This window comes from Cavia porcellus, unplaced genomic scaffold, assembly GCF_034190915.1.
Source record: "Cavia porcellus strain 051 isolate PalLab524CR breed Dunkin Hartley unplaced genomic scaffold, mCavPor4.1 scaffold_7, whole genome shotgun sequence".
Lineage (NCBI taxonomy): Eukaryota > Metazoa > Chordata > Mammalia > Rodentia > Caviidae > Cavia > Cavia porcellus.
In genome coordinates this window covers 39,321,604-39,451,377 of record NW_026947490.1, presented here as the reverse complement: position 1 = coordinate 39,451,377, position 129,774 = coordinate 39,321,604, and the positions used below count along the sequence as shown (strand labels likewise).

At 39.8% G+C, this 129,774-nt stretch overlaps 2 protein-coding genes across 7 annotated transcripts; one reads left to right on the top strand and one right to left on the bottom strand.

The window, feature by feature from the left end:
- Positions 1 to 16,334: 16,334 nt before the first annotated feature.
- Tdrd12 (tudor domain containing 12) lies at positions 16,335 to 101,069 on the top strand. Its single transcript, XM_063253393.1, has 32 exons — positions 16,335 to 17,007; positions 19,361 to 19,519; positions 23,213 to 23,349; positions 25,076 to 25,195; positions 30,328 to 30,383; positions 31,701 to 31,786; positions 36,945 to 37,131; positions 38,074 to 38,166; positions 43,227 to 43,315; positions 43,898 to 43,974; positions 44,693 to 44,773; positions 52,781 to 52,841; positions 53,186 to 53,293; positions 56,399 to 56,584; positions 62,450 to 62,606; positions 63,078 to 63,205; positions 64,040 to 64,231; positions 64,355 to 64,483; positions 65,477 to 65,591; positions 66,194 to 66,333; positions 66,460 to 66,677; positions 68,922 to 69,021; positions 87,166 to 87,353; positions 88,074 to 88,284; positions 88,691 to 88,783; positions 91,373 to 91,545; positions 96,449 to 96,576; positions 97,778 to 97,841; positions 97,927 to 98,040; positions 98,122 to 98,275; positions 98,356 to 98,431; positions 98,761 to 101,069. The coding sequence occupies exons 1-32, from the start codon at positions 16,984 to 16,986 to the stop codon at positions 98,853 to 98,855; spliced, it is 3,939 nt and encodes a 1,312-aa protein (XP_063109463.1). The 5' UTR covers positions 16,335 to 16,983; the 3' UTR covers positions 98,856 to 101,069.
- Positions 101,070 to 101,452: 383 nt separating this feature from the next.
- On the bottom strand, positions 101,453 to 125,916 carry LOC100725369 (b(0,+)-type amino acid transporter 1). Of its 6 annotated transcripts, none has more exons than XM_063253388.1 (14): positions 125,848 to 125,913; positions 125,197 to 125,274; positions 124,440 to 124,555; positions 122,606 to 122,753; positions 121,931 to 122,173; positions 121,366 to 121,491; positions 121,056 to 121,155; positions 119,991 to 120,035; positions 119,371 to 119,494; positions 117,900 to 118,003; positions 112,277 to 112,373; positions 111,020 to 111,160; positions 104,601 to 104,775; positions 101,453 to 102,017 (listed from the first exon to the last, which is right to left on the bottom strand). In XM_063253388.1, exons 3-14 carry the CDS (start codon positions 124,527 to 124,529, stop codon positions 101,953 to 101,955), a joined length of 1,458 nt encoding a protein of 485 aa, XP_063109458.1. In that variant the 5' UTR covers positions 124,530 to 124,555; positions 125,197 to 125,274; positions 125,848 to 125,913; the 3' UTR covers positions 101,453 to 101,952. The 6 variants fall into 6 exon arrangements, with proteins under 6 accessions (XP_063109458.1, XP_003466675.1, XP_063109460.1 ...); XM_003466627.3 differs by lacking the exon at positions 111,020 to 111,160 and adding an exon at positions 110,811 to 110,960 and having other exon boundaries at positions 125,848 to 125,906; XM_063253390.1 differs by lacking the exons at positions 101,453 to 102,017; positions 104,601 to 104,775; positions 111,020 to 111,160 and adding exons at positions 104,783 to 107,302; positions 108,953 to 109,188; positions 110,811 to 110,960 and having other exon boundaries at positions 125,848 to 125,916.
- Positions 125,917 to 129,774: the final 3,858 nt, after the last annotated feature.

Below are 129,774 nucleotides of genomic sequence, written 5' to 3'. Positions count from 1 at the left end.
TGAGGCCTTACTTCCTAGTAGCACAGTTAGCTACTGAATTGATGAGTATCCACTGATTAGTATAGCATCCTCATGATCCAAACGTATGAGGGTTCTGGAGCAATTTTAGATCTAAATCATAATACTCTATTATTGGCCACTTGGGTTCATATGCTCAGGTTTGCTTGGTTGCCCCTGACCAAATCAAAAGAGGTCATTTGTTTTGGTAAAAAGGAAAAAAAATTTATTTAAAGCTAGTTCTGAGAAGATAAAGGGGCTCGTGTGCTTCAAATCATTGTCTCACCATGTACATGTGTTGGAGTCTTATAGTGAGGAGCAGTGGGGGAAGCAATACAGTGGAACAACAGGCATGTTCAGGCTTCTTCCATCTCTTGCTGGACCCTTCTCTCCTTTCACCTAAGAGAATGAAATTGTGCTTGACTTTCTGGTGCCAGTGTTATATACAAGTATTTTGTTCATCTGGGCTGTGGAGAAGTGCAGGTAGCCATTCAGAGTTCCAATTTACAGTTCCAGTTACAGCTCCTCCCCTGGGTTTTGAAAGGTTTATTTCTTTACATACAGTATATTTAGTCCTTGTCTAAGAATCATGAGATTTTAACAGTTTCAGCATTTCTAAAATGTCCAAGTTCAAAGTCTCATCTGAGACTCAAGGCGAACTCTTAGCTGAGAACCTATGTGAAAATAAGATACAGGGTTAATATTACCATTCCAAAAGGGAGAAATATGAGGAAGAAAGGAATGGAACCAAAGCAAGACAGAAACCCAACAGGCCAAACATCAAATCCACGTGCAGCACCCTGCACAAATTGTAGTGAGATTCAAAGTCCAAAGAGGCTTAGGAAGTCCTGTCTCTGAGGCATTTGTCATTGAAATCTTAATGGCCTCTCTCTTGGCCTGCCTTTAGTCACTGCTTTTGGGCTTCTTTAGATGTTCGATGTTCCTAGCTTTTTCAACTTCCTGGAGTCTCCCCTGCACTTTTGCTTCACTCTCACAGCTTCATGCACTGCCCTTGCAGGAACACAATGTCTGCCTCCCAGACCTCCTGAAATCTGGGTGGAAGTTTCCATGGCCTCATAACTATTGCGTTCTGCATGCCTGTAAAGCCAACACCAAATGAATGATACTTGAGCAGTTTCCACGTCCTCTTGGGCCATGGCTTAAGAGGCCTTTGTGTGCATAGATGGCTGAATACTGTGAAACAAATCCTGTGGACTGTTGTACTCTAAGAAAAGAGCTTCGTTATTTGTGTATTATATCAAACCTTAAGGCAGCTTACTAATTGTGGTTTTTTTTATCCTTTTTCCCTCCCAGTGACCTAATTGATATGTTAAGCAATGCTCTCCTCTGTAAAGAATTGCAAAAATCTCACCTAATTGATATGTTAACCAGAGTTGCCCTCTATAAACAAAAAGTGGTGCTAAAACAAGCTAACAAGGGTTGTTAATCACTGTTAGGCGCCTCTATTCTCTGCTAAAGAGCTAAAGAAAACTAGGATGACCCTCTAATTTACACTTGTTTGAAGTAACTTGCTTGTGTGCAGGGAGATTTGCGTATTAGCTTAACCCTTTACCTGACCTTGATCCCTCTCCCCAGAAAGGAAGAAAAACATAACCGCCATTTTCCTGTTCTGTAGCGCACCTTATTGCCTCCCCTCTCCCCTCACCTTAGGCCATAAAGATTTTGGGTTTCTGGTGACCTCTTCCCGACCCGGTGATGGTCTGTCATAAAATGAGCCTGCTCTGTTTTTAAGAACTGCTTGATTTCAAAGAAATTACAGGGAAATATTATGGCTCAAACCCCAATCAATGCTCTCCTTTTGTTCTGTTTGCATCAAATGGGTTAGATATCAGATTTTTGTAAAACTTAAGTTTCAGCTTCTTGTAACTCTTGACCCCTTCGCACCTACTAGTGAAAAGAGCTGTCCCAGGATAATTAACTCTCCACTGTCTTCTCCAAATATTGTTGCAGATGTGCCATTCCAAGATAACATTAATCTGCAGGATGGGAGTAACTTGAAAAACACCAGAAACTCCTGAGGTTATCAGAGCTAAGTGGACAGCAATACAGTTTCCAGATGCAGGTCAACAAGTTTAATGGCCTTGTGGATTTCCTTTGTTCTCCCCCACTTTTCTTACTTTTAAAAACCCCTTTTCCTGGTCTTGGGGGTGCGCAGTCTTTGGATTGAGCCAGGAGAGATTGTGCTGCCAGGACTGGCTCAAATAAAGCCTTTGCTACCCAAATTTAATTTCTTGCTTCCTTGGATTTTATTCTGGGCTCCGAGTTATTACATGGACCAATCCTTGGGTAGCACTTTTCCAGAAAGAGACCTGGGGCTCTCTTCTCAAATGAAAGATTTATAGTTTTTGTACCCTTAAGCCTGCAAAGGGTGGGGCCTTTTGGGTTCCTCACATGCCCTCAAGCCATCTTTCCTATTGTCCTAATACAAAGTACTTGGCTTCTTTGTAATGTTAATCTCGTCATATTCTCTTTTGCCCAACTTTGCAAGTAGTTCCTTTCCAAAGAAGCTGAAAACTCTTTAATCTATCTTTTCCTCCTGATGCTATTGTAGATCTCCCTAAAAGGCAGCCAGCAATATGAACACTGGGTTGCTTTGAAATTTCCTCCATCAGATTATCCACTGTCTTTAACCCCAGTTTCCTGCAAAGTCTCAGTACATAGGCAAAACGTACACATTTTCTTCCAATGAGTGTGACACACAACCTCTAATCCAACTACCAATGGAGTTCTTGTTCATAACTAAAAACTCCTGAGCCTGGCCTTTTTTGTCTACATTCCTATTAACTTTTTAGTTTTCTGAGCTCTGACCTGAATATCCCACCTATATTTTGCTTACAGAATTTTAAGGTTTCTTGAGCTGGGATCTCCAAACCTTTTCTAACTTGTCTGACAAACCAGTTTCAAAGGCTTTTCAACCACATGGTAAAGTATAGTTATAATAATGTCCCATTACTGGTAATAGTATCCACCTTAGTTACTTTAGTGTTGATGGGACAAAATACCCACTACCCATAGCTTAAAGGAGGAGATTGTAATTTGGCTCATTTTTGTAGGCCATGGTTGACTAGCTGCAAGGCAAAAGTACATGATAAAAGGCATAGTAGAAAAATACTATTCAATCCATGGCAGCCAAAAAGAAAAGAAGTGGGGACAACAAATATATTTTACCAGATCATACACCTAGTGACCCACCTCTAACCAGAGCTTACCTATTAGAAGCATGTTTAGCTAGGGAACTTAGTGAATGAATCCACAGATTAATACCCTCATGATCCAATTCTTGTAATCCACAAATGAGCCCTCAAACTTGAGTTTAAAAAATGAAGCGAAAACATATTTTAAAAAGCAGCGCTGATTTATTTTATCCTGGGCCCAGAGACACAGTGCAGCTGGAGATTGCAAAGGCTGTGTGTGTTGCTCCTCTATATTTGCCACCTGTAAGTACATATCACAATTTACAAAGTAAGGGGGTTGTGGGCGTGGATCGGGAAAACTGTTAATGAGGAAGACCTTTGTTTTCCTTAGCAGAGGATAGAGTATTCTAGCAATAATTAACAACCTTTGTTAGCTTATTTTAGCACCACATCTGTTATTTATAGAGGGCAACAATGGTTAACATATCAATTAGGTTAGGTTTTATAATTCTTTACAGAGGAGAGCATTGATTAACATATCAATTAGGTCACCCAGAGGAAAAGAAACATGCATATAAACAGTAGGCCATATTACAGGTATTTTGATATAATACAAATATAACAAAGCTCCTTTTGCTAGTGTACAACATTCCCCACTGATTTTAGTCCATGAGCCAAATCATTGGCTTGTGAGGTTTCTGTTTATAACCTTGCATCTTTAAAATCATAAGCTCTAAGATCTTTGAAATAGTTTATCAACTTGTTTACAATACAAGGCCCAATAGGAGGATTAACAAAGGTCTTGCAGCTGTCATTATTAAAGCTGGCAACCAAAAGGAGAAAGAAAACCAACATTTAAATTTACTCTGTTCTGTCATATAAGTAACAGTTTTTTTTTAAAGCCAGACAGAGGCCTCTTTGGTGTCTCCATGAGGGAGAACACAAGATTATCAGTTACATTTGGCAATATTAAGCTTTAAAAAGTCCTTGGAGGGAATGACAGTCCACTTATCTGTAGGTTGATCACTTTTGGAAGCCAGAACCTGCTTGAAGTGGGAATGATGAATCCAAGCAGGCTTATTGTGGCTCAAGAGACTCATGGTAATGCCTCTTGATAAGGACCGGTGTCCCAGGCTCCACAGCAGGGCATTTGTCCTCGCAGTGGGCAGCAGGTGGAAGAATGTTGGCTGAAAAGTCTGGGGAGGACTTAATAAGATCTTGATTGGCTAAATCAGCTAATTTTTTTCTTAGAAATCGTAAGGATAAGAGGAGGAGGTCTCTCATATAAAGCCTCGAAAGGGGAAATACCTGCAACATAAGGGGTACATCGTGCATGCAAAAGAACAAAAGGAAGGAGACTCACCCAGTTTTTGCCAGCTTAAAGGCCATCTTAGTTATTACTGTCTTTAAAGTCTGATTTATCCTTTTTTCTTGTTGTGAACTTGGAGGCCACTAAGCACAATGGAGTTTCCAATTGATCTACAGAGCTTAGGTTAATTTTTGAGTTATCTGGGCTATAAAAGCCGGGCCATTGTTGGACCCCATGGATAAAGGGAGGCCAAATCGGGGAAACTGCTATCAGGGCTGATTCAGACTTGGTAGGCAATGCTTTAACCCATCTAGTAAAAAATACCTATCCTTACTACATACTTATTTTTGTGAAGTCCAGGCTTTCCCATTTTTGTAAAATCTATTTCTCAATGTTTTTTAGGCATAGTCCCACGTAGTGAGCGGTTTCTATTTTTTGCAGTTGTTTTAGGTTCACCAATTGGCTCTGAGGGCATCTGAGGCTCATAGACTGGGCTAGCTTTGATATTAGCCCCCAGGGATCACTTGGAAGTTGAGATGCCAGATGCAAGTGTTTTCAAGTGCAAATAGGCTCTGAAAAAATAAGTGGGATCAGCAGTATTGTCAGGGCTATCTCAATCATGACTGATTTTGTGGCTGCCTTTTGGGCAGTGGCATTTGCCAAATTATTTTTTGTATAACAAGGCCATCTCTTGCCCAATGGGCTCCACAGCAGATAATAACCACTCTCCTTGGCATCTAGATGGCAGCCAACAAGTCCAAAATTTGGGGAGCATTTTTAATCTTTTGACCCCAGAAGTCAATAAGTACCATTCTTGATAAATGGCCCCATGAACATGGGCAGTGACAAATGCATACTGTGACAACTTGAGGCCTCAGTGAGGGCAATGAGTTCAGCCCATTGGTTCAATGTTCCTGGCTCCAGGGTTGGTTCCCATAGAATCTGAGAGTCTGCTGTGGAGCCCATTGGGCAAGAGATGGCCTTGTTATACAAAAAATAATTTGGCAGATGCCACTGCCCAAAAGGCAGCCACAAAATCAGTCGCGATTGAGATAGCCCTGACAATAGCAGCTCCTGCGGCCCTCTTACCTTGATAGATGTAACTGCTTCCATTGGAGAAATATAACGGAACTCTGTATAGTGGCTCATCTGTCAAGTATGGTCCCCAATACAGTCATGGAAGGGCAAGGAGGGGCATCATCAGGCAGCAGAGTAGCAGAGTTTGAACCCGCTGTTTTCTTGAAACTGATGGTAGTCAGATCTAGAATGCCTGATAATACATGACTTGGGAGTTGGGCAGCCATAGGTCTGGCGGAGCCTTGATGAGAGCCTCCAGTGAATAGGAGGGGACAACTAAGAGTTTCTGTCTAAAAGTCAATTTTTAAAAAAAATTTTATTTAAGGAGAAAAGGAAAAAAAAATAGAAAAAAGGTACAAGTTATACAGAATTTCAGAAAAAACAAAGAGTAGGAAATCACTAGTTAATAGATTACATATTGTTATCTTAGAAATAGTTGTTCAAGTTACAAAATTAAAGTATATAAAGTGGACTTTCAAACAGTGAGACTGCAAACACTTTTATTCAATGATCCAACAAAACTCAGTAATATGGTTATCTATCTTATACACTTAAATATATATGCAGTTATATCAGTTAGAGCACTTTCTTTTCCTTTCTTTTGTACAATGACAATTACACATTTTGGGTTTTATTGCTCCCACAGTTCTTATTACTTGTTTTTGAAGAGAGTAAAATCAAATGTGACATAACAGAACAGAGTCAGTCAAATCAAAAGGATGGACATAATAGATAATGTAAAAACAAAATACCAGGTGATCAACAATGGTTACCATAATGTCTCTTGCTATCTTAAAAAGAATTGCCAAATCATTAGTTATAATAAAATTGAACAAAACAGTAAAGAATAAAACCAAAACATTGGAGACATTACAAGACTTTAAAAGAAGATAATAGTCAACCAGAATGGGTGTCATAATGAATCTTATTGTCTTCACAGTTCTTGCCTATACTTTCAAACTTAGTACTATCAAGCAAAGCAGAATAGAGGAAAATCAGTCAAAACAAGATGGTGAGGGCAATACAGGGTTTCAAATCAAGTTAATAGGAAATCAAAGTGGGTTACTATAATGTATCCTGCTATTTTTTGTTTATTTTTCCCTTAATTAAAAAGATAAAAGTAAATAATTTAAAAAAAGGAGATTGAGATAAAAGAGGACATAACAACAAAACAGCACAGGTCAAAGCATAACCATTTAAGCAAAATAGTGTTTCACCACAAGATATCCTGACATAAAAGTAGTTACCATAGTGTCTCTTTCCTTGAAATATTTGATTATAACTTGGTATACTATAGCACCAAACATATCAAGACAATGTAAAACCATTCAAGAGAATGACAGTATTACAGGATATTTATAACCAACTATCAGAAAATGAACAATGGTTTCTGTATAATCTCCTTGTCTATAAAAATTTTTGCTTATATTATCACATATAATAAAATCCAATAAGATACAACCTGTTAAGATGGATGGAGACAGAAGAATAAAAGCTTTATGGGACTTCAAAACAAGATGATACTAAATCAGCACTAGCTATTACGATATCTTGTTTTCTCCAAAATAGCTGTTCCTACCATCCAATCTTCTCTGCCTCATTTCTGTTGAGATCTTTTTCTGTCGTTTGTTGTCAGTTTGTCATCTTCATTTTGCTTTCTGCTCCATTCATTGTGGCCTTTCTGCCACTGTTTCTAAAATCTTGGTATTTTCCTTTTTTAGAATATCCTGCAGTTTCTCTGTAGAGTTGAATTGGTGGTTGCAAATTCCCCTAGTTCCTCTTTACCTGGAAGCACCTTGTTTTTTCATCAATTTCTAGGGATACTTGTGCAGGATATATCAATCTTGGCTGGAGGTTGTTATCTTTCAAAGCTTGAATTATTTCCCCCCATGCTCTTCGTGATTTGATGGTTTGTGCCTAGAAGTCTGCTGTAATTCTGATGGGTGTTCTCTTGTAAGTGACCTATTTCTCATCTCTGATGGCTTTTAATATTCTGTTCTTGGGGCTGGGGATTTAGCTCAGCGGCATAAGCACCTGCTTTGCAAGCAGGCAGTCATGAGTTCGATTCCTGGTACCGATAAAAAAAAAAAGGAAAAAGACCAAAAAAAAAATTCTGTTCTTATATTGGATTTCTGGAGTATTGATTATTATATGCCTGGGTGTAGCTCTGTTTGGGTTGTAGGTGGCTGGGGTCCTGTATGTCTCCTACATCTGAGTATCTTTACCTTTTGATAAATTAGGGAAATTCTCTTGGATTATTTCTGTGAGTAGCTTTTGTAGTCCATATGTTTGTGTCCCTACTTCTGCTTTTATGTCCTTAATTCTTAAGTTATAGATCCTCTTATCATCTTCTAGCCTTTGTATTATTGCTGTTTGTTTTCTTGTTATTTTTAAGAAGTTTTTCATTTCATGCTCCCACATTACAATCTGCCCTCCAGTTCAGATAATCTATTCTTAGTTTCTTTCAAGCTATTATGCCAGCTTTCGATAGAGTTTTTAGTTTCCTGGTAATCTCTTTGAACTTGCTTCATGTATTCTATGTTTTCTCTATTTTCTCCATCAAACACTTCTCCCCTTTTTTTCTGTTCTTCCATTCCACCATCTGTTTTTTCTTGGGTGGTGCTTAGCATTTCTCTACCTATTCTACTTATATCTTGCTTTATTTCATTAAATACTTCACTTTTAAACTCGTCTATGAGGCTCTGGAGATATTGCTTTATGTCTATTGGTGCCATGTCTGGTATTGCATGTTTTCTGTCCTCCTTTGCATTTCCCTTTCCTGGATCAGTGTTCTCAGGATTGGGGACTGAGGATCCTTTCTTGCTACTTCTTCCTCCCATACTTTTTGTTCCTTCCATACAAGCGAATATAGGAGGCCCAGTTTTTTCTCTTTGTCACAGTTTGTTTGAATTTCGCCGGTTAGGTGTTCCCGCCTACTGCAGTGTACTAAGGAGACACAGACCTGGGAAGCCTCTGCTGGGCCCACCCCTCCAGGTCAACCAACCAAAGGCTTCACTGCTAGGGTGCACCTCTAGGCGCTGGGACCTGGTTTGGGCTAGCCTACTGGGTCTTAGTCAGCAGCGTCACCCAGGCCAGGCACTCCCCACTAGTCCCCCTTGAAAGGGGAATATGTGACTAAAGTCACTGCAGCGTCCTGTTCCGGCAAGTCTGCCCTGTTCCAGTATGTCCTTTGCTGGACCCTCCTACTCTATGGAAGGGTCCCTGTTTTGCTCAATCACTGCAGGTTGATGCAGGGCTCCCTTCCAGTCCCGCTCTCAACTGCGTTCACTGATTCCAACTCTCAAAGAATACAGAGATAGTGGCAGAGAGGCCACAACGAATGGAGCAGAGAACAAAATGAAGAAGACAAACTGACAACTAATGACAGAAAAAGATCTCAACAGAAATGAGGCAGAGAAGATTGGATGATAGGAACAGCTATTTTGGAGAAAATGACGTCTTAATAGGTAATACTGATTTAGTATCATCTTGCTTTGAAGTCTCATCAAGCTTTTGTTTTTCTGTCTCCATTGGTCTAAACAGGTAGTATCTTATTGGATTTTATTATGTATGATAGTACAAGCAAAAACTTTTAAAGACAAGGAGATTATACAGAAACCATTGTTCGTTTTCTGTTGGTTGATTCTAAATACCCTGTAATGCTGTCATTCTCTTAAATGGTTTTATATTGTTTTGATATATTTGATGCTACAGTATATGAAGTTATACTCAAAGATTTCAAGGAAAGAAACAATATGGTAACTATTTTTCTGTCAGGATTATCTCGTGGTGAAACACTATTCTGCTTAAATGGTTACGTTTTGATCTGCGCTGTTTTGCTGTTATGCCCTCTTTTATCTCAATCTCCACTTCATGATTTACTTTTTTATTTTTATCCTTTTAATTAAAGGAAAAATAAATAAAAAATAGCAGGATATATTATAGTAACCCACTTTGACTTTCCATTATCTTGATTTAAAGCCCTGTATTACTCTCACCATCTTGTTTTTGACTGATGTCCCCTATTCTGTTTTGCTTGATAGTACCAGGTTCGAAAGTTTAAGCAACAGCTCTGAAGATAGTGAGATTCATTATAACACCCATTCTCCTTGACTATTATCTACTTTTGAAGACCTATAATGTCTCCAATGTTTTGTTTTTGTCGGTTTTGTTCTTTACTGTTTTGTTTAGTTTTATTATAACTGATTATATAGGCAATTCTATTAGAGATAGCAGGAGGCATTATGGTAACCATTGTTGATCACCTTGTATTATGCTTTTACATTATCTATTATGTCCACCCTTTTGATTTGATTGACTCTGTTCTGTTGTGTCACATTTGGTTCTACTCCCTTCCAAAAAAGTAATAAGAACTGTGGGAGCAACAAAACCCAAAATGGGTAATTGTCATTGTACAAAAGAGAGGAAAAGAAAGTGCTCTAAACGATATAACTGCATTTATATATAAGTGTATAAGATAGATAATGATATCACTGAGTTTTGTTGGATCATTGAACAGAACTGTTTGCAGTCTCACTGTTGGACTGTTCACTTTACAAGCTTTAATTTTGTGACTTGAACAATTATTTCTAAGATGACAATATGTAATCCATTAACTAGTGATTTCCTACTGTTTATTTTTTCTGTAAATCTGTATAACTTGTACCCTTTCTCTGCTTTTTTTCTCCTTAAGTAAAATTTAAAAAAAAACATATAATGTGCATATATATTCACATTTTAACCAGAAAGAAAAACTTTTTAAAAAGGCATGCCAAGGTTATAAGTAATCAGTTGAGGACTAAAACATTAAACAAGGCACTACAAAAGACAAGACCAACATTAAAGACACAAACAAAGGTTGTTTTGTGCACAGTTTGGTGAGCTAAAGGAAATAATTTTCATTATGAACCTTGAGTCCAATGAGCCACATGGATCCTGCAACAGAAATGGGCAACAAGCCCCTAAGTTAGTAACAAATTCAACAAGTTCAGATGGGCAAAAAAAAAAAAAAAAAAAAAAAAAACAACTCCAAAGTTAGTAACAGATTCAAACAGGCAGACAATTCCAAAGTACAAAAACACTGAACATAAATACACATGGGCAAAAGGCCCCAAAGTTACAGATGGGCCAAAGCTCCACATGGGAAGAAGCCACACAGATGGGCCGAAGCCCCAAACAGACTGAAACCACACACATGTGCCGAAGCCCCATACAGGCCGAAGCCACACACAGGCCGAAGTCCCACACACAAGCCAAAGCCCCACATTACAAACGGGCGATAGCCCCCAGAGTCCGGTGCAGAAGCAGCCCTAGCTCGTCTGCAGTCACTGCACACATCCAATTACAAACGGAAAAAAAAACCCACATGGGCCAAAGCCCAAAGTTATGAATGGCAAAAAACAAAACAAAACAAAACAAAACAAAACAAAAAAACCACCCCAAAAAGCCCTAAATTGCAAAACAGGCAAAAAAAAAAAAAGCCCCTGGAAGTTGTCTCATTTTATCTGCAGTGATAAATGTGTACACTCTGATTAGAAACAGGCAAAAAAAAACCCCAAATACTTACAGTTCTTTAGCTGATCGATCAGTGAAAAATTAATTGGGGGGGGAGTCCCCCAGTAATCCCGGATGAGCCCCTAAATCTTGTAATTCCCAAATGAGCCCCCAAACTCGAGTTCAAAAAATGAAGCAAAAACATATTTTAAAAAGTGCTGATTTATTTTATCCTGGGCCCAGAGACACAGTGCAGTTGGAGATTGTAAAGGCTGTGTGTGTTGTTCCTCTATATTTGCCACTTGTAAGTACATATCACAATTTACAAAGTAAGGGGGTCGTGGGCATAGATCGGGAAAACTGTTAATGAGGAAGACCTTTGCTTTCCTTAGCAGAGGATAGAGTATTCTAGCAGTAATTAACAACCTTTGTTAGCTTATTTTAGCACCACATCTGTTATTTGTAGAGGGCAACAATGGTTAACATATCAATTAGGTTAGGTTTTACAGTTCTTTACAGAGGAGAGGCATTGATTAACATCAGTTAGGTTACCCAGAGGAAAAGAAACATGCATATAGAACAGTAGGCCACATTACAGGTATTTTGATATAATACAAATATAATGAAGCTCTTTTTGCTAGTGTATGACACCAATCATCTTCTAAACACATGAGGATTTTGGGGCCATTTTAGATCTAAACTATAACACCATTCTCCAGGAAAATGCCACAAATACTTATCTCCTATGATACCTGCCCTGAAGTTCCATTTAAAATTTCAAGAATAAATACTAAGTCAAACATACATTTTCATTCCCTCCCCTTTTTCGCTGATTCTTTTGCATGACCTCCATAAACATCCAAAGGTAGACTGACATTTATATTTCAGGCTAACATGCCTTGTTCATAAAGTTCTTTATTAACAAAAACAAAACAATTAGAATGTAATATGGGTGATACAGTATAATTACTCAGTATAACGGAAACACTTTTTTCTGAGAGATAATTTGTGCCATATTTGGGCATAAAGGTTTGGAGATACCAGCTTATACTTTTTTCCTTGCCTTAGACCTGTACTTTTTTTCCAACCTCTGCAATATTGGGTTTTCTTTTCCTCTTTATTCCCTCTGTAGCCTCTTAGTTCCTTCTACTTTGACTTCTGGCTTTTTTTTCCTACTAGGAATTCATCTTAGGGTCTTTGTGGTTAGATATACCTGAGCTCTTTTACAAATTTTGAGGCACAGCATTGCTAAGTTTTGTGATCTTCTGCCTCAGCTCCTAGAGTGCTCGGATTGCAGATGTGTACCACCTCTTGGTGTCAAGAGCTTCTCAGTCCTTGTTCTCAGACCTTCTTTCCTCAGCTACAGTCAGTGACTTCCAGGTCACATCCTTTAAGGAGACAACTTTTGCCCTCTGCTTACTCTTTTTCCCTTCTTAGTGGCTGGAAATGATGACAACTGGAACAGCTGCTGTGGACCCATGACAGAATGAAGTGTTAAGACAAAGCTGTCTTCTAGCTCTGGACTGCTTTCCCTGTGCTTGTTACATGAAAAATCTACTTCCATTTTGTTGTTTGTTTTGGGTTCCTGAGACAGGGTCTTACTTTGTAGTTTGAACTGACTGTGTAACCCAGGAAAGTCTCAAACTCCTGGAAATCCTCCTGCTTTCACCTCCCCGATGCTGGGATTACAAGCATGTGCCATAGTCACATGTATGAATTTATATTAGGATTTCTGTTAAACATTCAGTGACTTGTTATTTTGTCTGTCTAGCAGTTTGCCGTAGCAGCTTTCCTTATGTCAGCCTGACTTCCAGTTCTGAGGATGGATCCCAGGGCCTTGTGCATCCAAGGCAAGTGCTCTCACACTGAGCTACACCCCCAGTTCAGAATTACGAACTGTTTTCTTTCCTGTGGTATTAATGGCTGATTAATTTTTTTGATTCCTCCCTTTTATTTGTATGTTCAGGGAACTATGAAGTCCTGTTGTGTCACATCCACAAGAGCCCTCTGAGTTCCCAGGGGGAAAAATAACCATGAGAGGATGAAGAACATAAAGATAGAAATAGAAAGCTAGGGTCAGATGGAGCCTTTCCTCCAGATGAGAGGAAGAGACCGCTCACCATTACAATGTGTTTATTTATACATTTGACATCCCAGGCCCCTTTGCTTAACTAGCTGGCCTCTTCTGCTCCCTGTTCTCTGGGCTGGAATATGGATTCATCTCTGGTGCTCCACACTCTCAAGGGCTTTCCTTACGCACTCTATGCCCTTGGAGTTTTCCTCAGGCATTCTATGCTTTTGGTTGTGCATGTGTGAACATTCACTAGTTCAGCAGCTCCCAACACTGTTGATTCTATTACCACTTTTATTTATTTTTATTTTTATTTTTTGTCTTTTTGAGGCAGAGTTTCTCTATGCAGTTCAGGCTGGCCTTAAGCTCACTTTGCAGCCCAGGCTGGTCTTGAACTCACAATGATCCTCCTGCCTCAGCCTTCTGAGTGCTGGGATTACAGGCGTGAGCCACCACGCCCAGCTGACCCCACTTTTATTTTGATCCCCACTTTTGAGACAGGGTCTTACTACATATTTCAGATGCCCGGAACTCAGTAGGCAGCCCAGACTAGCCTCAAATTCACAGCAATCCTATCTCAGCATCCCTGAACCACCACATGCAGATTTTTTGTTTTCTGTTTCTCTCTTTTTTAACTGCTCTAAAAGGTATAGATTTGTATTTGATGGCGCTATATTCTAAATAAAACCCATCAGCATGGGGTTATGTAGAAAAGCAATTTATTCCATTAAAAGAACTTGCACGCACACACACACACACCCCTTAGCAAATGGGAGCCAGAGATCTGAGCATCTCTTGGGAGGTTGACCATATGCAATATGGCAAATAATGGGGATTTCCTTCTACCATCTCTTTGGCAAATATTTTTACTACTGTTTTCTTTATTCTGATTAATGGTATTGCTCTATTCAATAATCTGTTTGATAAATTCTATAATGTACTCTATTTCATTTTATTTTGCTATACCTGATTGAAAGAACAACTATTGTGAAGATAACGAGATATACTATGGTACCTATTACTGTTATCCCGGTAACCTGCTGTGAAGTTCTGTACTAATTTCACTACACTGTCTAAATTGGCTTTGTTCCGTCTTGTTCTGTTGTATTTTACTACCTTCAAAATAATAACTAAAAAACTAAAATAATAACTATAATAATAAATAAATAACAAAATAATAACTAAAAACTAAATAATAACTCAAAAACTAAAAAAATAAAGCCTTGCATAGTTAGTCATGGAGAGTAACAGATCTCTTGACTTTTCTTGTTTGTTTTGGAGACAGGGTCTCAATCTACAGTCCAGGCTGGTCTTGAACTCATGGCAATTTTCCTGCTTCTGCCTCCCCAGTGCTGAGACTACAGGCATGAATCACCACACCCAGCCTGATTCATTTATATCACCCTCTCCCAGACCCAAATGTGATTGTGCTTACCACTGAGAAGGGCAGGCTGTCTAGAGGTGACTTCCCTAAATTGGCTTTTGGTTTGAATAGTGAGCCTGGTTGAGGCTGTGTACCAGACTTTGTGGAAGCAAGTGGGTGGCATGTTGGGCTAGCACTGCTCCCCAGCAATGGCCATAGTGAGCCCAGATAAGTGGGCCATGAAGCTGTGGGGCTAAGATATGAGAAAACATCTCTGCTGAGGCCTGTGTGACTCCACAGAAAATTCCTCCCCAGAATTCATCACAAAACAAGTTACTCATTAACAATTTGAATCTAGCTGTGTTGTTCCTTTTGCAAGCACGCTTTGTCCCCTCTTTTACAAGCTTTGCCTGCCTTGCAACTTATCTAGCACATCAAGCCATAATCTCACCATTTTCCTCACTGTGAATGTGCTCAATGAATACTGAGGCTCTGGCTGCCTTCTGGCCTTTTGTTCCCCATGAACCACTGGGCATTCCGGATCTCTGTTGCCTCACCATTTTGTCTCTTGCTTTTTTTTCACCTTGCAGGAAATAGGACCCACTGCAGGGGTCCTCGGTACTGATCCTCTCTTCTGACTTCTGTACTGCTCTGCCCTTATTGAAAGCCAATGTTACTTCTTTTTTAGCTGCTGCTACCATCTCAGAGCTATATTCTCCATTTTCATTATTCCATTCACCACACACTCACTGAGAAGGAAATATGAGTCCAGTCATGTTATCACTGGCTTTATTAAAACTCTTTACTGGCTTTTCTTCAAGAAATTTAAATGTACCATAGCCAACAAAGCCCTGCTGTTCTCTTTGATCTCATTATGCACCTGTCTCCATTGGCACCTGCTCCCCTCAGGGCTTTCTGTTCCTTGACTACTGAAAAGTCCTTCTCACCTCAGAACTGTTTGCACTTTTGTTGCCTCAAAAAAACCCTCCATCTCAGAACAACTTTTGTTCTTTGGTCTCTTTGTTACTATAAGCTAAGGAAAACAGATATTAGAGACGGAGTGTGGATTATTGGTATATCTAAAAGAATATTCCACAACAATGGGAGAGATATAGTATATAGAGAAAAGAATGAAGTTGTCTTGAGCTAAAGAGAAATGTTGATCTTGAGATGAAAAGGCCCTATCATGATCAAAGAAAATTAACAAAAATCACCCATTACCTAGATGGTATGTTGAACTTCAAAGAGAAAGAATGTAACAGATTTTCAGAAAGAAAAATATTACAAAGGTAGACAATCCAATTTCTGAGTGTGTCATGGAGTATCAGGGCAGTACACATAAAATATTGAAGGGTAAAGGATGTGTGTACTTGATAATTTATTAGCTGTATGTGAATGCCACAGTGGCCATGTGCCAGTAACAACCTTGGCTACATAGGTTCTTTACACGAAGACCGACAAGGTGCACTTGCACTGAAATCTTGTTGACTTGGACTTCATGTCCACCAGAAATCACCCCTTGAATCCTGAACCAAAGTGTAGCCATCTTGTGCTTTGGCATTGCCCTACAGAAGGCTGTATTTTCTGTCTTTGGGACTTGGGAACTATCTCTGGGACCTCATTAAATCAGATTTTATGGTCTCCTTTTGCAACTTTCAGGTGAGCCGGTCTTGCAGGTCCCTGATTTGGGGTGGCTGTGGGAGGGCCTAATTAGCAATAGGTGAACTTCATTCATTCTGCAGCAGAGTTTTTCTGTCTGACATCATACACTTACCATCTCTGCCCCTCCTGCCTCAGGTTTTATTAAGCACATCGTTAGAGGACCTTGTGAAATCTCCCCTTTTTTTCCCTCGGTCGTGATTGTGATGCTAAGGCTGGAACTCAGGCTCTTTACTCTAAGCTACATCCCCTTACACTTTAATTTTGCGATGGAGTGGCCCTTGACAAGTACCCTACTTGCTGCTTCTGTGGTGGAGCGACCTGGTGACGTCACTGCTTCACCGGCCTCCTGTCAACATGGCTGCCTGCCCGCCTCTGGAAAAGGCACCAACCCCTAGTCATTGAGGAAGCACAGATTTTCCTAAACTTTACATTTCTAACCGAGCCTGTTTTCTCACACGAAAATTAAGATTCATAGAATTGGTTCTCAGAGTTTGATGATATCACACTGTGAAACCAAAAGGCCTGGTCCCCACTGGGACCTTTAACACGGGCGCAGGTGCGAGCGGCTTCAGCATCCACACTGCGCCTGCGCGAGCGCCTCGTGGGCGTCAACCGCCGGGTAACCGCTCAGCTGTGCGTGGCGCCGTCGGGCGCGAAGACAAAAGAGCGAGCTCGGCCTGGTTCGCTCCCTCACGCGCGAGGCCTCTGAAGGCCAGAGACTCTCCTGGTTTCTGACTTACCTGTGCAAAGCGGCAGTCAGTTCCCCGCCGCTGCCTTCTGGGAACCCCGGCGCCAGGACTTCCCGGCGGCGCGGCCCGGACTTCTGAGGGCGAAGACGGCGGCCTTGCCTGGCGGGATGCTGGAGGTCCTGGTGCTGAGGGTGAGCGCGGTCGGGCTGTGTGAGCCCAGGCTTCAGATAAGCAGCGGGGAGTTTGGCTGAAGTCTGCTTCTCGGGCTGGGGAGTTAGGGTGCTACATACATTACCACAGGTGGTTTCCCTAAAATTTAGACGAAACTTGGAGCTGTGTGTGCGGGTGTGCGAGAGAGAATGTGAATATACGGACTGTTTTCCCCATTCCCTCTCCCTTCTTTCTTTCCTTTCTTCTTGCAGGGCCTTTACACTCAGCTACACCCTGAGCTGAGTTTGTTTGTTTGAAATTTTGAGAGAGGGTGTTTCAGAGCCATTAAATTGCTCCGTCTGGGCCCGAATTTGCCATCTTCCTGCTTCAGCTTCCCAGAGTCCTGGGGTCACACGCATGAGCCACCGTGCCTGGCTTGCACGGTACTAACCTCGGCGGGAGGGACAGACTGGAAGCGGATCCCACGCACACCCCTTCCACGCGCGTGTAATGGACACGGTGTAGTGACCTGTTCCCCTCCTTCAGCGCGAGCCCTGCTAGGTCTCAGTCTCTGCTGTGCTCTTTTCAGGTTCCACTCAGAAGAGTGTGAATGTTCCCAGTCTTTGGGTCTTTGCAGCAGGTTATGATAATTGATGGACTGGGAATGTGTGGTGCTTGGAGGAAGGAGTTTACAGGCACCAGCAAAGAGCTGGGTCTGAGTTACTGGAAAAAGGGGATATAAGTTACTTTAAAAACCATGCTTCAGTGGGCAGAGAAGAAAAACAGCAAATGATAGGATTTTTAAAGTCATTCTATTTTATGGAATTTCTCTGCACAAAGATGCACAAATGTTTGAAACACCTCATCTTGAGTAGAGGATTTGTTAGATTTTAGGGGTTTAGATGCAACTCACAAGCAAACGTCTCTTCACATATCAGATATTGTCAATCCATTCTAAACGGGGTAGTCAGCTTTCTCCTCTAAGAAAGGCCCTTAGCTCTAAGAAAAAGGAGCTGGACTCTTTTTTTTTTTTTTTAATTGTACCAGAGATCAGACTCATGACTCTGCGCTTACAAGGCAGGCACTTATGCCACTGAGTTAAATCCCCAGCCAAGGAGCTGGACTTTTATGTTAGGATTGGGATCTCCTCTCATTTGGGCCTCGGGAATCCTTTTGTTTGCCACATTTTCTCTGATCTGCCCTTCTGACTCCCACCCAGCTCACCCTCTGAGCAAATTTTCTGTCCCACATAGGAGAATTTCATCAAGTGTTGTACGGATGTCACTTGTAGTCATCCATATAGTTTTTACATGGATAAAATGTTTCCCCTGTGTCCAACAGTGAATAAACAAAATATGGTATATATGTATATATGAGAGTGTTGTTTAACCTTAAGGGAATTCTGAGATATGATTCAACATGAGTGAGCTTTAAGAACACAATGTTAAAGGGTGGGACCATGTTTTTCAAAGGTAATGGCTAAAACTTTCTTTCAGCTTTCCAGCTATTTGTCTTCTCTGACTTCTGAGACTCTCACCTAAGCAATTTATAGCCTGCCAGTTTGTGAGGGGGGGCTTCACTTGCAGGTTTGGGGTTCCCCTCCATGTTTCTCTTTTTCTGCTTTTCTCTTCTTAGTTTTTAGCTGTATTGAAAGCCCAAAAATTGACATTCTTACTCCTCAAGCATCAAAATGTTCAAACATTCAGAAAACTATGAGGAATACTAATGCAAACATCTGTATTCCTGCCACAGCCTCCCAAATGCAAGGATTACAGGGATGCACCACCATCCCTTGCTGAGAATATCTTATTTTGTTGAGACAAGGTCTCACTGTGTAGTTCAGGCTGGTCTTGAACTCACCATGTAGCTCAGGCTGGCCTCAAACTCAAGGTGATCCTCTTGCCTCAGGCTACCAAGTTCTGTGATCACAGGCATGCACCACCAGGCCCAGCTGAGAATCTTGATTTCTAATAAAAGTATATCACAAGATGCATTTACAGATACATTCTGTCCTATTCCACTCCTTTCTTTTCTAAGTAGGTAATACTATATAACTGCTTTAGCTATTTTTAAAAATATGAACAGAGTATAAATAGTTATATTTCTCTTTCTTACAGAAAGGTTAAAAATGTACTGGATCTAATAGATATGGATGTTTTCAAACTATAGGAGATCAGTGACCCTGTTTGCTTTATAGTCACAACATGTAAATGAGAATTACATATTATTGTTTACATGCTTTGAAATTTGATCTTTGGTCTGACCATTTAAGAATAAGATCCTTCGCAAGAATCTGTTAGATTACAAATTAGAAATAGTTATTGTGATTGTAAGTTTATTGCTTTATAGTTCTACTTTTAAATCATGCATTTTTGTGTTTTAAAATCTTTGTAGATTGAAGATCCGGATTGCTTCTGGGTTGTTATCAAAGGATGTAGTCCCTTTTTAGATCATGAAGCTGACTATCAAAAACTAAATAGTGCCATGAATGACTTCTATAACAGCATGCATCAAAATATAGAAATAAAGCCGTTGATTTTGGAAGAAGGGCAGGTATGTATCAAATCTGCTTTAATTACCATGCCTTGAAATGCTACTCAAAATGTAAAATATTTTGGTCACTAAGGTGATGAAAGCCTTTGGAATATTTTAGTTGCTTATAATCATTACCTGGTGTTAAGTTTGATAGGTTCCACCAGATTCAGACCAGTCCTAGGAAGGGAGAATTATTGTACAAGGATTGTGATGGAACAATAGGAGATGCATGTCATCAAAATCCAGGTATAGGGGCCATCCTCCTGAGACTGGGAGCCAGGAGATTATCCTGGATCCAGCACAGGTGTAGAGATTTCAGCAATGAGGGGATGTGGTTTTTAGTCTAGGGCAGACATCTACCTCTCGGTTGCTCATGACTTTGGCAACTCACACTCCTTTTATTTCCCTTATTCCACATCATGGCCCCTCTTTACCTTCTTGGCGTGTCTACCTCCCATTGTTCATTGTTCTTGATAGGTCATCTGTTTCTCAGAAGAGCTGGAATTCTTTGTGATAATGTAGTTGGAAAAAGATTTCTACAATATGAGGAAACTAGAAAACATTGAAATTTCTCCTTCCCAAATCATGATTAATAATAATTTACTTATGTGTGTGTGATATTGGAGATCAAGTCTAGGACCTTCACCCTGAGCTACATACTTGGCCTTTTTAAAATTTTGAGACAGGGTCTTGCTAAATAAATTGTGTCTTGCCCTACTGGGCCTGAACTTGTAATCTTTTTGCCTCAGCCTTCCTCTCTCAGTTCGGGGATTACAGACTACCACATCTGGCTCTTTAAAATACTTCATATTTTTAATAGCTTGATTGCTATTTGGTAGTAGTAGTAGTTTAACTTTTCCCTCTATCCTCTCTATTTTCTGTGGATTGATATTTAAATACAGTAAAATATCAAATTCTAGGTAGGTTTAGGGTCACTATTTTCCCCCAAGAATGTTTGCTCCTTGACCTTCTTGTATTAAATTGAGTGATAACATTGTTTGTGGCCAGTGGATTTGGATGGTGACAGCTTGACACCCCTCCCCCCCCGCAACACACACATTTTGGGAATTACCTGCCAGTATTTATGTACTAATCTCTCCATTTGGTGACCACTGCTGCCCAGTCTGCTTTCATTCATGCTTGAATTATGGCGATTTCCTCTTATTCCTTCTGCATTCATGAGCTGGGGTGTTTTCTGTGAACAACTTTCCCTTATTAAGACTGTCTCATTACACTGCAGCAGTTAAGTTTATGCTGTAAATATTTTAAAGGTCCTTGATTTTTTTCTTTAGAAATCTTCAATATAATGCTGTATGGCTAAATATCTCCAATGGTGTTCAGAGGTGTCTTTTTCTTCCCTCTTTTTCTCATGGTGCTGAGGATCAAAACTAGAGCCTTGTGTTTTTAGACAATTGCTCTGCCACTGAGATATACCTACAGCCTCATTTGTTTTTAAGTACCATTTTGATCCTCATGGCTTTTCAGTATATTCACTAATTATAGTCATTATTGTTCTTGTGTGAATTGTTTCCATAGACACCTAGTGTAACCCAGTTTCAAAGTTTTACTGGTACATGAGTTATTAATTGTTCAAACCAGTCCTACAAGTTGCTTTGATTTTAGCATTAAATAGAAACACCCTTTCTCAGGCTAGGGATATAGTTCAGCAGTACAGGCACCTACCAGGCAAGCGTGAGGTTGTGAGTTCAATCTCCAGTACCAAAAAACAAAAATAAAACAAATACCCTTTCTCCTCTGTCAGAATTTCTCTTCAGTCCTTTGAGGTTTGAATTATGTGACGCTCTTAGGAGCCTATTCTTGCAGTGTGGCTCTCACTGCATTTTCTAGTTTCCATTCCTGAGGTCTGAAATCTGCTGTTGGGTCTCTTCCCTGCTTGGGTGTGGCTTCTCCCTACTGAATGACTTTAGAAGCCTGTGATCAGTGTGTGATCTGTTGAACTATAGATTGCCAGTTGAGTTGGCTGTGACCTGATGGTCCTGCCATCTAGTCAGGATGCCAAGGGATGTCACTTATGCAGGATGGTTCTTTATAAGCGAGGCTGCCACTGGCATTCTTTAGTCAGCCATTCAATGAATGGGTTTTGTTATTATTGAAATTTGTTTTCAGTACTGCGAATTGGACCCAGGACCTTCCTACTGAGCTACATGCTCAGCTCTTTTGTTTTCTGCTTTGAGACAATGTCTTTTAAGTCAGTAAGTTGCCCATCCTGGGTTTGTACTTGTGATCCTCATGCCTCACCTTCCAAGAGTGCTGGAATTACAGTCACTATTCCTGGCTCAACAATTAGTTTTGAAGATTAAGTATGAGCCAGGAACTACACTAGTAACTGGAAACGAGGCAGTAAGCAAAGCAAAGATACATACAATCATGAACCAACCTCCATCATGACAGGCAATAAGCAAATTGGAGAGTTAGAAAAAGCCATAGAAAGGTATGGGATGCTGAGCATGGGGTTGCAGTTTACATTGGTTTGATACAGCATTGCCAGTCATTTGTAAGTATAAGTTTTGTTTCTGTGTTTTAAAAAGGTAAAGTAAAGCGTTTTTTAAAATTTGGTTTCTAAAAATTGTTCCTAGTTAAGAAGGAATCAAACATATTTTAAGGTAGTCTCTTACCTGTAGGGAATTTGTTTCACAACTCTCCATGGATGCCTAAACTGTATACACACTATGTTTTTACTATATATACATACTGAGGATAAAATTTAAAAATTAGTAACAAGAATAAAACACCTATAATCATAATCATGTGATAGCTTTCCATCATATTACAAAACTCCTGGTACAAATCAGCTTAAAGGAGGAAGGGTTTCTTTAGGCTTATGGATCAGAGGTTTAAGTCCAAATTCAGCCAAGTCTATTGATGTTAAACCTATGTAAAGCAGAAATATCATGATGGAGGAAAGCTCTCCTCATGGTAGCCATAAAGCAGCAAGAAAAAGAAAGGGCCAAAATAGGGAACAGCTATCAGGTATACCCCTGAAGTCACACCCTCATCATTGCTTCCCTTCTGCTAGCCAGCATTCTTGTTTCTGTCACTTCCCACTAATACCATCAAGTTATGATCCTCATAATTCAATCATTCCCTGATGTTAATCACCTGACCTTTGGGGGGGGGATATTTTAGATACAAACCATAACAGTACTTTAATAAAAGTTTGTGCTTTTGGGCTGTTAAGTAAAATAAAAATTTCTTAAGCACTAACACCTGTGATCCTGAAGCAACTCATCTGGTAACAGACAACCACTAAGTGACTAACAGCTAGATAGGTAATACATACAGTGTGGCTGTGCCAGACAGAAGATCAGTTCATGTTCTGGCATTCATTACCTCACACTACTCAAAACAGAGCCCAACTTAAAATTTATGAGTTGCTTATTTCTGGAATTTTCCACTAATATTTTTAGGTTGTAGTCATCTGTATTTAGGTTAAACTGTGGAAAAGAGGGAATTACTTGTAGTAAAAACTAACAGTGGAGCAGAATGCAGGTGATCTATGTTCTTTTTGAAATTCTTTTTCTGGGAGGCATGTGTAGTTTGGGTAGGTCTATCCCTGAGCATCTCTGTCCTTTTGTGAGGTAAAATGAGAGCTGTTATAGTTTTGAGAGGAACCTTGTAGTTCTGTCATTTTGTGACTGGGGATTTTAGCAGGGAATTTAAAAAAATAAAACCTTCTTCTTTACTTTGTAGGTTTGTGCGGTTTATTGTCAGGAGCTAAAGTCCTGGTGCAGGGCTGTTATTAAATCAATCATACCTTCAGCAGACCACTATCTAGCCAAGTGTTTCCTTGTGGATTTTGCCAAGTACATTCCAGTAAAATCTAAAAAGTATGTATGCTGTTTATATTGCTGTATATTCTTTAAGGACACAGATGTCAGTTAGGACAAGGAGAATGTCAGTTTCTAAGGGGATATAGAGATCATTCCCTTTTGAGAAAAGATGAAACAGGAATTCCTTAGCTTCAAAAAGGGGAGCGCTTGCAAGTTCCCAATTCTGCATCAATTAATTGGAAGAGCAGATAGTTAAACTGAGGCTCAGAGGACAGCTCTAGCCCCCTGCTACTTTCCTTTTGGAAAGGGCACTTCAGGTCCAGGCCCTTCTCTCTGCATATCCTGGGTTCCTTAGCCAAGTGCTCTGTTGTCTGGCCCCTCTGTTAACCTCAGTGTGACTTCCCAAAAGATGCTAGCAGGAGACAGGGGAGGTTGCTGGCCCAAGCTCAGGTTTTAGAGAGCAGAGTATAAATTCAAGTATGTAGTCCTGACTTTCCTTCTTAACTCATGAGCGTGTGGCCACCACAAATAGCAGCAATACAGTTCAGAATGAGACTGTAACTGATGCCCACTGGGCAGCCTTCACTGTTTCTGGGACCACATGTCAGTTACTAGAAAACACTAGCACAAGTTGTTTTTGGTGTTCAGGATAACTATTCTATAGTTTGCTTCCCAGAGTAAGAAATCATCAATTTAATAAATAGGAGGACACTTGTTCACTAAAGAAAGAACAATGCCAAGTGGATGTTAAAAGCAATAAGAGAGATCTCTTAAGAATCTTCATAGTAGAAAGACTTGTCAAACACTGGGAATTTACAGATATTTTAAGGAAAATGGAGATGGCCTTCCAGTTTTGATTCTGCATCTTTATATTGTTGTTAAAATTACTATTTTGCTTAACGTTGGGTAGCTTTTCTTCTTGTGTTTAGTATTTTAAGATTAGCAAGTTTGAGGCAGGAGAACTATGCACTTGGATAAAACTGTTGAAGCAATTAGTGTAGCATCTGTTGGAGGCAGAAGATAGTACAGCTGGCTAGCTGTACAGGGCATATGGGATCCAGGGAAGAGAACTAGCTTATGTTGAAATAATACCTTACCATGGTCATTTGCCTGAATGGGTTAAGAATGGAATAAAAATCTAGAAATTACTTGTCAAATCTGTCCTATGGGTCTTTTGTGCAAGGACAGCAATAATTTATTATTGACACATTCATTCATGTACAGAAACCTTTTTAGGTATGTGTGTTGCTGAAGCAAGCACTAGAAACTTTTTAATTTACAGAAACTTCTGTGTAATTCTAGTCAGTATTGAAGTTGATACTTAAAAGTTTTACACAGAATTTTCTTCACAGGTTTACTCATTATTACCCAATATTTTTCAACCTTGGAATCCTCCCTGGACCTTTGTTTCCCCTGACCTCCTGCCCCTATGCTCTGAAACATACCACAGAAATATTTAACATCTGCTTAATGCACTATAAGTATATGTATACCTGTGCTTCGTACACAAAAAGTAAAATATTTTCCACTCAAGCAGTTTTTATCCCCTAGACCAGTGATGGTGAATCTTTTAGAGCTTGATACAAATAGCCTGCTGTGGCACGTATACTTTAGGTTCACATCACTGTCATAGACTAAGTGTTTTGAAGCACTGTTGGTAGCTAGATTTGAAACAGAAAGAATTGTTTCTATTAAGTGTATTAACTATAGAGATGTATTTTAAATGCAATGAATATATTGTGTATAATGTTATTTATAATGGAACTCTTTTTCTGCTTTCAAGCATCCGAGTTGCAGTAGAATCTTTTATGAAGCTTCCCTATAGGGCGAAAAAATTCAGGCTCTATTGCACAAAACCTGTTACATTACACATTGACTTCTGCGAAGACAATGCTGAAATTGTGTAAGTACAGTTTCTCAAGTAGCTTAAATTTTTAAAAAGCTTTAAGTATGTGATGTTTATTTGAAATTGTAGAAGTGCTGAGAGTTTCTTGTTTTGTAGAAGGTAGCTTCTGAGTCACGATTGGTCAAACCTGGCTGTGCAGCAGAATTTTGTGGGTCAGTTACATTTTCAGAGGCTGTGTTTGAGGGTTTTGAAAGAGGTTCTGAGTGCTATGCTGTTTATGTTTTCTAAAAAGTTATGAAAAGTAATAAATTAACTTCTAGGAAAGCGAAACTTAGGATCGTGGACCATTAAAAAGCTTATTATCCAAGTACAGTTGTACATACTGATAGTCTCAGCTACTCTAGAGGCTGATGCAAGAGAATCGGTTGAGTGCATGAGTTCAGATAGCATAGCAAAACCCCTTCTCAAAAACAAAACAGCTGGGTACGGTGGTTCACATCTGTAATCCCTGTACTTGGGAGACTGAGGTAAGAGGATTGCCACAAGTTCAAGTCCAACCTGAACTATGTCACAAGATCCTGTGTCAAAAAAACAAAGAAGACAAAATAACTTTATTACATTGTTCCCCAGCCTTACTTTCTCTCTTCTAGGAGGTGTGGACTGTTACATCTCTGACCTTCCAGACCTTTGTCAGTGCTTTTACACAATTTTATCTTTGTAGAACTTTTAATGAAAATTAGAACACACTGTCTTATTCAAAATTAGTTTAATAATATACATCTGTTGAAGCTCTTTACCAATACATGCCCCTTTCCTTTTAGTTTTTCAGTTTTTTTCATAGATAGATGTAATTGTCATATTTAATCATTTTACTCCTGAAGCCATCTATATTGTTTCCAAACCATTTGTCACATTTACCTAAAATAAAAAATAACAAAATATAAAAAATGTACAATATACAATAATTCAATATCTTAAAATATATACTAAAATGATTATATAGATAGGTAATTTTATGTCTATATAAGATATATGAATATGGAAAAGTATATATAAACGCTCTCCCATATTTGGCAGTGTATCTTTTACTGTAACACATTTTTAAAAATATTCATTGTATAGTTTAATCACACCTGATAGGAAGGATGTTTAAAGAGCAAGCTGATGGAGATCAAGAGGGAAACAGCACAGGGGTACTTGTCTGAAGAGTGAAAACTAGCATGGGAAGATGATACCTTTCCCCCAAGCACCTCTGAGGGTGCTGGTCTAGCCAGCATTTGCAGGGCATTGCACTCTCAGCATCTCTGCCCCAGGGTGGAGGCAAATTTGTCACCAGTGATTAGAAACAATGGTATTGGGACAGAGGATGCCATGGTTTTGTATTGGGAACCCAGGCAAGAGTCCCAATTGTCAGTCTCAAGAATGCGGCAAGAAAAATAAAAAACAGAGACAAATTTCTTATTCCAACAATGGTTGGGAACTCAATGTCTCTGGATCCAACCTCCTCCACTCCCAGAGCAGCCACTTTATTTGGTGTATATAGTGACAGGTGAGGCTAACACAGGATTACAGTTCATCAGAAGACACTGACTCCAGAGGGCATAGATAATTTTACATTTAGAAGTATTTTGAGACTTCCAGGAGAACATGGCAGACAAGTAACAGCAGCCACAGAACCTCTCTGAGATTACCAGCTTAGAATCCAGGAGCAGTGCTGTGTGAGGAGTCCTAAGCGAGGGGAGATGTACCCTGCCAACCCAGGAACGAACTAAGCTGAGAGAAACCAACTGGAAATGCAATCCTGATGCTATAACAGGAACAGATAAAATCTCAGCGCAGAAGCTGGATCCTGCACCATTGGAAGCTGCGATTTGAATTTCCTGCTGCCATTACTGCGTCCCAATCTGCACGGCAGAGAGAGGGAGAGAGACATGCGCGGTGAACCAAACGGCGTTGAGAGTGGGACTGGCAGGGAGCCCTGCATCGACCTGCGGTGAGTGAGAGAAATGGGGACCCTTTCATAGATTAGGAGGCTCCAACAGAGGACATTCTGGGAACAGGCAGACTAGCTGGAACAGGGGCCTGCAGTGACTTTAGTCGCATATTCCCCTCTCAGGCGGGATTGGTGGGGAGTGCTTGGCCTGGTGACACCGTGGACTAAGATCAAGTAGGCTAGCCCAAATCCCTGTGCCTGGTGGTGCACCCTAGCAGTGAAATCTTCATTAGGTTGATCTGGAGGGGCGGGACCAGCAGAGGCTGCCCACGTCTGTGTCTCCCTAATACACTGCAGTGGGCGGGAACACCTACCCGAGACAATTCAAACAAACTGTAACAGACAAAGAGAAAAAAAAAAAAAAAACTGGGCCTCCTACATACGCTTGTATGGAAGGAACAAAAAGTATGGGAAAAGGGAGCAACAAGAAAGGGTCCTCAGTCCCCAATCCTGAGAACACTGATCCAGGAAAGGGAAATGCAAAAGAGAATGAAGACAGAAAGCATACAATATCAGACATGGCACTAATAGACATAAAGCGTTATCTCCGGAGCCTCATAGACGAGTTCAAAAATGAAGTATTTAATGAAATAAAGCAAGAAATAAGTAGAATAGTTAGAGAAATGCTAAGCACTGCCCAAGAAAAAACAGATGGTGGAATGGAAGAACAGAAAAACTGGGGAGAATTGTTTGATGGAGAAAATAGAGAAAACATAGAATACGTGAAGCAGGTTCAAAGAGATTACCAGGAAACTAAAAACTTTATTGAAAGCTGGCATAACGCTTGATAGAAACTAAAGATAGATTATCAGAACTGGAGTGCAGATTTGTAAGGTGGGAGCATGAAATGAAAAACGTCTTAAAAATAACAAGAAAACAATAATGCAAAGGCTAGAAGATGATAAGAGCATCTATAACTTAAGAATTAAGAACATAAAAGAAGAAGTAGGGACACAAACAAATCAACTACAAAAGCTATTCACAGAAATAATCCAGGAGAATTTCCCTAATTTAGCAAAAGGTAAATATACTCAGATGTATGAGGCATATAGGACCCCAGCCACCTACAACCCAAACAGCTACACCCAGGCATATAATAATCAAAATTCCAGAAATCCAATATAAGAACAGAATATTAAAAGCCATCAGAGATAAGAAACAGATCACTTACAAGGGAACACCCATCAGAATTACAGCAGATTTCTCGGCACAAACTATCAAATCACGAAGAGTGTGGGGGGAAATAATTCAAGCTTTGAAAGATAACAACCTCCAGCCAAGATTGATATATCCTGTACAACTGTCCCTAGAAATTGATGGAAAAGCAAGGTGCTTCCAGGATAAAGAGAACTAGGGGAATTTGCAACCACCAATTCAACTCTACAGAGATTACTGCAGGATATTCTAAAAATGAAAAATACCAAGATTCCAGAAACAGTGGCAGAGAGGCCACAATGAATGGAGCAGAAAGTGAGATGAAGAAGACAAACTGACAACTAATGACAGAAAAAGAGCTCAAGAGAAATGAGGCAGAGAAGGTTGGATGGTAGGAACAGCCATTTTGGAGAAAACAAGACGACATAATAGGTAGTGCTAATTTAATCTCTTATTTTGAAGTCCCATCAAGCTTTTGTTCTTCTGTCTCCATCGGTTTTAACCTGTTGTATCTTATTGGATTGTATTATATGTGATAATATAAACAAAAAGTTTTATAGACAAGGAGACTATATAGAAACCATTGTTCATTTTCTGTTACTTGATTCTAAATACCCTGTAATACTGTCATTCTCTTGAACGGTTTGATATTGTCTTGATTTGTTTGGTGCTATAGTATACGAAGTTATACCCAAAGATTTTAAGGGAAGAGACACTATGGTAACTACTATTATGTTGAGATTATCTTGTGGTGAAACACTATTTTGCTTAAATGGTTATGCTTTGACCTGTGCTGTTTTGTTGTTATGCCCTCTTTTATCTCAATCTCCCTTTTTTAAAATTATTTACTTTTATCTTTTTAATTAAGGGAAAAATAAATAAAAAATAGCAGGATATATTATAGTAACCCACTTTGATTTCCTATTAACTTGATTTGAAACCTTGTATTGCTCTCACCATCTTGTTTTGACTGATTTTCCTCTATTCTGTTATGCTTGATAGTACTAAGTTCGAAAGTATAGGCAACAACTATGAAGACAATAAGATTCGTTATGACGCCCATTCTGGTTGACTATTATCTTCTTTTGAAGTCCTCTAATGTCTCCAATGTTCTGGTTTTATTGGTCTTAATTCTTTACTGTTTTGTTCAATTTTATTATAACTGATGATATAGGCAATTCTTTTTAAGATAACAAGAGGCATTATGGTAACCATTGTTGATCACCTTGTATTTTGTTTTTACATTATGCATTATGTCCATCCTTTTGATTTGACTGACTCTGTCCTGTTATGTCACATTTGGTTTTACTTTCTGCAAAAAAAGTAATAACTGTGGGAGTAATAAAACCCAAAATGTGTAATTGTCATAGTACAAAACAAAAGAAAAGAAAGTGCTCTAAAGGTTATAACTGCATGTATGTTTAAGTGTATAAGATAGATAACCATATTACTGAGTTTTGTTGGATCATTGAACAAAACTGCTTGCAGTCTCACTGTTTGAAAGTCCCCTCTATATGCTTTAATTTTGTAATTTGAACAACTATTTCTAAGATGACAATATGTAATTAACTAGTGATTGCCTACTGTTTATTTTTTCTGAAATTCTGTATAACTTGTACCCTTTTTCTGTTTTTTTTTCTTTTTTCTCCTTAAATAAAATTTTAAAAAAAGTGTTTTGAGCTAGCGTATAATCCTGTGATGATTTAACAAGTTGTAGATGATCTTGTGCTTGGACAAGTCAATGGGAAATCTCAGATGGGTGGTACCAATAATCCCAATCTTCCCTTTTATCCCATAGGGAAATATGTGAAATTAGCCATTGTGAATTTGTGGTCCCCAACAGTTTTGGGTGTAGGTCCTCTCCTTGGGACCTCTGAGCTATGTGTTTTTGCACTGGTGCAGGGGATATTGCAGGATGGGAGTTGGTTCCCTGTTATCTACAGCATATGCTTGGTATTTAATGTCAGAAACAGCCAGTGAGTGATTTACAAAATGATCCTATTACCAGCCTTAGTGAAGTTGAATCTGTTTACTACTTCAGACCTGCAAAGAAATGGGACAGTGCTGCTATCCAGTATTTTCACAACATCCTGAAAGGTAAGGCCAGTGCATTGTGTTTGCTGCAGGCTGCTTTGAGCTGACATCTGTGGTGACTTACTCTTCTGTCAGCAAGTGGAGTTGAGATGTGCCTGCCAGGGCCTACTCCACATGGGTTTCGTAATTACCTGAAGTTTCTTCCACTGCAGATGTCACTCTGACTGTACCTCTGGGACTCGAGTGGATGAGGATATCAGCAGTTGACAACTGAAATTAGAAAGGGGCTGTTCTTGTGGATGTACCCCTACATCCTTGCCTCTTAAAAATTTCAACAATATAAAATACATCGATGAACATTTTATTGAACTAATTGATAAAATGCTGACTTTAATGCACAAGGGTTATATATTGTGTAATCATCATTGCTAATTTAATAGATACAAGATGTCTGGCTGTTTAGGGTACTTTATTTTATATCACTGACATAAAATATAGTCCCTTTCCTAGCGTCTGTCCTCCTACCCTCTGGTAGTGATCATTCCTCCCCCTGAGTTGGTGTGAGGTGCCTGGTTGGTCCTGGTCTCCTATTGTCTGGGTAAAGGAAAAACCCAATGCTTTGAACTAGGAGATGTGGAAGATTACAGAATTCACTTGGTCAGCAATCTGGGCCCTTGCATGCTCTTTAAGGGAGATGGGAGGTAGGAATATGGTGGTGAAAGCAGTGGTGGTGAAACTACTGCACACATGTCACAGTGGGCTGTTAATTATCATTGAAAACTCTAAAAAGTTCACTATTACTGGTTTACAAGAAGCAGATTGTAAGTTGAATTTTGCCCATTTCCTATGGTGTAGCCTTGAACAGGCACTTAACTTTCTCTGAGCCTGGTCTCTTCACCTGTAAAGTGACAGCAGTACTTACTTCAAAGGGTTGAGGTAAAAATAAATGAAATGTGGTATAAAAATGACTTGGCACAGTGCATGATAGCTGTCCCTAAATGGAGCTGCTGTTTGAGTCCTTAAGTCTGATAGCTTAGCCAAGAAGGCTGATCCATAAGCCATATGAGGGAGTGGCTAAAATGGAGCACTCGTAAAAGGATTTGGGAAGATAGAACCTAAAAAAATATTTGAGGTTATTTTAGGGTGTCAGGAAGACCCTGTTGATGAGAACAAAGGATATGCTCCCTACTCCAGCTAGGAGTCTTGTGTGGATCACCAGCCTCTGCTGCCTTTGTTTGGGGAGCCATCCTGCTTGAGCAAGCTATTAACATTCTGGCACTAGATACTCTTAAGTGGTTTGCAGAGACTAGAAAATAATCTTAACTGCTTCAAATGTGCATTTAATATTGGCTCATTTGTGCTTTCATTTATGCCTTTTAGCAACTACCCAGGTGCAAGCCAAATTATGTGCTGTGGAAGATGATACTTTTGAGGTTTACCTTTATGTAACAATAAAAAATGTAAAAGTAAGTAGAATTGTATTTTTAAAATATTTTATCATTATCTTAAATTTTTATTTAATAAACAATAAACCTCAGGAAACAGTATAATTTACACAGCATACAAATTGTTTTTGTTTTTTGAGACAGGGTGTCTATATGTAGTCTAGGATGGCCTTGAACTTACTGTGTAGTCCAGACTAGTCTCAAACTCACAGTCCTTTGTTCCTCAGCCTCTTGGTGCTGGGATTACAGGTGTGTGCCACAATGCCTGGCCAAAAAGTATTATATTATTTTAAAAAAAGATAAGCATAACAATGAAATCAAGTTTCAAAACAGGTTAGTAGGACAGTTACAATAGTTGATATATTGCATATTTTTGTTTTCCTAGTAGCTACTCAGAGTACAAAATACAGGCATGATATCTTGTGAAAGCAATATTAGCACAAAACGTCTTTTTCAAGGAACTAAGAGAAGCGAGCTGTGTAACTATCTTATGTTACATGTAGTTCTTTATTTTTCCCTTTCTTTCTTTCCCCTTTCTCCCATAACTGTTTGTCTTTTCTTTTGAAAAGTTTCTTCCCAATTCACAATATCCATTTTACATTTTGGATCCTGTTTACTTGTTCAGTTTCTCACACTAGTTAGATAATATGTTGTTTACATATGTGGGTCTGATTTATTTCACTTATGAGTATTGTCTCGAGTTGCATTCATTTTCCTATAAATGTCTCCAGTTTAGCCTCCTTTATGGTGGAGCAGTACTCCATTATACAAAAAAAAATCACATAATTTTTTTTAAATCTATTTATTAGTTGGTGAGCATCCTGGTCATTTCCAGGATTTAGCTATTACAAATTGTGTTGCTGTAAACATGGGTGCACATATATCACTGTTACGATGTTTTTAATTTTTCTGGAATGATATCCAAGGGAAATAGCTGGTTCAAATGGGATCTCTCATCATAGTTTTTAAGGAAATCTCTACACTGATTTCCACAGTAGTTGCACCAGTCTACATTCCCATCAACAGTGCAGAAGGATTTTTTTTCCTCACTGCCCCTCCAACATTTGTTATGGTTGAAGTTACTTGTTAATGTTTCGGGGGTAGCTTAAATAAGAAGTTAGCCACAATTATGTTTCTGTCTTTTGATTATTTTAAAAATTACTTTAGCATTTTACCAGGATGGGATCTCATTTGGTAATGAAATTATTCCTGTGGTGATAAGTATGAAATGTTTTCTTATAAGAGGACATTATTTCTATAAATTTACTCATCTGCTGTGGTTCACCTCTTTTTGAGATTTTCTCATTGTAATTTGTGCTCCTTGGAAGAATTCAGCGATCTTAAGTGTAGAAAGAAAGGGGACATGGCATGTGAGAGCAGTCTCCCTCATGCTGGCTGCTGTTTCTGAAGGGTGTGGCAAGATACAGCTCTGTGCACAGAACACAGACCTGGGTACTCAGAATCCATAAGGGGCATCTTGCTAGGGACTCCTTCCTTCCCTCCCTTTCTTGTGGCAGGGATGAAACCTAGGGCCTCACACATGCTAACCACATAATCTACCTATGAACTATACCGCCGTTTCCACCTAGGGATTTAAACATTTTTGTTTTGAAATAATTTTAGACAGCAGAGATGCAGAATAAATGTGGAGATTTTTGTGTGTGCTTTACACACATTACAGATTCCCCTAATGTTGATTGTATAGAATCAGCACAGTCATCAAAACCAGAAAGTTAACATTGATAAATACTGTTTTTAAAAATTCTAAGACCTTATAGGAATTGGCCAGTTTCCTTGGTACTTTTTCTAGTCTAAGAGCTGATCCAGAACCCCACACTGTTTCTAGCTGTTATTGTCACCTTTGTCTTCTTTAGCCTGAGACAGTCCTCAGTCTTCCCTCACCTTTCATGCCCTTGACACTTCTAAAAGTTCTGACTGCTGTTTCAGATGCACCTGCTGTTTGTTGAAGATTAGTTGAGGCAGTGCATTTTTTCCTAGAATGCCCCCAAAGTGAGGATGCACCCTCTCAATGCATCTCTGAAAGGCATTCATGCTGGGAATATATCTAACTACTAGTGATTATTTAAGTTAACCACTTGGTTAGTGTAGTGTTGGCAGGCCTTTCCTATTCAAAGCTGCTGGTTTTTTTCTTTTGAAATTAATTATAGGGAGATATTTTGAGATGTGTAACTATCCATCAATGGTTCTTTTAAGTGTTAGTACTGTGACTATGCATGGTCCAGCACTCAAAAGGAGAGGTAGGAGAATTGCCATGAGTTTGAGGCTAGTCTAGATTACCTAGTGAGTTGAAGGCAATCTTAAATTACATAGTGAGACCCAGTCACAAAGCAAAAATGTTAGTACTGTGGTGTTGACCTGTTTCCATCAATCCACCTGTACCACTATTAGTATGGAGTTTGGTTATTTTATTTGGAATTTATGATCCATTCCTGTTATTCTCTCTCTCAATAAGAATTGGTCTTTACAAATTTCTTCACAGTGGTTTGCAACTTTTCAAGGTGCCCCATCATTTTTTAACCCTCCCTACTTTCTGGTCCCATGGGATCATTGTGTCATTTTTTTAACCACAGCTCTGGAATCCAGTTCAAGAAACTCTAGCTCATTTTTTAATGAGTGTAAGATGAGGGCACTGTATGTGTAGGAGCACATGTCCTCTCAACAGAAAGAGTTACACTTTAAACCACTTACACCACTGCCATCTGTGCCTGTGTCTCTGACCCCTCCCTCTAACTAGTTTCCATTCTGACCCTTTGTTTTTCCTTATTCTTAACACCTTTTTCCAGTAGTGAGAAATCCTCTTGTTAGCTTCAGTATGTTTATTTGCTCAATCCTATTATTCACATAATTTCAAAATCACTAGTCTACAATTCCTATAAAAAAGAAATTTGTCTCTAGTCTTAAAATATACAGCCAAAATACTGTTCTCAAAATTGCTCAGGTTTTTCTTTTTCCCATTCTCTTCAGTGTGATTATTCTTTTGTAGTAAGGTTCATTTGATAACTAGTTACTGTGCATTTTGGATTCCTTACATCCTGCTTGATTTTACCTGTAACTTTTCACTGCTTATTTTGTATATTGGTAAAAAAACTGAAATGTTGGCTATAGAAAGTATTTTGTAAAACATCTCTTCTAATATAAATTCTCTCCTGACTTGGTTTCCTCTTTTCAAAAACTGGGTCCCTCTTTTGCACCATCTTGGTTGGATGACTTACATTTATTTCATGGTGGTGGAGTGGGAAAGGTGGGGAGGTCCATGCTTAGCTGAGTGAGAAATTACCAAGAGATGCACAGGTCATAATTGCCAGAAGATAGGGCCAACAATTCTTGGGACTACAGGGATGTCTCAGGGTGTTCTAACTTTTTGGCTTGGCTCCTTTCATTCAGAAAAATTAGATTATTACTTTTTGTTTGGTACTGGAAATTGAACTCAGAACCTCATGCTTGCTAAGGTAGGTGCTGTGCCACCGAATCATATCTATGGCTCAGTCAGCAAATTAGATACATCTATGTTGCTGCATATATCAGTGATTCATTCTTCTTAAATGTCAAGAACTTTCTTTTATGTAGATATACTAGAATGTACTTACCCATTCTCGATGTATATTTGATTTGTGGTCAGTTTGGGGCTAGTGCAAATATTCACGTGTAAGTTTTCCTATGGACCTATGTTTTTATTTCTCTTATGTAAACATTTAGGAGTAAAACTTGTGGATAGTATTTAGGTATTAAAAAACTGCCATATTGTTTCCCAAAGTGGTTGACTATTTTACTTTTTTTTTTTTGTACCAGGTATCAAACTCATGACCTTGCACTTACCAGTCAAGTGCTTATGCCACTGAGATAAATTCCCGGCTCCAAAGAGGACTTGCTTTGGACATAAACCTAATGATAGAATTGCTGAATCATGTAGTAGTTCTGTTTTTAAATTTTTGTGTGTGTGTGATTTTTTTTTTTTTTTTTTTGAGACATGGTCTTGCTCTGCAGTTTGGTCTCACCTTGAGCTCGCTTTGTAGCCCATGCTGGTCTTGAACTTGCAATAATCCTCCTGTCTCAGCTGCCCAAGTGCTGGGATTACAGGCATGTGCCACCATGGTCAGCTGAAAGAAATAGCTAGATAGCACAAGCTAATGTTTCCTTTTTTTCTGTATTTTTTTCTTTTCTTTCTTTTTTTTTTTTTTTTTTTTTTCAGTACCAGGGACCAAACTCATGACCTCATGCTTGCCAGGCAGGCGCTAACTCTGCTGAGCTAAGTCCCCAGCCTTTGTCTTTAAATTTTTAAAGAAACATGCAAATAGGGTTTGTTTGTTTGTTTTATTCCGGGAATTGAATTCACAACCTCATGCTTGCCAGGCAGGTGCTTGTGCCACTGAACTAAATCCCCAGCAAGGTTGACTATTTTATATTCTCATCAATGTATGAAGCTTCCAATTCTTCCACCTTGTCTTTGACTTATTTTTCAGAGATTCTTTTGAGGCAGGATCTTATTATGTAGTCTAGATCAGCCTTCAACTTGCGCTGTAGCCCAAGCCAACTTTGAACTTGCTGTCTTCCTGCGTCAGCTTCTTTAGTAATGGAATTGTAGCACTTTGACTCTTGCTGGTCATTCCAAAAGGTGTGTAGTGGTGTCTCTTTGTGGATTAGATGTGCATTTTCTGAATGACAAATGACACCTTGTGTTTATGACAATTGATATATTTGATGTGAAGTATTCATTTAAGTCTTTTGCTTGTTTTATTTTTTCATCACATTGTTTTCTTTTACTGACTGGAGACAGTTCTTTATTCTGGATATAGTCTGATACTTGATTTAAAAATTTTTTGCTCTATTTCTTCTCTCTCTTTTGAAGAGAAGTTTTAAGTTTTGATAAACTCTGACTTCTCCATTTTTCCTTTTATAGTTAGTGTCTCCCACCAGATCTTTTCCTGACCAGGCTCTGTAATCTTGTGTCATCCTCAAGATGTTTCTATTTTATATACCTCCTGATCCTTCATCAGTACAGAGTTGGTAAGAAGTATTTAGTTCACTGTTACCAAAGCAGAAGTCCAGGCTCTGTCAGATTGTGTTATAGTTTTTCTGAAGATTGAAATTTGGGGTTCAGTTTGATATGCTTGCAGTCACTTGACTATGCTCATCCATAAAATGTTTTAACTTTTTGCAGGTTTGTGTTAATGATGATCTAGTTGCAAAGAACTTTGCGTGTTATGCATCACCCACAAAGAATGAATATCTTGATTCAGAGAAAGCAAGATTCAATATAAAGCCAGACTCCTTTTCCAGTAAACCCAATCCAGCACTTACTCTTTGGCCAATGCTTTTGCAGAGAAAAGATTTTCAAGGAACAAAAAGTGAGTGGATACTCACCAATGTATAGTTCCTTTAAATGGTTTTTATTTTTTAATATCAGTATATTGATAGAAAGAGGTTTATAAACCTTTCCATATATAGAGACAGACATGAATTCTGTTTAAAAATTAAAGTTTAATTTTGATGAGCCTGTAACAGATTTTATGGTCCTAAAGCTCTTATAATTTGTTTTTACGAAACCAGGAAAAAACTATTCTCAATATTTTGTTAACATTGCAGTACATTTTTAGAAGTCTTGTTGTTTGTAATTTAAAGATTTTAACAAAGCAGGATTTTGAATGCTTAGAATTATTAGTTTATTTTTGTTTTTTTGAAACAGGGTCTTATCATGTAGTTAAGGTTGGCCATGAACTCCTGGCAGTCCTTCTGTCTCAGTCTCCCATGGCCTGGGATTATAGGCATGTACTACCATACCTGGTTTTTGTTTTTAAGATAGGGTCTTGCTGTATAGTTCAGGCTGCCCCTGAACTCACTGTGTACCTCAGGCTGACCTTGAACTTGTGGCAATCCTCCTGCCTCAGCCTCTGGAGTGCTAGGATTATAGGCATGTACCATCACTCCTGGCTCTTGGTTTGGTTTTTTTTTTTTTATTTCTCAAATTCACTTTATTCAAAACAAAAAAGGGGAAAAAAACTAAAGCAAAATTTCAAAGCATGTCAATCAGGGTGGCTTGGATTTTATGTACTTTTAAAAAGAGCTATTTAATGCAAATGATCTTAGCATGAAAATATGAGAAGAGAGTAATGGACCACAGAAAACAGTTTTAAGTGTTCTCTCTGCTTTGTGATTTTAGTCCCCTCACATGCAGCTGCCCTCTTGTTAGGGCTTCTTTAACTTTATAGTAAAGCAAGTGCAAAATTGTATCAACCAATTCATGTTTTGTTTTTTATTTCATGGTTTAATTTTGAAATTTGTGATTTCAGGTTCACGTGGTTTAGATTTTCTGACACAGTCTCTCCAGCACACATGGTACAAGGGTGTTGTTGGTGACCTTGGACCAGCTGCTGCAGTACTGGGTGAGTCTTGCTAGTTTGGTTCATTTATCATTCATTTATTTTGGTGCCAGAGTTTGAACCCAAGCCTTACGTGAACTACCACTAAGCTACACCTGCAGCCCCTTAACAGTTTAGGGATTATAAAGACAGCTATTTAAAAGGACTATGGTAATTCTTTCCCCTAGCTTCTTCATAATGTAACTAATTTATGGAAAAAATGCCAACAGTGATCATTAACCCTGCAGTCTATAGTTAGAGATTTCATGGGGTAAAGAACGTAACAAGCACATGAACAGATGTGGTGGTACATATCTGTAGTCCCAACTATTTGGCAGGCTGAGGCAGGAGAATCACCTGAGCTTAGGAATTTAGGGCCAGCTTGAGAAATATGGTAGGATCCATTTCCAAAAATAAAAGGGGCCAGGGGTTTAGCTCAGGGGCATAAGCGCTGCCTTGCAAGTGCATGGTTGTGAGTTTGATCCCTCATACAAAAAGGGGGGATGGGAAAATGGGTGAATGACTGAATGTAGACATGTATCATTGAAATTGGTAGCATCTGAAATGATTCAGACTTGCCAGGTGTGGTGGCACACGCTTATAGTCCTAGCATTCAGGAGGCTGAGGCAGGAGAATCTCCATGAGTTTGAAGCCAGCCTGGGCTACTTAAGTAAGCTCAAGGCCAGCCTGAACTACATGGTGAGACCTTGTCTCAAAAATATTACTGCTATCCCAGTATCCCGCTGTGAAGTTCTGTACCAATTTTACTGCATTGTCTTGATTGGCTTTGTTCTGTCTTGTTCTGTTGCATTTTTACTATCTTCAAAATAAAATTTAAAAAAATTCAGACTCAAATACAATACATATAATTGTTTTAAACTTGGAAATAAGAGCCATGTATGGTGGCAAATGCCTGTACTCCTGGAATTGTCTTGACTTATATGAGAATTGTGACATCCCAAATCCACATTGACTCACCCATGTATTTATGAAGCACAATTGTTTTAGGGGCTTACCTGGGAAGGACCAGTCTCTGCTCTTGTGAAGTTTATATCTGTCATTTCAATAAAATTGTCTTTTTCTTTTGTGATTCTTGGGATTGAACCCAGGGCCTCATGGTAGGCAGATGCTTTACCTCCACGCTTCCTGCAGACCTGAAATCAATGGTTTCTCCAGATTGCCTTGGCTCCCATTATGGAGAATCATAATTTCAAGCCAAGATTTAAAATGAGGTGTGTTTTTTTGCTACTAGGGTGTCATTGTTCTCAGGCACTGATAGTGGACAGACCTAGGAACTGTGTATGTATCTCTCTATATGTGTATATGTATATGTAAGTGTACATTTGTGTATTTTATATCTATGTACCGAAAAGCAAGAGCTTGTGTATATGTGCTCACACATTTATCTTTCTTCTATAAATGTTTTGAAAAAAAAGGAATCTATACTAATATGTACTTCCATTTGTGATTACTGCTGAATTGAGTCTAGTCAAAGATTCTTCATCTGTCATCTAGTTCTTTCTTTGTTGTTTGTTTGTTTTATTTTTTGAAATAGGGTTTCACTGTGCAGTTCAGGCTGGCCTTGAACTTACTTCATAGCTCAGGCTGGCCTTGTAGCTCACAGAGATTCTCCTGCCTTAGCCTCCTGAGTGCTGGGGTTACAGGTATGATCCACCACATCAGGGCATCTAGTTCTCTTCAGCCTTTTTAAAAACCTTTTTCCATTTTGTATCTCTGAGTTGCTTTCTGAGAGGTTTGATTTTTATTTGCTTCTGAGACGGGACCTTGCTTTGTTGCCCAAGTTGGCCTCAAAATCTTGGGCTCAAGCGTTCCTGTTAATGTCAGCCTTCTGAATACCTGAGGCTAAAAATGTGTACCACTCAACCCAGCAACCTGATGACTGTGGCATGTTGCTTAGAGTTCTAACTGTTTTTTTTTGTTTTGTTTGAGACAGTGTCTTGCTATACACTTCAGACTGGTATAGAATTTATTATGTAGCCTAAGCTGGCCTCAAATCCATGTTGATCCTCTGCCTCAGCCTCCCAAGTGCTGGGGTTACAGGCATTTGCCACTATGCCCAGCTGTAATTGATTCTTTTTCATATTTGCCTATTTTACATATCTACTTGTTTTGGTTCATTAGTGCTATTCTTTTTATTAGTACACATTTGCCATAAATAATGATCACATTTATCTTAGGGAATTTTTACCCATAAATACTATTCTTTATCTACTGGGTATTTAATTTTTAAATTGTCATTAGTACATGTTTATAGTACATAATGTTTATATTCCCTGTGAGGAGTTAGTACATGGTAAATATTTTAAATAGATTTATACTATGGTCCTTTTCAGACTTTTCTTTTTGTTTTTTGGTACTGGGGATTGAACTCATGACCTTGCACTTGCCAGGCAGGCACTTAGGCTTCTGAGCTAAATTCCCAGCCCTTCAGTCTTTTTTTTCTCCCCACTGAGACAGGGTCTTTCCGTGTAGTGAAGGCTGGCCTTGAACTCACTGTGTAGCACAGGTTGGCCTTGAACTCATGGAGGTCCTCTTGCCTCAGCCTCCTGAGTGCTGGGATTATAGGCGTGAGCCACCATACCCAGCTTTCAGGATACTTTTTATCTCTCCCTTATTATCATTTATAATAGCATCAAATACTTTGTGACTTTTATTATTTTTTTTTAATTTTATGTTGAAAGTAGTAAAATACAACAGCACAAGACAGAATAAAGCCAACTAAGATTGTACAGTGAAATTGGTACAGAACTTCACAGCAGGTTACTGGGATGACAGTAATAGGTATCACAGTATATTTTGTTATCTTTGTAATAGTTCTTTCAATCATGTGTATCAAAATAAAATGAAATACAGAACATTACAGAACTTATCAAAACAGAATATTGAATAGAGCAGTATCATTAATCAGAAAAGCGCAAAACAGTAATAAAAATATTTGCCTTCAAAGAGATGGTAAAAGGAAATCCCCCTTATTTGCTATGGTCAGCCTCCCAGGAGATGCTCAGATTTCTGGTTCCCATTTGCTAACCGGGGAACAATAGAAGGGCATAGGGGAAGTGGGATGTTTGACTCTAGGCTGTGCACCAGTAAGTTCATTATTGCTTAGCAGGGAGGCAGGCTGGTTGCTTGCTTTCCCAGCTTTGTAAGTTCAAACATGGCTCGGGTCTCAGGAGACACTGGTTGTTCTCCCCTGGAAGGGCCGCAGTCTTCCACACTGCAGCCGCTTACCAGGGAGCAAGCTTCTTGCTTGGTTTCCCAGGGTCCTAAGTTCCAATATGGCGTGGATCTCAGGAGACACTGGTGGTTCTCCCCCTGGCAGGGCCACAGTCTGCCACTGCTAAACAGGGAGGGGAGGTGCTTGCCTGGCTTCCCAGTGTCCTAAGTTCCAACATGGCACGGATCTCAGGAGACACTGTGGTTCTCCCCCTGGAAGGGCTGCAGACTGCCACACCGCCACTGCTTACCATGGAGGTGAGCTTCTTGCTTGGTTTCCCAGGGTCCTAAGTTCCAACATGGTGTGGATCTCAGGAGCTGCTGCTGGTTCTCCCCCTTGAAGGGCCGTAGTCTCTGTGATTTTTATTTAAGAACTTTAAAAAATTTTTATTAGTATGTATTTTCAGTATATAATATTCATGAATTATATTCATTGTGGGGACACATACATAGCACAAAGAGCTTGCCCCATATGGATGTTTTTTCTTGGTGGATTTTAATTACCACCTCTGTTTCTGGATCCAGATAAGTTTGTTTTTGGCTGAAAGCTAACCTGAAAAAAAATATGATTCTAGGCTCCAAGATTGCATACTATATAGTACTTTAAGGAAAGATTAAATGTTTACAGTATTACAGATTTCTAGTGTTTGCTATTACTTTAGTGATTTGTATTATTTAATAGTTGAAAGTTGTAACTCATTTCAATATGTATTTCTCTTTCTAAATAGTTAAAGTCAGCACTTCTAGAATTGTTTCAGTGTTTCTCTAACATATAATCACTGAGTTGGGTTTCCTTTGTTTTTTTTTTTTTTTTTACTTGAAGACATGCCTCAGTTTTTACACCAATGTTTAAATTAGCTAGCTTGATATCTATATTATTAACTAAACAACTTTTGCCACTTCGAGGTCTAGAGGATAAAAGGTACTTGAAAGAATCTGGTGTATAATGTTTTCCAATTTCTTTTTTTGTTTGATTTTTAAAATTTCTTTTGCTTTACAGTTTTGATACCTCCAGGGTTTAATTCAGTCTGTATTCAATAGCTTCTGTGTGTAGTATTCAATTACGATATGAGATGTACAACTGTAATCCTGAACCACGGCTAACACTGAGTTCTGATTGATACTGTTACTATTATCTGATAACACGTCTTACCAAATTTGTGATGTGAAATGGTAACTTCCATGATACTAATGGATTCCAGAATGGGCACAGGAGCAGGATTTCTCTCTATTCCAGTGTCTGGGTCTTCAGATGGGAAGATATAAAGCCTGGTATAACTAGCCAGTTTGATTCGTCAAAGACATATGCAGTTACGTTTCTGGCAGTTGATGCGTGCTTTTGCATGGGACCTTGATTGGGTCTGTCACCCAGAATCTCACCATGGTCTTTCCATTTGGTTTTTTGGGCTTCCTCACAGCATGTCAGCTGAACTTCAGAGGTGCATAACCCAGACAACAAGTTAGCAAGTGTGTTTGTGTGATGTAGCTTTAGAGTCACTTCACATCACCCTCATGTTGTTATTAGCCCACCCAGGTTCATGGGGAAGAAATACAGATTGCATCTCAGTAAGAGTCAAGAGTCACATTATAAGAAGAATATGTGTGTAGGTAACACAGTTGTGACCTTCTTTGGAAAATATAGCCTGACAATTTGGGAAAATAAATTGTTTTATTCTTGGTAAGCTGGTATGGGAATTTTTTAGAACTTTAATTCCATTGGGTAAAGTTAAATACACAAAATAACTTCATGTATTAAGATTTTACAGTGATATTTGTTTGTATGCTTTTTTGTTGTATTTCTTATCAAAGTAGTTTATCAAAGTAGTTTTTTTTACTATTTTATCTTGCAGATAAAGCTGTAAAATGGAATATGGATTCATTGAGAGACTCATCTAAAAAAAAATCTGAACATCAGCCACAGTGTGTCTCTTTAAAAGATGTAAATACCGTTGTGTTTTTAAAATGTTCATTAAATATAAAGTTCATATAGAGTGAATAACATTTTTCTATTATGAACCCAAGAATATTTCAGTTAAAAATATTTGGCTATAGTGGTTTTATTTGTGAAAAAATAGACTTTACATGTTTGCTTATTTTAAAAGAGCAAGGTAATTCCAACTTTTTCTTATCAAGCTCTTGTTTTTGTTGAGTAAGGGCCTATGTATAAAATCAGGAATTTATCATCATTTTAGTAAGGATGTGGAAATCTGAAATTTGAGGGCACTCAAATAGTTAATTTTAATTCTAAATTGCCTTCCAGTTCTTTGCACAAGACAGGTAAAAGTAATTGTGGTCCAGTTTAAAGAGTAATTATCTGAAATGCCAGCTGGTTACTATTTGGATATTTTAGTCTAGTGATTATAGTCACAGCATAATCATCCAACTTGCCAGCTCTTTGTCTCCTTATCTGTGTGTGCATAAAATTTGTCCATAATGGTTGTGACAATTTCCATAGAATTTTGGTTCCAAAAAAATATACATCTTATTAAACATACATATTCTTTCTCAATACTTTTTATAGTGTGTTGAATCTTCAGCTTACTGGCCAATAAAAAGAGGCATAACCATATATGCTGATCTAGACGTACTGGCAGAAAGGTAAGATTTGAAAATTTAGTGTAACCCACTGGAGCCTCCATGTAATGCATGGTCTTCTATAGTAAGTCATCCCCTGGTATCTTTGGAGGATTGGTCCCATGACCTGGAGAATACAAAAATCTGGATATGCTCAAGACTTGTACATAGAATGGTAGTAGTACCTATACATAGAATGGTGTAGTACCTATACATGTTGATCCATGTACTTTAAAATCATCTCCACACTACTTACAATACCTGATACAGTATAAATTCTATATAAAGGAGAGAAACAGAGAAAAAATTAAAAAATCAGGGATTCCTCACAATCTCGTATAAAGGGCTTCCTTTCCAGTTTGCTGACTGTGAAAGGGGCCTCTTAAGAATTTGTGATGCCTGTCTCTGCTACTAAATCCAGGTCTTACCACCCTCAGCCAACAGATAAGAGGGACAGCCCAAGAAATGCTCCAGGTCCTGTCTGTGTGCAGATTTTTACTTCTGTCTCCCTTTACTCCACTCCCTGTCCAGAGTTTTGAGTTGTCAGTAGGAGACAGACTATGTGGCCAGCTCAGGGATAAGCCTTAGTCTTCACAGAAATTCTCTTAGGTAGACTAAATGATTGATTCCTCACTGCCATGTCTTAATTCCCCCCGACCCCCGAAAATAAAGGTGTTTTCAATATTGGGATAAATGGAATCACAAGTTGTAATACAGCTGTTGATTTTTTAAAAATTTCTAGTGCTTTAAGTCAGAAGCCAAGTGAGAAACCACTAAGATTAGCTGAGAAGAAAGAATACGATGAGAAGAATAGCTGTGTAAAGTAAGAACTTTTCCTTAACTTTGTTTATTGAAATAATTGTAATTATAAGCGGAAAAGATTTATCTTAACTTTGTGAGTGTGATACTGGGAATTAAATCCACATCTTTGCATTGAGATATGTCTCTAGCCCCTTTTTGTTTTGAGATAGTCTTGCTAAATTACCCAGATGGAACTCAAATTTGTGATCTTCCTGCTTCAACCTCCCAGAGTACTAGGATTAGAGGCATGCATGTGCTGCCATGCCTAGCTTATGTAGTTTATTATTAATTTCAAACTTTTCATTCCCATCAAAAAATGTATGTGAAATAAAGTCTTCCTGTAGGCTTTGAGGGTAATTTCTTCTTTTCTGTTCACCAGGGTTGATTTTTCTGTTGAACCTTTTATCCAGTATGAGTACACTGCCCCATTCTCTTGGTGAGGTAAACAATATGAAGTGAATTAGGTACAGTTGATTTTTTTTTTGAGCTATAGATTTTTTTGTGGATTGATGTTTGCTTTCTTCTCACTTTTTTGATGTTAAATGGGCCTGACTCTTGCTTTATGAGCCACAGGGTACTAGCTTCATATTTTTTAACCCACAAATGATTTTCATGTTTTTTTTATATCATATTAGTCTTCAGCAGCTTAAACAATTTTACATTCCAAGTAAGTAAGGATACTCTGGAGTAACCAGAGTGATGTAGATTTCAAGACAGCTCAGAGGTGAGTGGGTTGTGCTTATATCCATTCATTGACATGCGGTTGGAGGATGTCAACTGCACAGCTATCCAGATGCTCATTTTCCTGGAAGTCACTTTGATGCCCACCATGCTCACAGTATTCCAGGGCATGGGCCTTTCCAGGGAGTTCATAGCACAGGGTAGGGAAGGCATGGCTATTTGTGCACCTCGTTTGACATTCACCTCCCAGAGCACCCCTTCACTCAGTTTTGCTACTCTAAGTGGTTCTTTGCCTTGGAACAAAAGGCCTTTCATTGTTTATGCTGCTCATTAAAAAAAATTATAACATGGCAACTTATACCTAATGTATTCTCTTCCCTTTTACTTCTGAATTAGAAAGCTCTATCTTATCTACTGTTCTGCTGAAAGCCTTTGATGTGGAACCTATTGATGAAAGTACATGGGTTATTCCATCTATCTGCTGTGAGCTGAGAAAACCTTGAAGTAATTCAAGATTAAGCAGCAAAGGGCAAAGGAGGCAGTGCATTTCCTAGAAACCCAAGGGCAACTTGGTGACAGTGCAATCTGTCTCTGGCCAGCCTGTGGTGCTATTATCAGCACACTGTGCCCATAGCCTGAGAAAATGAGTAGCTGTTATTTCTGACCAGTATTAAAGGCAATCTGGAGAAAAGACATCTTTTCTTCAGAGATGGCCCATTGCAGGCATCATATAGCAGGTACAAGCAAAGCATATGGTGGATATTCAGGTTTTTAAAATATTATTACAGTAAAGGACACATTGCCCTTATTCCCCCGCACAGTGCTTCCTCTGTTTGAACACACTTTTCCCATCATTCTTGCCACTTTCTGAAGCAGTGCTGCAAGTTCTTTTTCATGGTGTCCTTAGTTACATTGCTGTGGCTGCCTCAGTGTGCTGAATTCATTCAAAACATTTGCCTTTCATGGTCATTTTGTCTTTATGGAAGGACCAAAAGTTGCACAGCATCAGAAGAGATGCCATCTTGTTTTTACAAGACACTTTTTTGTTGGATGGCACTTGATAGTGGCATTCACCGTATTTTTTATCAAACTTCATAGAGACACTTAGGAAAGAAGACTTAGAACTGCTTCAGAAAGTGTCAAGAATGATGGGATAAGTATGTTTAAAGAAAGGGAAAGAATTTTGTGGGATATTCAAAGCAATATGTGTTACTGTAATTTTTAAAAATTTAACTTTTACCATATATTTTGATCACTCCTGTAGTGTAGTATGTGATAACAATGACATTAATCATGCTAGGGAGGGGTACATAGTGACTTTGGAATTTCTCTATAAGTCTTGCCTTGCTTTAAAAGGCTACCCTGAAGACTAGGCACACCCCACACCACCAGCCCCCACTGTGCCCAACCTCCTCTGAAACCTCAGGTTTTTTCATGTACAATTAAGATTGCTCACGCTGTAAGGATCTGCAGCCAGTTCTGTTTCTTCCTTGTCCTTCACTGATTTATGTCCTTCACTGAACTCATTTATAATACTTCAGATTGTAGTAAATTCAGGAAAAGATCATCTCATTATTTGATAATATTTCCCATTCTGGAATTGCATATTGCTTTCGCCTTTGGAATCCTAGATCTTGACTTAGCAAGAGAGAGTCAAGGTCTACATTCACAGTTCAGGGGCCCACACAGCAAATTTCTCTTTGGGGATCCAAAAGAGACTTCTCTGTTCCTCTGAGATATTCTGGAGATGACTTAACAACTTAGATTGAAATTTAATTTCTAATCTATTGCAATTTTGAGGAGTTTCCATTCCTTTTCTCGGTGGCAGCTCCCTGAAGCATTATTTTGAAGACTATTTTGTTCTGGGGAAGAATATTTTTATAGTTAGGATATCTCATCTGGGTATAGGAACATGCTGTTGGTGGCCTGCTTGCTCCCTTTTTGTCATCTATTATGGTTTATATCTACATTTTCCTCAAAGGTCTCATAAGTGAGACTTGGAAGGTGATTGAACTACAGGTTCTCATAACTAACTTGCTGTTAGGAGATGGGGTCTGGTTGACCTGGGACGTGACCTGGAAGGGTATATCTCCCTCTTAATTCCTCCCTTTGCTTTGTGTTTTTTGGCCTCCATACCAGTGAGCAGCTTTCCTCTGCCCAGGTCTTTCCACCATGTTTCAAAGCGTGCAAGAGCTGGAACTTCTGAAGCATGAGCAAAAATAAACCTTTCTTTTTAGTTTCAAGTGTCAAATATTTTGTCACAGTGACAAGGAAAATGACTAAGATATCTTCAATGATATTTTTAAAAGGTGAGAGATTCATACGATCTGAAGAGAAACCATAGTATCATCAATAATATTTAATATAACCTTGTAGCTTTCTTTGTAGTTCTTTACCTTCATGTATGCTAATACCTGTTATATGTATTCTTTTTTCTTCACTTGTCTTTCTGTAAACATCTCAGCATTTCCCTACTTTGTAGCATTCACTTATTTAAGATGGGAAGTTCCTCTAAATACACATATTCTTCATATGTGACACAGTCTCCTTCTGTGTCACAGTTAGGGTTCTGGTGCCTTCCTAACACTAACACCCATGCTGAATGCTGTATAAGTAGGCAGTTGGGTTTTGGTGACTGACAGTTGTTCTTGGCCAGAACTGCTCTGTCAAAGGTGACTGTGGACAGACTCAGCTCTGTTCACTCTCCTCCTTCCTACTCTGAAGTCATATCACATGTGGCTTCTCCAATGATCACACTGTCCCTGTGTCAGATTCTAGTGAGCTGCATGGTCAGTGTCAACAGGCTGAGCCATGCAATGATGTGCAATGATGTGGCTGCTTTCCTGTTCTGTCACAGCTGCTTGGCTTTATTAAACATTATTGTCTACTATTTTTTTACGTATCTTCATTAATTCATTTTGAGAATATCTTTGTATTGTCTAAACCAAAATATTTTTTCTTACATCTCTTGAGACCTCCACCTGGTGTGACCTGTGCTGAGTTGTCCTGTGTCCATCGTAACCAATATCTTCATATTTCTGGTATCATTCCTGAATTGAGAACTTCTTTCTGAATCTTCATCTTCATACTTGGTTTACTCCTTGTATGGAGGAGAACATCTTCCATTACTTTCCTGAGAAAGGGACACATAAATGAAAACATTTTTGAGACTGCAAAAATACTTTTAGACTGTCTTCACTTGATTCACATTTTGGGTATCAATTTTTGAAGGTACTTCTACCTTCTACGGTCCAGGGTTAGTTCTACTCCTTTCTCATTCCTTACTATTATTTTTCAGTCCAGAATATTTATGGGAATAACTTACCAAGGGCTGGCCTATACTGTTGTGGATAGCAAGGCAGAAGATATTGTGTCTGTATTGAGGGGTTTATGGAATTTACATAAGTTTCAAGAAGCAAGCTTTGTGCATGAGTTGTGCTAAGGAGTTGCCCATAATGACAGATGTATGCTCAGCCTGTGTCTCCTTTCCCAAACCAGCCCATATCCCTAGCTGCTCAGAGAGGGGCCATTATCTACCCATTTGTAACAGCTATAAACTGGGTCTTTTAGACACCATCGCATTGCCTCTCAGCAATGACAAATAGTAGGGTTCTCTATCGAGATGAATTTAGAGCTGGGAGGTGTGGCTGTCATCTGACCTGATTTTCTTTTTCATTTTTTTAAAGGTCCTTTTTTAAGAGATACTTTTGTGATACATAAGGAATACATTCACTGTAGGGAGCTAGAACATACACATAGTACAGCATAGGCCTTTTTATTTCTACTTCCTCTCTCCTTTCTCCCTTCTCATTTCTCCTCTCTGGCTACATCCTTAGTTCACCTCTTATCTGCTAAAGATCTGCCTCCCTGTTTGTTATTACATATATTTTGTTTGGGTTTCTCATGTAAGAAAAGCCATGTGGTATTTAATGTTGTGGGTCTGATTTATTTCACTTAGCATTATGATCACAAGGTGTATCCACTTTCCTAGAAATGGCTCAAATTTATCCTTCTTTTTGGTGGAGTAATACTCGTGTGTGTGTGTGTGTGTGTGTGTGTGTGTGTGTGTGCATTTTGATGGATATGTGGGCTACTTCCTTCCAAGAATTAGCTATTGTGAGTTGTGATGCTATAAATGTTGGCATTTATGTATTCCTATACTATGCCTTTTATTCTTTTAGTAGGAGACCCAGAGGAGGAATAGTGGAGTCAACTAGAATCTCTATTTTTAGTTTTTTATGGAATCTCCATAGTGATTGCCTTTGCGGTTGTACTAATTTACATTCCCACTATTAGTGTAGAAGGGTTCTTTTTTCCTCACAACCTCACCAACTTCTTGTATTTTGAGTTCATGACTATTGCCATTTTTTTTAGAGTACAGTAGAATCTAAGTGTTGTTTTGATGTGCATCTCAGCCAAAGATGCTGACATTTTTTCAAGTACTTTTTGGTCATGTGTACTTCCAAGAAGTGTCTGTTTGTTTTAGTTGCTCATTTTTTTTTATTGAGTTTTTATTTGGGCAGGAGAGATCTTATTTTGTGGTGCTGAGGATTAAGCCCAGGGCCTTCACACTGAGCTACATACCTACTGTGTGTGTGTGTGTGTGTGTGTGTGTGTGTGTGTGTGTGTGTGTTTTAAATAGTGTCTTCCTAAGTTGCTCAGGCTTGCTTCAGACTTGATTCTCCTGCCTCAGCCTTGTGAATCGTATTACAGATGTGTACCTCCATGCCTGGCTCCACTCTGTGATTTTGCTTTACTTTTTAAAAAAATAGTGTTCTATGCTTGTTTCATATGGGTAATTTTTTTTTCTCCCAATTCTCCAAGGATGAGGTACTAATAATTTGGCGGAAAGCTTTCTTTTTGTGATGTTTCCATTTCTTACAAGTTGAATTACTCTGTTTTTGTTTGTGGTGTTTGTGAGGCCTTCTTCAGAAGCTTTTTGACTGACTGTTCACCTGTAATATGGGGGCCTAATGTACCAATGAAGGACTAGGTCTACACTGGTGTATTGACTGAGAGTCAGTCTGTGAAAGGAACTGCTGTTAATAGGGTATCTTTGAACTCAGATTCTGGTCTTTTGCCTTAGGTGGATCAGACTCCCCAGAGAGGCTTCTGCTAGCCCTTGCCCCTGAGTGAAGACTTCCTTTGTAGGTGGTCCTAGGTACAGAAAGGCAGAAGCCAGCTGTGGTCTTAGTATTCACAAGATGCCTATGGATCCCCATTTCAGTGTAGTTCCTCTGTCAGGGCTGTGTCTCTAGTGCCTCAATCCTGAGAGCTCAGCTTTTATCTTCTCCAGAGCGTCACTTTTCTAGTCTTCCCCTCGGATGGGAGTTGGTAGCAGTCTAAACTGATGCATTGGGGATCTGGGAGTTACCCCTGTATTTTAACCCATATGTTACTACCATTGCTGGAGAGACTTGATCATCATTTCCACACTTTCTGAAGATTGCTCTGTGCAAGCAGGGCTAGGCCTTGCCTGGATGGCTCAGACTGAGCTGTTGCAGTTCTGCTGAGTCACTTACCATTGATCCATCTGTTCTAAACTATGATTACAGCTAGCTGTGGTGGTACATGCCTATAATCCTAGAAGGCTGAGGCAGGAGGATTGCTGTGAGTTCAAGGCCAGCCTGAACTGCAAAGTGAGACCCTATCTCAAAAAAATTATGTGTGTGTCTGTATATATAAATACATACATACACAGATATTGTCTCCTCTGTCTTTTCCTTCTTTGTGATTAAAAATAATCTATGGAGATATGATTTATCATCCATAAAATTTACCCCTTTAAAATGTACAATTCAGTGGTTTTTAGAATGTCTTCAGGCTTGTGAAACCCATCAGCGTTGTCTTAATTTCAAAACATTTCATCACCTCCCCTGAAAAGTGTTTATACACTAGGACTCACTCACCACTTCCCACTCTTCCCCATTTTCTGATAACCACTAGTTTATCTCTTCTATTATTAAGGATTTCCCTGTTCTGGACATTATATATAGACAGAACCATACATTATGTGGTCTTTGTGACTGGCTTCTTTCATTTAACAAAACTTCAAAATTTATCTGTCTTCCACACAAATGATTATTCATTCCTTTTTATGGCTAATATCCCATTGTGTGGATCTGGCACATTTTATTTATTTATTCTTTAGTTGATAAACATTTTGATCTTGCTGTTTTAGTGTTAAAAATTCCATTTATAGGGATGGGGTTTTGGAGAACAGTGCAAGTTGACTTGGATATTTAATCCACCATCTATCACCCTAAGCACTGAAAGTGGTTTGTGAATTTTCTGTTGCTTTTGGCGGACCATATTCAAACAGGTCCTGAAAATGAGGTGTGGTGGATAAAAAGAAAATGAGAGAGAGAAAGTTATGGGATGTTGGGGGGCCATGCAACAGCCTCTAAGACTGAAGCCCTGATTACAGTTTTCTCTGGCTTTTTATTAGAGTCTTTTCTTTACAAAGAACAATAGCAGATATCAGAAAGGTAAAGTTTAGATAAATGGTGACTTAATTGTTTATCCCAGGGACCATCTCTATATAGGACCTTTGTGTTTACTGTTCTTTTGAACACATTTTAATAGGTATTTCATGCTGTCCCAGCAGCATTCTACTGAGTCTCAAGGTTCTGTATTCATTAACTTAAACACAATGCATTTGTAAGACTTCCTGCAGAGCAAATAATCGTATGGCCTAGTATAGCACAAAGCACCCTGGGGTGACCAAAGATTAACCTAGTTTAAGTTAATCTGTGACCCACACTTACTTATATTGACATTGGGTATGAGTGAGCAGAACTGGTAGGGGACAAGTCACATCTAGTTTTTGCAGGATTTCTTTATTTTGAGGGTTTTGTTTTTTCAGTACCAGAGGTGAAACTTTGATCCTTGCACACATGCTTTACCGCTAAGCCATAGTTCAAGCTCTTTCTTTGAATTTTATGTTGAGCCTGAGTCTTCCTAAGTCACCTGGTTTTGAACTTGGCCCTATCACAGCCTCTTGAATAGTATTACAAGTATGTGCCGTCATATTCAACTATTGAGTCTTGTTTTGTCATCTATAAAATAAAGCTAATGAAGTAGACCAAATTCAGTGATCTCTAAGCTTGGCTGAGCCTCCTTTTACTATTTTGCAGGACATGGATGCAGCCCAGACATAGGCCTAGACTTAGGAACACAAAATTGATCTGGCCAACATGACCTTCATTTCCTAATAAACCAAGAAAAACAGAACACAGTTCTGTGATAGCTATACCATGAGACCTGTGTCAAGAGGGAGAATTGAATTAATAGTTCAATTGAGGAAATATACTTTTATCTTGAAATTATTCTTTTAACAATTTTACAGATTACTGCAATTTTTAAACCCTGATCCTTTGAGAGTTGATGGAATCTCTGATCTGCAGCAGGTATTACAAGCCTTACAAAAAGTTAAATAGTTAAGTTAAATAGAAAACTCTTTATTCTTAAAAATCTTTCTTCCTTCTGCCAGTCTTGTGATTATAAGAGAAGCTCCTTAGGTGGAGAGCTTTGCCTAAAAACATCTTTGAAAAATTATCTATTGACTTACTGTATCAAAGAAATATTTTTATTTGGTTAGATGATTTTTTCATTTTGGTAGTTTTGGTGTTTCTCAGGAACCATATATACCTAGGTTTTCACCTGGAAATTTTGTATTTTCTTCTGTGTAAAGTTCTTGGTACTTTGTGCTAATGGCTTATAGCAGATACTACCTAATGTCTGTATCACTTAGTTGCAGAAGCTGAAGTCAGGCACGCAGCAGCCTGTCATGGTCCTCCGGAACAAGATTGAGCCTTGCCTGACCATTGACAGTTCACCACTGTCTGAAAACCTGAAAAAGGTGACCATGCTCTTAAAACCAAACTTATGAAGAAATACTGACCTAACACAGCAGAATATGTATGTGTGAGTGAGTGAGTCCAGTGATCATGTGTAATAGGCAAGTGCTCTACCACTTAGCCATATTTTCAGCCTATAGTTTTCTTGTAAACAGTTCTAAGGTTGTGTTGTATAGTTTCTTTGCTTTTGAAAAGACTCTCTTAAGCTTTTGTTACTACTTTCTTTATTATCAAGTACAGTTAACATCTTATAAATACATAATTCTTTTGTGAAGAGGCCATTATATAATTGTATACCCTCTTCTAAAATAAGTTTTCAAGTGTGCCTTTGAAAAGGGGCCTCAGAAGATGCAGCAAGTTGCCAGGGCAATTATAATTCTTAGTCATTCTTTTCAAAATTACTTCATAGATCTTTGGTTTCATTTGATAAATTGATCATACATCAGATCTGTTTCCTTCCAGGTTAGAAAAAGGTTAAAATTTTTTTTAAAGGTAGGAAGATAGGGGGCTGGGGATTTAGCTCAGCGGCATAAGCACCTGCCTTGCAAGCAGGCGGTCGTGAGTTTGATCCCCGGTACTGATTAAAAAAAAAAAAGTTAAAGATAGGAAGATAAAAACCACAAGAATGAATAAAATGACCAAAGTTTTCAGGAGCAAGATTTCTACAGATGTTCAGAAGATGGAACACAGCAGCCATTGCACTGTTCTACATGTTCTACAGAAGATGATTAGAGGATTTCCTGGAAAAGTTGATGGCCCTAGAGGAATAACCTTGAAGGATGCTGTTGATGGTTTAATTATGAAATGTCCCCCAAAGGTGCCTGTAACTGAGGTCTTAGTGTACTGTGCAGCAGTGTTTAGGAGTAGGCCCTAGAGAGGTGACTGGGCTCCAGCAGTGAGGTCATCATTTGATGGTATTATTGGGATGTGATGGAAACAGGAGGGTGGGACCTAGTTAGGGCAGTAAATCATTGAGGTGTGACCTTGAGAAATAGCCCTGGTCCCAGGCCCTTCCTCTCTGGCTCTTTCCTTTTTTGTCTATTGCCTGGCTACCATGAGAAGAACACTTTGGCTATACCATGCCCTTCCACCATGATGTTCCATCTTACCTCAATGCTGCAGCAGTGGAACCAGCCAATTATAGACTGAAACCTCTGAAACTGTGAGCTAAAAAGAATCTTTCCTCTTTTAAATAATTTTCTCAGGAATTTGATTACAGTGACAAAAAGCTGACTAATACAGATACTATTTAAAATTCACCAGGCTTGGTGCTTGTGTTTCAGCAGTGATGTGACATTTATACAGTTGGCAGGATTTACCTGTCCACAGAGCTTATAGTCAGGTTTTAGTGTTTTTCTTCTCTAGTAGGAACAGACATCAGGAATCATAGACATTCAAAGAAAGACTTCGCATTAAACAAAACAAAACAAAAACAAAAAACTGATAGGCATAGTGGCATGTACCTGTAACCCCAGCATATAAGAAGCTGAGATAGGAGGATTGCCATAAGTTTGAGGCCAGCTTGGACCACATAGTGAGTTTAAGTTCAGCCTGTATTACATAGGGAGACCCTGTCTCAAAAGTGAATGAATAAATGAGACCAGAACAAACACTGAAGGAAATAAACAATGTAGGAATAAAAGAAAATGTTAGAAAATAAGTATTTCCAGGTACAATGGCATGTGCCGATAGTCCCAGATTCTTCAGAGGCTGAGGCAGGAAGATTGCAAGTTTAAGCCTACTTAGTGCTTAGTTTAGTGACTTAGAATCTTTCTCAAAAAATAAAAAGGACCATGGATATATCTCAATATGAAGCTCCTGTGTTTAATCTGTAGTACTGTCAAAAACAGAAAAAGCCCAATGATAAGAGGAAGTACTCCATTCATTTATCAATAACAATTATAAGCCAGATGTGGTTGTGCATGCCTTTAATCTCACCCCTCAGGAGGTTGAGGAGGAAGATAACTGAGTTTGAGACCAGCCTGGGCTACACAAGCATGTTCAAAGCCAGCCTGCACTACATAATGAGAGCCAGTCTTTTAAAAAACATCCCAAATCTGATAACAATTACAAAGTACTACTATAAAGAAAAGAAACAAAAGAAATTAAAAATATTTATAGAAATTTTAAACAATAAATGGCAGATTTGAGATATAAAATAGAAAACAATAAAAGCAGAGAGATGGGGAAAAATGAATTTGATGCTCCATTTGAGATTCAATATCTGAAGAAGGAATATGTAGAAAGACTTAAGGGAAATGATAGATGATTCTCTAGCGAATGTATTTTCTGGACCTAATGGACACATCAGAATCTACACCTGTAGTCACATAACTGATGTACAGATATTATATGCGTGGCTGTGAGGCATCTAATCTCAGAACTGTGGAGACCATGGAAGCTTCTGGAGGAAGAGACAATCTCATACATGAGTCTGGAAGCCAACATGTTGCTGTCAGACTTCTTTTCAGCAACATCTGAGCAGTGTGGACTTTAGCACTCTGATGAGGGGCTATTTTAGCTTTCAGGTTGACACAGAACAGTGAGGTGTGAGAATGATATTTTTACATAAGCAGGGTCTCAAAAGACCTCTCTTATCCCCTTTGTGAAGAAGCTACAGAAGTATCTTCCCCACTAAACAGAGTGTACTAAGAAAGAAGACTACAGAAATTGCAGACAGAGTAAACTCCTGGGTCAACAGTGGAGAAAAAGCCATCCCGTTCCACTCTGTGGAGAAGGATGTATAGAGATAGTGGTGGTTGGAGAACTCTGTTGGAACATTGGGTTTTAGTGATAGTATCAGAAAGATAGGCAAGTAGAAGCATGTTTTTAACAAAGCTTTACAAGTGAGGCTGTTGAATTGGCAGAATAGTAGAATAGTCATAGCTTTAGTCATCTCATTAATGGATTACGTATTGGACCCTTTTATTTTGGGCCCCATAAAAACGGAGTCATAAAATAGGAGATGGTGTGGAGAATAGTTTCCTGGGACTTAACAGATTCTGTCCTGAAACCTCTTTGCTTGTAGTTGGAGTAAAGGGAGAATTGAGTGGAGTTTTTGTCTTGTCTACTTTATAATTTTTGTTTGTTGATTTATTTTTTTGTAGGCTCTTCAGAGAAAGAAGTACCCAGGACCCAGCTACACTGAATCTTACTCTTGGCCTCCCATAGCACGTGGCTGTGATGTGGTTATCATTTCTCACTGTGGAAATGACCCTTTGTTGTACCTCCCACCATTGCTTACCATGTTACAAATGGGGGGCTGCTATAAGTCATTACCAAGTAGAAATGGAGTAAGTTGACAGTTTTATGTCTCAACAAGATGGATTATTTATTTCAAAATTGTATACCTATATGTTGATAAATTCAGGTTATATGACTCAATTTGCTTTCCAGACTGCCAGACAAAAACTGTCCTATGATAGTGTTAGCCTTTCTCTTCTGGTCACTAGTTTTACCCTGAGTCTCAGTTGTAGGCCATTGACTGGGTAGAAGAGTTCTGGTGTTTAAAAATGAACATAGAGTTTATAAAGTGATCTCACTGACCTTAATTCCTGTAACTGTCATGATAACCATGTAAAATAGGCATGTATGGTTCTTTTCATTTTATTTTTTTGTAGTGGGAATTGAACTCACGATCTTGTGCTTGACAGGCAGGCACTGTGGTGCTGAGCCATATCCCCATTCCCTTCTCCCCATTTGAAACATGGGAAAATTCAGTTCATAAAAATCTATTGGGATAAATTTTTAACAGTTTGACAACTTATTTTTTATTTTAAAGGGAAAAAGCAATAACTGACAGAGACTTTTCATAGTAAGGTAATAGGAAATTAACAACGGTTAATATATTGAGTATTGTTATTTTCAAAGTAGTTGCTCAGATTACAAGATATAAGCATGCAAAATTGATCAAGCAATGTAAACAAAGCATTCTTTTCAATGAACTAAAAAATTAGTATAATTATCTTAGCTATCTTGTGTATATATATATATTTTTTTTTCTTTTCCCTTTTCTCCTTTCCCACATTCCAGTAGTTCTTTCCTTTTGAACAGTTTCTTTCCCTCTTATGATATCTTTTGTAGATTTTGGATCTTATTTACTCTTTCAATTTCTTGCACTAGTAAGACAATACAATGTTTATACATGTGAGTCTGATTTGTTTCACTTATTAGTATAGTCTCTAGTTGCATCTACTTACCTAAAAAAAGCCTCAAGTTTATACCTGTTTATAACTGAGTAGTATTCCATTATATAAAAATACTGCATCTTTTTTATCTATTTCTCGGTTGATGAACATCTGGGTTGTTTCCGAGATTTAATTTTTACAAATTGTGCTGCTATAAACATGGGTGTGCATATATCACTGTAGTATGATGTTTTTAATTCTTCTGGGAAGATACTCGAAGGAAAATACTTGGTTAGAATGGGACCTCTGATCCTAGTTTTTTGAGGAATCTTCACAGTGATTTTCACAGTGGTTGCACCAGTCCATATTCCCACCAACAATGGAAAGGGATTCCTTTTTCCCCACAGCCTTTTCAGCATTTGTTGTTGGTTGATTTCTTGATGATAGCCATTCTTTCTGGAAATGGAATCTCAATGTTTTAATTTGTATTTCTCAAATGACCAATGATGTTGAACATTTTTTTCTTGTATTTATTTGCCATTTACATTTCTCCATTTGAAAAGTACGTATTTGTCTGACATGTCCATTTCTGGATTGGATCTTTGAATTGAGGGACCTGATTGTTTTCAATTCGTTATATGTTCTTGATAGAAGTCATTTGTCTGGAGGACAGTTGGCTGAAATTTTTTCCCAACCTGTGGTATTTCTTTTCACTTTGTTGGTGATTTTTCTTGATGTTCAAAACCTTTTTATTAAGATGAGATCTCAGTTATTGATTCTTTGAAAGTACTTCATGTGCAGTTTGGTTTTTGTTCATGAACTCTCTGCCTGCCCATATGTCTTTAAGATTTCCATCTACTTTTGTCCAGTAGGTTTAGTGTTTCTTTTTTAATGTTTATATCTTTGATCCATTTTGATTTGAGTGCATGTTGATAGACATGGATCTAGTTTTAGTCTTTGGCATGTGGAAAGTCAGTTTTGCAGCACCATTTATTAAAGAGGTTTTCTTTCAGTGAACATATTGGCTGCATTGTCAAAGATAATGTGGCTAAAAACAAAAGAAAAGATGGCTGAGTTTGTTTGTAGTCATGTCCGTATCTTTTAATCTGTTCCACTGATCATCAGGTCTGTTTTTTGCCAGTACCATGCTGATTTTATCATAATAGTTCTGTAGTATAATTCCAAGTCAGAGATTGTGATGCCTCTTGCCTTGTCTTTGCTGCCCAGGATTGCTTTTGCTATTCTAGGTCATGGATTTCTTCAGTTTTCTTTGTCACAGAAGTATCTTATTTCTCCATTAATTTTGAAAGATAGTTTTTTGCAGGGTATATCAATCTGGGTTGAAAATTGTTTTCTTTGAGGATTTGAAATACTTCACTCCAAACTCTTCTTGACTTGAGCGTTTGTGTTGAGAAGTCTGTGGGACTTACCTTTATAGGTGATTTGTTTCTTATTCCAGCAGCATTTTTTTCAGGCTGCCTTTAACCTCACTTTGTAGCCCTAGCTCATCTCAAACTTGCAGTGATCCTCCAGCCTCTCAAGTGCTGGGATTATAGGCATGTGCCACCGTGTTTGGCTTAACAGCTTTTAATATTTTGATCTTGTGCTGAATTTCTGGGCTATTGATTATTGTATGTCTGGGTATAGATTTATTTTGGTTAAGGCTAATTGGAGTTCTATATGGCTCACTTACTTATATGTCAGATTCTTTTCCCATGCTTGGAAAATTTCATGCATTCTATTTCTTTCCTATATTAACCATTCACAGTTTCTATCCTCTTCCTATCAGCTATTTTTTAAAATCTATCTCTGCTCTAGATTCGCTGAGCAATTCCTTTAAAAATGTTGATATTTCTTTTTTTTTAACCTAGGATTGTTTCTGATCTGATTTCCTCTATAGCCTCATCAATTTGTTTCTTTACTTAGGTTGCTATTATTTTCTTCTATTACTTGTGCAGATAGTCATTTGTGTTGACTGCTGCTTTTTCATTGACACCAATTATTCTTATATTATTTTTGAATTGTTGTTTCCTGATCTTTTGTTATTTTCAAGAGATCTTTCCTTTCAGATTGCTAGCCACAATTATATCTTCAAAGTCTGAAAGTCTGTCTTCAGTTTCGTTCCAGTGGTTTTGCCAGCTTTCAGTGGAATTCTTAACTTCCTGGATGACTGTTTGAATCTGCTTCACGCATCCTATTTCTTTCCTATATTGATCATTCAGTTTCCATCCTCTTTCCATCATCATCTATTTTTTTTATCTATCTCTGCTCTAGATTTGCTAAACAATTCCTTTGTAAATGTTGACATTTCTTTTTTTACCTGAGAGTTTATTTCTGATCTGATTTCCTCTATAGCTGCATGGATTTGTTTCTTAGGTTGCTATCATTTCAAAAACTTCAGGTATTTGTCTTCCAATAGTTTCTATGTATCCTGGACTTGTTATGGGTGGGCTGGAGGTCCGCAATTGCATTTTACTTTAGTCTTATCATTTTCTATTGCAAAAAATTTTTTATTTTGTTTTATGCAATGATCCTTATGAATTTTTGTAATAGGTAGCTATATTACTAGTATCAGGACCTTTCTAGGAAAAGTCTGTTATTCAGGGATTTCTTCTGTATGTAAGAAATTCTTGGCTTGTGCCTGTCCCAAGATCCCAACTTCCCAGTTAATCAAGAGTGGGATGTTGCTATCTGTTTGGCTTCATCCCTGGTTCTTTGGTATAGGGCTGTGGTGGGATTGTTACCCTAGAGCTTCCCAGTATTGTTACAGACGGGAGAACAACTGATGATAACAGATATGACTTCCTTTAAAGTAGTAATAACAATAACATCAAATACAGTTTATTAATTTCATAATTTAGACCATAGGAACAAACTCTGGAACTATAAAACAATCGATTGTATATTTGGAGTTTGTATGCAAAATATTTCTCCTTGACAGAGTGGTTTTACCCTGTGTGGGGAAATTTAGGGAAGATAGTGTATAAAACAAAGATAACTGGGAAGTATGTAGAAGCAAGGCTGGAGGGCAAAGGGAGGTCATGCAAGGTTTGGGAAACTAGAAGAGGGTAGAAAAGAATGAAGAATGTTCCAGAGATTATCTGAAGTTGGTCTCTGGGGGATGGAATTAGTTTTCCGTGGCTGGAATTCTCTGTAGACATTTAGAGAGGGGTGGAAGAAGGAAGGGAAGAGAAAGGGGAACAAAAATAGAATAAGAAAGGACAAAGAAGAGAGAAAAAAATTGAGAGAAAAGAGCTGGTTACTGAGTTCTGGCTTCTTCCCAAGCTGCTTGCAGGTACCATGATATGACAGTTTAATTCTTGACAAGAGGTTGAAGTAGGATTAAAAGTTCAGTTTTGGTTGTCTTTGTTGAATATTCTTTAAACTACTTTATAGTACCCCACAATGTTTCATAATTCTACTTTCTTCATTTGTAAGAAATCTAAAAATATCTGAGAAGATAATGGAAAGGAGCTATGGAGAATGAGGACCAGATGGTAGGGTAGTGGGTAGTGACATCTGCTTTGGCTCTCAGGAGAACTGATAAGATATAAAACCTTCACCCCAGGTCCTGGCACAAAAGATGTACTACAGATGGTTCATTCATGCATCACATCAAAAGAAGAAACAGCAATAGGAAAACATGCCTAGAGTTGTAGTTAGAAAACGTTTTTCTCATTATGCTGCATCATTGATGTTTCCTTTTGGAATTTTCTCTAGTTGCTATGTATTGGTTTAATAAAACTAAATGAATGCATCTATATTCCTCAAATTTGCAGGTGACCAAATTAGCAGGTGCTAATGAGATGCAAGTTGCGTGAAGGTAGAATCCTGGGTGAGCTGAGGGAAGAATGCCAGGCTTTGCCCCTCATGTCTCCCTGACCGACTCCGTTACTCCATGGGCAGCCTGCGTTCAGACCTGTGCCCGGCAGCTGGCACTCACTGGAACTGCCTGAAGGAAAGAAGAGATTAGGCTTATGTTCAGTTAATAGAAAGCATGTGTTCTTGAGGGTATCTGGCATGCAGTGCTCCTTCAGCAGAATCAATAAGCTAGTAGAAGGCAGAGTTAAGAAGGTAATTTCCTAAAGTAGAGAGGCGTTAGCCTTTTAGGGCCCCTTTTGGGAGACAGTGAGTTGATTGTCATGCCTAGGAATGGGATATCTAGACTCAGGTTCAAATCCTGTCGTTACCTTGTGTTAGCTGTGTAGCCCTGGGCAACTGATTTCACCTCTCTGTGCTTCAGACTCCTAATTTATGAAATGGGCCTTACCCTGTAAAGAGTATTTTATAAATTAAACGACTTAATATTTGTAAGGAACTTAGTTTAAGTCCTAGAAAAACCTAGCTATGTGTCTAAATCAACTTTTCCACTTACATAATAGTAAGAAAAATTTAACATAGTGCTTTTCCCATACAAGGAGCTATCCTAGAAGTTTAACATGTGAGGTAGATTAAAAAATAAGGTGTGTTTTTAAATTAAAAAAATGTATTACAGTAAAAGGCACATTGCCATTAATTCCCCTCAAAATACTCCTTTCTTTGAACACATTCACCCTACTGTTCTTGCCACTTTCTGAAGCAGTTCTGAAAATCCACTTTTGTATCTTGAATTGCATTGTCTTGACTGCCTTAATATCCTGAATTGATTCAAAACATTTACTTTTTATGGCCATTTTGAATTTGGGGAAGATCCAGAGGTTGCATGATGCCAGATCTGGTGGATAAGGACACACCATAACATTCCTACAAGGCTGTCTCTTTGTCAGATGGCACTTGACAGTGACATTCACCATATTTTTATCATAGCTCATAAAGACATGAAAAAGGACTTCCAAAACTGCTTCAGAAAGTGGCTGGGATGATGGGAAAGTATGTTTGAAATAAGGGGAGAGTATTGTAAGGGGAGCTGATGGCAATGTGTCTTTATAATAAGTTTTTAAGATTCAAACATTCACTGTAGTTTTCAATCACACCTCATATACTGTTTTATTCCTAACTACTGTCCAAAATTATTTGAATTTGTCTTTGCAGCCTCTTGTAATAATCGTGTGCCCAGGGTGGAAAAAGGCCCAATTAACTTTTGAATTATTGGGAGACTACAGCATGTCCTCCAGGCCTCTTCATCCTATGTTCTTAACAATTGGACTTCACAAAGATGAAGCCAAAAACATGAAGCTTCCAAGGGGGTGTAAGCATCCTTTCCTAGCTGTTTGGTTTCCCTATAGAAGGCAGCAGAACCCTGGGAGATCACAGATGATGCAGCTTGTATGATGCTGTGGCTGGTAGTCACTGGTCCAGACCTTCCTTGTCAGTTACTGATGAGTATCAGAGATGAAAATTCAGTCTGGACCTGAATCCATTTCAGCTATAAAACTATGTGATTTGGTTCATTTGTCAGTTATCCACTGACCACTCGCTGTTTGTTAGATGCTGGGCATGCAGTGTTAACTAAAACCCTCCTGCTTTCAAGGAGTACCAAACCTGGCAAGGGTCCAGGGATTGGGTCGGATGCTTGGTTGTGGAGGTGGAGGGTTGGGGGTTTCCTTGCCTACCAGAATAGAGAAACAGCTTCTAAAAAGTATATGATATCTTAGCAAAGGAATGTTGAAAATCCTTTGGAAAATATGAACTGTTCATTGCTTTTCATTTTAAAATACAGGTGATGTAATAGTCACAACACCACATAGCCTCCTGAGACTTCTTGCATACCAAAGCTTGTTATTTCTTAGAGTCTGTCACCTGGTTTTGGATGAGGTGGAAATATTATTTTCCGAAGCTAATGAACAAGTAAGCCCAACATCCATTTGAATTCACTACTGTTCAGAATATATATTTCTGAAATATATGTTAACTGCTTTTAGAAATCAAGAATGTCTCTAGAGTTGATCTCCAAAATTTTTTTTCTTTTAATTTCTTTTGATTTAGGAGAGAGAATGTTTATCTGAAATTACCTTCTCAATGTTCACATTCTCTTTGAAGAGCAAAAATTCTTTCCCAATAAGGTTAGCAGAAATATTTCATTCTTTTCTGATTACAGAAACATTTTTAAGAATTTAAGAAATAGAAAAAAACACTTGAGAAAAAATCCAGTACCTCTAATGTTACACTAAGAGGTAATCATTCTTTTGGAGTATTTTCATATTTTAAAAAAATTCCTGTGTGTGTTGGTATGGCAACTCCAGCAGGAGTCTCTGGCTCAGCTTTCTTTGCCAGGCTGCTGGTTAATCAAGTGAGATCTCATTAGAGTAGTTTGTGTTTCTTTGATTACTTAAGTTCAGCATTAATTCATATTGACCACCCTGTCTGTTTCCCTATGATTTGTTTATTTCCTTTTGATTGGTAGAACTTTTTCCTAATCGATTTTTGAAGTTTTAAATGTACTTTAATCCCTTGTTACATGTGTTATATGTATTTACCAGGATACTTTAATGCTTTAATCTTTTTTATAGTGGAATTTTATGTTGTTTATTGACTTCTAAGTATTTACTTTTAGTTGTTCCCTTATATTTTCAGAAAGGTTTTCCCCACTCTGAAAACAGAAAATATAATTTTTTTGCATTTTATACTGTCAAACCAATTCTTACACTCTTTTAAAATATAAAATTTATGCTTATTTTTTAGATGTTTGCTATATTAGATAACTTTAAGAAAAATGTTAAAATGGAAGAAAGGGAGTGTGCACCACGTCAGATCATTGCAGTTGGAGTTCACTGGAACAAACACATAGAACACCTGATGAGAGAGTTCATGAATGATCCCTATGTTGTGATCACAGCCCCGGAGGAGGCTGCTCTGTATGGGAATGTCCAGCAGGTGATGAGTGGAGGGCAGCTGATGAGTACAAGCAAGTTATCTTTATGTGTGTAACTTTGCTATGGAAAGTAAAACTGCAGCACTCTGAATATATCTCGCCTTGTGTCTATATTTCATTACCAGGTGGTGCATCTCTGCCTAGAATGTGAAAAAACCTCTACTTTACTCCAAGTTCTTGATTTCATTCCCAGTCGGGCACAGAAGACCTTGATTTTTACTTGCTCTGTAGCTGAAACAGAAGTAGTGTCTAAGGTGAGCCTACCTACCCGTGAAGAGTTTAAATGGTTAGTTTAAATTGTGACTGATTCTTCAGTGATCAGAAAATTACTAGAGTGATTGAATATGTGGCAAAGAGATACAAATCTCCCAAGTTTCACACTGGTCCAAAGAGGAAGCAGGCTGTGCCAGAAATGCTGAGAGCAGGAGGTCTGACTCTGGGGGTGGGATCAGATAGGGGCCCAGCTTTTCCCAAGAGGCAGGTTCCCAAGAAATAGTACTTGTCATTGTGGAGCATGAGAGGACTGAAATGTAGAATCGTGCACATCTTCTTTACTCTAGCTAAGAAGATTAAGAAGATAACAATAAGATACTGTCCTGAGTCAGAATAGCAAAAGAAATAAGTTAAAAACTTACCACATTTTACTGTGATTTTGCATTCATAATGCTAAATTGTAGAGTCAAAGCCAAATACAAAATAAAAAAAAATCAGTAATGCATCTTTTTTTTTTCAAGAATGACCTGGAAAGAAAATACAAATAGAATGCCCTTGTTAACAGTAGTACCATATATTTGATAAATACCTACTTATATACACTACACATATATGCATATATATGCATATATGTACACATACATATGTATTTTATTTTTCAACTTATTTTAAAAGGTAGGAAAACAGTTTTAGCAAAATTCTCATTAAGCAAGTTGCTAGATAAAACTTACAGAACTTTGGAAATATATTTAAATTTATAGTCATTTCATTCTCAAGAATTACTGGGTCCATGAGGCAATGACCTCCTAGATAATTCAGAGTCATTCACTGAGTGTGGTGGTGCATACCTGTAATCCCAAGGCTTGGGGAAGGCTGAGCCAGGAGGATCACTGAGTTCAAGGGCTGCCTGGGGTATATAATGAAACCCTGTCTCAAAACAAAACATAAAGTCATTTACATTAATAATTATTCATGATTTAGTTGGCTTCAAGTTTGTGTTTCCTACTGTGAAATTTTTTTTGTTTTATCTTCAGGTAATAGAAAGCAATTCAATATTTTGTTTGAAAATGCATAAAGAAATGACTTCTGACTTAAATAATGTTTTAGAACAGTGGAAGAAGTTAAATTCTGGCTCTCACATTGTACTAGGTAAGTGTTTCAATTTCTACTTATGTTTAGACAAGGCTAAGCTAATAGGAACCATATCTTCATTTATATATTTCCAGATTTCTCATTATTTCTCAATTTGTTAGTGATATTAATTTCATAATGAAATTAATTTCCAGTTAAAGTCACTCTAGATGCCTTCAGGGCTCTCAGGAAGCCATAGGCAGTAACTGGTAGTCTACCTGTTTTCCCTGGGGTCCTAGCTGGAGCATCACTGTGGTATATCTAAGTCTGTATGTACATAGCCCACAGAGTCTATATCTATGCACCATTGCCTCCAATGAATCATGGTCATAATATTAGAAATATAAAGCCAAAATGTAGAAAATAAGTTAAAAATATATAGGTGCCCTGGATTTGTCATAGAAAAGCATTTTTCATCCTGAAAGGGAAGCCACTTTTCTATGTAATTTAAGCATGAGGCTGTGACATTTTGGTGGGGTGGGGAGAGTTTCTTTGCATCTAAACACTAAAATGTGGGGTTAGGGGCATACAGCACTTCCCTAACAGTTATTGGGACTGATCATTAAAGTGAGTGCCAAAAGCTCCCACTCATGGGAACATGTTGGAATCATTTCCTCCAGCCTTAACTGATGACTGCATACCACTCCTGGCCATCACTGATGCCACATGTGTGATTCACTTCAGCTTCCCTTCTTCACCAAAATATTTTGGTGGACGCCTGTATTGTATGTCTGATCACTTTGGGAATTTAACTGAACAGGTTTGATCAATTTTTATTACCTTCAGTGTTTCACTGTTATTTTCTGTGCAATAACAAATTCAGACACCATAAAGGTACATTGAGACTGGTATAAATGATCACTTCCTTTGTTCACCTTGATTTAAGGGTTCTGCAGAGCAGGGAGATAAAAAACCCAAGTCTGTCTTGTTGCTGACGGAGAAAAATGCAAGCCAGGCAGTTGGTGTCCTGCGCTACTTGGAGCGAGCAGATGCCAAAATCCCATTGGAACTATTTGAGTTTACTGCAGGAGTTCTGGAAGCCAAAGAAGATAAGAAGGCCAGACGACCTCTGTGTCCATATCTTAAAGCTTTTGGATTTTGCAAGTGAGCCCATATTCTTTTTAAATTGAGATAGTACATGCAGTAAAGGACTCATAATTTTACAGCTTGATGAAGCATCATATCTGTGCATCATTGTAAACTACCAACTAGCTCTCTGGGAGCACACCAGAGATTCCTGCATTCTTCCTGATGTGCCCTATCCAGAAGTAACTAACCTCTGTCGCTGTCAATATTGATGTTTTGTTTCACCCCCCATTTTTATTAATGCATCTTAATTGTATACATTAATAGGGTTTGGCATGCTGTTTACCTACCTGTATATGGAATATACTTATATTCAGCTCTCCTTTTTTCCTACCCCACTTCTACACCTGCCTCCTGAATCACTAATCTACTTTTAAGTTCACTTTTTCCAGTGTCTGCATAGGAAAGAGAACATTAAGTACTGGTCTTTCTAGATTATTACACTCAACATAATGTCTTCCAGATCCATCCATTTTGATGGAGATATTTCATTTTTGTGTGTGGCTGAATTGTACTCAATTGTATTTGTAGGCCACATTTTCTTTATCCATTTATTTGTTGATGGGTAGGCTGATGCCATATTTTACACTTTAGCTCATTTTTTTAAACATATAGTTAAATTACAATATATCTCATGTTTCTGTCTTTTAGCCTAATACCTGTGAAATTTATCTATGTTGTATCTTTCATTTATTTTGTGGATATAACTCATTGCACGGGTATACTACAGTGTAGGTATATACTCTCCTGTTGATATCTGTAATTGTAAAATGTGAAATGTTTTGACATCTGAAACTGGTTGAGTGCTCTCATACATATGTAGTTTGAGGTATGGGGTAAGGTTTGCCATTTAGCATGGAAATCATCATTTGTTCCATTAACCTGATGGTCAGATATGTGGTCTGTTGTAAGAGTTTGTTTTGCTGCATTGTTCCATTTGTCTCTTATACTAGCACTATGCTTTAAGCATTGTAGCTTTATAATGAGTCTTGGGACCTGGCATATTAAGCTAACTTTGCCTTTGTGCGAGGTTGCTTTGGTTATCTAAAATCTTTTATCATAGAATAAATCTGTTAATTTTTCCAAAGATCCTACTGGCATTTCGATAAGAGAGACTGCATTGATGCTATAGATCAGTTGGGAGGGCCTGGATATCTGAACAGTCATGGGGGCCCTCTAGACAAGATGCCACTACTTAGTAAATATACAGGTGGTGTGAAAGTGTCTGATAACACCTACTGGATTGAATTTAAGATAGCTATTAAGATAGCTATTGATGTTAATTATTTTTCATGATGCATTAAACAGCCTATTAAAGGCAATTTTATTTATTATTTTAAATAGAATATTGTAGCCAGACATGGTGGCACATGCCTGTAACCCTACCATCTGGCTGGCTGAAGCAGGAAGATTGTGAGTTCAAAGCAGACTTAGACTGCATATCAAGTTCAAGGTCAGCCTGTACTCTATAGCAAGGCCCTGTCTAGATAGGTAGGTAGGTAGGTAAGTAGAAAGAAAGAAAGAAAGAAAGAAAGAAAGAAAGAAAAAAAGAAAAAGAAAAAGAAAGAGAAAAAGAAGAAGAAAGAAAAGAAGTACTTCATTCGCGAACTGGGTTATTTCACAATTCTGATCACAAATCAAATTGGAAGAGAACTGAATCAAATTGAATGGTTAGGTTCAGTGTTGTCCTTATGGGGAAATTTGATTTGGTTCTTGTCCAGTTCAGTTTGCAGCCAGCATTGTGGAGAGAATTGAGTTCATAAACTGAGGTATCACTGTATATATGTCAAATTAAAATTTTTGAATATTTTTAAAATTTGAATTTGAATATTAATTTTAAAGCAGGAACTTTTAACTGCTACTCCAAATTGCACAGTTTGGAGGTAACTGTTTAAAGACTGGCTAAGATATGTTCAGAGGCTAATTAGCCTGTATTCTGGATTATGATAATATGTTGCTGAGTCTTTTGAAGTTTGTTAGTTCATATAACCCTTTTCCACTTATTTGTGTATTTACATATTATTAGTGTCACCTGAAGTATTTAATGTGGTTGCTCAAGATGTTTGGAATAAACGTTCTTTAATTTCAGTTGCAGATTAAGTTTTGAAGAATGTTTCAGAATTCACATAAACTATTACTATTTTTCTTGGCTTTGAAATCTAAGGGGCTAGGAATGTCACTGTATGGTAGAGACCTTGTGTAGCATGTTTGAGGCTGCACACAACCACCACCAGCACAACAAATACAGTTTTTCTTTTTCAGAGACAAAAGAATCTGTCCTGATCGACACCAGATTAATCCAGAAATGGATATGCCAAGAAAATTATCCAACCAAGCTCTACCAGTGTTTGGATATATTAAAGTAAGTTCTGTTCAGATGCTTTTGTCCAGTGTTTAATGGTCATTTTAATAAAGTTTTTTTTTTTTTTTTGTCTGTTTTGAGACGGGTCCCACTATGCAGTTCAGGCTGGCCTTGAGCTCACTTTGTAGCCCAGGCTGGTCTTGAACTCACAACGATCCTCCCACTTCAGCCTCCCGAGTGCTGGGATTATAGGCATGAGCCACCACGCCCGGCATAAATAAAGTTTTTAAGGAGAAGAATTTTGGTACAATTTTCAGTAGTCAGTATGCTATTAATCTGGTAATAGGAGTGGGTCTTTATTAAGTGCCTTTTCTTCAGAGCTTCAGTTTATGTAATAGCAAAATCAAGTCAGGTAAATTGATAGGATTTTTTTCAGTTGTATTTTCAGAAAAAAAAAATTGCATGCCTCTAATTCCAGCACTGGTAAGGCTGAGGCAGTAGGACCACTACAGATCTGAGGCTAGCCTGGAATACATAGTGAGACCCTCTTGCAAAAAAATGAAAACAAAGAAAATTAACTCTTATTAAAAATAATGCAATGACTAGCTTAATCTTTTCCAAAAATTCCTAATTTCTCTTGTGCAGAAAATTTTGAGAATCAGAATTGCTGAATTAAAAGTAATTTTCTTTCAAATATTTTATTTCTGTGTTTCCTAATTTAAATTTTTTCCCTTTTCTCTTTAATGCATTGTCTCCTTCTGGCTGCTATAACATGCTGTAACAAATCACCTCCACTGGTGACTTAAAATGATAGAGATTTCTTTTCTCCTAATTCCAGAGGCATTGCCAGGGCTATGCTGGAGCCTCCAGGAAACAACCCAGTCCTTTCCTCTTCTGGTCTCTGTTGGCTCCAGGTGTGGCTTGATAGGTCTCAGCATATGGATATGGCTATATATCTCTCTAGCCTTTGTCTTTGTCACATCACCTTTTCCTCTTCTCTCCAGTCCCTTGTGAAGATACTCCTTTCTGGAGGGAAAGCTGTCTGAATCAAGAACAGTCTTTTCCTCTAGAGTTCATTAATTATATCTGCAAAGACCCTTTTTAAAATAAGGTCGCAGTGACTTTAGAAATTAGGATGTGCATATGCATTTTGTGGAGAGGGCACCATTTCAGTCCACAAGTTTTTTTGTTTTTTGTTTTGTCTTTTTTGAGACAGGGTCTTGCTACACAGTTCAGGCTGTCCTTGAGCTCACTTTGTAGCCCAGGCTGGTCTCGAACTCCCAACAATCCTCCTGCCTCAGCCTCCCGAGTGCTGGGATTACAGGCATGAGCCACCACACCCGGCTAATCCACAAGTTTTTACTGAAATACTTTTTCTTTAGTTTCTAATTTTTTTTCTGAGTTTTGTTACCTCATTTCTAAGTTTTTCTGTTTCTTATTTAAATTTTTCTTTTCTGGGGAAATGGAGGTGTAGGGATTGACCTCAGGGCCTTATACGCCAAACCCCAATTTGTGTTATTTTTAAATGCCACCTATCATTTAAAAAGCCAAGAGGCACTGTGTTTTTAAAGGGTAAATTATTTATTATTTATTTATTTTTTGATACCAGGAATTGAATTCATGACCTTGCGCTTGCCACTGAGCTATGTCCCCAGCCCAATTTTGATCTGTTTTGTGATACATCTTTTGTTTTTATTTTGGCAGTAGTGGAGTTTGGAGCCAGGGGTGCTTTACTACTTAGCTACATTTCTGGCCATTTATTTGTTTGTTTATATGCTTATTTATTTAAATCTTGACACAGAATCTCAGCTAGTTGCTTAGGTTAGCTTCAAACTTGTGAACCTCCTGCCTTTAGCCTCCCAACTAGCTGGGATTACAGGTGTGTGCCACCATACCTGGTCGTAGATACAGTATCTTTAGGGACTGTTTTTATTGATTATTTTATTTATATATATATTTTTTATTATTATTAATTTATATGGGATTTGACCTTTATACTTTATTATTGCTCTCTTTTAGATAAAATTTATTTTCCTAAATAAAATTTACTCGAGAACCCATGCAGCAGGGTAACTTTTCTCGTTTCTGTTGTTTATATGTTGTATGAAAAAACAAAACAAAACAAAAAAAAGAATGTGACAGAGCATTTGAGATTTTCTGGCTCCCTTTCCTTCTCCTATCCAGGCCTTTCCTTCCTTCACTGCTCTTGCTTTTGGATGGAAGACTGAGGTACAAGAGCCTTGGTAGTGGGGCTGCCTTGTCTTGCAGACCTGTGTGTTTTAACGACCACTTGCAGGCTCTGTTCTGGGCCCAGGGCTGCTCCACTCCTTTCCTTTTCTGCCCCGGATTGAGGCCTGAGGCAGCACCGTGTAGCTCTTGCCCTCATGGTATGGGGTTTGCTCCTCTGCTTTTTTTAAAAAAATTAATAGATTTTTAGAGCACTAAATTAATAGAAAGTATGGACAGTTCCCATAAATCACCTCACTGCCCCTTTCCTATTGTTGACATCTTACCTTAGTGTGATATATTTATGACAGTTGAAGAACCATTATTGATACATTATTAACCAGATTCCTTAGTTTAAGTTTTGCTCTTGTAATTGTACAGTCAGGTGGCTTTTGATAAACGTGTAGCATTTGTATCTACCAATACATTGTCATTCAGAGTAGTTCCATTGCTTTCATCATCCTCTGTACTACCTCTTTTCATCCCTCTCCCTTCCAACAGACTCCTGGAACCCTGTACTGTTTTCTGTTTTTCAGGATATACAATTGGAGCTATACAGAATGCATCCTTTTCAGATTGTTTCTTTCCTTTAGTAATATGCATTTAAGTTTTCCAAGTCTTTTCATGGCTTGATATGCACATAATATAGCCCATTGTCAAGATGAGTAGTTTATCCATTCATTTTGAAGGACTTTGTGGTTGGCCCATTTTGATAGTTATGGTAAAGCTTCTGTGAACATTCATGTGCAGATTTTTGTGTGAACGTAAATCCTTAACTCCTCTGGGTAAATACGTAGGACTGCGATTGTTGGATCAAATGCTAAATATATATTTAGTTTTGTGACAAACTGCTAGGTTGTCTTCCAAGGTGGCTGCACCTTTGCATTCCTACCAACAATGAATGAGAGTTATTTTCACTCTACTTTCTTGCCAGTATTTGGCACTACTGGGTTATGGATTTAACAAATCTTTAGCTATATAGTCTGTGTGTCTTGTTGAGTTTTCAGTTTCCTGATGACATATATAATATGTTTGAAAGATATGGTGGATGTTTAAATTTTCTAAATTTATTACTGTAAAGATACATTGCCTTTAATCACACTCATTTATTGTTCAGCCTCACTTTGAACACCTTATCCCATTATTTTTGCCACTTAATGAAGTGACTTTAAATTCCCTTTAGTGAGTGATTTTAATTGTGCTGTTATAGCTGCCTTAATGTCCTGAGTTTGTTCAAAGCATTTCTCTTTCATGGTCATTTTAACTTTGGAGAAGAGCCAGGCATTCTACTGTGAATGAGGTGGTAAGTGAGGTGGATGAGGGTGTACCGTAATGTTTTTACAATCCTGCCTTTTTGTTAGATCAAAAACAGAATTCACTGTATCTTTTGTTACATCTCTAAGACAAGCTAGAGGACTTCAGAACTGCTTCAGAGAGTGGCAAGAATGATGGGATAAGTATGTTTGAAGCAAGGGTGGGGGGAGTGTTTAATGGGGGGGGTATTAACAATGTGTCACTAATTTTTAAAATTTAAGTATTCACCATATAGTTTGAGCTGTTGAATATCTTTTACATGTTTATATGGATCTGCATATACTCTGTAGTAAGATGTCTGTTCAAAAATTTTTACTTAAATTTTTTTAACTTTTTAAAGTTTTAAATTTTTAATTACTTTAAAATTTATTTTTATTTTTAACTTCATTTTATTTTATTTTATTTTATTAATTTATGTTATGTTGTACTATGATTTTTTGGGGGGGGTTGGTATTGGGGATCAAACTTAAAATCTTGTGCTTGCCAAGCAGGCGCTTATGCTGCTGAGCTAAATCCCTGGCCCTGTTATGTTATTTTAAAAATTTTTATTTTAAAGAGAATAAAACTAAGAAAAAAAAAAAATAGAACAAGGCCAACCAAAAGAAACCAGTGTAGGTGATACAGGAGTTCAGAACAACAGGAAATCAACAATGGTTACCATAATGCCTTCTGCTATCTTCAAAATAGCTGCAGATGCCTTTAGACATAGTAAAAATCAAACAAAACAGAATAGAACTAATAAAAACAAAACAATGAATGCAGCAAAGGACTTCAAAACAAGAAAATAGTAAATCTAAAATGACTACCATAATATATCTTTGAAATAGCTGCTCATACCATCAAATACAATAAAATTAAACAGAACAAAACAATGAAAATGGTACAGAACTTCAAAGCAAGACAATAGGGAATCAACAATGGCTATCACCCTCAGAAGGAGATCCCCTATAGAAGCTACACTGCCATCTTCTGAATAGATAATCAGACTACCGGCTTTAGACCTGCAAAGTCAGTGAAACACTGAACACTACAAGCATTAAATTGTATTCCACATTAATAACCATTATTGCAGCCTGTATTTCTCCAGATCAGCTAGTTGCTTATGGCAAGGGATGGGGGATGTGTGTTTGGCTGTTCTTGTTTCTCAGCCCACATGCCAGAAGGGGTGGCATCTGGCTTTCCCCCTAGCAGCCCATGCATGGCACCAATTCATGGCGGGGGGGCTTCTTGTGGACTTCTTGTTCTCTTTCCTCCACAGTCTGTGAATGGCGCTGCCTCACTCTCCACATGACCCATTTGCAGGGAGGGTTTGCTTCTTGGTGACTTGTTCTCTTCCCCTGTGGTCCACAAATGGCACTGATTCACGGGAAAAAGCTGGTGTCTGGCTGTCCCCACTGTGGCCTATGCATGGTGCCAATTTGCAGGGAGGGCTTGCTTATTGGTGACTTCCTGTTCTGTAATGTTATTTTTGTGGTGCTGAGGTTTGAACTCAGCCTCATGCATTCCAGGCAAGTGCCCTGTCACTGAGCTACACTCTTTCAGCTCTCTTACTGTTTTAAAATTCTTTATATGTTTTGGATAAAAGTCCTTTGCCAAGTACTACATGTTTTGCAAAATTTTTCTCCCCTTATTTGGCTTGTCTTTGTTCTCTTTATGGTGTTTTTGGAGAGCATAAGGTTTCATAATTTTAATGAAAACAGTTTACTAATATTTCTTATATTATGGATTGTGCTTTTAGCATTATGTCTGAAGTATCAACAGCTGGGTGCAATAGCATACACCTGTAATCCCAGCTACTTGGGAGGCTGAGGCAGAAGGACAGAAAGAGGGTTAGGATTATAACTCAGTGATAGAAAAAGTCATTCCCAAATCTACGATCACTTAGAATATTTTCCTGTGTTGTGTCTCTCATCTGCTATTCTTTAGGAGTATATGGAGGATATTTTGTCAACTACCATTGTAATTTTTATGCCTGAAGTCTGCTTTTGCTGTCCAGTTCCTTTGCCTTTGTTCATATGGGGATCTAAAGAGACTAGAACCCCACTGCCAAATCTCTAAAGTCTCTTTTTTTTTTTTTTAAATCTGCTATATTGAGGTATAGTTTGTATATGATAAAAATGACTAATTAAGTGGTATTGTTTGCCAACTTTTGATAATGTACATAGTCACTTAACCACTGTCACTGTCATGATACAAGCATGTCCATCACCTGATAAAGATCTGTCCCCTGACAGTGAGACCATGCCCCATACCACTGTCCTTAACAACCCTTCATCTGCTTTATTTCATGGTAGTTTGCCTTTATTAGCATTTTACATTAGTGGAATCAGGCTGTATGTGGTGTTTTTAGTCTTAATTTCTCTTTAGTATAATGCTTTTAGATTCATCTATGCTGTTTTTATTGTTGAGTAATATTCTAAAATGCAGAAATACAGAACCATAGTTTGTTGTATTTGGATTATTTTCAATTTCTCTTTGCTTCAAACATTTGTGTTACAGGCTTTTTTTGATATACATTTTCATTTCTCTTAAGAATAGAGCAGGGGGGCTGGGGATTTAGCTCAGCGGCATAAGCACCTGCCTTGAAAGCAGGCAGTCGTGAGTTCGATCCCTGGTACCAATAAAAATGAAAAAGACAAAAAAAAAAAAAAGAGTAGGAGCAGAATTGCTGTGTCATAAGTGTCTGTTTATAAGAAACTATCAGTTTGAGGGAACCCCGCCCCAGCCCAGCGAACTGTCTTCTTCACCTGGGGACCAGGCTCCGGCTTCCTGTCGGTAAAGTGAGTCCAGCGGAGGCCCAGAATTGTCTTCTTCGCCTGGGGGCCAGGCTCTGGTTTCCTGTCAGACAAGTGAGTCTGGCAGAGGCAGGGAACCCCACCCCAGCCCTGCAAACTCTTTTCTTCACCTGGGGGGCAGGCTTCGGCTTCCAGACGGGTCCAGCGGAGTCCAGCGGAGGCCCGGAACTGTCTTCTTCACCTGGGAACCAAGCTCCGGCTCCCTGTTGGGATGAGTGGGTCCAGCGGAGTCACGGAACTCTTCTTCACCTGGGGGCCAGGATCCGGCTTCCTGTCTGGTGGAGTGAGTCCAGAGGAGGTGGGGAGCCCTGTCCCAGCCCGGCGGAGCTCTCTTCTTCGCCTGGGGACCAGGCCCGGACTTTCTGTCGAGATCAGTGAGTAAGGAGAGGGCAGGGAATTCAGTCCCAGCCTGGCTGACCTCTCTCCCTCACTTGGAACAACACTTGAAGCTCGAAAATATAGGAAAATGACAAAACGAAAAGAGCAAAATGCAGTCTCAAACATTCAGCCCATCCCAAGAAAGCCTAGGAGCCATGGGCATAGAAGAAAATACATCCCACATAACTGAAATACCTGAAATACTAGTAACTGAAATAAAGAAGCAATTCTGGGAAGCCTTAAAAGAATTCAAACTAGAAATAATCTCTCAGGTGAAAGAAGAAATGATAAATGAAGGAGATGCTGAACATATCTAAAGACACAGTTAAAAAATTGGAGGAGATAAATAAAAAGAATCCCTGGATGAACACTATAAGAAACAAACAGAATATATAAAGCAGATGCAAAGAGATATACAGGAAATCAAAAACTCCATCGAAAGCTGTAAAAACGGCCTCAATGAATGTGAAGATGGAATTTCAGACCTCAAAGACAAGATTGCAACCAGTGAACAGGAAAGGAAAGATCTTTTAAAAATAACAAGAAATCAGGAAATAATAATTCAACACCTGCAAGATGATGCAAAGAGGAACAACATAAGGTGAATAGGGATAAATGAAAAAGAAGGGACAACATAAAGGATGTCAAGAGGATAGAGAAGTAATAGCTCAAAATTTCCCAAACATAAGATTGGAAACTGATAACAAGATCAATGAAGCATGTAGAACTCCAAATAGCCATAACCAAAATAAAACTACACCCAGACACATAATAATGGCCATCCCAGAAATTGAACAAAAGAATAGAATATTAAAAGCTGTCAGAGAGAAAAGACAGATCACCTATAAAGGAAAACCTATCAGAATCACAGCAGACTTCTCAGCACAAACAATAAAGTCAAGAAGAGCATGGAGTGAAGTATTTCAGATCCTAAAGGAAAATGATTTCCAACCTAGACTGATATACCCTGCAAAACTGTCCTTCAAAATGGATGGAGAAATAAGATACTTCCATGACAAAGAACAGCTGAAAACCTTCATGATCACCAGGCCAACTCTGCAAAGAATACTGAAAGCCTAGATACACTTAGGAAAAAACCACTAAACAAAGCAAACAATTAAACAGAACTGAAAGATAAAGATGCAACAGCAAAAAGATAACATGTCAACAACAAACCAGTATATAACAGTTCTAACCATTAATGTAAATGGTCTCAATGCACCAATTAAAAGAAACAGACTGGCAGAATGGATCAAGAAACAGAATCCAACCATATGTTGTCTACAAGAAACCCATCTAACCCAAAAGGATACCCACAGACTGAAAGTCAAAGGATGGAAAACAATACTTCATGCAACAGGAACCCCCAAAAAGTGGGGGTGGCTATTCTGTTTGCAGACAATGTGAAGTTCAAGCCAATAATGATCAGAAGGGATAAAGAAGGTCACTACATACTGGTTAGGGGAAAACTCCAAGAGGAAGAGATAACTATCTTAAATATATATGCACCAAATTCCAGAGCACCCAGTTATATAAAACAAGTACTAACAGAAATGAAAAACCAAGTTAACAGTGACACATTTCTAACGGGATATCTTAACACACCATTGACACCAATGGACAGATCAACCAGACAGAAAACCAGCAAAGAAATAAAAGAACTGAATCGCACCTGTGAACGAATAGACTTAATAGACATATACAGAGTATTCCACCCAACAACAAAAGAATATACATTCTTCTCAGCAGTGCATGGGTCATTTTCTAAAATTGACCATATATTAATTCACAAAACATACCTAAATAAATGCAAAAGGGTTGAAATCATCCCTTGCATGCTTTCGGACCATAGTGCTATGAAATTAGAAATTAATGATAGAAGATACTACAAAATTCCCACAAACACATGGAAACTGAATAACACACTCTTCAGTAATCAGTGGGTCACAGAGGAAATTAAAGAAGAAATTCAACACAACCTACAAGAAAATGAAAACACAAATACAACTTACCGAAATCTGTGGTATGCAATGAAAGCTGTCCTCAGAGGAAAATTTATTGCACCGAGTTCCCACATCAGGAAAACAGAATGAATACAAATAAATAACCTGATGCTACACCTCAAACAGCTAGAAAAAGAAGAGCAAGTCAAGCCCAAAGCCAAAAGAAGAGAGGAAATTATAAAAATCAGAGCATAAATCAACGCAATAGAGACTAAGTAAACAATCCAAAGAATCAACGAATCAAAGAGTTGGTTCTCTGAAAGAATAAATAAAATTGATAAGCCCCTAGCCAACCTTATTTTAAAAAGGGAAGAAAAAACTCAAATTCATGCAATAAGGAATGAAAGAGGAGAAATCACTACAGAGCCTATAGAAATACAGAAAATCATCAACACCTATTTCGAAAACCTCTACTCTGCATACGAAGTACCAAAGCTAGGTCAAGAAGATGTAAAACTACTGAATAATCCAATTTCTATTAATGAAATCGAAAATGTTATTAAATCCTTACCTACAAAGAAGAGCCCAGGCCCAGACAGATTCACTGCAGAATTCTACAAGAAATACAAAGAAGGCCAACACTCCTCAAACTCTTCAATGAAATTGAAAAGGAAGCAGTCCTTCCTAAATCATTCCTAGAAGCAAATACTACTCTAGTACCAAAACCTGAAAAGGATGCAGCTGAAAAAGAGAACTACAGACCAATCTCCCTAATGAACACAGATGCAAAAATCCTCAATAAAATATTGGCAAATAGGATGCAGCAAATCATCAAGAAGATCATACACCATGACCAAGTGGGATTCATCCCAGGCATGCAGGGATGGTTCAATATACGTAAATCAATAAATGTAATACACCATATCAATAGAGCCAAAAGTAAGAACCACATGATCATTTCTATAGATGCAGAAAAAGCTTTTGACAAGGTCCAATATTCATTCATGATAAAAACCTTGCAGAAAATTGGAATAGATGGTCTGTACTTCAATATAATAAAGGCCGTCTGTGACAAACCAACAGCCAATATCATACTAAATGGCCAAAAATTGAAGGCCTTTACTTTAAAATCAGGCACAAGACAAGGATGTCCTTTATCACCACTCCTATGTAATATAGTACTGGAAATCCTAACCAGAGCAATTAGACAAGAGAGAGAAATAAAAGGGATAAATAAAGGAAAAGAAGAAGTTAAATTATCATTGTTTGCAGATGACATCATACTCTACATAGAAGACCTCCTAAACTCCATTGAAAGACTCTTAAGATATAATAAATAAATTCAGTAATGTAGCTGGATATAAAATCAATACTCAAAACTCAATAGCATTCCTATACACTAACAACAAAGTCACAGAGAAATAAGAGAAACCACACCCTTCACACTATTAACCAAAAAAATGAAATATCTAGAAATTACTCTCACGAAAGAAGTGAAAAACCTGTACAAGGAAAATTATAATACACTGAAAAATGAAATTGAAGATGATCTTAGGAAATGGAAAGACATCTCTTGCTCATGGATAGGAAGAATAAATATTGTGAAAATGGCCATTTTCCCAAAACTTTTATACAGATTCAATGCAATCCCGATAAAAATACCATCAACATACTTCACAAAACTCGAGAAATCACTCCTAAAATTCATCTGGAGCGAGAAGAGACCTAGAATAGCAAGGACAGTTCTAAGCAGTGAAGGCAAGGCAGGAGGTATCACAATCCCTGACTTGAAGTTATGCTACAAAGCAACCGTAGTAAAATCAACATGGTACTGGAACCCAAACAGAGCTGAAGATCAGTGGAATAGATTAGAAGATACAATCACAACTACAAACACACTGAACCACCTTATCTTCGATAAAGGGGCCAAACATGTTCACTGGGAGAATGACAGTCTCTTTAATAAATGGTGCTGGAAAAACTGGCTCTCCATATGCGGAAAACTAAAACTAGACCCATGCCTATCACAATGTACTCAAATAAAATCTAAATGGATCAAAGATCTAAATATTAAAACAGAAACATTAAATCTATTGGAAGACAAATAGGGTAAAAACCTTGAAGATATAGGAGTAGGCAGGTAAGTCATGAATAGGACCCAAACTGCACGGGAAATACTTCCCAGAATCAATAATTGGGATCACCTCTTATTAAAAAGTTTGCACGTCAAAAGAAATCTCCAGCATAGTGAAAAAAAAAACCCCACAAACTGGGAAAAAATCTTAGTAACAAAGAACTTCTGTCTAAAACATATAAAGAATTTAAAGAAATCAGACCCCCAAAATTCAAAGACCCAATCCGAAAGTGGGCATCTGAGATGAATAAACAATTCTCTGATTAAGAAATACAAATGGCAAATAAATATATGAAAAAATGTTCATCATCATTAGCCATTAGAGAAATGCAAATTAAAACCACACTGAGATTTCATCTCACTCCTGAAAGAATGGCCAAGATCAAGAAAACCACCAACAACAAATGCTGGAGAGGCTGTGGGGAAAAAGAAACTCTCCTGCACGGTTGGTGGGAGTGTAGATTAGTGCAAACATTGTGGAGGTCAGTCTGGAGATTTCTCAGAAAACTGGGACTGGAAGCCCCATTTGACTCAGCTATACCACTTCTAGGCATATTTCCAGAAGAACTGAAAGCATCATACCATAGTGATATATGTGCACCCATGTTTATAGCAGCACAATTTGTAATAGCCAGATCTTGGAAACAACCTTAAGTGTCCATCAGCTGAAGAATGGATAAAAAAGTTGTGGTATTTTTATACAATGGAGTACTACTCAGCTATAAAGAATGATCACACTGGGAAACTTCTGAGAACATGGCGGACAGACAACAGCAACTACCGAAGGCTCTCTGAAAGGCTCGGCTCAGAGGCCAGGAATGATGCGGACTAAGGAGACACGAACCAGTAGAGATATGCTCTGCTGACTCAGGAACGAACTGGGCTGAGAGAAGCCAACTTAGAATACAGTCCTGGCGCTAAAATAGGAACAGAAAAGACTCAGTGTAGAGGCTCGACCCTGCGCCATTGGAAACCGCGATTTGGGTTTCCCCCCGCCCGGCGGCTGGCTGCCTCCACAGTGGCTCAGCAAGGAGAGACGTGCAGAAGCTCTGGGAACGGGAGTCTGCGAACGGAGTCGAAAACAGGACGGACAAGGAGGCGTACACGAAAACTGACTGGTGGCGAGGTGAGTGAGAAACTGACCCCCTACCACAGTTTGACTCCAGCGGAGGTCTTTCTGGGCTCAGGCAGTCCTGTAAGAGCAGGGCGCGGTGGCAACTCCAGCCACACATTCCCCTCTCGGACGGGATTGGTGAAAAGTGCCTGGCCTGAGTGACGCTGCGGGCGGACTCCCTAGGCTGGCCTAACCCAGATCCCAGAACCTGACGGTGGCCCGGAGGAGCGACTGACTCCTGCGTAGGCTGCCTCCTCTGCAACTCCCTGGTGCGCAGCGGTAGGCGGGAACAACTAGCCAGCGCAACTTGATCAGGCTGTGGCTGACAGGCAGGGAAGCCGGGCCTCCTATGTAAGCTTGCATTTTATAAGGAACAGAAAATATGGGGAAGGGAAGCAACAAAAAAGGCTCCTCAGCCCCCAATCCTGAGAATCAGGCAATAGTGGACACCGCGCCAATATACATTAAGCGCCATATTGAGAGCCTCATAGACCAATTCAGGAATGAAGTTATCAATGACCTGAAGCTAGAAGTATGCAGAATAGTTAGAGAAATGCTAAGCACCACCCAGGAAAAAACAGATGGTGGAATGGAAGAACAGAAAAAGAGGGGAGAATTGCTTGATGGAGAAAACAGAGAAAGCATTGAGTATGTGAAGCAGGTTCAAAGGGACTATCAAGAAATTAAGTCTATCCAAGACTGGCATAACAGCTTGAAAGAAACTAAGGACAGACTATCTGAACTGGAGGGCAGACTTGAAATATGGGAGAATGAAGTGAAAAACTTCTTAAAAATAACAAAGAAACAAACAGCAATAATACAAAGACAAGAAGATGATAAGAGGAGCCATAACTTAAGGATTAAGAACATAAAAGAAGAAGTAGGGACACAAACAAGTGAACTACAAAAGCTACTCACAGAAATAATCCAGGAGAATTTTCCTAATTAGGAAAAGGTAAAGATACTCAGATGTATGAGGCATACAGGACCCCAGCTACCTACAACCCTAAAAGAGAAACACCCAGGCATATAATAATAAAAATTCCAGAAATTCAATACAAGAACAGAATATTAAAAGCTGTAAGAGACAAGAAACAGATCACTTGGGGCTGGGGATTTAGCTCAGCGGCATAAGCGCCTGCCTTGCAAGCAGGCAGTCGTGAGTTCGATCCCTGGTACCGATAAAAATGAAAAAGACCAAAAAGAAACAGATCACTTACAAGGGAACACCCATCAGAATTACAGCAGATTTCTCTTCACAAACCATCAAATCACGAAGAGCATGGGGGGAAATAATTCAAGCTTTGAAAGATAATAATCTCCAGCCAAGATTGAGATATCCTGCACAACTGTCCCTGGAAATTGATGGAAAAACGAGGTGCTTCCAGGATAAAGAGGAACTGGGGGAATTTGCAACCACCAATTCAACCCTACAGAAAGTATTGCAGGATATTCTAAAAAAAGAAAAATACAAAGAACCCAGAAATAGTGGCGGGGAGGCCACAACGAATGGAGCAGAGAACAAAATGAAGAAGACAAACTGACAGCTACTGACAGAAAAAGAGCTCAACAGAAATGAGACAGAGAAGATTGGATGATAGGAACAGCTATTTTGGAGAAAATGACATCTTAATAGGTAATGCTGATTTAGTACCATCTTGTTTTGAAGTCTCATCTAGCTTTTGTTCTTCTGTCTCCAATGGTCTAAACAGGTTGTATCTTATTGGATTTTGTTATGTACGATAGTATAAGCAAAAACCTTTTAAAGACAAGGATATTATACAGAGACCATTGTTCATTTTCTGTTAGTCGATTCTAAATACTCTATAATGCTGTCATTCTCTTAAATGGTCTTACATTGCTTTGATATACTTAATGCTACAGTATATGAAGTTGTACTCAAGGACTTCAGGGAGGGAGTCAATATGATAACTATTTTTGGGTCAGAAATATCTGGTGGTGAAACACTATTCTGCTTAAATGGTTATGTTTTGATCTGCCCTGTTTCGCTGTTATGCCCTCTTTTTTCTCAATCTCCACTCCATTATTTACTTTTTTATTTTTATCCATTTAATTAAAGGGAAAAATATAGCAGGATATAATATAGTAACCCACTTTGACTTTCTATTATCTCGATTTGAACCCCTGTATTACTCTCACCATCTTGTTTTTGACTGAGGTTCCTCTATTCTGTTTTGCTGGATAGTATCAGGTTCGAAAGTTTAGGCATCAGCTGAGAAGATAATGAGATTCATTATAACGCCCATTCTCGTTGACTTTTATCTACTTTTGAAGACCTACAATATCTCCAATGTTTTGGTTTTGTCGGTTTTATTCTTTACTGTTTTGTTCAATTGTATTACAACTAATGATATAGGCAATTCTATTAGAAATAGCGGGAGGCATTATGGTAACCATTGTTGATCACCTTGTATTATGTTTTTATATTATCTATTATATCCACACTTTTGACTTGACCGATTCTGTTCTGTTATGTCACATTTGGTTTTACTCTCTTCCAAAAAAGCAATAAGAACCGTGGGAGCAATGAAACCCAAAATGTGTAATAGTCACTGTACAAAAGAGAGGAAAAGAAAGTACTCTAAACTATATAACTGCATGTATATTTAAATGTATAAGATAGAAAATGATATCACAGAGTTTTATTGGATCATTGAACAGAACTGTTTGCAGTATCATTGTTGGAATGTCCACTCTACAAGCTTTAATTTTGTGACTTGAACAATTATTTCTAAGATGGCAATATGTAATCCATTAACTAGTGATTTCCTACTGCGCATTTTTTTCTTCTGTAAATCTGTATAACTTGTACCCCTTCACTGTTTTTTATTTCTTTCTTTTCTTTTCTCCTTAAATAAAAAAAAAGAATGATCACACTGAGACATTTATAAATAAATGGACGCAGCTTGAGACCATACTCATAAGTGAAATCAAACTCGCATGTATAAATACTGAATAGTTTCCCTAGTGTAAGAAATGATAAGAATACATAAAAGTATGTGGTAATCATGATTCCCAATCATATTGGTTTGAAGCCATATAATGTTTTCACTCATTAACCACAATGGTTTTAACCTGGGTTGTTCGATTTTAGTATCTATGATAGTACAAATAGCAATTTTGAAGAAAACACAACATAAAAGCTAGTGCTAATTTAATATCATCTTGTTTTGAAGTCCCATCAAGCTATGATACATCTGTTTCCACTGGTTTTAACATGTTGTATCTTACTATATTTCACTATATGCTATAGTATAAACAAAATTCTTTATAGGCAAAGAGATAATAAAGAAACCGTTGTTCATTTTCTATTAGCTGATTCTAAATACCCTGTAATTCTTGCATTCTCTTGAATGGCTTCACACTATCTTGATATGCTTGATGTTGTAGCATACGAAGTTACACTCAAATAATTCAAAGAAAGAGGCACTATGGCGACTACTATTATGTTAGATTATCTGGTGGTGAAACACAATGATGCTTGAATGGTTTGGTTCTGCCCTGCGTTGTTCTGTTACAATATCCTCTCTTATGTCAATCCCCCCCCCTTTTTAAATTAATCTATTTTCTCTCATTTTTTTAATTAAGGGAAAACTAAATTAAAAGTAGCGGGACATAGTATAGTAACTTTCTTGGTTTTCCTATTAACCTGATTTGAACCCAAGTATTGCTCTCCCTATCTTGTTCTGATTATTCTATATTCTATTTTGTTTGATAGTATCAAGTTTGGAGGGTATAGGCAACCACTTTGAAGGCAATAAGATACACTATGAGGCCCATTATGGTTTGACTATTATCCTTTTTTTTTTTTGAAGTCCTGCAAGGTCTTCAGTGTAGGTTTTATTGGTCTTGTTCTGTGCTGTTGTGATCAATTCTATTATACCTGGTGATATAGACAAATCAATTTAAAAATAGCAAGAGGCATAACGGTAACCACTTTTGATCACCTGGTATTCTATTTTTGCATCATGTGCTGTGCCCACCCTTCTGTTCTAACTGACTCTGTTTTGCTTAGTCACATTTGGTTTTATTCTCTTCAAAAAAAGTAATAAGAACCATGGGAGTAATAAAACCCCAAAAATCTAATTGTTATTGTAAAAAAGAGAGGAAAGGAAGGTGGACTGAGGGATATAACCGCAGGTATGTTCGAGTGTGTAGGATGGAAAACCATATTACTGAGCTTTTGTTGGATCATTGAACCGAACTGTTTCCAATTTCACTGTATGAATGTCCACTTTATTTGCTTTAATTTTGTAATTTGGACAACTGTTCCTGGGAAGATAATATGTAACCTATTAACTGGTGATTTCCTACTGTATATTTTTTTTCTTGAAATACTCTATTATTTCTACCCTTTTACTGCTTTGTTTTTTTATGTCCTTTTTTTCTCTTAAAAAAAAAGAAACTAGCAGTTTTCTAAAGTGCTTGTACCATTTTACATTCTCATACTGGAATTCTACTTGGTCCATATTCTCTTCAATATGTCAGCCATTCTGTTTCACTGATGTCTTATTTGTAGTTCTTTAATAATTAATGATCTTCAGCATCTTTTCTTTCCACCACATCCTTTTGTGGACTACTTACATTTTCTAAGGTTTCTGTAGATTTTTTTTCCTATAGTACTTGAACCTAGGACTAAAGATCCCCAGCTGTCTTTTATTTTTATTTTGAGACAGATTCTCACTAAATTGCTAAGTTTCCCGAGCTGGCCTCAAATTTGTCATCTTGTTTCAGTCTCCTAGAGTGCTAGGATTAGAGGTGTGTACCACCACATCTGGCTCTTGCCTATTTTTACTTAGCTTTTTTTCTTTATCAAGTTTTAAAGAATTCTTTACATATTCTGGATTATATAAAACTTTTCTTGCAGTTGCAGAGCAAAGGTTTTTAATTTCTGTGGGATAAAGTTTATCACTTTTTTGCACTGTTAATGTGAGAAATCTTTCTTATTCTGAGATCACAAAGATTTTTCTATGTATTTTTTCTATAAGCATTTTAATTTTACATTTATGTCTATCATTCATCTATATTACTTTTTGAAGTAAGATGGTATATAAGGCTTAGTCTTATGGATAATCAGTTGCTCCAGTGTTGTTTGCTATAAAAACTTAATCTCTGTCCTAAATCGCATTACCTATGATGTGAATAAGGAGACCATTTGTGTGGATTCTGGAGTTCTTCACACTGTTCCTCTCTTTCCTTGTACCATATTGGCTTGATTACTATGGTGGTATAGTCTTGAAAACTGGTAGGTAGGTTTTCCACTTTTGTCCTTCAGTATTCTTTTTCCGTTTCTTTGCAACTATATAAAATTTTATAGTTGTAAACCCATTGGGACTTTTGATTGGCATTGCATTGAGTCTGTAGGTTAATTTGGGGAGAATTAATGTTTTAACCAGACTAAGTCATGTGTCCATTAAGATGGTATATCACTATAAATCATCTTCAATTTATGTAAGCATTGTTAGATTTCAGTGATAGGTGTCATACTTGCTATATTAAATTTATCCCTAGTAGTTTAAATTTTGGGGTGCTATTGTTAATATTACTATTTTTAAGTTACCTTTTTTAATGGTTTTAGAAATTATACTGGTTTTTATATCATTATCTCCAACAACAACAAACTGAATTATTCATCTGCAAAGGTCCAAGGGAAAGTGGAATTAAAACAGGTGGTGGAGGGTGACTAAAAGTCACCTTCCAGCTTTGCACAGTCAAGATTGAAGACTATTCCAGCATATGGAGCTTTTGGTGCTAAAGCCAGGAGAGTTCCCTACTCATCAGAACGAGTAGGTCAGTGAGTCTGAAAGCCTAACACTGTTCTGCTCTTCTCTGAAGAGCATCCAGTCCACAAGCTTCCTTTGGCCACCTCATTCTGTTGATGTAAACTGTCTTTTGATGTGCTAATGCTGTGCAAGGGGTGGGGGGGGTACCAAACCTGAGACCCGTTAGCCTGGCAGATAGTCTTACCATTTGGGAAATACAGGAGTAAAAAAGAATCTCCAGCCTTTTTAATGTTGAGATAGGGGTCTTTCTAAGTCACTAAATTGTGAAGGCTGAACTTGAACTTGTTAGTCCTCCTGCCTCAACTTTGCAGAGCTTTGGGGTTACAGGTGCTCACTACCAATATCCTGCTCTAGTTTATTTTTTAAATCCCTGTAGTCATGCTCTGGATTCTTAGTCATGCTTGGTTAGGCACATTTTCTGCAGATAAAGGGGCTGCATACATCTCTAGTTTAAATTAAGTGTGTTTTTTGGATATGTTTGTTGTATATGTTTCAGATGATACCTTGTTATGTTTCAAATGCAACAAATTATTTTGGTCGAATAATTGATAAACATGTGGATCTTTATGCAACTCTTAATGCTGAAATTAATGAGTATTTTAAAGATTCTAGTAATAAAACAACTGTTAAGAAGGTGAAGAAATTTGGATTGTATGGATTAGAAGAGAAAACATCTTTTCACAGGTAAAATATCTGTTTCATCTCTAAAAGTTTTGAGACATGAGGTAATTCCAGTGGTGGTGCATGCCTATTTTCATCATTGACAATTAATTGAATGTGTGCACCCCATGCCCACCCTTCTAGGAGGGTGTCATGGCACAGTATACTCCAGGCTGCATGAGTTACCACCCTAGTTCCCTTGCACAGAGCACGATAGCAGAGCAACTCAGACATTTATTGAGTGAGCATTGTATGCAACATACACATGCCTCTGTAATTTATTTAACTCTTACCAAATCCCTGTAAAATAAGCAGTATTCCCATTTTACAGATAAGGAGCCAGAGTTACAGAGGATTACAGTGTATGAATTGTTGAAGCTCAGCTTACTAGATGGCACAGTCAGTGTTCCATCCTGGCCTTCCTAATCAATGTGCTTGTTTGTACCCACTTTTCTGAATCCACACCCTGTGCTCCTGGTGACCGCCTTGAGTTGGAAATTGCGAAACTAAACTTTGCTGTGTTTTTATTAGGTTGTCTGATAAAGGGAGTTACTTTTCAGAAGTACTACCTGTATACTTTAATCGGCTACTAGGAGCTCTTGAAGGCCCTAGCTTTTTATACGCCTAGTGTAGAGAAAAAACCATGTAGTGTTGTAGTCTTTTGTATATTTTCCTTTTGATGGGTAAGTTGAATGAAAGATGATTTCCTGTTTAAGAATCACTGATACCACAGTTCTTCTCTAGGGTCCAGGTGTTAGAGATGAGCCAAAGAGAAGACTCATGGGTCCCAGGCAATGTCTTGGTGAAGTTCATAGATGAAGGCAGGACAGGGCTGGTTGCCACAGACCAGCTGTTGAATCTCCCTGAGAGCTTCAGTGCTATTCCCCCACAGGCTGTGGAGTTTATTGTCTGCAGAGTGAAACCTACTGATGGTGAGATGGAATGGAATCCGAAGGTGAGTCTCGTTTACTTTTTATGTTTTGTTGACTTGTATAATATATGTAACCCAGAACCTTTACAGAATTGGGGCTTTTTTAAATTTAAAGCATTGCATTTGGGCCTTAGCTTTATGCCTAGAGTGCAGTCCACCTAGGTCCCTGCTGGTGCAGAATGGTATGACTGCCACTATGCCTGGAGTCCTATGGTGCAATGTAGGAGTCATGGTGAAATAAACTGGCTGCCATCCTAATGGGGAGAAATAGTGTGAGCACCTACAAGAAGGTTAGGCTGCTTCCCTAACTTGTAGACTTGTTGTGAAGTTCAAATGAAATGCAAGAATATTTTGCAAAATACACAGTATATACAGAATAAGGTATTTTCTTGTTAAAGTTTCAGAAAAATAACAGAAATGCTTTTTTCAGGTTACTAGGTACATTCATCATAAAATTGTTGGAAAACTACATGATGCAAAAGTGGTATTGGCTTTGGGAAATACAGTTTGGATTGATTCGATGGTAGGTATGCAAGTTTCCTAAGAAGAAAGAGTTTTGAGCAGGCCACTAAAATGATCCAGATTATTGTACTGTGTTTCATGGTTTATTTGTTGCTCTGTGTTGGAGAGAAATGTTTTTTACGTTATTTGTGTCATTAACTTGGTTGTGGGTTTAGTTTATTTGATAGATTGTTTTACATTGTAACCAAACACACACATGTATTTGTCGTACTCTCTCATGCACAACTGAAGTTTCATGAAACTGTCCTTGCTACCTTTGTCATTTCCTATTTATAATTCTGTGCTACTTTTTCAAGCATCTATCATGATCATTAAGTTGAGTTCATAGCCCACTGTGCGTACACACTCCATAGAAGCTCCAGGTCAGTGACTGCTGTAATAATGCCTGTCTTTTCTACTTTATAAGTGATCTTAAAGACCCTGGGCATGCTTGACAATCCTGAGGATTCAGGTCCCTGGGCACTCAAAAGTGTTCACATTTCACTTAGCAGATGTTTATTGAGCTCCTGTGCAAGGACCAGTGCAGGACTCAAGAGTTTCACCAGTGAGCAGAACAGTAAAGGCGCCTCTACTGCAGCAGTAGAGGTGCAGAGTGAGTATGACACAGGACATGGGGCTCAGGGTCTCCTTCTCTGTACTGTGCTGACATTGCCCTCTCCACTTGTACTACTAGAACTCTACTTTTCAATTTAATATTTTGCTGTGTTAAATCCTAATTAGTATGATTATAAGAATTCAGGAATAAGGAATTCAGTTCAATAAAATGAACTGCTTTGCTGAAAGTTATTTTTGTAAGGTTATAAAGCTTTAGCATGTCAAAAGGGGAGTATCTGTATAAAATTTAAGAATAAGAGGAGAAGCCACGCGTGGTGGCACACACCTGAAATCCTAGCACTGGGGAGACAGAGGCAGGAGGATCACTGAGTGTTTGAGGCTAGTCTGGGCTACATAGTGAGTTCAAGGCCAGTCTGAACTACATAGAAAGATCCTGTCTCAAAAAAATAAATAGGTTTTAGAAAATACAGATTACCAATGCAAGTAAGTAGAGTAAGAAGGTCTTAGTTGATATGCTCATAGTCAGTATTAGTTACTCTTTATTACAAAAGTGGAAATTTGAATTAGAGATTTTTAAAAACCACAGCTCAGAGAATGGAACAAAAAAGAAAACCCAAAACCCCACTGGGCAAATGAGTTTCCACAGTTTACACAGTGTGTAACAGTGTCTATAGCACTTTGGAAAGGAAGAGACCCCAGTCACCTCTGACTCCCTCCTCAACAGGGCCATTCTTCTGTCATGGAAAAGCATAGCTGGTGTTTATACTTTGGTTGAATGGAAATGTACAGTGTGTCTTTTCATGTCTAGCTTTTGTGACTTAGCCTGTGCAATTTGTCTGTTAACAGCCCAGCTATCTCTCAGGGGACAGAGGCTTTTCTCTCCATTCCAGATGAGACTCATGCCCAGGGTTCACTGAAGAAGGTGCCCAGCAGGTCAAGCTGGCCCATTCCTACCTACCATGCAAGGAACACTCCTGTACTTTGCCTCCATAGTTTTGTTGGTTACTTTACTCTCATCACTGAGACAAAAAAGAACTGACACAAAAAGTTAAGGAAGGAATGGTTTATTTAGCTCACAGTTTGTGGAGGTTTCACTCCATAATCTGCTGGGTTAAAGACAGGATGGCTCAGGGTAGAGGGTAACAGTTCATGTCAGCAGAAAACAGAAGAATCAACGAGAGCAAAAAGGGAGGAGCAAAGAGAGCGAATCTCTTTCCCTCCCTTATATCTGTGTAGGTTACCTACCCTAGGATGGATGTAGCACTTGAACCTATAATTCCAACATTGGACCATGAATGAATCACAAATTCTAGAAGCCTGCCCCCATTACTATATGAGGTTTTGGAGGCAATATAGATACAAACCATAACAATAGAGGTCAGACTGTTGCAGACTTTTTTATTTTTTACTTAATCTGTTTAAATTGAAATGAATGAGAATGTTTTGGCTTCAGAAAAGACAGATGGAGGAAATAGTACAAACACAGAATTTACAGTCTTGACATAAGCCCATTCTGGGTATGAAAACTCTGAGCTTAGATTTTCCTTACTAATAAAAGTAAGAGCTAGGGTCAGAAAAAACAATCACAATTTTCTTGCCAGTTGTAGCACGATAGATTGGTTTGGACCAAGTATTTTATTCCGACACCTGATCATATTTTTGTAGCGTGGGGCTCAATTTTGGATGGTTCTTTTATGACCATGACCTCAGTAGTAAAGTAAGCAGATGCTGCAGTGGGGAGCCCTTATACACTGTGGCATATGCCATTGTGCTTCACAAAGAGACATTCAAGGGCATTCATGGTTCAATTAAAGATCAAAATATGGCCAGGCATGGTGGTGCAACCCTGTAACCTCAGCTACTTAGGAGGCTGAAGCAGGAGAATAAAAAATTCAAGGATGGCCTGGACAACGTAGATTCTGCCTGAAAAAACAAGATTTGAGGAGACAGCACAGTAGTAGAGCACCTCTGGGTTCAGTGCATATGGGGAATAAGGTGTAACTCCTGCAAATGTTACGGTTTCTTTTTATTCAAGGTACATGTTACAAAACTTTCAAATTTGAGAACTTCTGTTGTTGATTATAATGTGCGAGCTGAAATTCTGTCCATGGGAATGGGCGTTGATAATTCAGAACATGTAGAAGAACTAAAAAAGTTATACAAAAGAGCTAAAATGACCACTTCTGAAGAAAGCCTGAACCAAATCCCGTAAGTACATTTTTGCCTCCCTCTCAGGATAGTTTTTCTGTTTTATGGAAATACAACTTCCCAGGGTGATGCTATATGAGTTTGATTATTGCCATTACTCAGCTCTAGTGACCACAGAGATTTGGAGAGTTTCTAGGCATGGTGGTACACATCTAAACTCTCAGAAGGCTGAGGCAGAAGGATTGCCTTGAGTTTGAGGCCAGCCTGGGCTACATGACTTTAAGTCCAGTCTGAACTACATACTGAGACTCTGACTAAGAGTGATGGAGAGAGGGAGTGGGAGAATCTTGCTTTATCCATACACCAACCCTCACTCAAGTTTTTTGGTGGACTATTATGAAACAAATCTCAAGTATATAATTTCATCTATATCTCTTATAGAACTTATATTAACTAGTTTTGACAGATGAAACACATACAGAAAAGTATATGCATTCCAAATGTAGCTAGATGGATTTTCCCAGCACACTCAGAAAATCAGCACCAAACCTTGAAAGCCACCTCTGTTCCCCTCCTAAACAAACAAAAAATTGTTCTTTCAATGGAATGCCTTAACTGGAGTTTATACTTTGTTTGGAAGGAAGCACATCTAGCTTCTGTGGGTCAGCATTGCCTCCACAGTCCATCTACACTGCACATGTATCTGTAGATCTAAGTATGCCCTGCTGCCTAATGTATCTTTACCTGAGTGTACCCTAATTGTTTACTCTTTTGGTAGTTGATTTGGGGAACTTGCATTGGGCTTAGTTCAGGTAAGGATGTGTTAGACATTCTCCTGTGTGGCTTTTGGTTATCTCGTGGGGGTGCAATTGCTAAATCATAGAGCTACTGCCCCATCAGTGTCCATAGTGACTGTTTCAATTTAACATGCCCCTCGGCAGGACATGAGTTATTTGAGGATATGAGATATGAGTGTTTGAGAGACTTTGAGGTCCCTGTGAGAGAGTAGATGAGGTCCTCTGAGAGAGTATATTAGTGACCCCAGAGGGGGATGATGGCATAGCATGTTTGTCCTGGAAGAATTTGTACCAAGAACTCCTAATCAGAAAGAAAGTTATGGACTCAACTAGATGTGAGAGACTTAAGCAGCCACTTTTCAGTATTCAGTTGCAACACGAAAAAGTGCTCAAGCTCATTCATTAGGAGCAAAGGACAAGTTAGAGCCGTGCTAAGTAATCCATCATAGCTCCACCTGAAAGTGAAAATAAGAAAGGAAATTCCACATGTTGATGAGGATGTAGAGGGATTGACTTTTAAAATATACACAAATAGGGGAGAAGCATGTGTGTGGTGTGAACATGGGGAAACGAAAACCAGGAAGTATATGACCATAAAGCATATGTTTACTCTCAGAGATCAGAGACTCAAAGAAAAGGCTAGATTAAAACAGAGAGAGATGCCAGTGCTGTAAAGGAAAGAGAAGTCCCCGAACATCCTTCATATTAATAAGCATAGTCATAAGCTGTCCTTCAATCAAGTTAAACTTCCTAAATGACTTTCCAAGTCTCTCGAATTTGTAGTAAGAAAGGCTGTATGCAGTATTGTAGCAGACAGTGGGCGTCTAAAGCCAGGAGACTGTCTAAGAGCTTCCAGTATAATACACAGGCCCATCTTGTTATATCCTGGTTAATATCAATTTTATAAACTTTTCTGTCAAAGCCAATTTGGACTTAGTGCAATTGATGACTGTCTGTGTGTGCCAAGTCACCCTTTGTATAATTGATTGTGTAATGGCTGAAATTGAGATACCAGGACAGAAGTATTGAATGGCTCTAAAGATTGTCAAGGATCCATGATTTGAACCTTGCACACATAAAGGGATCTATGCAGATGACTTCTTATGCAGTAAGCACAAGTGTACACTGTGGCTATGGTTGACTGGGGAATCCAAAAGATCCCTGGAGTTTCTATTGTGTACATTTCTTATTGCAGAGCTGCCGGATGATTATTATGGAGCTCCTTAGTTTTAGTTCTTACAAGACCAAGTTCCTGTGCCTTTGTCTGACCAACTTTGTTTTCAGTTCATTGAACAGGCTATAGCACAAATTATTAGTGACCCATTTGATCTATTATCATCTAAATATGTTTAAATACATTCACTTTTTTATGCTTTTTAAAGTGCTAAGAAAAATAATGCAGAGAAGTACCTACCTGAGTTCCTGATTTAACTTCTTTAGGGTATATAATCAAAGCAGAATTGGGTCATGTGTCAGTTCTGCATTAAACGTTTCAAGGAGCCATCACAGAGTTTGGATTGGGGCAGTTGCCCTATTTTGTACTGTTGGCAGCCATGCATGGTGACTTTAGTTCTACCTTGTCACCTAGGAATTGGTCCAAGATGAAAGCATAAGGTCTTCTGGGAACTCTTTTGAGCAAATACCTCTGCATTTGTGGTTTCTAAACTCCCCTGCATGCCTGCTTTTACCTACAGCTTTTCTTCAGGACATTTTCCGACACCAGCTGCTTCTCCTTATGCCATCTTGTCTGTCCTCTGGGCCTAGCTTGTGTCTCCCCAGCTCCCTCTTCAGTAATTCCCAGCATAGTCATAAGCTGTCCTTCAATCAAGTTAAACTTCCTAAATGACGTTCCAAGTCTCTCGGATTTGTAGTAAGAAAGGATGTATGCAGTATTGTAGCAGACAGTGGGGGTCTAAAGCCAGGAGACTGTCAAGAGCTCTAACAGTGAGAGGGTGGTGGGGCTAGAGATGGGTCCTACTGTTTAGCAACAGGAGCTTGAGAAACTGCAGGCTTGAAGGGAGCCTAAGAGAGGGCAGCTCTGGATGGGAGGCACAAGAAGAGATGTGTCACCAGCTGCCACCAACCACATAAAATGAGGACCCAGCTGACCACTGGATTAGTGGTATCCTTGGTGACCTTGAAAGATGCTTACATTGCAGCAGGAAATAGCATTTAAAAGAACCCATAAAAGATAAAAATAATTTATACTCTGAAGTTTTTGTTTTGTTTTATTTGTGGTACTGGAGCTTGTCAGAGAGTTCTTAGAAAATGGAGAATTTGACAGAGTGGCAGTAAAGAATATTTAAGGTTGTCGGAAAGCAACCATTGTAGAAGTTAAGTAGATTAGGTAGATTTGTGGCAAATTAGAGTGATAGTAGAGTTTTGTGGAAAAGTTTTAAAAGGCTGGGTTTGCAGCTGGTTATAGAAGCCATCATTGTTTGGTATTTATACCTGGGTAAATAGCCCGTGAATGTTGAAAGGGTTTGTAGAGTTCTGCACATGTGGGTACAGCACACTGGGATGAAGGTGGACAGTTCATCAGGAGATGGGTAAGGGGATGGTGACATCACCTGCACCTCAAGGAGGGTATCACCCTCCCACCAGCAGGCTTGGAAGGTTGCAGGGTCAGGCACTCATGGATAGAGAAGACATAGGATTTAATGAATGGCCAGTGTAAGGGATGAGACTGTAGCTCTGAGGCCCAATGAGAAACCCAGGACATTGGCACTCTGGATAGTGAGACATGCTTCCAGAGTGGTCTACTGGAGAGAAAGAGATATTGAGTTTGATTTCAGAAATGTTAAGTTTTAAGTTTGTCGAAAGTACAAGTCAAGAGTTTAAGGAAGCAGTTGGAGAAGGAAATTGCTTGGAGAAACTTTGAGGCAGGAGGAGCGGAGCTAGCAGAGGAACATCTAGTGAGGAGATGAGCTGTGGAGGTGAAGGAGGTGGGGGCAGGTTGGGGTTGGAGTGCTATGTCCTCTGCTGTTTGGGGAATGTTGTGCCCCAGGTTCACACACAGGTCAAAAGTTTCCTGGGAAATGCATTAGCTAACACTCCCTCATAGGATGTGTCACACTATTATCTTGTAATTGAGCAGGGGGACCTGTGCCTCTGTCTGTGCAGGTTTGCTCATTTGGGCTTGAAGGCTCAAGGAAGGATGCACAAAAGATAAATTATATTGTCACCCTTGAAGAAGGGAACTGGACGACTAGGAAATGATACAAGGGAAATTTCACTGTAACACCTTTTTATTTAGAGCCTTGTTTGGCATGCATCAGGTCCTGGCTTCCGCCCTACCACTGCAAAAAAAAAAAAAAACCCAACATGATTATAGTGGTTATCTTGTCCACAAAGCAAAAAAATAATGAAATTTTTAAAACAAGAAATTTTTAAAAACATTAAACATCCTTTTGTGTTCTGAGAGGAAGTAATTTCTAGCTAGCTATTAGGTGAAATGAGGGGCAGCACATCTTAATTTAGTGATTGCCTTGTGTTTAAGAATGTATATCTCTTTTTAAGATAGAAAGGCGTAAATAGAGCCGGGGACATAGCTCAGTGGAACGGTACCTGCCTGGGAAGCACGAGGTCCTGAGTTTTTGATTCCTAGTACCAAAAAAAAAAAGGCATAAATAGTGTTTGCTTTTTTATTCAAAGAACACTTCTAGCAGTTGACCTGGCTGGTAATGGAATGATCTCTAGGAAGGTAGTCTGAGAGACAGGTAGGCAAGGAAGGGAAACTGCCTTTTCACTTGATTTTTTTTTTTTTTGGTGTTGGGGTTTGAACTCATGACCTCACACTTGCCAGGTAAGCACTTATGCCGCTGAGCTAAATCTCCAACCCTGCATTTGCACTTTTTGCTCTGTTATCCTGTTGGAAAGGAGATAGCAGTGTATGTTGCTACTCTCAAAAGTTCAGTGAATTTGGAAGGAAAATTATTTTAGTAAATTAGCAAATTCTTTTCCTTGATAATTCCTATCTGTTACCAACTCAGTGTTTGATGCATGGCACAGTTGTGAGCAGAGCTGGTCAGTCATGTCTCAACCTTGGTAAGTCAGTCATCAACTTCATGGTCACAAGAACTTCAGTTTTTTAGCAGCTGCCATCCCCCTCTTTGAGCCAAGCATCTCTAGAAATCTAAGAGTTAACTTCTGCCTCTTCTGTCCAGGACACCTCTCTCAACATCTCCCTCAGAATCAGCAGAAAATACCACTTGTCTGCAGGGAGTACAGCAAGAGGACTCTGGTGTAGAAAAAGAGACTGGCTCTGAGACAAAATCAGAAAACTCAACATCTGGTTGGTACTTCTTATTTAAAGATGGTTAATGAATCATTCATGTTTGAGGTTCCTCATGTTTAGGCTTTCCTTTAGATGAAATGCAGAGATGACAAAAACGGGTATCACTTAGGCAATTCACTGTGTCTGCTTAGATAGTTCACTGCAGTGGCATCTTCTTGCAGCTGTTTTCCATTTTTGCTATTTGAAGCACAGTGTATAGCCAGGGAAGTCACAGACGCAAAGTGGGCATGAGGTCTGTGCATGTGCACGTGTCCATCAGCCACACACAGATCATGCCATTGAGAGATTTCAGAATCCTCTATAGTGACCAGTCTTCTGAGTCCTGTCACCATTAGTTTCACAGAATTGGAAGCATGCAGTATATATTCTACTGGCTTCCTTCAGTCAACATTATGTCTATGAAATTCATCTGTATTATTGCAAGAAGCACTGTGTTTAAACTTGCTAAGTTCTATTCTGTGATACAAATACACCACAGTGTGTTGGTAGGTGTTGGGGTCTTCAAGTAGGACTATTGTGGTCAAAGCTGCTGTGAACAGCCAGCGATTTAGCTCAGCGGCACAAATGTCTGCCAGCAAGTGCAAGGTTATGAGTTCAATCCCTGGTACCAAAAAAAAAAAAAAAAATTAACCTGCTGTGAACATTGGGGATTTGGATGGTAGCCTCAAGTGTCTTTGATCACAGAGATTAAATTGCATTGTTTTAGAAAATGTATCTTCAGCATTTTTTCCTGCAGCATGATGTCTGTGTTCTGGAAATCATCTTTGGCACTGCCCTGACAAGGCAGCCTGTGCATTTATGTCCCATAGATAGCTGTCATAATGTGGTGACTCCAAAAAGTAACTGTGGTTCCTAATTGTTTAATATTTGTTAAAGCTTGTTTTTTGTTTTTTAAATTTCATTTATTTTTTGTCTTTTTGAACCAGGACGTGACTGTGAAGTTTAGGCTGGCCTTGAGCTCACTTTGTAGCCTAGGCTGGTCTCAAACTTACAGTGATCTTCTTGCCTCAGCCTCCTGTGTTTTTATTTTAAAACATTATATCAATATAACTGACTTCCATTTTCTCTCATTATTCTTTGCAATTGGGTACGTCAGTTTACTATGAAATGTATATTCTTACATTAGTAATTCCTTATCTGAAAATCGGCTTAAGGTGCAAAAAGGTTTATATGTACATATCTATATGATTTTGTACAGAAACTTTGTCTGAAAACCCTGGAGATATTCCCATTAGTGGAGCATTGCAGCCACAACTGAAAAGGTATGTCTGTCCTTGCTGGAGAACCTGCTTCCCTCCACTGGGGCTGAACACTGACAATGTATAAGCATTTCTCTTCCTTTTTTAGCTTTCACCCTCAAGTAAAGTGGTTCCAAAAAGATGATGTTGTTATCCTAAAGATAAAAATAAGGAATGCAAAGGATTATAAATGTGAATACTTCAGAAATAGAGTTGTTTTCAGGTAGGTTTATATTTATTTACTAATAAATTAAAAATCTCCAACATTTTAGCAAGCTAACTTAGTTTCGTTTTATTAACTTAGTGCCTGGGTGGGAGACAAATTTTACTTGGCTGATTTGGAGCTGCAGGCCAACATCATAAGAGAAGACTGCAAGTGTGTAATTACAAATGAGGAGCCTGTCATCACTCTTGCAAAGGAGCAAAGGGGATCCTGGTGTGGCTTACTCCGGCAGAAGGTGCGTTGTGAACTGTGGTTGGAGGTCTTCACCTGTGGCTGTCAAATCTGCTCACTTGTGTAAAATGTTGTATTGAACAGAATCCTAATGTGGCTTTTGACTTTGACCACTGGGAAGAATGTGATGAGGACAGAGAGGAGGGCCTGTTCCCTGAAGGTGAGATGGGAAGGGCCTGCTGCCTGGGGAGGAGCCTGAGGCCAGGGTGGGAGGGAGCAGGGAGGGAATACCAGCTGATCTGAGGGAATCAGACTCTGCAAAGGGGCTGCTTGGCTAAAAGCCCTTAGAAATTTCCTTCTCTTTGTGGTTGATCTTGGTGCTAAATGCTCCCGTAAGAGTACTTACCAACCCACCCCTTCCTATACCAGTTTTACAGGTATTCTTAGTTCTACATTGGCCAAAATCACGGGGGGGTGGGGGTGGGGTGGGGAGGTGGTTAACTAATGAATCTGTACTTTCACATTTTATGGAACATCTACCTCTTGTAGTTGTAAGTGCTCGAAACCTGTCCTGCAAAGTGGCCGAGGTGACTGAAGACAGTGACAGCAGTGCAGATGACTCCGAGGACAGTGACAGTGAATGAAAATGTGCGTTAAGCCTTGAAGAGCAGCCAGAGGCCTCTGAACATAGTGGACATCGCTGAGTGACTGGGAGAGAAGAAAACAAGCATTCATAGCCAAGGCTTTTTTTCACCTGAAGGATAAGACTCTACTAAGTGTTGGCTGGTGGCACTAGGATGGCTAATGGTGAAAAACTTTCAGTCCACCTAAAAACAAGTTATAAAAGAAGATGCTGGTTGTCAAATGTGGAAGAAGCAAAGAGTGCAGGACTGGTCCAAGCCCAGGCTGGACCGTGTATCCCCCTCGCTGCCTCTCATACACATCGTGACAAGCTCAGCTTTGCTTTAAGTGGTAGAGAGCAAACTGTGACATTCTGGTCTGGAGTCAGCCCACACGTTTTTTGTCATTTAGACCTACCTTTATGTTTGGTACAATGTTCAAAACCTGTCTTGTGCTTGTAAATAGAGGCAGCTGTCTCACAGACGTGGCCATTGACTGAGTAAAAGTACTGACACTTTTCCTGTTCTCCAGGCACTGCTAGCACTGAGAGAAGTGAGTGCACATCTTTTCCCAAGGACATTGTGGGATGGCTTTAGCGAGGCCAGTGAGACCCAGGCTTATTCTACAGGTCAAGCTATGAGTTGCAGATATCACTGGGGACTTGCAAAGGGACCTTTTAGAGCCTTCAGTGATACAAACAGCCCTCTACAGCATATGAGCTGCAGTTTCCATGCTGGACTAAGGGGTCTTTTTTGGCAACATACTGGGAACCTGTGCAGTGCCTGCAGATAACCTTCAGAACAGTGGGGGTGATGAGCACCCTTGGTAAGTTTGTAGCACCTGGGATCCTGAGAGTTCTTGGGAGAGTTCTTGGCTGGCACTTAAGGCAGGAATAGCCTGGGGCTGGCCTTTCATCTTTAGATTTCTTCCCAGATTTAAAAAAGTTAGAAAGGAAAGAAATTGAAACTTTAGCTGGCTGTAGTGGTGCATGCCTGTAATCCCAGTATTCAGGAGGTTGAGGTAAGAGAATTGCTGTGAGTTCAAGAGTAGCCTGGGCTACAAAGTGAGGTCAAGGCCATTCTGTACTGCATAGTGAGACCCTGTCTCAAAAAGACAAGAAAATGGAAACCTTACACACTTGAGGCTGAGGGAAGAGGATCACAAGTTCAAGGCTAGCCTTGTCTCAGAGGGATAGGGACCTAGTTCAGGGGTACAGTATACCGGAGCTCAACCCCCAGCACCCCACCCCACCCCAAAACAAACCCCTGTGCACTTCCTCAACATCTGTTGGCTTCCTCTAGAAGTGAAACGGAACACTGACAGAACATGACAGGTACGCAACCACTGCAAGACATCTCTTTTTGTCACATCACAAAGTGTGGGTGCTCAGGCTCCTGTACCTCCCAGGTGAGAGCCCTGCTTGAACTGAGGTAAACACATGACCCTGTCCCATGAGCAGGGCTGGGTCCTGCTCCAGCTCTGTTTCTTCATTTGTGAAATAAGATGCTGAGCTCATGCACAGCCTCTCTTCTCCATAGGCAGTGCCCAGAGTGGTGCTGGGCAAGGACCTCACCTGCAGGAACTTGACAGATGTCAGACCCCTGCCTGCCAGGAGTGAGTCCTTGCTCCCCTGTAACTCTGATAGGTTGGCAGTATCACTGTGGCTTGCAAAGTTGAGAGTCCTGATGTTTGCTGGAAAGATTTCCACTCAGAGCTCATCCTTGTCAGTGGTCACCCTAAAGGTGAGGGCCTGGGCCAGTAGCGAGGCTTTCTGTCCGGAGGGCACCAGCTTGTTGTGCTGATTCTCTTAGGAATGGCTCTGGCAGGTCCTGGAGTGCTCCTGCGTATCTCACAGAAGACACAGTGCAGATTCTGTGGTCCACTAACAGTCATTGGAGACACTGGGGCAGAAGGGTTGGGGATTTAAATCTTGATTACAGACACTCAAGTGTTATAATATTTAAAACTGAATAGTGTTTTGTAGGACATAGAATGTTGACTAAACAGGAATTGGTTTTCTATACTGCTGTTAAAACACATGGCTTGTAATTTCGGAATGTGTTTATATGTTTGAATATGTGTTTATGTGTTGGAATGTATGTGTTTAGAAATTTGGAAAATTTCTAAAATGCAAGGTAAAAGTGTAGTACCTATTCTAAAATTGCTCACATAATCTGTTGTGATGTGGATGACTTTTGCAGCAAATCTCTAATAAAATTTCATTGTTCTCCCAGAAATGTTACTCTTTATGTTTATAAACTATTTTCTCTGATTGCCACAGAACATAAAATTTTTTTCACTGTGCTTTCTGTGACTAAAATGTCAGTGAAAGCTGTTGTAAGCAGATGGTGCAACCCATGGTGAAACTGACAATTGTCACACATGCTTACAGTGGTTTTGGTTTGCAGTGAGTGCATTCTGACGCAGCCTAGCATAGACCTGCTGCGTATGTCCCATGATAAGTGCAGAGATGGCAGTACTTTTGAGAGGTAAAAGAGTCAGAATAAAATGTACTTCTAAAAATCTCGTTAAAACACTTTCCAGTAAAATATCTGTACATGTGTGTATCTCAGAAATGTTACCTGCTTTTTATAAAATAGAGCTATAGAAAATAGATCACTGAGTTTGAAATACTTTATTTTAAAGAAAAAAATACAAAATTTCAAAACAAGATAATTGAGTAATACATTATATATTGTTATCTTTATATTACTGGAGTACAAGAAATGTTTTAATTTAATTCAGTTCATTTATGTACTTGCAGTGCTGATGATGGAATCCGGCACCTTACACACATGCTGAGCAGGTGCTGTACAACTGAGCTAAACTGCCAATCTCATCCTGTGTTTAAGTAAATGTGATGTGTCCTTATTTAATAGTTATCACCAGAATGGTGGTAGGTTTTATTCAGCCTGCCACTGGCCATCTGTTAGGGTGGTTTTCTTTGGATAACTTTAGCAAACACCTATCACTTTTCCTATCTAGAAGCACACTCATAAATTAAGGCTATCTAAAAATAATATAAACATCAGAACACCTTTTGTAAGAGAAAGGAAGAAATAATCACAAATATTGCTTATAAAAATAAATCATAGCTTTGAACTGCATAAGATGCATTTGTTACTCCAGGTGTTTCTCTGGTGGGACAACTTCCATTAACATCTGTAGGTACATGGTAACTGGCTCTGCAACAAAAGTCAGCAAATCAGTGCAGTTAGAAAAAGGTAGCCAAAAGGACTCCCTGTGCTTGCTGTTAAGCAGTGATACCCTTCTTAACCCTGTGGTAATATGTCCCACTTAGACCCTGAACTCAGGAAGCTGGGGTTTAGTGCAAATCAGAACTATCCTAGATGCACTGGTTCTTTGGAAATCACTTCCCATTATGGACCTGGGAACCTGCTAAACATTTTGTTGCTGTCCACAACAATTTATCCTAGTAGGAGAAACATGAGTGACTCACTTATGTGGATGTATTTACTATCATTGACCAAGTAGTGACTAGTCTAAAGTCACTACAATGACTTTAGTTTAAAATACAAACTGGTTTTTTACTACTTTCACCCAGTGCTTACCAGTTTCTGGAGGGAAGGGCTTGGTTAAGTGTGCCAGAGCTGAGAAGCAAACCATGTTTTGTACCATTAGGTTGCAATCATCCTACTTAGATTCTCTGTCACTCTGATCAAATCCAAGTACATTTCCAAGGCAGGAGGGGAAAACAGATGCTTTACTAATTTTCGTTCCTTTCTATAGATGTGTACCTGCAGCCTATCGGCTTAGGTTAAAATCAGCATAGAGTTTGGGGGTAAAAAGAACTATACAGGAAAGGAAGTCCCTGAGGAAATGACATGGCCATGTTTTGCTTTTGCTTCCCCCCCCCCTCACGTTGCTAAGGAACAAAAATTGAATTCTGTCTTTCCACTAGCACCTCTGTCAGGTAAGTGATGGTCCCTGATTCTCCAGCTGAGGAGACTGGCAGAGAAAGGCTCTGAAGAAAGGCAAGCTCACCCACTTTGAGCTGTGCTTGAGTCCCAGCTCCACTTCCCTGCCTTCTGGTTGAGTTTGCTCTTTCATGTTTCTCTAAGTTTTATATAGATGATGGAAGGTTGGATGGATGGTTATTTTCATTTTCTAAGTTGCAGGTATATAAACAAAAATGACATAGGAGGGCCTGCAGGGTTTACTTTCCTGACCAGAAAGAGGGGCAGGAAAGAGACAAGTTTTTAATCACATTTACAAAACAGGAAGTAACTGGAGTCCACAGGACAAAATGCTGGATCCAGGATTAAACTGCACAGCCTCAATTCAAGGCACTCACAGGAGAGACAGAAGATAGCTCACTGGGAGATTCCTCAAAGAACTAGGGTTGGAAATTCCATTCAATCTAGCTATTCTAGTGGGTATTTTCCCAGAAAAATTGAAAAGGTTATGTCACAGTTATATATGTGCACCATGTTTATAGCAGTACAATGTGTAATACCTAAATCTCGGAAACAACCAAAATGCCTATCAATGGTAGAATGGATGAAAAAAGATGTGGTATTTTTATACAATGTAATACTACTCAGCTATGAAAAAGGATGATTTTGAGGCCTTCATAGGTAAAGAGGCAACTTGAAACCATCATAAGTGAAATAAATCAGACAAACATTTGTAAATATTGTGTCTCTAGTATAACAAATAAACTGTAATAGTAATAAGATCCAAAATTTGTAATAGATATTGTAATAATGAAAGAGAACGAAAGTGCTCTAAAGGATATAAGTATGCAAGATAATCATACTACTAAGTTTTGTTCAAACAGTAGTTTGTACTGTCATTGGTTGTCCACTTATGTGTTGATTTTGTAACAATTACTTCTGAGATAACAATATGTAATATATCAACTAGTGATTTCTTACTGTTATTTTTTTTGAAATTCTGTATTATCCTACCTTTTTTTCTGTTTTTTTTTTCTCTAAATAGAAAAGAAAATAGACCACTGAGGTTGCTCAGGAGCCCTGAAGGTTTCCAGAAACTGAGCTGCTGTAGGAGACAGATCATTGTGAATATGATATAGTACCCAGCTGTTAATCATAGGTATGGTTCAGAGTCTCTTTCCACAGGCTTGGCCATAGTGCTTTCTTTTTAGAGGCACAGAGAGAGGCTAACCTAGCTAACTCAATAAACATTTGCCCTAAGGCAGATGAGGAGAAGCATTGCAGGTCCTCGGTGAGGGGAGGCTCAGGCCCTCACTGGGGGTTTTTGGAATGCTGCCGAGTGCCTTAGACGATGTTTCCATAACACTCAGAAGAAAAGTGGCTTGAAGATGACAGTGTATTACATACCACTGACCCACCTGCTCAACAATGGATTAAAAGGAAATGGTATGGTAAAGTATTTTACAATTAAAAAGAAAATAGTGCTTTTCCTTTCTGCTTGTTATGTCATTGGCAGGGATCAAGACGAGGTGAGGTAGTGCCTACTGTAATCCCAGCACCTTGGAGGCCGAGGCAGGAACATCAGGATTCCGAGGCCAGCTTACATAACTTAGACCCTGTCTCAACCCCGTGACTCCCTCTGTGTGTGCCCCACCAAAAACAAAAAGGAACAAAGGAGCCCAAGGTTGGACCCAGAGGCCTGCAGTGGGGGAGAAAGTTCCAGGTCCTGAGAAGGTGAAGCCTGCTAGCTGTGTGAGACTCTGTGAGGAGAGGCATGAGGACAGGGGAGGCGGGCTTTGCTGGGCCTGGCTGCCCTTCACTAACCTCAAGCAGCCTCCTGCTGATACTTACTGGAGATTTTCTGAGCCCATCCAAACTTGTAATAGACGAAAAGGAAGTAGAATATAAGGCCGCTCAGGATGAACAGCACACAGTAGAGGTACTCCCAGGCGGGATTACTGATGATGGGGGCCAGAACCAAAAACACGGATACGAGAGTCACCAAGATGGGGATGAAAATGGGCACCTGCAAGAGACAGCCAACAGGGGTCATGCTTTAGCCCTTGGTGGTGGTTTTATTTCCTGTAGTTTTTTTCATTAAAGAACAAATCCATAAAAGAGTGTAATGAACTCCAGGTACTACTCTTCCAATTTCAAGAATTTTTGTATTATCTTTCTCCCTGTTTGTTTGATTTTGCCACCAGATCTCACTGTGTAGTTCAGGTTGACCTTGAAATCACTACATGGGCAGATGGCCACCAATTTGTGGCCATACCCCCTGCCTGAGCCTCCCAAATGCTGGGATTATAGGCTATGCCAACACACCCAGATTAAGAATTTTAATGTAATTTTGACAATCACTTGTAATTTTAATGTAACTTTGACAATCATCTACTCTACCTTTTTGTTTTTCCAAGAATATAAAACTACACTAGACATCAGGGTATTTTAACCATTAGCAAATATTTCTCTTAAGTAGTGAAAACTTCTTTCTTTAAACCAGTTTATTCCTTACCCTCTTTTTTTTTTTTAAATATTATCACTTGTTGCAGCTTCTATGTGTCCCCCTAAGTCCCTGTGGAATCATAGGCAGGACCTTTGAAAGGCACCATGACTTACCTGCTGTTAGGAGTGCAGGCCTGCCTGGAGAGAGGGGTCTTTGTGGGTGAGACCAGGCAGTATCTAACTCCCTCCTTCCCTGGACCATCTCTCTGCTTCCTTTCCTCCACTGTGCCCCTCTGCCATGCCACCCTGCCTTGGAGCCAGCTAACCACTAACTAAAATGTCAGCTGAAGTATACTTCTCCACTAAGTTACAGGGGTCAGGTATGCACCTCATTGATGAACAAACGGAAAAAGATGTTTCTGTTTTGTTGGTGAAATGTGATAGTTTGTCCTATACAGTGTCTGCTTTTTATCCCTGGGTGATTGCTTCCTCAGGGTGTCACTTAAGTGTTGCCTGACTTTCCTATAGACCAGTAGAGAGACAGAGAGAGGCCCAATGCTTGATAATTGCATCCATGCATATTGTTTTTCTAGACAGGGTCTATTCTCCAGGCTGGGTTCTAATTCACCATCATCCTTCCTCTGGCTCCCAGGCTGCTGGGATTACAGGTATGCTCCACCAGAACCAGCTTAGAGATCAGTTTCCTTCTCATTGCCTTGCTAATATCCTTAAAACAATGCTAAATAATAGAAATAGAAGTCGTTCTTATACCTGACCTTAACAAGGACCTCTGTACTTATGAAATGACAACTTTTGCCATGTGTGCAGAGTGCATATTAAGGCCACAATAAATACCTGCTTATTTCTTTATTATTAATGTGTGTTGGATTTTATTTTTCATCTATGGTGATGACAGGAGTTTTCCGCAAAGATGTCAGTGGGGTGAATTATATCCATCATAAATTAAGATTAGTGGACCTTATAATCTTTAGCCACTGCTGCATAGGTTAAACTTATCTGTGATATGTTTTTAATGTGTCATAAATGAGATGGGTCAGTGTCTTATATGCTATCTTGATAAGGTTTGGTATCAAAGTCATTTTCTGCACAAATAACATTTTTGTCTTTTTGAGACAGCTTTCCACTATGAAATTCAGGCTGGCCTTGAACTCACTTTGTAGCCCCGGCTGGCTCAAATTTACAGCACTTCTCCTGCCTCAGTCTCCTGAGTGCTAGGATTACAGATGTGCACCACTATGCCTGGTATGTACAAATAACTTGAAAATAATTTTTAAAACCTAAGGAAAGGGAGCAAACCCAAAAATCAGAGACATAAACTCCAGACATAGGAAGGTTTTTTTAAAACATCGATCCTATGGGCAACTTTGAACATCTAGATAAAATATCAGTTTCCTGGGAAAAGAAAATTTGCTAAGATGGCCCTCCAAAGAATTAGAATCATGGGAGATTTTAAAGTTCACATAATCTCAGTATTTTTTCTAGAGCATTTAAAAAGGAAAACTTTCAAAATGCCAGTCTGGCTGCTGCCATTCCTCATTCATTGCTGTTTTCCTCCTTTCTAACACCCTGAGCTCTTTTAAGTTCACTCAATCCTTTTAAATTTTGTTGTTCTTTCTCTTGCTTTTTGGTTGCCTGTTTTCTATTTCTTTCATTTTCACCAATATAAACCTTAAGTGAAATGTCGAAGCTTACATTCTTAGAGTATATGTCATCTTTTTATTCATTTTTAGAAATTTGTATATTTTCACTTCTTATTTGTACTTTGGCTTAAAAGCATACTTTTTCTAGTGGTCTCTGTGTTGTTCCACCGCAGAGAAGTAAGTTGTGTGGTTTACAGTGTTTGTGAAGTACCAGGGTTTTCTTTTTGCCATGAAAGATCATCAGTCTTCAGCCAGGTCCGGGGTACACCTGAGGCGTCTGCTGGTGGCAGGGAGGCTGTGACATAAACTCTGAGATCTGCTTTGTGATCATACCTGATGCTTCAGCCACTTTTACAAGGAGGTGTTGAAGGAGCATTTTCCAGGTACCTGTGGTCAGTGTGTGTTTTCCTCACGTGTCCTGTAGTTTCTGCTTTGTGAATAAATTTGCTGTGTAGTACGAAGAAGAGGTTTTAGAACTTCTCTCTTCAGTGTGAATTTTAGCTTTCACCCTAGTTGTCTTTGTCTTTGTAAGCTGTACTTTGGGCTTGGGTGCTGGTCTGCTCCTGTTCTCTGTTTTTTTCTTTAACCTGATAATCCTTTGCGTGTCCTTGGTTTTTAATTTCCCAATCTTTGTAGATCTGCCTGGAAAATCTTTTTCTCATAATGACTATTTTAAGCCTAATAAATCAGTTTACTCATACTGTAGATCAGTTTTGTCTCCACTGTCTCCTGCTGTTTTGTTAAATTTCTAACCATAAATGTCTTCTTACTGTCACTCTTGCGCCCTCAAAGGGTGACATTCTGTGGGAAAACACTCCTAGCCAACTAGTTATCTTATTTTCAATGGGGAAAATGTCACACTTTATTTGAAACCACAAATTCCCAACTGGTATTCTCAAATATAGCTAAAACACAGCAAATATATATGAATAATGTAAGCTAACACATGTTGTATTAGGTAAATACGTGTTTGTGTTACTAGTACAGAACCTAGGATCTTCACACTAAGCTACATCCCCATCTCTTTATTTCAAATCATTTTATTTTAAAGAGAAAAAATTTTCAAAACACAATAATTAGTGGTAACAACTACATATAATAGTTTCAGCTTCTCACACTTAGTAAGACAATACAATGTTTACATGTGTGTCAGATTTATTTCACTTATGAATATGGTCTCAGATTATGTCCACTTACCTATAAAAAACCTCAAAGTTATCTTGCTTTATGGCTGAGTAGTTGCATAAAAATACATCTTTTTTATCCATTCTTCATTCAATGGGCATTTTAGGTTGTTTCCAATATCTAGCTATTAAAAACTGTGGTGCTATAAACAGGTATGCATATATATTGCTTTGGTATGGTGTTTTTAATTCTTCTGGGACGATACCCAGAAGGGGAATAGCTGGGTCACATGAGACTTCCAATCCTAGTTTTGTGAGGAATCTCCACACTAATTTTTACAGTCAGCCTTCTATTTTTTGAAATAGAGCCTAAGTAATTCAGGCTTAGGTCAAATTTGAAAACCTCCTGTCTCTCACTCCGAGTGGTAGGATTATAGGCATGGGCCACCGTACCAAGTTTCATGTCTTTAATTGGAAGTTTATTTGACATTGTTTCCTACATTGGCACATACTTTTTAAATCATTCCTTTTTTCCATTTTTGTTGCATGCTATTGACATATCATCCTGTCACCATCACTTACTTTTAGCTCTGTAGTTAAAGACTCACCTTATGCCAATTACTTCTTTCTTCCTTCCTTCCTCCCTCTCTCTCTCTTTTTTTTCTTTCTTTCTTTCTTTCTTTCTTTCTTTCTTTCTTTCTCTCATCTTTTTGAGACAAGACCTTGCTATGCAGTTCAGGCTGGACTTGAGCTTACTTTGTAGCCCAGGCTGGTCTTTAACTCACAGTGATCCTCTTGTCTCAGCCTCCAGAGTGCTGGGATTATAGGCATGAACTACTACACCTGGCAGACTTCATGGTTTCTGAAGCTCATTCTTCACGTGATTCCCAGGAAATGCACATACAGTATGTAACTTGAATCCTTTCATCCTAGTAACTATTGTTTAAGGTCAGTTTGCTTGGATTTGGCTTACATTTTGTTTCATTTGAGTATCTGATATATGTTGTTCCATTGTCTTCTGACATGAAATTTTGATGACAAAAGGACTGATGCTAGTATTCTTTCTTCCTCTTCCTCTTCTTCTTCTTCTTCCTCTTCTTCTTCCTCTTCCTCTTCTTCTTCTTCTTCTTCTTCTTCTTCTTCTTCTTCTTCTTCCTCTTCCTCTTCCTCTTCCTCTTCCTCTTCTGCTTCTTCTTCTTTGTAAGTGAACTGGGAATGGCGGTGGAACAGGAAAGCGGGAGTGGGTGCCCAAGGCAGTTTGCACACCGAGTCATTCTGTCAGCCTGCACTTCCTGGCCTGTCTTCCAGGTGCACTGTGGGCCTCCCACTGTGTCCGTGGAGGGTGGAGCCCTCCCTCCACTCATTCCTTCTCCCTCAGGAAATACTCTTGATCTGTAATTTGTGGAATTCTCGAGAACTGATGTCACTCTCCTCTTCTTCACGGACTCTCACTGTACAGGTACTACAGCCTCCTTTTTCTGTTTCCTTTACTGATTTCCCCTCGAATCCCTTCACTTCACTTTCACGTGTTTTCATTTCCCATTCCAGTCCTCTTTCCTGGAACGCTTCTTTGCTCTTGTGTTCCTTTTTGCTTACAGTTGTGGAACAGTTCTGTTTCCTAAACTGTTTGAACGTGGCGCAGCCTCTCTGTGCTCCCCGCTCCCTACGGGAGATGTGTGTCCCCAGCTCCGTTTCCTGGGTCCCAGTGTGCTTCCATGTTTGGTTTGGTTTCTGTGCCCAGCACTGTTTGTAGTGGTTCTGGAAGTGTTTGCATCCTGGCCAGGAGCGTTTGCAGGGAACTTCCGGGACACCTGGGGCCTGAGGCAGCCCTGCTGCCTGCTTCCCACTTCCAGGCCTCGGGTCTTCTGGGAACCCGCCCAGTGCGCCCCCCACTGGGGCCTGTGGTGCTTTCAAGCAGATTCTGGACTATGGCAGCACAGCATTTCTTTCTTTTGTGTTGAAGATGTTGGCTGTGGGGTTTTCCCTTTATCTCTTAGTGATTCTGCCTAGTTTTCTGATGGATTTTATGCAAATTACAAATACTACCACCACCCATGGTCTTACCTACTGGGTAAGCTGAATAAGATGAGAGTGTCTGACTCCAGGCAACCTACCCTCATTTCAGCTAACTCCAGGGACATGGTAGAGGTTCAGAGCCAGTGCAAGGAAGACCATTAGACAGATTTCTGAAACAAAAGCTAAAGCTAAGGGTATATATCTGTAATGCCAGCACTGTGAGAGGTGGAGGCAAGAGAATCACTGGGATCCAGTCTGAGCAATTTACAACTTAGTGAGATCGTGTCTCAATAAGAATGAAAAGGGGGAAAAAAGTACTGAGGTTGTAGCTTCATGCAAAGGCACTGAATGACTTCAAGACGTATCCTTATTCTTTTCCTGGTCATTTGCCTAACTCTTGTTATCTTAAAAATTAAATAGCACAGTTACTTGGGGATTTTTAATCTTGAATATAAGCAAAATAAAATAAATGCTGCTTTGTCTTCATTGGCATAGAGATCACATCAGTCATACAGGGAATGAGAAGGAATACAAAGGAGACTGTGAACTTAGGAATAGGCCCAGGGCCAGTGTTCAGAAGACCCCCACAGTAAATGGAAAGTGCCATAACTGTTCTTGATAGCTTTGTGACGTGATGGCTCAGTAAAATGAATGACTAGGTAGTTAATTGGATCATAAATTATAGTGTAAAATGCATAATAAATTCTTATGTAAAAGATGACACTCAAAAACAGAGTAGAGTCAGGTAGGAAGGAGCAAGCTTGTCTTCAGTCTAGTCACCTGAGCTGCTTGTGACATTTGGGCATGCAACTTACCTTGATAGGCCTTTCCTGGTTTTTCTTTGTAAACCTCATCACAACAAGTCCTACAATGGTCATTCCATAAAATAACCATGTAGCAAAACTGAAATAATTCACCAAACTGTTTATGTCACCAGGGATGATATAAATCGTTGCTATTATACCCTAATAGAAAGAAGAACAAATTCTTATATCATTAGTGTGTAAAACATTCATCTTATTACCTCATAGAAGTCTGAAGAAGCAGGTTTTCCTATGGATAAACCAATCAGCATGCAAGAAACTTCCCCTGATTCCCACTGCAGTTGGGGTTGAATGTGACTTTGGCTGCGATAGATGTTTTCTCTCAAACCTGGTGGGAAGATCTTGAATAATTTTTGAGTCTTTGAAATTATAATTTTAAATAAGGAAAATACTAGCCAAAATCTGTATATATATGATACCAGTTTCATGATGATGGATTTAAATTCCAGAGTCTTCATTATGGACAAGAGCCCTAGATTAGCCCTAGACTGAAACCCAGGTCTGACCATGACCACATCAGTCACCTGGACCTTGTTTTCTGTCACTGGGTAAAGTTCCTATCTTCAGAGTGTACATGTACAGGAAAGGCATGTTCTCTCCTGGAGACAGGGGACAGTGGAACAATCCAAGCTAGCAATGTGTAAGGTGTCTGTGTGCTCAGAACAGCTGCACATGACCAAGACAATTTACCACTAAAAACCTCCCCTTAGTGAGGAAAATGACCTCAGGAAATGCAAGTTATTAGACTGTACCAAAAGACTGCTGTTGGCATACCCTGTAAAATGCCTTGTTCTCCTACCCCATACACTGTATATGTCTTTTTCTCAGGAGCTCATAAAAAATAAATGAACACACATGAAAGAAGAAGAATGGTACCAGCTTGGGGGATTCAACAATAACTTTTGTGAGTAAATTCATAAAAAGGAACAAAAGTAGAACAAATTCAATTGTCTTGAGAATTCTTTTTATATTTCACATCAAGGAATAAGGGAACCTGGCTCCTTCTAAGGTAGAAGACGAGGCCATGGCAAGGTGAAAGGACAGTTGGAAGTGACCTGTCAGTCACAGAGACCAGTGCGTCATATCCCAGAAGCATTCACAGAGCCCTGCCTGGGGTGGCCCTAAGGTAAGTAATGGGTGGGAAAGATGGCGGCCATTAATCTCTCAGACTCTCTGAGCTTTTCATCTGGCTCACACTTGCTCTGCAGAGCACGCTTCTTTCCCTACCTTTGATCTCAACCTCAGCACCTTCAATGAACTTTTTAAACATTTATGTTCTTTGTCCCTTCCAGTTCTTTGAATAGGGTAATAAGAGCCTGGACAGGACTGCTGGTCACAACACCCCAGAACACTGTGAAAACCACTGGGAGAAGGGTTAGCAAGCGAGGACTTGTTCGTCCCTGGACCTGAGGGCCCTCTGCCTGTAGCACAGGCATTGTGGTGCGGTTCCTACTTACATAGAAGATGATGGCAGGGGCGGGCGTGAGGCGCCTGACGCTGATGTAAGAGAGCACTTTAAGCATGTGTCCTTCCCGGCCTGCGACGTAAATGAGCCTGAAAGAAGAATCACACAGAGGGGCTGAGGAAGTGTGACCTGAGTGTCACCAGGGGCTCACAGGGAAGGGAACTGAGTGCTGACTGGTCATCTTTGGGTGACTCTGTGCCCTGGAGGGCAGTGAATTTTTGAAGAGTGAGGGGTTAGGTACATCCTGGTTCAGTGGGGTCACCAAACCGGGATGAATAGAGATTTTGTGCAAACTTGTAATCTCTGCACTTGGAACATTAAGGTGGGAGAATTGCCTGGGCTACTGAGGGTATTCAAAGTCTATTGAAACTACACAATGAGACCTGTCTCAAACATAAAATGCAGCGTCGGGGGTTTAGCCCAGCAACACAATACCTGCCTGGCAAGTGCCAGGACATGAGTTCAATCTCCAGTACCAAAATATAAATAAAATAAAATATATGAAAGATGAATTAGCAAACATAAACAAGTGGCACTTTTCCTCAAAACTCGTCTGACAGTTCAGTTATCTGAAAGTCTATGTTTAAAATGGTGAAGGAAAAACTATATATATTAAAGCGAAAAATATTAAAGGAAAAAAGCCTGGGCTACATAGTGAGTCTAAGGCTAGCCTGAAATACATAATGAGACACTATTTCAACCCCCCTCCCAAAATTACTCAAATTGGATTGTATATTTAAATGGAATGGCTAAAGGAGAAACCTCTAAGGAGAAAATCTTTGTGAACTTGTATTAAGCAAAGACAATAAGAATGTGCAATAAAAACCTTGATAAGCTGGACTTTACCAAAGTTAGAAACATTTACATCAAAAACGTCATACAATAAAAGTAAGATAGCTGGGGATTTAACCCAGCAACATAGCGCCTGCCTGGCAAGCATGAGGTCCTGGGTTCAATCTCCAGTACCAATAAATAAATAAATAAATAAGAGTGAGATAGGTGGATATGTAGTTCAGCTATAAAAAAGAAACAAATGTCATTTTCAGGAAAGTGAATAGAACTGGAGAGCATCATATTATGTGAAATAGGCCAGTTTCATAAAGTTAAAATTTGCATGTTCTCCTCTAAAAACCTAGAGATAAAAAACAGGAGAGGATAAGAAACTAGAAGGTAATCTAGAGATATGGAAGGGGATGGAGAGAATGAAAGGAAGATGAGAATAAAGAGGATGAAAATAATCAAAATTTGATACATGCCATAAAGAATCTCATTATTCTATTTGATTACTATGCACCGAGTTACAAACCACCATTATAGCAAAAAGATAAGTTCCAGATTAGAAGAAGCTACGGACTAGTCAAACGTCTGATAAAGGATTCTATGTAAAATATATGAAGAACTCTTACAATTCTACAATGAATAGCCCAATTTTTAGTCAGATTTTTAAATATTTCACTAAATTTAAACATGCTAGGCATATACTTTATTACTAAACTATAACCCTCAGCCCACTGTACTGCTACTTTTAATATTATAAATAAAAGTGGATTTTATTTTTTTCTTTGCTCATAATTGGATAAAGAGTGAAAATTTTATTCATCTGGCATTCTTGTGGAGGACCACCTGGACTACTCTCCTTGAACAAAGAGCAATTGCCTCCATGTTGGCTAACCCTGGCCCTGTCTTCCCATAGTGATATGTGCAGAACTGGCTAGGCCATTTCCTTTTTCCTTCAGTTAGCTCTAAGCAATATAAATAGGGCTAGCTGAGGTACCGATGCTTACTCTTTGAAGCTAGGTAACAGGCTGTTTCCCTGCCCCACTACTGCCAAAACATGGTAGTCAGGCAGGAGGAAGAGCATGGCTCCAGGGCTGTCAACTGGGTTCCAGCCACAAGATAAGAGGCTATGACTTCCCAGGGCAGAAAAGGTTTTCACATCAGAACAGAAGCACCGCAGTCTAAATACTAAATGCTACCTAAATTGTGCAGATTGGTCTTTGTTCATCCTTCTCTCTGCATATTGCAGAAGTGCTTTCTGGCCTGCTAGCGAGCCCAGCTCAAAGTACTCATGTAATTCCCACCATTCTCACAGTCACTCATCCTCTGGCCACTTTCTCCTTCACAAATTTAATATCCAGGTTAGGCCTTGAGTCGACTTTGTTCTGATGAACTTTCATCCTGGCTGGACTTAGGAACCCTTGGCTCTCCATAACTATAAATATGTCTTAGTATTTTTATTCTCACTGTGAGTTGCACTGGAAGTGTTAAATTGGAATTAACTTGCTAGAATTCCAATAACATTTCCATGGGATTATGAATATAAACTTCCTGGACCACAACAAATATGGGAAAGGGATCTCTATAGATTCTGGGACTTCAAAACTATAAATGAACTGCTGGATTTTCTTTTAACTAAAAAGAAAGTTAATCATAAAGTTACTATATGATCTAGTAAGTCTATCCCCAGGAACTTCCTCAAGAGAAAAGAAAACATCTGTTCATAAAAAACCACAGGAATGTACAAAGCAAAACTATGCATAACAGTCCAAACTGGAAATAATCCAAATGAATGGATAAAACTGGGATATGGTCCAGAGGTTCCAAGGTTTGGGTCTCAGAAACAATGCTATCTGAAAGAAGGAAGTAAAGTGTTGAGAAAAACCAAAGTTACAGCGGCAGCAGATCCATTTAGGACCAGAGGTACAAGTAAGGATTAACTGTAATTAGGCATGAGGGAACTTTCTGGGGTATTAAAAATGATATTTGTAGTGCTGTATAAAAGTACCAGACAGAACTGTTCAAGTTGTGTTTTTATATACCAGTAACAAACTGTTTGAAACTGATTGTTATAGTTTGTATGTGGATGTCTCCCCAAAGCCTCATGTGGTCATGGGGGCAGGCTTCTAGAGTTTGTGCCTGATTTGTGGTCCAATGCTGGGATTATCATTATGAGTGTTACACCCAAGTGGGTGTGACCCACATACAATACAAGGGACAGAAAGAATCTTCTCTCGTGCTCTTTCTTTTTTGCCCTTGTTGCTTTTGCTATCTTCTGCTATCATGAAATGTTGACCTCTGCCATGAGCCACCGTTGGAGTCTGCTGCATATGAACTGAAACCTCTACAAACAGTAAGCTAAATAAACCTTTGCTTCCCTAATTTTGAGGGTCAGGTATTTTGTCTCAGCAATGAGAGAAAAGTAACCAGCATACTGATTTTTAAAAATTCTAAATGACATTTATAATAGCATGAAAAAATATGAAATACTTTTAGATAAATATAAAAGATTGCAAGAACTGTATGTTTATAACTACTTATAAATTTTTTTATAAAAAATTAAAATCTCAATTATAAAATGGCAGTCCTCTCCAAATTGATCTATAGACTCAGCATAGTCCAGATCAAAATTCCACTTTTTTGAGAAATTGTAAAGGTAATTATAATACTCATATAGAAATGAGAAAACTAGCTATCTACATAAGGAACAATAAAACTGGATCCTTATATAAAGATTATTCTTGATACAAGATTCAAGTCAAGATGGATTAAAGATCTAAAAGTAAAACCTAAAGCTGTAAAATTACTAGAACAGAGGGAAACTGAAATCGGCAATGTTTTTTTCCATATGATCCCAAAAGTATATACAATAAATGTAAAAATAGACAAATTGGATTATATCCAACTGAAATGCTTCCGCATAACAAAGGAAACCCACAGCAAAAAAGACAACTCACCAACAGAAGCACTCGCAAATCATGCATCAAACAATGGGCTGGTCTCCAAAATATGTAAGGGACTCAGTTACTCAATAACATGGACTTGAGCAAATATGTCTCAAAAGGAGACATGCAGAAGGCCAACAGGTACATGAGAGAAGTGCTCAACAGCATCAGAGAAGTGTAAACAAAAACTGGATATCATCTCCAAAACACAAAAGCTAAGTGTCGGCAAGGATGTGGAGAAGAGGGAGCCCCGGTACCTGGTGGTGGGAGTGTAAATTATACAGCCTTTTTGGAAGACAATCAAGCTTCCTCGACAAACTAAAAATAGAATCTAAGATCTAGCAGTCCCAATTCTGGGTGTATATGGAAAGGAATTAAAACCAGTATGTCCCACCAGCTTTGGTGGCACTCGCCTGTGATCTCAACACTCAGGAAGCTGAATCAGGAGGACGGCTTTGAGTTTGAGCCCATCCTGGCCTACATAGCAAGACCTTGTCTCAAAAATTTTAAAAAATATAAAAAAGTAATTTAAATAAGTAAATAAAAAATTAGGCTAAGTGAAATAAGCCAAGCACAGAAAAACAAATCCCATATGATCTCACTACTCTATATGCAATTATTTTTCAACGTATAGTAGCACTTGTGTTGCCAAGGGCTGTAATGCCAGCATTTGGGAAACTGAAGTAGGAGGATTGTGAGTTTGTGGCCTGCCTGAACTACATAATGAAGCCAGGTTTCCAAAAGCTCAAATAAGTAAATAGATAAAATGTATACAGAATGCAAAAAAATCTACAATAGCTTTTTTGCAGGGGGATGCTAGGGATGGAACCAAGACCTTCCACATTACAGGCAAGCACACTACCATTATTCTACATGAACACTCTAAAATGGCTTTGAAAAAAGGATACCTCTGACTGTATTCCAACATCACTTTAGAAGCATAATTTTCTGGTACACATTTTGCTGTTTTGAAGTGAAAAACCTGTGGTAGTTTCACTCCAAAACACATCCACTCAGAAGCCTGGACACGGAGCAAAGACCTGTTCCAGGATGGGAGAGCTGCTGTGAACATGGAAATGACCCACCCCCACTGTGAGGCGAGGGTTAGTTAGAGCACACTGCCGCACAAAGAGAATACAACACAGCTGTGAACTCTACAGCAGCCCACTCTGCACTGGCAAACTACCCCTGTTGATGTAATGTTTTACTGGAACAGGACCATAGCTTGTTCTTTTGTTTTTAGTACTAAAGAACTGACTCTATGGCCACACCATCCTACATTCCCAGATTTAATTATTTTTGAGACAGGGTCTTGCTAAGTCATTAAATTTCCCAGGCTGCGCTCTAAGTAGGGATCCTCCTGTCTCTGTCTCCCAGAGTGCGACTGGGATTCCTGGCATATACCATATGTCTGCCTGGCTGTTTACATTTTGTGCTATAAAGCTGAGGCAGAGAGTTCTGAGAGTTATGAGAGAGACTCACATACTTGTGCCCTGGAGTACTAAGCTTTGGCTATTTAGGGAAAGTTTGGCGAGTCTGTGTATGTATGAACACTAGAAGATGTTCACGAATAGCACTATGTAAAGAACGCAGTTTGAAAGGTTCCATGTAGAGATGAAAGACTCATTTGTTCCTGTCACCCCCTCTGCCCTTGCTCAGCTGTGTTTCCCCCCTAGTTGGCACCTTGGCTCCACTGAAGTGGCCTTGTCCATCTTCCTTTGCCAGTTTGCCCTGTGGGTACAGCCACATCCCTTCTCTGGATTTTGGGGCTCTCACTTGGGCTGGGAGGTGCTTGACCTGGTCCAGCCCCAGGGACTCAGGGCCTCCTGAGTTTGACAGCAGCTTGGCTACCTCCTGCCCATCAGAAAACAGAGTGACAGCAGGGTCCCCTACCTGCCCGCAGTAAAACAGCTCCCATTAGCAGCTCCAATGGTGGAAAAGGCCACAAAAAGTGGGACAATCCAAGAGGCTGGATAGAGAACACGGTCACCAAAGGTCTGTCAGGAGAAGGAAACAAATCCTGAGACTCTTCCCCTCCATAACCTCCAAGAGCCACTGGTCCAAATAAACTCCTCTGTCCTCCCAGACAACTCAGGTCCCCAGCTCATCTCCCTGGGCAGCCTCTGGGACCTCTCCTGGAAAGCAGTGGCTGAAAAATTCTTCCCAGTATTTCAAGATTTTATATTTATGGAGTAATTGATTGCAGCACTGGGGGTTGCACTCAGAGCTTCCACTGAGCTATATCCTCAGCCCTTTTTAAATTTTCTATTTGGGGACAGGATCTTGCTACGCTGCCCAGGCTGGGGTCGAACTTTGGTTCCTTCGGCCTGAGTCTCCCAACATGTGAGGATGAGAGGTCTGTGCTACCAATCTGCAGACTCAGGACTCTTTGGTGGTGACACGAATTTCAAATGCCACCACTTCTGGCCATCACTCTTAGAAATTGGATAATCCTGCCAACACCCTGTGCTCTGGCTTCCCTGAGGCTCAGTCAGCGTGATCCTGTTCTTCCCCTTAACAACCCAGCTGGTGGTTGCTGCCCACAGCGTTAAACAAACTGCATCTCCTGTGCAAGTGTAACCCCCACCATCCTGTAGGCTGTTTCCAACTCATTTTATGTCCTATCCCAACTCTATGAGGCCTCTAGCATGCAGAATCCATGCATGCATTTTGGTCCCTGTTGCTCAATACATTTTTTTTGTATTAGTAGGATTGAAGCGACAGACTTTTTCAGAGCAACATATCCAGACCTTTATAAATTTTGTAAAATTTTGAAATGGGTTTCATTAATGCACTAAAAGTTGCCTATCCTGGGCTAACACTTGTCATGCTTCTCTTTTAGCTTCTGCGTGTATGTGCTTGTGTGTGTGTGTATGTATACAATGGTACTGGGGATTAAACCCAGGAGCTCTACCACTGAGCTACATCCTCAGTCCTTTTTATTTTTATTTTGGGAAAAAGTCTCAGTAAGTTCCCCAGGTTGGCCTTGATCTTGTCATCCTCTTGCCTCAGCCTGAAAAGTAGCTGGGATGATGGGTGTGCATCACCCTGCCCAGCTTATCTGATCTCTTCCCTCTTCATTTGGCTTTGATTCCACAACTCACTATTAGAATTCACACCCTGCACATTTCCCTCTCCTTCCTCCTGTCTGTCAAACACCCAGCCCTGGTTCTTGAGCCACATCATCTTGCCATGAGCTCTACCTGTGCTCAGGCAGCTGGGGCTGCTGCTAGACAGGAAGAGCCCACCAGCCCTTCCTGTCTCCCCTAACCCCTGCCCTCTCACCTCCGCTGAGCCCCTGACCTGTCCGTCTCCCAGTCTCCTCTTGCCTTCTCCCACAGGTCACAGCCCCTTCCACACTCACCACGGCCACTGCCTGGGACTGCAGGAGTTCTGTCGGGGTCATCACAGTGAAGTAGGAGACATTCATGAGGATGTAGCACACTGTCACCAGAGGGATCCCGATGATGATGGCCAGGGGCAGGTTTCTGAGAGAGACAGTGACAGGGAACCGGGTTAGACCAGAGGGTCTGTGTCCTCTTCATCCTGTTCTCCCCTCCCTGCACATTCCCCCTTCTCGGTGTGGTGGCCCAGACTGAGATATGGCAGAGCCCAGCAGGAAGGAGAGATTTCCCAGTGAGAAGATGCCCTCCCGGGTCCTAGGGCAGTAGAATTAAATTGTTTCAGGCAAAGGAAGTGGGGGATAAAGACAGTTAGAGCTCTTCCTTCCTCTTAGTGACCAGTCCACTGCCCCCAACACAGCCAAACCCTATGCATGGGTGGATGATGAGCTTAGAAGGAGCCATTCTCTCCCATGGTAGAGCGCTTGCCTTGCACAGAGGAGGGCCTGGGTTGGCAGAATGAAAAATTCACTGGCTGAAATGGAATTATGGGATAATAGGTGACAGCCCCTCTATTTTTGCCTGGGAGGGGTGGCATATGCTTTTTGGATCCGATGTCTCCTGCCCGACTCAGTTATCTTACCTATAAGGGTTTCTTAGTTCTTCTGTGATGTAGTTCAGTTGATTCCTAGAAAAGGAAAGGAACAAGTGTGACACACGACTTGAATTTCTGGACTGCAAAACAGACAATAATAGCTGTTGGTCTCATTTAAGATTTCCCACTGCTGGGCATGGTGGCACAAGCCCGCAATCCTAGGACTCTGGGAGGCTGAGGTAGGAAGACTGCAAGTTTGAACTCAGCTTGGACAAGTTAGTGAGACAGCAACACCCTATCTCAAAATAAGAAAACCTTTTAAAAAGGCTTGGGATGTACCTCAGTTTGAAGGCCTTGGCTTCAATGCCCAGTACTGCAAAAAAGGAAGGAAGGAAGGAAAGAAAGGAAGGAGAACAACAGAGACAAAAAGAAAAAGAGGGAGATTTGAGTGAGTGTATTCAGACGCAGTGCATCACCAGAATACTTTAACAAAATGGGAGATTTTGTTCTGAAACAGGAAAAACAAAAGCTCTTCAGGAGAGAAAGCCCAGCATCAGGATGCTCATGCTTCTTCCTCACAGGACATAACCAAAGGGCCTAGCGACCTCCAGGTCTCAAAAGAAGTGCCATCCATTCCTGGCTGTTCAAGGCCTTGGGTGATGTGGTTGGATGTAATTCAGCTGAACCAAAGTTGCCTGGTGAGAATTTCAGTCAGGCCTTAGCACTGGCAGCTCACTGGGTGTGGTCAGCAGCCAGGCCCACATTCAGGGAAAAGAGTGGGTGTGTTAGTCTCAGTGGGGGCCAGGAAAACAGAAATGACAGAGGCCAGAGCCAAGCATGAAGGTGCTCGATCCCAGCACTGTGGGAAGCTGAGACAGGAGGCTCACAAGTTCAAGTCTAGTCAGGACAATTTATCGACAGAGTCTGTCTCAAGTAAGAATTTCGGAAGCATGGGGATGACAAGTCCCAAGTTTCAGTTCCCATACCAGAAAAAGAATGGTGGTGGGTTAATTTTCCCAAAAGGTCATGCTTTTACTTTTCTCAACAGATGAAATCAGATTTGCCTGAAGAAGGCCATGGACACCCTTGCTACACCTCAGGGTCCCCCATTACCATCCATCGTATGCCCAGAGTCCATTGTAAAATGCCAGGCTGATGCCGCCCACAGATGCTGGTGTACCCGCGAAGGAATTTTCAAAATTTTTTGTATTTCCTGCAATTAAGCCAGACAGTGAAGCAATAGTGTCAGCTGAGGAATTCGGCTCTGCCTGGCTTTCCTCATAAGCCAAGGCAGGATGTACACGGAGAAGACAGCAGCTGAGTCTTCCTGCGGAGTTCCCACCAGACTCACACACAGGGGAGTGTATGCGTGTGCGTCTGTGTGTGATATGTGGCACCCTCCCATCCCGTCCTGCACAGTCACCTTGGGCCAGGAGGACAAGGCCGCTGATGATGATGATGGCCACGATCACCATCTTGGCTGCAGTAAAGAAGTTCTGGACGTAGCTTCCCAGCCGCACGCTCAGCGCATTCACAGTGGTGATGAGCACTGGGAGGAGCAGGCAGGGCAGCAAGCGGGGCCACATCCTGTGTCCAGCTTTGCATGTGGCCCTGGAGTCTCGCTTCTACCCTCCCACCTCCCCCTCACACTGTGTCCCAGGGCACAAGCACAGGTCCAAAGGAGGGAATGGGAAGACCTTTACAGTGCACCTGATGGTGACCTCTGAAAACAAGCCAGCAGCTAGGCCCTGAGTGCAGGGCACTGGCAGGTGACAGGGACAGTGCTCAGCAGTCCTCCCTGTAGCCCCTGACAGACCTAGGTGCTACTCAGCACCCAAGGTGGCCACCAACCCTGTTTCTCCAGAGCCACTAGGCCCCAGGGGCCTCCTTCTGGTTAGGCACAGAGGATCTGAGGCCAGGATCCCCAGCCACAGCCTCTGCAGAGTCACCTATGACCCCTACCCCAGACATCAGGCTGGGGCACTCACAGATGGCAGCAGCAGCGAGGCATTTAATGACCACTTCGGGAGGCTCACAGCCTGAGTAGAAGGCTGCACACACGTACTCCGAAAAGCTGAGGCAGATGATGGCAAAGGAGGAGGGCTTTGTCACCATCATGCTGACCCAGGAGAAGAGGTAGGCAGGGATGGGGCCGAAGGCTTCCATCAGGTACGGGTACTCGCCCCCCGACTTGGTGATCATCGTGCCAAGCTCTGCAAAGCACAGAGCTCCTGGAATGCAGACAGGTATGGCCCCCTTCAGACCCTCAAGAGAAGTCATCCTTTCTCAGTGGGGGCTGTGCCACATAGGCCCAAGTCCTCTGGCACTAGACATTTAGTGGCACCCCGATTTACCCTTATTTGCCACCCATGCATTGAAAGGGTACAGAGCCAGGTGTGGTGCTGCATCCTGTAATCCCAGCACTCTTCGAGGCTGAGCCAGGTATACTGCAAGTGTGAGCCTAGACTAGGCAACTTAGTGACTTATGGAAACCCTGTCTCAAAGTTAAAAATGGGCTGGGGATGTAGCTCAGTGAAAAAGACTGAGGTTTAGTCCCTAGTACCAAAAAATGGGTCAGGGACCTGGCATCAAGAAGGACAATACTTATCCCTGTGTTCCCTGGCTTCTATGGGGAGGGGGCCAGGAGGCAGAGTCCTTGTTACCCAGTGTGGCGAGGATCCCGCAGGCCGCCCATATGATGAGACAGGGCCCCACGGTTCCTGTGTTGCTGAGCACAGACTTGGGGGAAATGAAGATCCCGGAGCCGATGATGGTGCCTACGATAATGCAGATGCCACTGAACAGGCCCACCTGGGATGAGGAGAAGGAAGAGGAGTTAATGCTGTCACTCATGGGGCCAGTGGCGACCCCCAACTCTGTGCCTGCCTGGGTCAAAGTGGACCCCATGTTCCAGGCATGTCCATCCTAAGGTACTGCTGTGATTCTACCCGGACCTGTGGGGGGCTCTGCACATATTAAATTGGTTCATTTGTGCCAAGCGTAGTGGTGGACGCCTATAATTCTAGTCCTCTGGGCAGCTGCTGCAGGTGGATCACAAGGCCAGTGGGCCGCCTCAGGAGAAAACAGAGCACAGAAATGCTGCTCATGCCAAGAGTTATACAGCTAGGCTCAGGGTCTAAGTTTCTGACCAGCATCCCTCTTATCATTCACATCAGAGACCTTGGGGGGACCCTCTTCACTGGGCAGAGTAGAAGAGAATTTTCACCAAATAAACCAGGATCAGGATCTAGAGTCCTGGTGAGAGGAGCCATGTGAGCAAGAGACATTTCCCAAGGATGAACCTGGTGTGCACTGTGACCTCTCCGTCATAACATCCTGTACGGTGTGAGCTTTCTAATAGGTGCAATCATCTTGGGTTCACACTGTCCCCTTACATCCGTGTGAGGGACAACAACAGGCTATGGGAATCCCCAGGCATAGAAATTGTAGGTTGGATGCCAGATTGTCTCAAAATAAAAAATAGAAAAGGGCTGGGGACGTAGCTCTGTGAAAAGGCCCTGTGAAAAGGCCAGGTTCTGTTTGATGCATGCTGACAAATCTATCACACAGGTTCCTATCTCAGGTGAGCAAGACCCAGCTGCTGCTCAGCACCATCACCTGGCCCTACAGCCTTCAGAGTTCTGATCTCACCCGGAGCTGCTTGGGCCCTACTTCCTCACCCATGGACCTGTGGCCTTCCTCCCTCTATGTCCAGGGCCTGCTCCCCAAACCCACCAAGGACAGGCTCAGTGCGCAGCTCCTTTTTCTTTTGATTGTTGGTCCTTGGGATGAAACTTACGACCTTCCTATGCAGCTACATCCCCAGTCATTTATTTTGAGACAGTCTTGGTAAGTCCTTAAGTTGCCTACTCTGGGCTGAACCTTGCAATCTTCCTACCTCAGTGTCTGCCTTCCCCCTCCTCCCACCATGCTGCAATGACAGGTATGAGCCACTAAACCTGGCTGTGATGCTCCTCCACCCCTACCACTAAGCTCCCCTCCTCTCTGCCCAGGCCCAGCCCTGTCTCCTCACCACACCTCAGCTCCCGCATTTATCCCTGTCCTATCTGTGCCAGCACATCTTTGCAGTGAGACCTCCAAGACAGCACTGATGCTGGAGGTCTTGCAGTGCTCAGCTCCATGACACCTGCATTCAAGAGGATCAGACGTTTACCAAAGATGGTAGAGGGGACCTGACTACCAGGAAGCCCCCTCTAACCATCCCTGAAAAGGCCATCAGTTTGAGCAAATACCAGACCTCAGTCCCTCCCCAGCTCATGGCAGCACATGCATGAGGCATGCGCATGACGCAGGAACTTCAAGGGTACACTGAGGTGTAGGTCCAGAATATGGCTCATTCCTTTTAAGATGAACTGGAGAAATAAAAAGCTACTGCACTTCAGTTCCTCACGGGATCTGCAGGGTCTCCACTGTCTGTCATTAGGACCACCCGACCCCAAGCTGGGAAACAACCACCGGAAAAACAGGAGGCCTCACCTCTTTCTGGAGATCTGTGGCCTTCGGTTCCATGCTCTGGATGGAGTGCTCATCTTCCTTGAGTTTTCTTGGGCTCGTCTCCTCTCCCATCTTTCCCTTCTGTCAGTTCCAGGAGGCTGTCAGGAGAGCACAGGCTGAAGCTTGATTCAGCAAAAGCGGACAAGATGCAAAGTGAAGCTCAGCCAGGGCTGCTCCAGGTTGGTGCACCCCAAAGCAGGGTATGGACTCTCAAAGCGAAGGTCATCTCAGGTTTTAGAGGGGTGCAGGTTGTAGTCCCTTGCGGAGAATTTGCTCCGCCCCAGGGAGAAAAACCATTCACTGCTGTCATTCAGGTTGCAGGAAACAGTTTCCTGTGTCTTTTCCAAAGCTCTGGGACTTGATTTACCCTTAACCTGTCTGCTTCCCAGCCCCTGGCTCCCGTGCCACGTGGCTTTCTGCTAATCCTTAGCTGTGACTTGCTTGAAATCATCCTGCCTTCATCATCTGGCATTTTTGTTTGCAAAAGTAAAACATTGTTGAAGACATATTGGAATATACGTACTGGAATCAATTCAAGGCAGAGATAGTTTTCCTATAATTCCTTCCCAAACTTAAGACCCCTAGGACACCTGATTGGGGTGCAAGAGATGAAACAAAAATTGCTGAGGAAAACCAGTCTGACATGATCAAGTCCTCAGTTGCTCCAAACAGTATCTCTGTGCAGCCCTGGCCACCCAGCAAGAGAGCAGTGGGCCTCCCATCACCCAGCCAGGCTTACCTTTCTCCTTCACCTTGCAGAGCTGGAGGAGCTGCCAGCCCAGCTGCTTGCCTGTGACCAGCCCTGGAAAGGCCATATCTTGTGCCCAGGAGTGGAGGAAGCCAAAGGTACAGAGGTTAGCAAAGGTAATTATTAAACCTCCTCCACCTCCTTCTTCTAAGCAGTGAAGACCAACACCAAAAAGAAAAGGTCAGATAAGCCAGTTTCTCTCCAAAAATGTTTTTGTGTATCTGTGCTTTCATCAGTTTTTTGGTTTGTTTTTAGGCAGAGCCTCCCACATCAGCTCCATGGCCTAAAAGGAAATCTCTCATAGAGTAGAAATCCTGCTTACTTTCATCTTGAGAAATCAGGAGAGATAAACTTTGGAACCAACTCACTCATTATCTTAATGGGTCATATTTATAAATCAAAGCCGATGGGAGATTGGTATCTGATGAGCAAGTAAATTGATAGTGTTTTCCTCCATATCAAGGAATTTCCTCATAGAGGAGCAGGTGAGGGTAATGTCATGAGGCCTCCTATGGGCCTCTGTTCTGTCCTGGCCTATGGCTCTGGACATATGCTATCAGGTTTGCTGATAGGACATCTAAAGAGCCCAAGACTAGAGTAGGAAAAGGACATGAAAATGTCATCCTTCCATGTTCTGCTCACCTGAGGCCTAGCAGGAGTCTGAAGCATGAAGCTGTAGTGCTCTGTCCCCAAACCAGCTCCTGAGCCTCTGAGAGGTTACCTGGGAGAGGGCAGAGGCTCTCAGGCTGGGCTGGAAATGGGGCCCAGCTGACCCTCCCCTCCTATGGGCGGGCTCAGACCCTCACCCTCAAGCAGGAGTGCCAGACTCTTATCTCAAGTCAGGCCTTATCAGAGGCCACAGGAGGCCAGCAGGGAGTCAGTCTGAAAATGGCCTTATCAGAGGCCACAGGAGGCCAGCAGGGACCGGGCCTGAAGCAAGCACCCTTGCGGTTGCTTCCAGCCACAATCCTCCAGGGTTTGTCTTAGGGTAAATTCATCAGATCCCCAATGTGGGGATGGGAACAAAGGTCAGCAGACAGAGCTGGGTGTCTGAGATCATTTGGGAGCTCTTCAGGGCAGGCTGTCCTAGGAGAAGGATAGATTTCTAGGTTCATCTCTGATGGGGGCCCTTGCTGTCCCCAAGCCAGGGAGACTGATTTAGGAGTTTTTCACTTGCCCCCTGGGCTGAGTGCTGGGCAGAGTGCTGATGTGCAGGGCCATTGGCCTACAGTCAGTGTCCAGAGGCAGCAGCTGGGTGGGTGGGCCCTGCCTGAAGTATTTCCCTGCACCTTGGCTCTCAAAGCATTGGCCCATCTGTTAGTGAAATACTACAGACTATTACCTATGTCAAGTGTACCTCAGTAGGATAAATTTTATGAACTTTTTGTTTGTTTGTTTTAAAGAACTGGGTTCTGAGACCTTGTATGGTGATATAAGACTTGAATCCCAGCACACTGGGGCCTGAGGTATGGGGATCACATGTTTGAACCCAGCCTAGGAAAATTAGTGATTTAGCGAAAACCCCTAGCTAAAAGTAAAAAATAAAAGTAAAAATGGCCAGGGACATATCTCAGTGCAAAGGCCTTGGGTCCAATTCTTAGCACCTCTCTCCCAGTCCGTCATATGCTCTCTGTCTGTCTGTCTGTCTGTCTGTCTCTGTCTCTCTCTCTCTCTCTCTCTCTCTCTCTCTCTCTCTCTCACACACACACACACACACACACACACTCACATACTTATGCACACATACATATAAGACAGAAAGAAGGGTTCTAGGTGTGACAGCCCCTGAGAGCCAGGGAAGCCATGTAGCAAGTCCTGTTTTCACCACGAGGCCACAGCAGGTGCCAGTGACCAGGAAGGCATTTGTTCAGCCAGGCTGCCATCTGGGCAGGAACTGCCAGTGCCAGATGGGGATCCCTGGATCTGGAGAACTGGACTGATAGGTAGCAGTTTGGAGAAACACTTCCTACTCTGTAAACAACCTTTATGGGAAGTAGGGAAACCAGGGAGCCAGTCAGCCTTGAAGACAGTTTGGCTTGTTTGCCCGGTATGCCGTGTTCTTGTGCATGGAAGGTCACCATGGCCAGTTGGTGAAGAAAGTCTTCAATATCAAGAGCAGAGTGAAAGAGATCCCCGAGATGTCTTCCTGACAGTCTCCAGGGAGAGACTTTTTTTCCTGGTCGGTCGTACTAGGAATTGAACCCAGGGCCTTTGCAGGGCCCTAGCCTGTTTCCTTTTTCTTTCTTTCTTTTTCTCTATCTTTTACTCTCTCTCTTTTCCTTCTCCTTTCCCTTTCCTTCCTTCCACATCCTCCTCTCATTTTCTGTCTTTTTTAGACAAATTCTTCCTAAACTTCCCAGACAGGGCTAAAACTTTTGGTCCTCCTGTCTCAGCCTCAAAGAGTGCTGGGATCAATTACAGGTGTACACCATCCCTGCCAGGACCTCAAGATTTTAGGGTGAAATTACCATTTATGAACACAGAGGCATGAAGAATGGAAGCCAAGCCACAGACCAAAGGTCCCCCTGCAGCCAGCACTGTCACTACCCACGGCTGATCGACGTCCCTGCCTCTTCTCCTGCACATCTGCCACCAAAGCCACAGCACCACTCACTTCAGGGACCAACTTTCTAAACTGCCATCCCTAGAGGGACCTCTACTCCACTTTGTGTCTCCCAATCTTCTAGGATTCCGTAAGCTTTTGATTCTTTCCTGAGGAAATACAATGAAGGATTTCACTTTTTAAATTCAACATCATTTAATAAAGTAACACAGGTTCTGGATGTGCTGGCATGTGCCTAAACCCAGCACTCTGGGAGGCTGAGGCAGGAGGATCACAAGTTAAAGCCCAGACGGGGCAATTTAGGGAATTAGGAGGATCCCTCAGGAAGGAAAATATAAAAGGGGTAGAGGCTGGAGCTCAATCAGAAGGACCAGGGTTCAATCTTCAGCACCATAAATCTAAGCAAGCCGGTCAGCCCAGTGCGTTGATTTATGACCTCTGCGGGCCTCCTTGGTTCTCTTTAGGGTTTCCCACGTGGCATTCAACTTCAACAAGTCATATTTTAGCCAGTACTGTCTTATCGCCCCAGTTAATGCAGGCTTTTCTCTAGGGGGGTAATTATGTCGTGGTTTTGCTAATGCAGTGCCTAGATTTCAGAGAACAACCAGTTTTGAGATGTTTCAAATCCTAAGATTTCATTTCTCAAACCAAAAATCATTGAAGATAATAATATATGTTGATTTATTATAGTGATTATTCCTAATTAAAGCAATACTTAATGCAAAAAAAAAAAAGATGAAGGTCTCACTACATTTTCCAAGCTGGCGTCAAGCTCCTGGTTCAAATAATCTTCCCGCCTCAGCCTCCCAGCATCCCAGGATTACAAGTATGTACCACACACCCAGCCACAACTTCATTAGTTCTTAAATTCCACTAAATCTCTAAATCATTCCTTTCAAACTGTGCTTTCATCAACTGTGAAGCTGCTTACAGTTTAAAGATATTAACACCATCTAGAAGACAATGGAACAATATCTACAGAGTTTTAAAGGAAAATAATTTTGAACCAACAATTGTATATGCTGAAAAGTTAGTATTTCTTTATGAAATACTAACATTCTCAGATCCCCAAGGCTAAAGAAAAATGTCAACCAAGAATCGTCTCCAAATATTTTGCTGAGTGATTTACTACAGCCAAGAGGGAGCATGAATAAAAATGACTAAAGAGTAGAGAGACTGGATTGCAAGCATTAAAACTAGCTAAGAAGCATCTAGTGTCAGGTTGCTAAATAGAGAGTAATAAGATTACTGTAAGTGAAAAAATAGATTGGTAAGATAAATACAAAATTCATTATATATTTACTTATTTATGTATGTATTTATAGCATTTGGGTATTGGGGATTGAACCCCAGGGCTCACTTCACCCTGAGTTACATCCCGTCTTTTAAATTTTGTTTTGAGGCATGATTTTGCTTAGTCACTAAGTCGCCCAGGCAGGGCTCAAACCTGAGGTCCTTCTGCCTCAGCCCCCCAGAGTGCTGAATTACAGGTGTGCACCACCACACCTGGTTTCGGTTTTATGTTTACGTTAACCTCCTTATACGGCCACCCTGGAGACCCAGCCTTTCACTAGGAGCACACTGAAGGCTCGTGCAAACCGTGGCAAGACGGACCTTCAGGTTCTCCCGCTTTCTTCAGTGAAGTTCACGGGTCTCATTGCCACTGACAGGTGTGACACAGGTGTTCCCTTACCTATCTGAATTCCAACAAGAAGCATTTGGAAAAGTCCATGTCAAGGAATTACAAGAAGCCATCATAAAATAATTAGCAAGCAAAGCGTGGTTTTGAACGCTTATCTGGGAACAACCTGTGTTTCTATATTCGGGAATAGCATAGTACTGCAATTCTGCCTTAGAACTTTGCCCTTTAACTAGCTTCCTTTTCTTCCTTCCTTTCCTTCATCTCTTCCCTTTTCTTCCTGTGAACTAGAACCACCCTTTCTCCTTTTCTCACCATGGTAGTGCACTTAGTAATCCCGACTCTTCAGGAGGCTGAGGCAAGAGGA

Bases quoted from the DNA above. Each gene is read 5' to 3' on its own strand.
- Tdrd12 (XM_063253393.1), top strand. From the start codon at position 16,984: ATGCTGGAGGTCCTGGTGCTGAGG. The intron at 25,196-30,327 runs GTAAGTACAGTT...TTACTACTTCAG, and splicing joins GAAGACAATGCTGAAATTGT to ACCTGCAAAGAAATGGGACA. The intron at 31,787-36,944 runs GTAAGTAGAATT...AACTTTTTGCAG, and splicing joins TAACAATAAAAAATGTAAAA to GTTTGTGTTAATGATGATCT.
- LOC100725369 (XM_003466627.3), bottom strand. From the start codon at position 124,529: ATGGGAGAGGAGACGAGCCCAAGAAAACTCAAGGAAGATGAGCACTCC. The intron at 120,036-121,055 runs GTAATGGGGGAC...TTCCTTTTCTAG, and splicing joins CTCTGGGCATACGATGGATG to GAATCAACTGAACTACATCA. The intron at 102,018-104,600 runs GTAAGTATCAGC...CTTTTGTTGCAG, and splicing joins ATGGGCTCAGAAAATCTCCA to AGCCAGTTACCATGTACCTA.